The 144179-nt window shown below is 42.1% G+C and overlaps 2 protein-coding genes across 3 annotated transcripts in view; one reads left to right on the forward strand and one right to left on the reverse strand.

Annotated features, from left to right (window-relative positions):
* The first annotated feature begins 4498 nt into the window (after nt 1-4498).
* On the forward strand, nt 4499-111597 carry LOC309545459 (solute carrier family 26 member 10-like). Of its 2 annotated transcripts, XM_082244662.1 has the most exons (18): nt 4503-4824; nt 31760-31870; nt 35788-35948; nt 38094-38258; nt 44733-44885; nt 62530-62612; nt 64444-64591; nt 66218-66331; nt 67333-67410; nt 71594-71689; nt 76761-76867; nt 80022-80091; nt 81939-82118; nt 91718-91778; nt 95703-95782; nt 102606-102660; nt 103321-103427; nt 111473-111597. In XM_082244662.1, the coding sequence occupies exons 1-18, from the start codon at nt 4560-4562 to the stop codon at nt 111509-111511; spliced, it is 2073 nt and encodes a 690-aa protein (XP_082100788.1). In that variant the 5' UTR covers nt 4503-4559; the 3' UTR covers nt 111512-111597. The 2 variants fall into 2 exon arrangements, with proteins under 2 accessions (XP_082100789.1, XP_082100788.1); XM_082244663.1 differs by lacking the exon at nt 103321-103427 and having other exon boundaries at nt 4499-4824; nt 111473-111591.
* Nucleotides 111598-132160: 20563 nt separating this feature from the next.
* Nucleotides 132161-144179, reverse strand: part of B4GALNT1 (beta-1,4-N-acetyl-galactosaminyltransferase 1) — a 306925-nt gene continuing 294906 nt past the window's right edge. The window contains exons 10-12 of the mRNA XM_082244664.1: nt 137980-138120; nt 137383-137620; nt 132161-132445 (exon numbers count right to left, since the gene is read on the reverse strand). Coding sequence (XP_082100790.1) covers nt 132234-132445; nt 137383-137620; nt 137980-138120 — 591 coding nt within the window. The 3' untranslated portion in view covers nt 132161-132233. The remainder of the gene's footprint in view (nt 132446-137382; nt 137621-137979; nt 138121-144179) is intronic.

A 144179-nucleotide genomic window follows, 5' to 3' on the forward strand; every position in this document is an offset into this window, starting at 1 on the left:
ATCCATGCCTGGTTCGTTTTAATGAACGTGAGCTTGTCCAAATTGGCTCTGGACAGGAGGCAGCGCTTGTCTGTGATAACGCCCCCAGCCATGGTAAATACACGTTCAGATAATACACTGGCTGCAGGGCAGGCCAGCACCTCCAAGGCGTAAAGGGCAAGCTCAGGCCATGTGCCCAATTTGGAGACCCAGAAGTTGAAGGGGGCAGACCCATCATTCAGTACGTGTATAGTACTTAAGGAACGGTAAGGAACTGTATATGGTGTATGGTATATGGTAAGGAACGGTGATGGAGGCGGGGGGGCTTTTTTCCCCCTTCTGGGTTGAGTCTGGCCTTGGAAAAGGTATGTGTCCCTGGTTGTGGGCCGGGCTCTCCCAAAGCTGTCTAAGTTCTGAGGCCTTCTGGTAGGGACGGGGCTGCACTGGTCTTGCCAGGGACTGGGATTCTGAAAAACCTGTGGTGTATGTGCCCCTGGAGTGGCAGTCCAGGGGTGCCATAATTCACGGTGGATGGCAACACTATGAGTATGGCACCAAGGACACTGCACTTCCTACACACGTTTTTCACACCTGCCTCTAGGGCCGGGCCTTTTGGTCAGGAGTCAGGACCAGAGGAATTTTTTATTCCTGGCCGAAGGGCCTGCCATAGTATTGCAACGTGGCACTAACCTTGCACTTCTCCAATATCCCTTTCCCCACTTTTATGTGTTGTGTGTCTCACGGTTTGTGTTTTTTATTGTGGCGGTACACTTTATTTTGCACAGCGTGATTAGTAGGGTGTAGGTCCTTGGGCCTGTCCCTAAAAGTCTTGGGAGGGGGTAAATATGGCCTTCTGGCTTGGTTCACCCTCTCTCATGGGGTCTCTCTTCGGGAGAGCCGCACCTTGTACTTGGGGTGGTCTGTTTCAACAGACCTACTAAAGAACAGGGCTGCCTGGTTTCGGCCAGGTTAGCCAGTGTAAGTATCCCAGTCCCTGTCAGGAGCCTTGCGCCCCGGGGGATCACGGTCAGGGACCATGTGTACACCCTGTGCACTTTTTGTGTTTCACTTTTTTGGTGTGCACTTTTTTATGCACCCACCGGGTGATAGTCTGAGTGTGTTCACACACCACGGGCTTAAAAAAAAAAACAGCTGGTGGTCCTGGTTGTTGTGGCTAGGGATGATCGAACTTTTGAAAAGTTCGGTTTGACCAGAACACCCGAACTTCCCGAAAGTTCAGGTCCGTATTCCAGAACCCCATTGAAATCAATGGGACCCGAACTTCGGTAATCAAAAAACACCATTTTGAAGCCCTAAAACCCAATAAATGCCCCTAAAAAGTGCCTAGGGTTCTGGGTCATGCCCAGGGACTATTAATCACACAAAAAAAGTTCTTAAAAATTGTCGTTTTTGATAGAGAGACAATTATTGAGAAAATTATTGGAAATAAAAATGAGATTTCTTTGGATTTAGTGTCGGGGGGGTCTAAAAAGTGTACCTGTGAAGTTTCAGCTCTGTAGCATGTCCAGAACCAGAAAAAAAAGATTGTTTGTCTTAGAATTGCAGTAGAGCAGGGATATGGCTCCGCTATTTTCACACCTGGCCGTTTTTGTTGCAGGCGTTTATTGGGCATCTGAACTTCTGTGTAGGGGTATATATACACACAAACATATATGTATATATACACATACACACATATAGATGTGAAAGTAGCGGAACCCTATGCCTGCGCTAATGAAATTATCTTTCTTTCCCCTAAATGGGTGTTTATTAAATAGCAAAATAGAACAACAGTATCCGAAGGGTGTATTTCACATGTACAGATACAGACTAGGCCGCAATTTAATTTTTTTCCCCCAAATGGGTGTTTATTGAATAGCGGAATAGAACAACAGTATACAAAGGGTGTATCTCACAGTAAAATATGCAGACTAGGCCGCAATTTAATTTTTTTCCCTAAATGGGTGTTTATTGAATAGTAGAATAGAACAACAGTATGTAAAGGGTGTATCTCACACGTACACATACAGACTAGGCAGCAATTTAATATTTTTTCCCTAAATGGGTGTTTATTGAATAGCGGAATAGAACAACAGTATACAAAGGGTGTATCTCACAGTAACATATGCAGACTAGGCTGCGATTTTTTTTTCCCAAAATGGGTGTTTATTGAATAGCAGAATAGAACAATAGTATCCAAAGGGTGTATCTCACACGTACAGATACAGACTAAGCCGCAATTTAATATCTTTCTTTCCCCTAAATGGGTGTTTATTGAATAGCAGAATAGAACAACAGTATCCAAAGGGTGTATCTCACATATACAGATACAGACTAAGCCGCAATTTAATATCTTTCTTTCCCCTAAATGGGTGTTTATTGAATAGCAGAATAGAACAACAGTATCCGAAGGGTGTATCTCACACATACAGATACAGACTAGGCTGCAATTTAATTTTTTTTCCCCAAATGGGTGTTTATTGAATAGCGGAATAGAACAACAGTATACAAAGGGTGTATCTCACAGTAAAATATGCAGACTAGGCCGCAATTTAATTTTTTTCCCCTAAATGGGTGTTTATTGAATAGCGGAATAGAACAACAGTATCCAACGAGTGTATCTCACAGTAAAATGTGCAGACTAGGCCGCAATTTAATTTTTTTTTCACTAAATGGGTGTTTATTGAATAGCGGAATAGAACAACAGTATCCAAAGGGTGTATCTCACAGTAATGTATGAATTAATTTTTTTTTTTTTTCCCTTTAATTGGTGATTTTTGAAGAGCAGATTAGAACACAACAGTGTCTAAAGGCTTTATCTCACAGTAACATTTAAAGGAAAAAAAAAAAAAAAAATTCCCTTTTAATTGGTGATTTTTGAATAGCAGATTAGAACAGCACTGTGTGTAAAGGCTGTATGTCACAGTAACGTATGAATGAAAAACTGAAAAATAATTATTTTTCCCTTAAATTGGTGATTTTTGAATAGCAGATTAGAACACAGCAGTGTCTAAACGCTGTATGTCACAGTAAAGTATGAATAAAAAACTGAAAAATAATTATTTTTCCCTTAAATTGGTGATTTTTGAATAGCACATTAGAACAGCACTGTGTGTAAACACTGTATGTCACAGTAAAGTATGAATAAAAAACTGAAAAATAATTATTTTTCCCTTAAATTGGTGATTTATGAATAGCAGATTAGAACACAGCAGTGTCTAAACGCTGTATGTCACAGTAAAATATGAAGGAAAAAACGTTTTTTATTTTTAAATCCAGATTAAGCAGACACATATGCACTGAGCTTGCATTAAATGGCCACTGCACGCCGCACGCCGCCCACCTAACAGACTGATAAAAGTTTTTTTTTCTCCTTCCTCCTCACTGGGCTCAGGTCAGGGCAAAAAGATTTTGCACTGCACCCCCACACAATAAAATTGATGTAGATCGCTGTCTGATTAAAGAAGATTCTTCTGTCCTGTGTCCTATTCTTTCCCTGAAAGCAATCTCCAGCCTGTCCCTACAATAATCTCCTATCTCTCCCTCAAATCAGCAGCAGCAGGAACCTGTCCCTAAAGAGCAGAGTGACGTGCGGCGCTACGTGACTCCAGCTTATATAGAGGCTGGGTCACATGCTGCACTGGCCAATCACAGCCATGCCATTAGTAGGCATGGCTGTAATGGCTTCTAAGGGCACACTAGTTAAACGCTTGTTGATTGGCTGCCCTGCAGCTGTTGAAACTGCGCCATTAAAACCACGCCAAAACTACCGAACAACGGACTGTATCCCGAATATACAGCAAAATGTTCGGGCCAGTGTCCGGGGACCGAAAACCCAAAAGTCCGGTACGAGCCCAAACAATACAGTCCGTGTTCGCTCAACCCTATTCATAACACTGTGATTGTCCTTCCCACACTAATTACTGGAACATCCTCAACCGTAAAAGGCAGAGGCAATCACAACATTGAGCTTACAAGAACCAGCAGAGCCCAGAAAAAGTTTAACAGAGCTCAGGCTGATTACAGCCTAGCTGTAAAACACACTAAATGTATTTAGAGGCACTTCAGCTCAGGGCAGGGTCCCTACATATTTGTAGTGGCTTCTGCTATTGTTTTTCTTTTCATTTTTGTTATTGTCATGAACAGTAGCCTCTTTCTTATTTATAAAAAAATATTTTTGTAATAGTGTTTTACATAAGTGTGCCTCAAGTGTGTGGTGGTGATGCTCTTTGTTTGAAATGCTTGTATCTACGTGTACAACTCCGCCATGAGTATACAGAAATTTCCACTGTATTAGTACTTTCTTCCTTCCGGTGATACCTGGTGAAACTTTCTTTGGCTCTTTGATGCTCAGTCCCAAAGGTTTTAATAGAGGATGTCATCCCTTTCCTGAAAAGCTTGTCTTTAAAACAGAAGTGGTTAATAAAGGATGTTTCCAGGGAGGATATTCACAAAGCAGACTCATGTATGATTGGCCCACCTCCCCAAGCAGGAAAGCAAGCAGAGATTAGAGAAAAATATATAAGGGCTTCCCTGCTTTCTATCCCCAGTGATCTCAAGTTACATTGGCAGCACTCAGTATGAGCACGCTGGCAGTGTACAGGAACATCTACACGGAAGAGCAGTTTCAAAAGGTGTATGGCACAGCTAAGGACCTGGAGAGGCCTCCCCTCTCTCTAAGGGAGAGGGTAGCCAGGAGCTGTAAATGTTCCTCTCATTCTATCCATACTTTTCTTAAGAAAAGGATCCCTATTGTGGCCTGGCTACCCAGGTACAAGTTGAAGAAATGGATTCTGGGAGATCTCATTGCTGGTTTGACCGTTGGCGTAGTTCATATCCCACAAGGTAAGTGATTAAATGAACTTTTTCCTGAATTATATAGATTTCTATGTTATTCCATAAATGAAGTAGCATCTATCTATCTTCTAAAATGTGGTCAGCAAAGACCTGAGAATAAAAACAAATGCCTTTTAATAATACATTAACGGTTTTAATTGGTCTTGATTGATGGGACACCTACATAAACCCCATACACATACCTGTGTGACAATTAAATATTTATTTGTGTTTGTTAGAGCAGTAATATCTTTCTTGTGCACAAATGAGAGAAGATGTAAAAAAAAGGTCATTTTTAGTGTGGGTTCACACTGATCCGACCCGACTTCGGGCGACTAATGCCGTCACCCGTGCACCGCGACTTCACATAATGGAAGTCAATGCAAGTCGCTCCGACTTTGCAAAAAAAAAGGTGCAGGAACCTTTTTCTAAGTCGGAGCGACTTGAGTCGCTCCTATTAGAACGGTTCCATTGCACAGCTTGGACCGCTACTTGTCAGGCGACCAAGTCGCCTGACAAGTCGGAATAGTGTGAACCGGCACTTAAAGTAAGCTTCTGCTTACAAATCGTTTCATATGCTGGTTCATATTTGTACTTTGCAGCCTTGTATAAATCCGTTGATTTGTTGTTATCTGTGTGTTATGTACTTGTTGCACACGTGTCTATTTTCATATATAAAATTGTTTCATTGCCACAAAGTGTCCATATCCCCATACAATGCATAAATTAAATACCTGTAATTTTGATCCTGTCAGTAGCCTAATTTTTTATAATTGTGGAGCTTCGCAGTATGGGGTGATGTAAAAAAAATATGAAGAAACAGTGACTGTGAGAGTTAATGTACTGAGATACGACACATATTTGTCATCTGTAAATGATTTGTTGCATATAGGGTTATGTACAGATTATGTTACATAAAATACCTATAGCATAAAGCTGAACTCCAGAGAAAGCCAACAAATCCCCTTTCAGTGGGGCTCCCCTGTGCACTGCAAAGGTAAATACATTTTTTATTGGCATAGCCCAGTGTTTCTCGACTACGGGCCTCAGGGCACACTAACTGGCCAGATTTTAAGTATTACCTTGGGGAGATGCAGACTAGAATACTGCAATCACTGAGCAGCAAATAATATGACCTGTGATGTATTTCAGTTTTCTTGCAAACCTGGCCTGTTAGAGTGCCCTGAGGACCGGAGTTGAGAAACACTGGTATAGGGTACCAAAAAAAAAAAAGGCTTTTATTCACCTTATCCATCAGCTCCCTCTTTACTTTAAGACTGGCCTCTACATCTGCTTCTCTAAGGCACTCTGGCGGTGGCAGGTAGAATGGCCTCATCAAGTGCAATGTAGGGTCAAGCGTCCTGCATTGTATGTGAGGATGCCAAGGGACTGCCTACAAACAGAGGCATCGGGTAGAAGAGTTTTGCGTTGGCTGCCAGGTAATAAAGAATACTGCCCTTTACTGGTACCCTATGTATAAATGAGAATTGAACTCTTTTTAAATGCTGGGGTACCCCACTTGAAAGGTTTTTTGTTTTTTTTTATTATTTCCCCAGAAATCATCTTTATGTCAGCCAATAAAATTTGCATGAACAGATATTCTTTGTACAACCCACTAAAAGTAAAATAAGGAACTCAACACAAATGTGCTTGAAGGGAAAAAAAAGAAAAGATACATTGTATATTTGTACTATCAAACTATTTCAGATGATCAGCAATTGATCTAATGCTGTAATGAAAGTTTACATCTCTTGTTATAAATGACTGTTTATTTGATGACTCTATGGCATTGCTGTTGCTGCCTGTTTTCAACTCTGCCATTTTTGGTACATGCATTATTCCCATAATGACCATTCATTATTATGTAACAATTACATGCATATGGCATAGAATCCTTTCAAAGGCATGTACAAAAAAAATCTAGTTTTTTGCCACTTTCACTGTTCCATAAAGTGATCCTTAAGGCTTGATTTCTATTTTATTTTAAATTAACAAACGTATCATACTTACCTGCTCTGTGCAATGGTTTTGCACAGACCAGCCCCGAGCCTCCTCTTCTTATGGCCCCCGCTGGTGCTTCTGGCTACCCCCTGTTTTCTTGGCCCCATCCCCTGCCCTCTCTGCCAATGGCTCCAACTGCTGTGTGTGAGCCAATGAGGAGTAAGAGAGCTCTCATGCACAGGGTTGAATCGGGATCGAGCTCAGGTGAGTATAATGGTCGGCTGGGGTGGAAGCTGCATGCAGGAGGTTTTTTACCTTAAACCTTTAACATCTTTTAGAATTGTTTGGTAGCAGCTGAATTGTCATTCAGATCTTTGATTGGTATATTTGGGTGATTTGGCAACCTTTGAACCAGTTGTGTTTTCTGATCAACTTGTGAGATATATGTTCTGGTCTTGTAGTCATATTGTACCTCTGAAAAATGAACAGTGTGTTTTACCATTAAATGTTTGCATATGTGTAACGGGGTTTTGGGGATGCCCCGTAGTGTCTTTGGGGTCCCTAAACCTAGTTAACTCACTATGCCTGACAGGCGGGTCCTGAGCCTCCGCTATCTGGGAGCTGGGGTACATGTCTGCGGCAGTGCCTCCACCCAGTGGGGCATCCGGGATAAAGATGTGGGGTCCCACTGGGAACATACTTGGTGCAATGAGACTGACACAGCCTAACTGGAACTAACTTTATATAGTAAGTAGCAAATGAACCAACATACATAGGAAAATACAATAGAGTAACGTAGATAACAATGCAATGTGGATTTTCCTTACCCACCCACTAGCACACCTGCGTCCCACCCCCTTATCTTCGCCCTAGTGGCCGTTGGTGCGCATAGGAGAGTTGGGGCCCTTATAAGTCCTGTTCCGCAGAGTCACTAAAGCAGCCTGAAATGTGCAATGTCCACTCTGAACCTCAGAGTCTTTACTATGAGTGAGGAGACAGGTGCCCTGTGGTGATACAGGGAGAGGCTTGGCTTACCCTCACAACACGATTAACCAGATCAGTCCGCGGCAGTCTCCTCTCACGGAATTCACCAGATGTCTGGACTCAGTGCTTGTTTTTGCCAGCGGGTCCCTCTCTCAGCTGGTGTGGTCTTGGGTGAAGCAAGTTCTCTCAGCAGGGTTCTATCTCTGTGCTGCAGTCTTTCACGGCTAGTAGCCTGTCCTCTCTCTGGCTGAGCATGTGGTAACTTTTTAGAAGTCTTCCAGGACCTCCTTCCTCAGGTTGTGCCGGAAGTCCTAACAGGACCTGTGATGACGCCACAATCATGAGACTGGAAAGGCAGTCAGTCATGTGATCAATGCTCAATGTTTTATTAACAGCATACTGAGTCCATCTGCCATCTACTGGGCATTTCAGATAATACAGCCTGTGTAACTCCACAGGGTTACATATGGTTAGGACCAAAATCCAATCGTATCTCAAGAAAGTTCTATGGACATTAAAGTTGTATGGAACTAATGAGAATAGGACTCGACTTGTATAATACAAATCAGTTTACATGATTCAGGGATCAGAGCATAACTAAGGGTGCAATGATGATCACATTAAAGGGGAAGTGCAGCCAAAGCTAGTTTGGCTGTACTTCTCCTGCAGATCACAGGAGTGCAGTTCATTCTGCACTCCTGTAACCAGTTTTCAGCAGACAGCGGGCTGAAGTCCGCTGTTGGCTAACATCACAGGGCATGTCCAGGCACGGGCAAGATCACGAAAATGGAGTCCGGATTCGCCCCCATGCCTGGACCAGCACCCGACTCAGAATCTAAGCAAGCCGCTAAGAGCCTGAGATGACCACTCCTGCCTCCTCCACAGCCCAGTGCTCCAGTGAGCGTGGGGTGGCAGAGCAGAGAGCTGCTGACTCTCTGCTCACGGAGCTGTGGGAACCGATCGCTCAGTTCTCAGTGTTAGAGGCACCGCAAGACAGATGCAGCATCGGACTGATCCTGCATCCACCTAGGTAAGTATCAATCTTAAAAAAAACCCCACATATCTGTTTTAACCACTTCTGGACCGGAAGGATTTGCCCCCTAATGACCAAGCCATTTTTTTTGATTCGGCACTGTGTTACTTTAACATAAACTTGCGCGGTCGGGCGACGCTGTACCAAAATAAGATTGATGTTCTTTTTTTCCCCACAAATAGAGCTTTCTTTTGGTCGTATTTGGTCACCTGTGCAATTTTTTTTTTTGCGCTATAAACAAAAAAAAAGGTGACATTTCTGAAAAAAAAAAAACAATATTTTTCACATTCTGCTATAACATTCCCAAAAAAAAAATAATTTAAAAATCTATTTTTTTCATTCTTTTAGACCCATTCTGCTGCATATTTTTGGTAAAAAAAAAATAGCAATAAGTGTGTTTTGATTGGTTTGCGCAAAAGTTATTGCATCTACAAACTAGGGGAAAGATTTATGTAATTTTTATTTATTTTTTACTAGTAATGGCGGTGATCTGTGATTTTTAGCAGGACTGCAACATTGCGGCGGACAGACCAGACCCCTAACTGACATTTTTGACACTTTTGGGGGGCCAGTGACATTACTACAGTAATCAGTTCCAAAAGTATGCACTGTTACTGTAATAATGACACTGGCAGGGAAGGGGTTAACCTAGGGGTGATCAAAGGGTTAAATGTGAGCCTAGGGGAGTGTTTACTAACTGTATGGGGCATGGGTTTGTGAAATGACCACAGAGACCTGTGATCCTATATAGAAGGATCACAGGCGCTCAGTGATTATTTCAGAGAGAAGAACGGTCTGCTGACAACAGCTGACCGTCCTTATCTCTCAGCGGGGAGCGAGGGCTACGTCGGTTCGCGCAGGAGAGCCAGCCTGCCGCAATAAATGTGCGGCGGGCTGTCTTAAAGGTGTTAAAGAAAAAAACTGATGTACAACTACAGAATAATAAAACAGTAATGACACTCACAATCAATAGATAATCATCTGTCAAAAACTCGTTTAGTATTTGTTTGTATATGGGAAATTCAGGCTAAAGATTCAAACAAAAATAATAGAATTAGATGACAAAACAATACATAATTCCTAATTGTCCTGAACATTTTACCCCCTTCATGACCAGGGCATTTGTTTGCTATTCAGCACTGCACTTCTTTAACTGACAATAGCTCGGTCATGCAACACTTTTTCACACAATTAGAGCTTTCTTTTAGTGGTATTTAATTACCACTGGGTTTTTTTATCTTTTGCTATATATAAATGAAAAAAATACCCAAAACCTAAAAAAAGTTTCTGCTATAAAACAAATAATTTTTACTAATAAATGTAGGCCAAAATGTAGTATTTTTGTAAATTACCCAAATCAGTGTATATTATTAATTCTTTGTATATATATATATTATATATACTATATATTTGAAAATTGATCAATCCTAAGGCCTCTCATTTCTTGAGGCCCTAAAATGCCAGGACAGTACAAATACCCCACAAATGACTCTTTTGTAGACAGTCCATGGTATTTAGTAAGAGGCATGGCGAGTTTTTTGAAGTTGCCATTTTTAGTCACACATTTTTTGGAACTTGAAGAAATTAAAAAGATTATGTTTTCACATTTTTTAACCTATTGTCACCAGTGCAGTATAGCAACATCATATGACTGGTGTGGCGGTGATCAGGGATACTGACTGGTGACAGTATGTAAAAAAAAAAAAAAAAATAAAGGAATTTTAAATAATTAGTATTACATTTTTAAAAATTTTTATTTTTTTACTATTTTTTTTACATACTTTAATCAGAGTAGTTCAGTGTGATACCTACTATTCTGGGGGTTGATCAGGGATTACATTTTTTTTTTTTACGCTGTTATTGCATTTAACAATAGTGATCACTTTTATAAACAATAGTTAACTCTAGTGAATGACTTTCCATTTATTACAGCTTGCTTACTGTTGACAAACTGTAATTGTCTACAGCTAACCACATGGTACAGGGTGCTGTGATTGCCCCAGGTACCATGTGATAACTGTGAGCCAATGACCGCATCGCACTAGTAAGCAAAATAGTCATAAATGGAAGCCATTCATGTCGGTTTTGTTTACATTGTAATCATGTGATTGTTATGATCAATCATAGTGTTCACATGGCATCCCAGTCGCTAACAGAGGCCAGGTACCCACCGGACACAGCAGTCATGGGATTGCACCGCTGCATGCCCCAGGGGGTCAGCTAGTTTTCAGTAAGTCGCTTAGCCTGGCTGTGCTGCCCATCCACAGTTTATGTACTGTGGATGGGTAGCTAGCAGTTAAAGTGCAACTAAAGACTCCTGTATGACAGTGTGAAAAAGTACCAAATTCAGTACTTCAAATCTCCCTCAAATTAGGAGAAATCCTCTTTAAGGCAGTTGTCTACACAATAAATATCTCCATGGGTAGATTTACTGTATTTATTTATTCATGTATAAAAAATGAAGAAAGTGGAGCTGTGCTTTAAAGAAAATCTGTCATGGCACAAACATTAAAAGCCACCATTTTTTGACCTCTACTAAATTTTCTCAATGTTCAGATGTGATACTTGCATCCTTCAATACCTTAAGTTACTTACCCAGGTCAAGTATGCAGATTACTTCTGACTTTCCTCCATGATCTCCATAGCTGCCTCTATGCTTGCCGATGGGGTTCAGCCTGCATTATGCTTGCCAATGAGGTTCGGCCTGGCTCTGGTGACCTGCCGTCCTCTGCCAAGCCTGCCGCTGGTGACCTACCGTCCTCTGCCCAAGCCTGTTGTTGGTGAGCTGCTGTCCGCTGCTAAGCCTGACACTGGCGACCTGCTGTCTGCTGCCAAGCCTGCCACTGGTGAGCTGCTGTCTGCTGCCCAGCCTGCTGCTAGTGACCTGCTGTCCGCTGCCAAGTCTGCCGCTAGTGACCTGCTGTCCGCTGACAAGCCTGCTACTGGTAAACTACGGTCCCAGCCAGACTATGCTGATTCCTGGGCTGCTGCCCAGCCAGACTGTGTTGATTCCCGGGTTGCCGCCCAACCAGACTATGCTGATTCCTGGGTTGCCACCCAGCCGGACTATGCTGATTCCTGGGCTGCCACCCAGCCAGGCTATGTTAACTGGGTGCTTATGTGTCTGAGGCTTCTGAAGTTCCATTGTCATGTGGCTTACAAAGGTTGTCTGTTTGGGTTAAGATCCCTATAGTTGCCTGATCTGAGTTCTTTTCGCAGCCAGTTGATCCTGTTGTGCCAAGGCCAGGAGTTACAGATATCCATTCTGAACATGGGAGCTGTGTCTGCTATTATAGCCCCAGTAGTACAGGTCCTCTGGGGAAGGGCAGAGATCCTAATGAACCTTGTCATGACCCAGGTTTTATTTATGTGATCCCTGGTTCATTTGGGGACCCGGTTTGGGTATCCTATGCCCAGGGTAGACCTGAGTGGCAGGTAAAAAGTGGAGAAGTCTCTAGCAACAGAGATAAAGAAGGTCCAGTTATGATGGGGCATCCTGGCATCAGGGTACCTGCATGGAACAAGGACTCCGGTAGTAAGCTTTCAGGTCGCCTTCAGGATCTCAGCATTGGGACAAATGCTGCATTAAAGAATGGTAAGCTTTTGGTGCTGTGCCTCCTTAGGCCTCCTTAGGGATCTGACCATCAGGGAACCCAGACAGTTTTAGAACACGGGCAGTGGGGTACTCAGCCTTCCAGACCCCAATGGTGGGGCAAGATGGATAGTCCAGAGACCACTCCTTAGGAGGGGTGAACTGTCAGGACCTGGTTCATCTGCTGGTGGCACTGTGGTTCTCAAGGCTGATAGCTGTAGTTCCAGTGTCTACAAGCAGGTGTCTCCTGGAAACCAGCAGGTTTCAGTGATCAGCACCACCTGGTTTTAGCTGCTAGGTGGCTAGATAATTCTTCTCCCACTAGCAAACGGTGCCTCAGTGTTTTGGTTGCTCCTGCCTTGTTCCCTGTTTGCCGTTTTGCTGCCAGACTGTGTTGCCCCTTGATCTTGCCCTGTATACAGTACCCTGTTGCCTTGTTTCCCTGCTTCCCATCCGCTCCCCCAGTTTTCTCCCTGCCTTGTATATTTCACATGTACATATTTGTATATTTAATTTGTTGTAAGGTTTCTGCATTTTGGTTGTTCCGTTTTGATTTTCATGCATTTATTGCTGTTGGTGTGTGGTTATTGTTCACTGTAAATAAATCTCACTTTATATATGGTTTGGTCCCAGTTTCGGTGTGTAGCTACATGCATCTGGTCATCCCAGCTGCTGATTCCGGACACGCCTCTCATGCACATACTACACACCGCCATACAATCTGCACTCCTTTCCTGCACATACTGCACACCGCCATACAATCTGCACTCATCTCCTGCACATAGTACACACCGCCATACACTCATCTCCTGCACATACTACACACTTCCATGCAATCTGCACTTCTCTCCTGCACATACTACACACCACAATATACTCCGCACTCCTCTCCTGCACATATTACCCACCGCGGTACAATCTGCACTCCTAACCTGCCATACACTCCGCAAGCCTCTCCCTGCACATACTACCCACTGACTTACACTCCGCACTCCTCTCCTGCACATAATACCCACCGTCGTACATACTGCACTCCTCTACTGCACATACTACCCACCGCCATACATTCCACACTGTACATTCACTATTTAACATTACCACATTTTGCACAAATGTACGCATGTAAGTCATCTCAGACTCTATTTAACCCCCTTTAAGCCACTCCCAATATTTAGCGCAATTTAAACCATGCCCACTTTTGATTTTGCACACAGGCCCACTGATTTCATGATACACCCCTGCTCAGATAGAATGCCTATCCTTTCCGTCCCTGATTGTAATGTTTCCCATAAGCTATACAGTTCTTTTGGAGGGAAGAACCAGGGGACACACCAATCTCTCCCTCTTTCTAGACCTTTGCTCTAGCCATTTTGTTCTTAAGTTCCTGTACCCATTCTCCCTCTAGTTAGCTCCAAAGAACAGGAACCAAACTCAGCCCATCCCTTGAAAAGGAGAGCTCAAACCCTGAAATAGAACCTCTTCTCTCTCTAACTCCTGGCCAGAAGCCCCTATCCTAAACTTCCACCCACCATATACAGGGTCCCAAAGAATATCTTACCAAATAGGAAGAGCAACACTTAAGGGGAATTTCAGCAAAGTGTGCAAACTCAATGCAGTGGTTGTATAAAGATCTATTTAAGGAAGACAATTGGCAACTCACATAAAGTAAGATGAACTATGCTTATCATGATTTTCAAAAGGTTTCCGAGCTGGGGAGGACACCAGGGAAACTGTCACTATGGATACACTAAATATGGTCTGGATGGCACCTGTAATAGTTAAGAGAGATAGCAAGGGGGCACCAAGCTAAGTGCAGCAAGGTGAAGAGGCGGATACAGCACACAATAACTGGCAGCTCATAGTGTGTGGTTGATCTCATGCATTACAGTTATTGTAGCATCTGCAGCTGGGAGGAGGAGGCATCCAAGATCCCAAGGTAGAGCTGCTGCTGCTGCAAGGTGTGGAGTGCGGTATCCGGGGTGGCCAGGCAGACTCAGGACAGGAAGCAGGAAGAAGCACGTGTGGATTAATGGAGCACATGCAAAGACAGGAAGTGATAAAACAGGAAGTGATGTCAGGGGAGTGACAACATGTATTGAAACTGACGCCTCTTTTTCAAGGCTGGACATCACTTCCTGTTTTATCACTTCCTGTCCTCAGATGTGCTCCATTGATCCGAACGTGCTTCTTCACAGACTGCTGGGATGTCAGTGGCCTGATAAGGAAGTAGTATACTTCCTTTTTAAAGTATAACTAAAGGCAGAACTTTTTTTTTTACTTTTGGATACTTTTGGAGTGTAGAGGGATTAGAACTCTTGTCAGTTTAATTGCTGTCTGTTCCCCCTGTTTCTCTTTATAGTTCCCTCTATTAGATAACTTTAAGCTCCCCAATAGATGTTATTTATAAAAATATGCTGTATAATCCCTAATTTACGAGCAACGCTAGTCACTCACGTGACTGACCGCTGGTCTCCTCTCTTGATCTGATAGCTGCAGGGGGAGATGCTGGATATCCTCCGCTGACGTCAGCCGGGATGAGGGAAGGAGAGAAGGAGACCAGCGGGCAGTCACGTGAGCGTCAGGCGCTCGTAAATAAGGTATTATACCGCATATTTTTATAAATTACATCCACTGGGGAGCTTAATGTTATATAACAGAGGGAACTATAGAAAGTGCAAACAGATTTTTTACAGCAGGAGGGGAGGATCGGGGAGCTGACAGGCAGGGGGGGAGGAAGACACAGGAGACTGAGAGCAGGGCTGCAGGTGACGGAGGCACGTAAACTGACCACGGTGTCAGGGCTCAGCAGCCATGATATACTGTGGTCAGTTTACAGAGGGGAGGGTATAGCCAGCCAGGATCAGTCAGGTATTAAAGGTGTTACAGGGTGCCAAAGTACACTGCACAAGCACTGTGCTGTATAACATGCTTTAAAGGAAAAGGATCTAATTATTTTTTTTTTTTTTTAAGGTAACAAACACTTAAAGTGCTATTAGGTAACCTATTAGTGCACTGATGTCAAACAGTGAATAATGGACTCACCAGCATTTGCCCATCCCTGCTGATTACATTAGTATTCAGGCTCAAGTAACTTTTAGAAAGTGAGATCCCACTACAGTACATTGTAAAAAAGTCCAATTTATATGAATGGAATGATCATGTCTTCACCAGTATATATATATATATATATATATATATATATAATATATATATATATATATATATATATATATATATATATATATATATGAACATATAGCTCTAAATGCATTAAAATATATATTTTAATTAATAACAACATATTTACCCAATGGAGGTATTGGTTTACTTTTAATAGTGGGATTTATACCATATAGTAATTATATAAAAAAAAAAAATAGGGCATTATATCATAAAATCTGTAAAAAAAAAAAAAAACGCCACTGGCATCATGTTGAAGAAACAAAATAAATCACACTTAAAAGTAAATATTCAGTAAGAATGTGTGCACTATATACGTAGGATTAATGTTAAAGGTGAGAAAAAATTACTAATTAATCAGATGGTAGCTTTCTCAAAGAATTTTATTGAACAGAGGACTATGACAGTATACATTGCAGAGCATGTACACCATACAAATGGACCATGAGTTACCCATAAATCAGAATGCAGGCAAGGCAGCAGGAGCCATCTCCGCAAAGTAGCATAAAACAAAGAATCTGTTGAAACAATAGCCCCCGCCAATCTCTGCAAGCATAAGTATGAGAAATAGCAGTTAAAATTTTATCCAACCAGTAAACATTTCAGGACAAGTTCGAAAGGGGCTAAAGCCAGAGTAGCTCTAGCCATGGGGTGCACAATTTATCAAATTCCCCAAAACAGCCTCTGTGTTGCCATATGTACCATTCAAGTCGCAGGTCATCACCCATCCGTGATAATCTATATCAATTTGCGGGCCTTTAAAAGAGATCTGGCTATTGCCTGTCTAGGGATATCTTCTACAGGGAGGAAGCACAAAATTCCCAATACACATTGTTTGGGGTCCTCACGTAGTAAAGCCTGAAAAACTGTATTCATGACAATTATAACTCCCCTCCAGTAGTTATGAAGTTTTGGGCACCTCCAAATCAAGTAAATTAAATCTCCATGATTCCTACAGCATCTAGTGCAGGTGGAGCTATTTCTAATTCCCATGTGAAACAGTCTTGCTGGGGTGTAGTGTACTCTTAGAAACAGGTATAGTTGTGAAAGGCCTTGAGGTACATTTAGGGAGCACTGTTGGGCCGCCAATAAGGCCTCCTCCCATTGTTCGCCCTTAAATACTCCTACATCTTTTTCCCAGCAGGAGGATGCACTATTAGGTTGATCTCTAAGGAAACTGTTTAGTAGCATTGAGTAGCATTGTGATATAAAGCCTTTATATGAGGTCACTTCAGACATGCAATTAAATATTGGGGTGTCTAGAGGTCAACCCCCTGTTGTGCCTGAACTGAATGATGCTGCTATAAATAATAAAACCGCATAAAACAGGGCAGGCGGCAAATGGTTTGCAGCTCCAAGAAAGGATGCAATGCCCAATTAGAAAAGAGTTGTCAGAGGTGAGTGAAACCATATCGCATCCACCTTACCCCGTATCGCATGGGTGCTAGTTCAGAATAATGGACATTACCCCAAATAGGGCTAAATTGTGTGATTCCCTTACTTGCTGCATTTGTCTTACTTTGTTCCAAGTTTGTTGGATAAGGACATACATGGGGTATAACTTATTTGACTAAATTCCAACCCCTCCAATCCATCGCTACCTCCTCCCTTCCTACCGTACGACAGATCAGTTTAGTGGAAGGATCCAGGTGGCCCCTCTCCTCATTTGCAGCCGAGCGCATGATTCGTGCTATTTGTTGCAGATGTGAGGCCAAGTAGTACAGGGTTAGGTAGCGCTAAGCCGCCAAGATCTTTAGGTCATTGAAATTGCTCTAGCCTTACTCTGGGGTTTTCTGATTGCCACAGTAGGGATCTGTAGAGTGAGTTGACAATACAAAACATTTTCAGGGGAATGACCATAGGGGAATTATGAAGTATATATAGTAATTGGGGCATAAGAATTATCTCTATGAGATTCATAAATCCAACTAAGGACATTTTGCGTCTCGACCGTATTTTCATCTTGTCCTGGAAACGGGCAAGGAGCGGCATGAGGTTAAGGTGAATATAATCTAAAGGGAGAGGCAATACCCAATACTCAATACCCAAATACTTAAAGAAGGTAGAAATGGCGATATTGGTCACAGCCAGGATGGGAGCGTCTAGTGCTTGATCTAAGGGCATAAGAGAAGATTTGGACCAATTTATAACCAGGCCAGAGTAAGAGCAAAATTTGGTGATCATCGTCATTGCCTCCTGTAGGGAGGGGACAGTGTCCCCCAGCAATAGCATTGTATCGTCTGCATACAACATAAGCTTTTCATGCAGTACACCATACTGGAATACATTAATCCTTCAATTATCCCAAATAAACTCTGCCATGGGCTCAATGGCTAAGTCAAAAAGGAGAGGAGACAAAGGGTAGCCCTGCCTTGTACCTCTATGTAGACCAAAACTCGGGGATATCCTGCCTGCCTCCCTAATGACTGCCTTTGGTGCATGGAACAGTAGCTGGACCCAAGGGATAATGGTCTCACCAGACCCATATTTTCTCATTATGGTCCAGAGGTATGACCATTCAATACTATAATGCCTTATGGGCATCTAGTAACAGCAATGCCCTTTCCCCAGGACTCTCCGGCTGAGATTGTATATTTAAGAATAGCCTATGCAAGTTTACAGCCGTAAATTTCTGAGGCATAAAACCAGATTGATTAGGGTGAATAATAGAGGCTATGACTTTATTTAACCTGAGTGCTAGAACCTTGGCAATTTTGTTTATATCGCTTTGGAAAAGCGAAATGGGTCGATAAGAGCCTGAATCAAGAGGGTCCTTTCCGGATTTCAACAGCAAAGCTGTAGTGGCCATAGTCATGGATGCAGGGAGACAATGACAGGACCTCGCCTGATTAAATACCTTAGTAAGTGAGGAAGCGTGTATGCTGCAAATAGCTTGTAGATCTCTATGGGTAGACCATCTGCACCCGGTGCATTCAAGTTGGGGAAAGAACTGGTCGCTAGTTGGGAGTTTCTCTATTGTTAATGGGGCATTCAAAAGTTTTCAAGAGGTGGCAGATAGAGAGGATAATGGATTTGTTTGTCTATACAGTATGTATGCAGGGAAGCCTCAGAGTAGTTTTCCTTAGATTGGTATAGGGTAAAGTAATAGGTTAACAAGTTTGGGCATGATGAGATGTGCGGAGTTAACCACCTGACCATCCTGTCTTTTCATCACACCAATCGATGGAACTACCTGATGGGCGGACATGTGCCAATTTAGCCAGGAGATGACCAGTCTGTTCCCAGTTTTCATAAAAAGTCAACCTACTAAAGAAGCGTTTCCTCTCAGCTGCTGTGGTATTAACATGGGAAAGCGCCTCCTGAGCAGACAGCCAACTATTCCTATGTTCCTCTGCAAGATCACCTATAAATTTCTCTTCAAGTTGAGGCACTAGCTGGGCAACCTGCTCTCCCTGGGCAGCCGTGGCCCTGTTGATGGCTTGGATTTCAGAAATAAGCTGTCCTCGAAGGAAGGCTTTAAAGGTCTCACAGAAGGAACTCAATAGACAGTGCTCAGCGTGGGTCTGCCAGAAATCAACAATTGCAGCCCTAAGCTTGTCAGGAGAGGGGAGGAGATTGAGCCAGAAAGCATTATGTTTCAGGGAACCCTTGGAGGCGAGATGGAGGTCGGGCTTCCAGGCATACCAGCCATCAGGGAGAAAAAAAAGCAAAAATCAATGCTTGATAAGGAGAAATGTGTATTGGAGAAACACAAAAAGTGCCTTTCCCTAGGATGTGTGGTGCTCTATGGGTCCACCCAGCCCAACTCTGCAACACATTTTCCCAGTGCTGTCTCTTGTAGGGCACATATGGCAGGTAGGTGTTTACGAAGCACTGTGGAAACCATAGTGCTCTTTGGGGGTCATGTAATCCTCGAACATTCCACGATATAATTGAAACTGTGGTAATGGTGGAAGGCTTAAAATAAGACCATAGGTATATGTATAAGTATATACGGTAAGACAACTAGGCCTGACCAACTGGGCAGGCACTCAGCTCTACAGGGATAGGCAGTCTGCCACAAAGTCTGAAAATACTTGAAAGGCAACTGAAGGAGTTCATCTCAAAATGGTGTAACTCTCTGGTAGAATAAAAAATCCTGTAGATAACCAATGAGCACAACCACACTCCGAAACAAGGGATAGAACCATGCATAAGGGGCCCATTATATAGACCAACTTGGAGAGAGGCAAGTCCTTGCAGGCCTCCATCTTCATCTCCTGTAGAAGCCAATATGCACGATGGTTCCATTAGATAACAACATGTCAGTTAGTGGAGGAAACAGGAATAAACAGAGGAAGTTCTGGTAAAAGGACTTTGGATTAAACACCACGATTTTCCCACTCTTAGTTTAGCACCTACGGTGGAACGGTTACTTATGCACTCACAGACAAGGGTAAGCTAGCAATGCTATAGTGGCAACTTAGTGAACCAGTAATTCATCCAGTCAGACGAAACTGCTCAGTCATCTTCCACTGGTGCATTTCTGGGTGAACGGAAGGCGCTTTCATTAGCATCTAGCCATTCTGAAGCCTCTGTAGCACTTGACCCCTAGCGGTAATACAGAGTTTTGCAGGAGATAAAATCACATACAGAGCTTGCAGCTTTTTGGAGGCATTTTTTAACAGTGTTGTCCAAAGGCAGTGGGGTTCCTGCCCTCTGTATTCTCTGGTAACCCAACAATACAAACGTTGCTGTGCCTAAGGCGATTTGTCTTCCGTGCGTAGGTCAGTGGCTTTAGCTAAATGGGTAGTGGACTGAGATTCTAGTTAAAGGGGGGCAGCTGATCTTCAAGGTCACTGACTCTGCTTTCCACAGCTGTGGTTCTCTCTCTGACTTTCTAAAGGTCTTGTCTGATCAACCCCACCGCTTTCTCAAGACCCCCAAAGTGATCTTTAAACATGTCCACTGAGGCAGTGTACTTTTAAACCGCCCAGAGTATTTCAGCTCGTGTGGGCTGCTCCGGTATCTCCTCTGCCTTCTCCATGTCAGACAGAGGATAGCTTAACCGGTTGCAGATATACTGCGACAGGCTGGCTCCTACAGGCAAATCGGCGTACATGTACGACACTCGCCTGAAGGCAGCTAGGGGCGAGCAAGCGTGCTGCCAGCGGTGCACTTTCGCCCCTGACATCCCCGAGGAAGCCAGTGCATGTGTCAGGCGGCTCCAATTGCCGCCTGACACTGGCGATTTCTCTCTGCTGAGAGAGAAAGACGGTCAGCTGATGTAAACACAGCCGCCCGTCCTTCTCCCTGCAATGATCACAGAGACTATGTGATCCTGCTATATAGGATCGCATGTCTCTGTGATCATCTCACAAGCCCAACCCCCCCACAGTTAGAATCACTCCCCTAGGCTTACGTTTAACCCCTTGATCACCAACAGATTTAACCCCTTCCCTGCCAGTGTCAATATTACAGTAACAGTGCATATTTTTAGCACTGATTACTGTAATAATGTCTGTGGTACCCCCAAAAGTGTCAAAAATGTCAGTTAGGGGTCCGCTCTGTTGCAGTCCTGCAAAAAAACGCAGATCGCCACCATTACTAGTAAAAAAAAAAAAACAATAAAAATGACATAAATCATAAATCTAGTTAGTAGACGCAATAATTTTTGTGCAAACCAAAAAAAAAGGATGTAGATTTCATTTGGGTACGGCATCGCACGACCACACAATTGTCCTTTAAAGTAACGCAGTGCCGAATCGCAAAATAGGGCCTGGTCAGGAAGGGGGCAAATCCTTCCAGGGCTAAAGTGGTTAAAGGTGAATTTTTACTAAACAGATGAAAAAGGGAAAATTGATAATCCCAACAGAGTCACAATGGTAGATAGAGAGATATGGCTATAGCACAGAACAATATATAACAGAGAATGGACCTATTGCTAACAGGTACTTCCCAGTGGCGATTTCCCAGTAAAGGCACTATATAATAGCACAGCACGGTACCATCTATGAGACACTCAGGGAAACTCTAAATGAATAGTAAAGTTCATATAACTACTTGCATTTCTCTTGGGGCAACACCTCTCTCACAAGGAGGTAGACTGTTTCTGATAGTCCAGGTAATTGGCTGAAGGGTTCCCCTGGACCTGTACCACAGGCAAGTGGCATAAAGGGTCTCTGGTCTAGAGAGTGTATGTTAGTGCAAGATCACCTCACTGGAAGCTAGAGACAATTGAAGCATTGCTCTCTGCAGCAACTGGGTCTTCTCTGATGCTGCATGCTGTTGTGTCCCAAACTCCCTGTCCACATGCCGAATAGAGCAGTGGAGGACCAAACACCTGGAGACAGATCTCATGTCCAGTCACCTATGTTTTATCAGGCACAGTCTCTGTGGACTGAGAAGAGTGGGAATCCAGGAAGCTTACATTTCTTGGGTGTGGCCAGGAGCCCAGGTTCTTGGGAGTCTACTGGATTGTGGAGGAAGTAAAGGAGATGGCACTCACTCACTTTTTTTCTGACTCATGGCTCAGGACATTGAGCTTGAATCTTCTTGCTTTTTCCTCGTACACCCTTCATCAGCATAGTTCCCAAAATACAGTATCTCTTGAAAACAGTTCAGAAATTCTTCTTCTTTTTTGTCCAATGACCTATGGCTCAGTTTAATAATTATACATTTCCTTTAATTACTTCAATTCTTGCAAGAGGAAATTAAACACTTGAGCAAAATAAAATAAAACTCTTGTGCACGAAAGAAGATCATTAAGACACACCCTTAACAGCTTGGTGACCTATTTGGTGGTCCCAAACCAAACGTAAAAAGATCAGTGATGTAGTTTGCTTTAGAAAAGTCTGTTTGTTACAGGAAATTAATGTGGAATTTGAGATTTTATATTCTTCGAAGGTTTGTGTAAAAGCAGTAATTTAAGATTGACAGATTATTTTAAGACATTAAATTTCCCAGAAACTGCAATGTCTCAAGCTAGTTATATATCCTTAATAGGTTGAATTGTGCATGTTTCCTACAGCGAGTCAAACAAAAATACTTATGTTCATATATTCATTCACCTACTTTCAAACCACTTTATCTGACAACAGGCTATAGTTCTTCCTGGAGAATTCCAAAGTGTTGCTGGGTTAGCTTGGCAAAAATGTTCCCACCAGCTTGGTATAGCTTCCTAACTTGATCCTTTGGGTTTGTAAAGCCAATTGACTCTAGTCTAAGAATCTCTGTTAAAGTTACTTAACACCATCCATAGTAACTAATATCCACTTTTGCTCATGCACCCTAATTGTTTTGGTCGTCACAAGATTTGAAATAATAAGCATATATTTTTCCCTATCCAGCACCCACTAGAACCCTGTACATTAATATATTAGATCATATTTTCCAAGGAATTACGTTTGGTACATATTTTGTATATTTATTCTTATATTCCAAGAAGTTATGTTTTATTGGCTAGCTAGGTGGTGGACTAGGGAGGGACCGTTAACTTTCAACAAATTTCTTGGATGGACTCTGCTTTTTCAGGAGATCTAGGATGGTATAGGACTCCATTATATATGCTGTTAATGACTGGGGTTGCTGGTTGCATCTGTGGGCAAAAATACATACAGTATCTCACAAAAGTGAGTACACACACCCCTCACATTTTTCTAAATATTTTATTATATCTTTTCATGTGACAACACTGAAGAAATTACACTTTGCCACAATGTAAAGTAGTGAGTAACCAGCTTGTATAACAGTGTAAATTTGCTGTCCCCTCAAAATAACTCAACACACAGCTATTAATGTCTAAACCGCTGGCAACAAAAGTGAGTACAACCCAAAGTCTCAATATTTTGTGTGACCACCATTATTTTTCAGCACTGCCTTAACCCTCTTAGGCATGGAGTTCAGCAGAGCTTCACAGGTTACCACTGGAGTCCTCTTCCACTCCTCCATAATGACATCACGGAGCTGGTGGGTTTTCAGATCTTTAGAGAGTTCTTTGCCATGAGGTGCCATGTTGATCTTCCAGTGACCAGTGAGAGAGAGTTAGAGCAATAACACCAAATCCTGCTCCCCATTCACACCTGAGACCTTGTAACTCTAACGAGTCACATAACACCGGGGAGGGAAAATGGCTTATTGGGCCCAATTTGGACATTTTGACTTAGGGGTGTACTCACATTTGTTGCCAGCGGTTTAGACATTAATGGCTGTGTATTGAGTTATTTTGAGGGGACAGCAAATTTTCACTGTTATACAAGCTGTACACTCACTACATTGTAGCAAAGTGTCATCTCTTCTGTGTTGTCACATGAAAAGATATAATACAATATTTACAAAAATGTGGGGGGTGTACTCACTTATATGAGATACTGTGTATATATATATATATATATATATATATATATATATATATATATATATATATGTGTGTATATATATATATATATATATATATATATATATATATATATATATGCACACTATATTGTCAAAAGTATTGGGACTCCTTCCTTTACACGCTAATGAAGTTTAATAGCATCCCAGTCTTAGTCTGTAGGGTTCAATATTGAGTTGGCCCACCCTTTGCAGCTATAACATCTTCAGTTCTTCTGGGAAGGCTGTCCACAAGGTTTAGGAGTGTTTGACCATTCTTCCAGAAGCACATTTGTGAGGTCAGGCACTGATGTTGGACAAGACCTGGCTTGCAGTCTCTGCTCTAATTCATCCCAAAGGTGTTCTATCAGGTTGAGGTCAGGACTCTGTGCAGGCCAGTCAATTTCCTCCACCACAAACTCGCTCATCCAAGTCTTTATGGACCTTGATAAGTTCACCTTGCTTTCTGCATTGGTCCAAATCATTTGGTGGAGGGGGGGATTATGGTTTAGGGTTTTGTTTCAGGGGTTGGGTTTGGGCCCTTAGTTTTAGTGAAGAGAACTCTTAAGGCATCAGCATACCAAGACATTTTGGACAATTGTATGTTCCCAACTTTGAGGGAACAGTTTGGGGATGGCCTCTTCCTGTTCCGACATTACTGTGCACCAGTGCACAAAGCAATATCCATAATGACATGGATGAGCAAGTTTGGGGTGGACGAAGTTGACTGGCCCGCACAGGGTTTTGACCTCGATCCGCTAGAACAGCATTGGGAATTAGAGAGGAGACTGTGAGCCAGGCCTTCTCATCCAATATCAGTGCCTGACTTCAAACATTCCCAAAGACACACACCTAAACCTTGTGGACATCCTTCCCAGAATAGTTGAAGCTGTTATATCTGCAAAGGGTGGGCCAACTCAATATTGAACCCTACAGACTAAGACTGGGATGCCAATCATGTTCATGTGCGTGTAAAGGCAGGCATCCCAATACTTTTGACAATATAGTGTACTGTATATATACAGTGGGTATAGAAAAGAATCACCCATTTAAAATCATCACATTTTGTTGCTTTGCAGCTTGAAATGAAGACAGACACAATTTTTGTTTTATCCATCTGTCTTTACTAGTGCAACCTATACCATCCACGTGAAAGATTATAACACCAACATGTCAGAAAAAAATAAAAAACATTCAAAAACAGAAGCACTGAGTTGGACAAAGGATCACCCATTTTATGTCAGTATTTTGTTGGACCACCCTATGGTTCAATTACAGCCTTTATTGGGCTATGTCTCTACTAACTTTGCACATCTAGACTTTGCAATATTTGCCTACTCTTCTTTGCAGAACTGTTGGGTTTGCAGAAGTTCAGTTACATTTGGTGGTGACCGTTTGTGGACTGCAGTCTTCAAGTCATTCCACGGATTTGCAGTTTAAGTCTGGGCTCTGACTAAGCCATGCAAGGACATTTTCCTTGTTCTCCTTCAACTACTGTGTGGTCATTTTTTGCTGTATGCTTGGGTTTTGTCATGTTGGAAGGTAAACCTTCTTTCCATTGACAATTTTCTGGCAGAGGGCAGCAGATTTTCCTCAAGAATTTGATGGTATTCTGCCCCATCCATGTTTCCTTCTATCCTGACAAGTGCTCCAGTCCCTGCTACAGAGAAACATCCCCATAACAGGATATTACCACCTGCATGCTTTACGGTAGGAATGGTGTTATTTGGATAGTGAGCTGTATTGGATTTCTGCCAAACATATTTTTTGGTGTTGGGCCAAATCATTCAATTTTAGTCTCATCTAACCATAACACATTTTTCCATGTGTAGCCTTAGAATCTTCAAGGTGCATTTAAGGTGCTCAGATAAGACTAAAACTGAATTATTTGGCCGCAACACCAAATTGTATGTCTGGCCGAAATCCAATACAGCTCACCATCCAAATCATTAATTACTAATAAATTGAGGCCATTCTACTACATGTTTTAGGTAAAAAAAATCCCAATAAGCGTATATTGGTTGATTTTACTTTATAGCATCTACAAACTATTGGAAATATTTATGGAATTTTTATTTTTTATGCTAGTAATGCCGACAATCAGTGACTTACAGGGGGACTGCTATTTTGGGTGGACATTCTGATAATAACTGACACTTTTGACACTTTGCTTGTGACCAGTGAAACTAATACATTGATCAGTGCTAAAAAATATGCACTGTCACTGTATTAACGAAGGGAAGGGGTTAACATCTAGGGTGGTCAAGGGGTTAACTGTATGCCTAGTCAGTGTTGATGTGTTAACTGTGTGCTGCTTTTACTAGGGGAAGTAATGGATTCTAGTCCCTGCTTTGCAGGAACACAGAATCCATCCATTCCCCCCTGTCAGAACAGAGATATGCATTGTTTACATAAGAATATCTCATTTCTCTGTGTATTGCCGACGACTGGCTGGTGTCAGACTACACTAATGGCGCTTTTCCACTGCATGAAACCGAACGGTTTGGCTCGCTTTTGTGCTTTTCCACTGCTGGTACCGCATGGTACTGTGTAGGAACGGTTCGGTACGGTACGGCGGCGCTTTTCCACTGCATGGAACCGAACTGTACGGCTCTCAAAAAGAGTACCACCTCGATTGTGGTTCCAACAGGTAGCATACCCGGTACCATATCCCACAATCCTTTGCATGCAGTCACTACTAACCACTGATTGGTCAGAGAATCGTTGTTATCCCACCCACTTAACTTTAGTACTACTTTAGTGGAAAAGCAAACCATACCTTACCGTACCGAACCGTTCCAAAACCGTACCATGCGGTACCAGCAGTGGAAAAGCAAACCGGGCCAAGCAGGGCCGAGTAGAGCCGAGCCGGTACTTGCAGTGGAAAAGTGCCATGAGTGCGTCGCACTCGCAGACCGGCTTCTGCTGTAAATTATCACAGCAGAAGAAGCCTGGCGCCCCCTGCAGGTGGAAGTCTGAAATAACATATATATATATATATATATATATATATATATATACACGATCCGGTGCACAGCTGCCGCCCTGTGGCAGGAAAACTGCAACGGGCGGTGTTGAAATACTTCACTCTGGGCCACTAAAACCCAGTCTTCCTCTGCTAGGGCTTGAGAACACAGAAGGGTTCAATATTTGCATACCGGAATGCACTGCTTTAAAAGCTCCCAGGTCACTGTACAGAACATTAGAATGATTTGCAGATACTTGAAGGTCACTGCTATACAAAGTATGTCTATACAGTATACACTGTGTGTAATTGCTTGAAATTGTTTTAATAAACCACAGGTTTGCTTTAATGTCCATACCTGGATAGTGTCAGAATCCTTATGTGTTTCCCCCAATAAAAGACCTTGCTGATTCCCTTAACAAATTTAAAGGGCAGATTCCTACAATAGAAGTTGTTTTAAACTCACCCCTCCAGTGGCCAATGTCTACTTCCTTTCTATCAGTGCTACAGTCTCTGCCAGACTCTTTGTCATTCAACATGTCCAGAAGTGTCCTACGAGTGTTCCAGGTGTGGCACTCCAGCCTGAGTCTTTTCATAATTTTTGGGTAAGCCCTTCTGTCATGTATATTCTGGTCTAGCCTAAGTACGTAGACTTTGGATTCTAATCTCATTTATGTGTATTAGCACACCTGCGTTTCTAGACTGTGGGCAGTTTTCTGTCCTTGCTCTACTCTTGTCATCTGGGCCCTTTACCCTAGGATTTCCCAAAACCCCTATTATGATCAGCAGTTCGATGCTGTTCTAATATTCCATATTCGGGCTCACGCTAAATGTAGCTCATGTAAAGTGCTGGCAACCAAAGCTAATTACAAAATCCTCACAGTAGTGCATGGTACCTGCTAGGATCACCCATTATGCACCCCTCTGTTTCAGGGGATGTGGCCTGCTGGGGATATTTTATCTTATGTGGTGGACATGTCCTGTGGTTTACCCACTCTGGGTAGAGGTGAAATTATTTAGCTCTAGGATATGCTCCCATCCCAAATACATGCTCCTGAATATGAGACTGCCTGATTTTTTTTAAGTTCCAGTTCCATCTAATGGTTTATGCTCTCTTATGCTAAACATACTAACGATAAGGTAAAAAACAGCTACTCTTTCCATTGCCAAACCAGATCTAGAATTACTCAAGTCATGACACATGTAAAAACTAAAGCTAGAATCTCTGTTTAAATCATGGGTGTCCAACCTTTTGGCCTCTCTGGGCCACATTGAGTGTAGAGAAATTTTCTCGGGCCGCATATAAAATATATACTATATTTAAGGTAAGTAATAAAATGCCGCCGCGCCTCCTGCACTAATTTAACAAAACTAGGAGGATGATCAAATGAAATGGAATCAGTATACAGAGATTTACTTCTTCTGAGAGACAATAAAGGAACACTCTAACCACCATGACCACTTCAATGATTTGAAGTGGTCATGGTGGTAGGAGTCAGAAACACTGCACATGCTTGCCTCCTCTCCCCTCTGAGGCAGCCTCTGCCTACCATTAGTTGGAAGATGCTGTTGCTGTGCCCCTGACCTGACTTCCTTCCTCCCCAGCAAAAATAATTGCCAGGGAGCAGTGGGCCGCATTGCCTGCTGTTCCGGGCCGCAGGTTGGACATGCCTGGTTTAAATGAACAAATATTTACCGACATTGTACTACTGGTCTGCACACTTTCTTCCTCCTGATTTTGATACAGAACTGTAGGCCCTGAAGTTTCAATGGCTCATTTCCTTTCCCTCCTTTTTCCTTATTCCTCTGTTCCACTGTCTTTCTTCCCTCCTCTCTCCTCTTTCTTTTTTTTTGGGATGTAATATGTTCTGAGCTATGAGAATTGAATTTACCTTCATTTCGGACTGCTAAGCCGTGTTTTAACCATATGTTGTATTCATATTATCATTTTTTTTATCCATCACAGATCTTTTATGGAGAGGTACTCCTAAACTTTGAATGGTTTCCTTGTTAATACATAATGTTTAATATATTACTTTCATGTGCATACTACATATGGGTGTATAAAACCATTGAAAGGAAAGCCATTCTGTCTTTGCACAGATAGTCATTGGGTGGTATATGCAGGGAGGTTTGGGTCTTCCCATATGGAGTTCAGTGGTGATGTTTTATTCATTTCCTGTGACTATGTTGCCCAACTGGACAAGGTGGGGGAAATCCAGGAACTGACTTTCTGATGAATACAAAACCACCTCTCATTGAAGCCCATCATTTGCAAAACAGCATTGTACTTTATATGCGTAATAGGTGGAAGAAGAGGTACAATGTAGGTTGTGTTGTTTTCTCTGATGGGGAGAACTTCTGTATGGAACATGTGAAAAAAAAAAAGCCTGGTCATTTGTGGTGTTGTTATCAATTCTACTACTTAGCCTGAAGTGTTATTGTTACTGATGCTTACTAATTTGAGTATTGTTCCTAGCTGTATCTGCCTTGTAGAAGTGCAGGAAACATGCTATTCCAGACTTCACAAGGGTACAGATCTAGGAGCCATTTATTATGAAAAATGGTGCAAATATATCCTGTATTGATACTGAGCACACCCCATATGTTTCCTTGGCAAAGTTGACAGACATGCAGTTGCCTGCTTGTGAATGTGTTTCCTGCCCAGACACCTCATTATGAATTATTGGTGATGGTAGGAAAGAGGAAGAGTAAAATAAAGGGATGTTGTGGCTGCTTGCTGTTGCTGCTTCCAATTATGTTTATCCTAAAGAAGATGAGAGTTATCACTTTGCTATTAGAACCATGGTGGGTAGCTGGTACAGGAAAAGCAGCAGCAAGAGGAGATGATGGAAATATTTATTTGGGCTTTGAAGTGGAAACCAAAGTGATGATACCTTACAAATTGTGGAAAATCTTGGCCTTGTTGTCCAAAGAATAAAATGGTAGCATTGTATGTGTTGTCTGAGAGACACAATTCTCAAATGTGTGTTTGAAGAACCAAACAGAAGCTCCTGACTACATGTGTATGATAATGGATATATTATTGAGCAATTGCCACATATAATCTCACACAAACAGACTTGACAACTTTAGAGGAACTTCTGCCTCATGATGATTGTGTCTCTTTTGTTGTTTCAGCTTTTTCAGCTTCACCACTCTTTTTTTCTCATGTCCTCTCTTTGTCCTCCTGAGCCAGTTCCCATATGCTACACTTTTCTATAATATCATGATCATCACCACCTGACACAAAGTCAGACCCAGACACAATATACAAATATGTAAAAGTAGGTATATGGCTTCTTGACTGTCCTTACTTTTTCCACCCCTAGAATTGCTATGGGTACCACCAGGGCTGCTGTTAGAAATCGCGGGGCCCCATACAGACGACCTGGCAGGGCCCCCCAAGAAAATATTAAAGATATATTTAGCTAAAATTACAACAAAATCACTATTATCAGACACAAATATAACATAACTCGCATAATTCCTGCTAAATCTGAAAAAAAAAAAACTATCTTAGGCCCCTTTCACACATACGGTCCATTCAGTTCATCAGTTCAGTCACATCAAAATGTATCAGTTTTTCATCCGTTTTTGCATCAGTTTTTATCCGTTTTTTCAAATTTTTCATCCGTTTTTTTTATATTAACTACCAATGCAAAAACAGATGAAAACGGACCCTTTGTCCGTTTACATCCGTTTTTTTGACGGATGAAAAATAGGACATTCATCTGTTCCAAAAAACAGACATTCACGGAAGTGGGTGAAAACTGATGTTAACGGATGATCATCCGTTGTCATCCGTTTTTACATAGAGAAGCATTGATGTCCGTTTTTTCATCCGTCAACGGATGGATGAAAAACGGACAAATGGACCGTATGTGTGAAAGGGGCCTTAAGTGCCGGTTCACATTTATGCGATGCGGGAACGCTGCGAATATACAGCGTGTTCCCGCATCGCATCCGCACAACAGGCAGTTCACACTGCCATATGCGATACGCTAGGGGTGTCAATTCAAAGTTAACGACACCCCCAGATCAGATCGCATATCGTAGTGCGATCTGAAAGTTCGCACAGAATCGGATCGCACTAGTGTGAACCACCATGCGATCCGATTCTGCTGCGGACCAAAAAAAGGGTCCTGTGCGTGTTTCAGTGCGATTGCGGTGCGAATTCAGCCATACAAACTATATGGCTGAATTTGCACCGCACAGACATTGCATGTAATTTTAGGAGCAGTGCGCTCTGAATTACATGTTATCTCTGTCATCGCACAAATGTGAACCTGCACTAAATAAAAACGAAGATGAGATGAGAAAAATATGCAGGCTGGGTAGTTGGAGCTCAGGGATCAGAGAGACAGAGAGGGAGAAACAAAGTTACAAATAAACTCCTGAGCAGAGATAACAGAGCCAGTGCTGAGAGGGGGGCCCACACAAGGAGGGGATTCGTGAGGGAGGGCTGCCTCTTTCTCAACAGATAAAAGCTGATAGCAGGGAGAGAGACAGATCAGATTCAGGTGCTGGAGGAAGATTTCTGTATTTGTTGTCCATCACTAATCCCCCTCTCTGTGTGGGCCCCCCTGTGTGCTCGGGCCCCCTACAAGAGGGCTGGTGGTCCCCCCCTATCAACGGCCCTGGGTACCACAATCACCACCATTGCTAACACCTCACCACCACCATTCAGTATTTTTAAATCAATGTTTTTAGCCATGTGGCTTATTGTGCATTACAGTTTATTCCTATAGGTTTTTGTAATGTGAAAAAAACAGCTAAAAAAAAGAGCAAAGACCTCTTGCAACACCTTTCTAACAAATTGTTCTTGGAATTACATTTTGTGACTATTTTGCATACCAAATATATCATTAATAAAAATAAAATTGCTGGACTAAACTTCAAGCAAGCCTAAATCCATGTCATTTATTTGCATTAGGGATGGCCTTCGCGTTACTAACTTCAGTGGCTCCAGTTTATGGACTCTACACGTCTTTCTTTCCTGTTGTCCTCTACATGTTACTTGGAACTGGACATCATGTTTCTACTGGTAAGAATATCAAATACATCAGTCAAATATTACATTTCAAGGTGTAAAATAATTTCATGTGTTTTGGTCTGTGATTCTAACCCTTGGTGGGGGGAAAAATACCTGTTTTCAATTAGATTTTGTTATACCGAAAACTGGCAGGATTTTTCAAAGTACAACATCTCATTTGGGAAATTTAAAATTTAAAAATTTGAAGCGGAATTTTAAACCTGTAGCTTAATTAAAAGCTGTTCAGGGACAAACGCTGAATTTTATTCTAGAGTTTTACAACATAGTTGCACCCCAACAGTTGTCATTTGAAAAAACTGCTAACACTACATTTCATATACAACTTTATTTTTGGGGGGCTTTCTAGAAAGAATGCATAACTTTGAGGAGTTTTCCATCTAGCTTTCAAATCTTCTCCTTCTACCTGTAAAAATGATAGAAAATGTGCAAATTGCAACAACTCATAGTAATCCATTATAGAATCAACACTTAAATAAAACTACAATCAGTTAATCAAATGGGAGCAAGACCTCAACACTGCCTACTCAGCTTCCCAATGGAAACGAGCACTCAAATCAGCTTACAATGCCACGCTTAGTGCTACACTCTGGGAGCTAACCCAGAAGATAACATTAAGGTGGTACCTTACACCTGCCAAGATCGCCAGGTACCATGGTAGCTCTTCTTCCGCATGCCTGAGAGGATGCGACCAGGAAGGGTCACTTAAATACTTACTGTGGGATTGTCCTTTTATAGTAGTAGTTTGGACAGAAATATTCGCACTGATCACCTCAGTCATAGGACAACAGATCACACCCACCCCAGAGTTGGCCTTACTGAACCTAAATATAGACAGCATCCCTACACGTGTACGCAAAGTAGTTATCAACATCTTACTTGAAGCCAGGATTTCCATCACCAGAAGGTGAAAATTAACCACCCCTCCAAATCTGTTGGAGATAATTGAAACAACTCAGCTACACTACACCTATGAACTCCTTATGACAACCAATCACAAGCAATATGTTCAAGAAAAACGCACATGGTATACTTGGTTGGCCCAAATGGTATGATCTACCTTTTTATGATATCACCCGCCTAATGCAAGTTGTACACGAAATGCGACAAGTGTTATTGCTCTGTTTTGCTATAATGATGTTTGAACCTGAAGTGTTCTTTTTGCTCTTTGTTTGTTTTGTTTTTTGCTTTTGTATTTTACATACTGTAAGAGTCCATTCACACTGCCGCGACTTATGAGGCGACTTGTGTGCCCTCAAGTCGCCCCAAGTCGCTTGACATAACAAAAGCAATGTTAATCAATGAGTGCTGTCTTAATTGGCACTACTGAAGTCGCTCCGACTTCTGAAAAGGGTCCTGTACTACTTTGAGGCGACCTGTGATCCGACTTGTCCCATAGACTTCAATGGGAGTCGCCTCCTTATCTTATTTGAAGCGACTTGTGATCTGACTTTCCATTAAAATGGTCCTGAACCAGAAAAAAAGATCATTGTTCTTAGAATTTTTAGTACCACAGGCATAGGGCTCCTCTCCACCTGGGCGTTTTTGTTGCAGGCATTTATCGGGCATTTTTGGAGGCAGGCATAACTTTTTTTGGATTTAGTGTCTGGGGGGGGGGGTCTAAAAAGTGTACCTGTGAAGTTTCAGCTCTGTAGCATGTCCAGAACCAGAAAAAAAGATAATTTTTCTTAGAATTTTTAGTAGCACAGGCATAGGGCTCCTCTCCACCTGGGCGTTTTTGTTGCAGGCATTTATCGGGCATTTTTGGAGGCAGGCATGACTTTTTTTGGATTTAGTGTCTGGGGGGTCAAAAAATGCCTGATAAATGCCTGCAACAAAAACGCCCAGGTGGAGAGGAGCCCTATGCCTGTGCTACTAAAAATTATAAGAAAAATTATCTTTTTTTTCTGGTTCTGGACATGCTACAGAGCTGAAACTTCACAGGTACAATTTTTAGACCCCCCCCCCCCCCCCCGACACTAATCCAAAGAAATCTCTTTTTTTTTTTCAATAATTGTCTCTCTATCAAAAACGACAATTTTTAAGAACTTTTTTTTGTGTGATTGAGCATGACCCAGAACCATCATATTATGATTGGCAAAATACAAAGTCGTACAAAGTCGTCTATCATACAAGTCGCGCTGAATACGCGCAAAGTCGCGCTGAAAGTCGCGCTAACAAGTCGCCCCTTATGAGGCAACTTAGAGGTCGCAGCAGTGTGAACCGGCTCTAAAACTCAGTACAAATTATTGAAACAAAAAAATAAAATAAAACTACAATCAAAGAATATGTACTGTATGCCCAAAACTTGTTTCATTTACATTTTGGATAGAGCAGAATGTTTAGAATCTCTGTCTGTTTTAATTGCTGTCTGTTTCCTGGATGAGGAGATTCATCTTCTCTGCTTGTTGTGGTCACCAGAACAAGTGAGGGTAAGTCTTCCAATAGGGATACCTGTTCTGGTAATAACTGTCTGACTTCTCTTCACCTTGTGGAGATTTCCTTTTACTTCCCGGTGAACAGGGAGTGAAGGGGAATCTCAATGAGAAAGAGGCCATAAAACCTTTACTGAGAGGAGTTCTAACCTTTCCCTACATCATGAAAACATAAAAAGAGGTTTTGTCTAAACATTCACTTTAAAGAAACTCGACTAGTTGTGCTGGAATAGTACATGAAAATATGTACAGACACTCATGACCAGGGCTTTTTTTCTCAGACAACAGGTGCAGGTACTCCCCCTTTTCGAGTCACCCCTTGTCTCCGCCCCCTACCCACCTCTGAGCACCGTTACTTGGTTCCACCCCCTACCTAGAGAATACAGAACCAAGTATCATTTTTGGTGCTAAGTAGTTTGTATGAAATCTGCTAAAGGGCAGTAACAATAGACCCCCCTCAGCAACAATAGACCTTCCCTAGCAACAATAGATCTTCCCAGAAACAAGAGATCTATCCCAACAACTTTAGATCCCCACAGCAATAATAGATCCCTCCCAGTAACAATAGATCCCTCCCAGCAACAACAGATCCCTCACAGCAACAAAAGATCCACCAGCAACAAAAGATCCCCAGAAACAATAGATACACTTCAGCTAAATACCCCCAGCAACAATAGATTTCCTTTGCAACAATAGAACCTATCAACAACCATAGATCTCACTAGCAACAATTGATTCCCACACCAACTATAGATCCCTACAGCAACAATAGATTGCCACAGCAACAATATATCCACTTCAGCAACTATAGATCCCCACAGCAACAATAGATCCACTTAGCAACAAAAGATTCTCCCAGCAGCAATAGATCCCTCCCAGCAACTATAGACAACCCCCCAGCAACAATATATCCCCCACAGCAAAATACCCCCAGGAACAATATATCCACGCCAGCAACAATAAATCTCCCAGTATCCAGCATCAATAGACTTCCCGGCAGCAAGCAACTATAGACCCCCCTAAACTGTAGATTTTTCCCATCAACAATTGACCCCCCAGAAACAATAGATCTCCCCCATAAACATCAATAGACCTCCCCAGCAATAATAAATCTACCCGGTGACAATAGAGCCCCCAGCAGCCAGCATCAATAGACCCTCCAGCATACCTTGGCAATATATGCATCTAGTGCTGGAGGTTCCCCCATGTTCCCACTGAGAATAAGCTCTGCTCATAACGAAAGAAGACAGAGCTGCTACCAGACACAAGATCTGAGGGTGGGCAATGGAATTGTATTTGATAAAGCCCATGAAACAGAAGGAAATTGTATAGGAAGGATTCTAGAGGGGTACAAGATTAATTTTGGGGAAGGATTGCCTTCTAATGTCTCCCCTCTGAAGTTGACTATTAAAGAAAATCCAATGGTGTGATTTACATGACACCACTTCCTGAATAAAATAATGCTTTATTTTCCAGGTACCTTTGCTGTGCTAAGCCTGATGACTGGCTCAGTTATTGATGAGCAACTTGTCCAGAATCCTTTGGATAGAAACCTCACTGGGGAGGAGCAGTTGGAGATCTATGCTCAGAGAATAGGCATGGCAGCTGCTATAGCCTTCCTCATGGGACTTATCATGGTAAACACACTTTTCACTCCTAACTGATCATCTGTAGTGGAATATTAGCATATTTAAGGTATTAGGGGGTAGCTGATAATTTATTAATAGTATCCCTTTTGTAGCACAGACCCCAGACTGGGCTAGCTGATTTATCCCAGGTTCCATTCCCTGTGAGGCACATGGCGGCCAGGCACACAGCAATTTACAGTCCCCTAATACAAGAAGCAGGCCATGCATATATTTTGTGCAGGTTAATGCTGATATAACTTTGGTAGGGTGCGGGGAGAACATTGGGATACTCCAAACTTAGCAGAATAAGATAAAATAGCAGAAAAGATAGCGGAGGACACTTCTAACTGTACTATCTCTTCAGGGTGTAGCCACCCTCTTGATCTCAGTGACTAGTGAATTACAGCTCAGGGGAACTCCATTGCGAAGGTAAAACCGGAGCCAGCAAACTGGAATGAGCTCTCCCAAAAGTTAGCAAAGACAGTCTCTGGGATGTTTCAGGCTTGTGCTCACTGTCCCCTGGGTACTCAAATGCTTTCTTGCAGTAGCAGCCAACCTCTGTACTGTGTGCCTCCAGGTCAGATCCACTGTGGACTTCCTGTGACTGCTCTCAGTAACTCTGGACATTGGTCCTTTAGCTCTAGCTGGAGCTGAGATCCAGATGGCCTCTTCTAAACTGCAGCTATCAGCCCCAGAGGGCCACAGCCCTAGAGCTGGGTCTTCTCCCACAGGACAAGGACCCTGCTGTTCCAGGCTCTAGCCTGTTTATTCCTGCCAGGGATTGGCTGAGGCTGTATGAATATTCCTCTTCCACCAACTAAGTTCAGGAACCTACCAGAAACCAGAGGAAAGCAGTCAAACCCACAATCAGCAGAACCCAGAACAGTCAAAAGCAATCGAACATCGCTCCACTGTTACAGGGGAGTCAAAAACAAAATTTGCCCCAACTGTTAGCAACCTAGCTAAGAGGGTGCGAAACTTTGTTGGCACTAATAAATGTACTGTGAGTATGATTATGACAGCTTATGGCCTTCCAAATTCAATTATGTGTGTAGAGTGATAAGGGCAACTGCCCATTGCCCATTGATTCTTTAAGCTGCAATGGGCATCTAAGATATAAGTCACAAGCACAAAAAGAAAGAGTGATCCTCCACAGCAGGGACACAGACAGCAATAAAATTGAGAAGGTTCTACCCCCTTACCACTCTATACTAAACAATTCTTTTAGTTAAATGGTGTCAATGATGAATCTGGCACAGTCGTACATACGGTATATCTATCACACAAATGCCTACAAAACTAGTAGAAAAATATTGAAACCCCTGTCAGATTGTTTGTGATGTCTGCGTTCCTGGCATTTGAAAAGGAATCCTCTCAATTTGAGACCAATGTCTTCAAAAGAGAAAGGGATGAGAATCGGTTGTTACCGGGGAAGGGGAAATCTTTCAATAGGGAGGGACACTTGTTCTTGCATCTAAAAAGGGATTTCCCTTCACATTTTTTGATAACCACCATCTGAGTTAAAAATGAAGGGAAATCTTCCAAATGGGAAGCAGACAAAAAAATCGACAAAAGTTTTAACCATACTCCGCTCTAGAAAAAAACAAGAGCAAAAAAACAAAAAAAAAACAAACAAAAAAAAAAACAAGGTAAAATTCTACTTACTCTCTGCAAATGAAACTCATAGAAAATGTTTGTCTTTTCTATTTCTTTAAAGAAAGAGAAATTTAGACTTTTTTTCTAAATTGGAAATTCTTTTATCTAGCTCTCTCATCACCTCCTCCTATCCTCACCACTGGGACCTCTCAAGAGCCTGTCCCATCCTCTGGAACTCTCTCTAGAGTGATCTGCCTTTAGGCAATCCCTGAAACCTCATCTCTTCGGGGAAGCCTATCCTGCCTCTACCTATCAACTGCATTTTACTTTCCCAAACAGCCCATTCTCCCACAGTTAATACATTTTGTATCACTTGCCCTACCCTTTAGATTGTAAGCTCTCACGAGCACTCCTAGTCCCCTTGTCTTGAATTGTATTTTAACTGTACTGTCTAGTATAGGCTGTCGTAGATGTCCAATATACAGTAGATGAAGGTATGAGAGATGTTAAGTAATTCTATTTCAATAGTGTTCATCAATTTTGGTGTAATCTTTCCAGGTGATCATGTTTGTTCTACAGCTTGGCTTCCTCTCCACGTACTTGTCTGAGCCCATAGTAAAAGCTTTTACCAATGCTGCTGCGTTCCATGTGACCATCTCTCAGATACAAAACATGATGGGGCTCCCTCTTCCACGTCACACTGGACATTTCACCATTTTCAAGGTCAGCCACGAATCTTGTGACAGCACACACAACCACAGTCTGAAACAATAGGAGTTGGAAACATTATGTATCAAATTGAACTGGAGTAAAGCAGATGTATTTATTTTGATTACATATACTATACAGTATATAAACTGTTAACTGCTAGTAATTAGCTAACTGTCTGTGTAAATCATGATTCATATGGGTCAGACTGGTGAAAATCCAAATATCCACCAATAGCTCTCAACCTACCAAGTATTTGCTTCTCCTTTCCCTTAAAATAAGCCTCTCCCGCACCAAGCCTGTGCATGGGCTCCTGGATGTGGGGTTTCCCTATTTATATGACCAATGGTGGCTCTTTATCTAATTATGTCAGTGAGCAAATAAAGGACCCCACAACAGTGCCATCTTATGAGCATTATGGGGCCCCGGACAATGCAGTGCACTGGGGCCCTTCCTACACAATAACCATGAGAATAAAAATGCAAATTATTGATAAAGCAATATTTATTGGTACAGCAGTGCCAGGCTAATGAAAGCTTCCAAGTTGGGCGGCTGGGTCTGGTGAACACACACATGGACGGGAGTCAGACTCGACTGTCCTGTCTGCAGTTGTGGGCTCCCCCTCCATGGCCCAAGTGGCCTTACAGCAGTTCAGGGCCGACAGGCACTTGCCACCTGCTAAGTTCAGCGGTGGGATGCACACAGGAATTGGGACTAATGCTTGACTGGGGCTGGGGCTGGGTCACTGGGCTGTGGGGCCCCTTTGGCAAGTGGGCAAGCATGCCCATTCGGTAAGATGGCCCTGCCCCACAAGGGTTTGAATACTTAAAAAAAAAAAAAAAGGTCAAATTAATGGCTTGCTGTCAGGGACAGTTTTTTGTTTTTGAATTTTTCACACACTTGTTAAAATCAGCATTTTTTATTTTGGACCTCCAGATATATATTTTCTGAAAGCAGAGGCACTGGGGAATATAATGGTAGTTATTGCAATTTTTAATGTGGCACGATATTTGCCGAGCCCTTTCTCAAATGCAAATTTTCAGGAAATATTGCACTAAAATTAATTTTAGTTCACACAAACACAATATAATAACTATTTTTTCAGCAAAATATAATGGGGACAAGCTACAGTACCTGAAACGTTTCATAGGTGACATTTTCAAAGCCTTTACAGGTTGTCAGCTTGGAGTTAACCATGAATTATGACCCTAGAAATGTTTGCAGTGATACCTTACATGTGTTCTGCAATCACTATTTACATACATGTGCTGAATCTACGTATATCAGTTCTGGATATTTTTAACTGATCCATGACAAATGTTCCCATACATGTGTTTAGTGAGATTTGACGTTGTGTGTAAAGATGGCAGCTGCATATCCAATTAACCATGTGGTTTTGGGGGGAAGTGCAACCATGTCTTGCTGACATCACTCACAAAACAACCTGTGAGTGGTCAGCAGGAATATTTACATCCTGTGGGTGGTCAGCAGGAATATTTACATCCTGTGGGTGGTCAGCAGGAATATTTACATTCTGTGGGTGGTCAGCAGGAATATTTACATCCTGTAGGTGGTCTCTGGTCTACAGGACTATAAACAGAGTCTCTAGCATAGGGGAAAAATAGGTTTGTTTTTTGGAGCTGTGGAAGGAAAGCATGCAGCAAAAAAAACCTCCTCACTGTCTTGTTCCAGATATCGAGTGCAAGCTGATGCCAGAATGAAGTATTATTTGACCTTTCTGTAGGATATTGGGAATAGGAGTGTATGTTTGAGTCTTGTTAATGTTTATGGTAACTTTTTATGTGTAAAAAGTTTTATGTATTTTGATGTCCAGTAAAAAAAAAATGTATGCATTTTATCAAAACTGCTCTTGGTGTGTCTGTTAATTTTAAATATTCACTAGATATTATTATTATTATTATTTTATACAGGATTTATATAGCGCCAACAGTTTGCGCAGCGCTTTACAATGTGAGGGAAGACAATACAGTTACAATACAATTCAAAACAGGAGGAACTAGAGGTCAAGTGAAACAAAAGTCAATAACCGTGGGGGATGGGTTGATGGAGAAAATGGAGGTATATTTGTTAGGTGTGGGTAGGATAGGCTTCTCTGAAAAGGAGGGTTTTCAGAGATTGCCTAAAAGCTAATAGAGTAGGAGATAATCGTACAGGTAAGGGTAAGGAGTTCCATAGGATTGGAGAGGCTCTGGAAAAGTCCTGGAGGCGAGCATGTGAGGAGGTGACGAGGGAGCTAGATATTGCAGTGGCTGTCCCGTATACCTTCATTATAATTTTTTTTGCTCGCACCTTTGATACACTACGTGAGCTTTTGCATTTGCGTGCATGCTTGGGGGACAGGGAAGCTTTGGAAGTCTTTTTTTGTTTTAATTGAATTTCTTTTATTTTTTTTTAAATGTTTTTCTATATCCACTTGACCTCTGGAAGATTTACCCATCTTCATGGCCAGGCCATTTTTTGCCATATGGCACTGCTTTACCTAACTTAACTAAAAATTGAGCAGTCGTGCAACACTGTACCCAAATAACGTGTATGTCCTTTTCCCCCACAAATAGAGCGTTTCTTTTGGTGGTATTTGATCACCTCTGCGTTTTTTTATTTTTTGCGCTGTAAAAAAAAAGACTGACAACTTTGAAAAAAAAACAATATTTTTACTTTCTTCTATAAAACATACAATAAAAAAATGGAAAAATTCTAATTTCTTCATCAATTTAGGCCAATATGTATTCTGCTACATATTTTAGGTAACAAAAATCCCAATAAGCATATATTGTTTGATTTGCGCAAAAGTTTTAGCGTCTACAAACTATGGGATATTTTTATTTGTTTTTATTTTCTAGTAATGGCGGCAATCAGCGGCTTATCCCGGGAATGTGATATTGCGGCGGACTTACTGACACTAACTGACACTTTTTTTGGAGACCAGTGACACTAATACAGTGATCAGTGCTAAAAAATATGCACTGTCACTGTACTAATGGCACTGCCTGGGAAGGGGTTAACATCAAAGGTGATCAAAGGGCTAACTGTGTGCCTGACCAGTGTTTTTCTAAACTGTGGGAGGTGCTTTTACTAGGGGAAGACATGGATCCTAGTTCCTGCTTTGCAGAGACACAAAACCCATGTCTTCCCTCCTGTTAGAATGACAATCTGCCTTGTTTACATAGGCGGATTGCCATTCTGTGTCTCTACAAGTTGATCGGCAGGTGCCGGTGGACATCGAGTACGCTGTACTTGCCGATTGGCTCCCACTGTGTCATGGTTGTTTTATGTTTAATTACCGTAGTCACAGAGGAGATTGGGGAACAGATGTTCTTCAATCTTCTGTATATCCTTTATATCTAGTTATCCCAGATGTTTTCTACAGTTCTAGACTCCGAAGAGGAATAGGAAAACCTGAGAACCATTGCGAGCAGCTTCAGGGCTTGGGGGGATGGCCCTTTTTACCACAGTAAAAGAGATAGGGTGGCTGTAGAGCCACCCGGGTCACTTTAACTAAACATCTGATCACGGGATGTTAAAAATGATACCAACCTTGTTTTAACCATTTCAATCCAAATCGCTTTTATATGTTCTATGGATGTGAAGAGGTTAGTGTATTCCCATCCAAAGCCAGGGGGATGCAGAGAAGAGTTAGAGACCCAGTGAGGCTTCAAAGCTCTATTGAAAGATTTACCCACATTTCGTACCCTAATGACAACATTTTACTGAACAGGAAGAGAGATAAACTCTATAACAGCAACACAGACAGACATAAACTCTTTTTTCTTCATTAGAGTAAAGCTGGCCATACACTGATTAAATGTGTCAGGTTCAGCAGGGACCGGCTGAATGTGGCCTTCCCTGTATGACAGAAGTCGATCATTTGATCAACTACTGTTGAAAGGACATGCTGGAAAAGGTTGATTAATGGCTACAGATAATCGGCTAATCAGTGTATTCTGACAGTGGAGGGTCTTGCTATCAGACTACAATTTCCCAGCAGAGGGATTCCATCATCCACCTTGTTTGTGTGGATGGAGATATCTGTCAGGATTTTTTTTGTTCCTCTGGCTGAATGAAAAAAAAAAAAAACTAACTGTCTCTAGCCTGTTTTAGAGAAGCCTACAACCTCTAACAGATATTTTTTGTGTCTATGTCTCTGTTGCAGTTTTTCCCTTACTACCCATCTTTTAAAACTACTGTCACGACAGGAAGTGAAAAACATAAATTTCTGTTATGGACTCTGGAGAGCTTGAAATACTTAACAGGCCTTCTCTGCTCTATCCAAATGCTAAAATGTGCTTTGGTTAGATACAGTGGCTTGAGAAGGTATTCGGCCCCCTTGAACTTTGCGACCTTTTGCCACATTTCAGGCTTCAAACATGAAGATATAAAACTGTAATTTTTTGTGAAGAATCACCAACAAGTGGGACACAATCATGAAGTGGAATGAAATTTATTGGATATTTCAAACTTTTTTAACAAATAAAAAACTGAAAAATTGGGCGTGCAAAATTATTCAGCCCCTTTACTTTCAGTGCAGCAAACTCTCTCCAGAAGTTCAGTGAGGATCTCTGAATGATCCAATGTTGACCTAAATGACTAATGGTGATAAATAGAATCCACCTGTGTGTAATCAAGTCTCCGAGAGAATCATGAAGAACAAGGAACACACCAGGCAGGTCCGAGATACTGTTGTGGAGAAGTTTAAAGCTGGATTTGGATACAAAAAGATTTCCCAAGCTTTAAACATCCCAAGGAGCACTGTGCAAGCGATAATATTGAAATGGAAGGAGTATCAGACCACTGCAAATCTACGAAGACCTGGCCGTCCCTCTAAACTTTCAGCTCATACAAGGAGAAGACTGATCAGAGATGCAGCCAAGAGGCCCATGATCATTTTGGATGAACTGCAGAGATCTACAGCTGAGGTCGGAGACTCTGTCCATAGGACAACAATCAGTCGTATACTGCACAAATCTGGCCTTTATGGAAGAGTGGCAAGAAGAAAGCCATTTCTTAAAGATATCCATAAAAAGTGTCGTTTTAAGTTTGCCACAAGCCACCTGGGAGAGACACCAAACATATGGAAGAAGGTGCTCTGGTCAGATGAAACCAAAATCGAACTTTTTGGCAACAATGCAAAACGTTATGTTTGGCGTAAAAGCAACACAGCTCATCACCCTGAACACACCATCCCCACTGTCAAACATGGTGGTGGCAGCATCATGGATTGGGCCTGCTTTTCTTCAGCAGGGACAGCGAAGATGGTTAAAATTGATGGGAAGATGGATGGAGCCAAATACAGGACCATTCTGGAAGAAAACCTGATGGAGTGTGCAAAAGACCTGAGACTGGGACGGAGATTTGTCTTCCAACAAGACAATGATCCAAAACATAAAGCAAAATCTACAATGGAATGGTTCACAAATAAACATATCCAGGTGTTAGAATGGCCAAGTCAAAGTCCAGACCTGAATCCAATTGAGTATCTGTGGAAAGAACTGAAAACTGCTGTTCACAAACGCTCTCCATCCAACCTCGCTGAGCTTGAGCTGTTTTGCAAGGAGGAATGGGCAAACATTTCAGTCTCCCGATGTGCAAAACTGATAGAGACATACCCCAAGTGACTTACAGCTGTAATCGCAGCAAAAGGTGGCTCTACAAAGTATTAACTTAAGGGGGCTGAATAATTTTCCACGCCCAATTTTTCAGTTTTTTATTTGTTAAAAAAGTTTGAAATATCCAATAAATTTCGTTCCACTTCATGATTGTGTCCCACTTGTTGATTCTATTTTGATTCTGATTTTATATCTTTATGTTTGAAGCCTGAAATGTGGCAAAAGGTCACATAGTTCAAGGGGGCCGAATACTTTCGCAAGGCATTGTATACACTTTAAGAGGTAAATATCTTGGAAACTATAAATACGCTGCCCTGGGAAACAGGTGAAACGGGAAGATGTAGTGGATTGCTGGTGATGTGAATTTCTATTTATTTGCTTAGAATTACCATAGGAGTTTATTTTTCAGATACAGATTCTATTTAATAACCAAAAGCTCAGCATCTGGGAAATAATGTTGGCTGCAAAACAGTGCTGGGTTAGAAATTTGTTTTTGAAAAAGAAGTGATTGATTTAAATATCAATGTGTATTTATTACTTTACGTATAAGGTACTTATAAGGTAAACCTATCAATCGTCTCACACGTCTAAATGTACAGGTCAATGTGCTGACACCACATGATAATGTATAAGCTTTCACAGAGCTGGGCTCTGGTAGGTTTTGGGCCAGAGAGAGATTTTTTACCCATTCTCTATTTTTGCTAATTAAATTTTTATTTCTTTCCTGATTTTGAAATGTTCAGTTTGTGACTTTTTTCAGTTATAAACATTCCGTATATTATAATATCATAGAAGTACTGCAGATTTATTCATAGATAAAGGAAAAGAAGATATATGTAATTGTTTTCTTTTTCTTCTTATGTAGACACTGGCATCTGTCTTTAGAGCTGTACATATGACCAATATAGCTGAACTGATTATATCCATTCTTTGCTTGATGGTTTTGATTCCTATCAAGGAGCTCAATGCTCGCTTTCGTACTAAACTAAGGACACCTATTCCGGGGGAAATCATCATGGTAAGTTCTGTGGTAATATACTATAAATCTTGAAAAAGTTTACTGGCAAGCAATAAAATCCTGGAGGACTCACGTGTTGAAGATACTTTCTATGGAATATAAGAGTAAGATTTCTCATATGAGTAAATGAAAGACTAATCCAATGTTGTTTCAGATATGAATGTATTTGGGTTATATTAGGTAATTGGAACAGCCTTTAGATTTGTAGCCATGTGTGCTATTTTCAGATATTGCCATGTATGCTATTTTCAGGACTTTAAATATGATCTTTGGGTTATCTGCTTTCAGAACTAGAGATATACAGATTGTAAGAAGTGTAATTTCTAATAGTTATATACCAATTGTGGTGGCCACCAAAAACGTTTTGTGATTTTTTTTATTTTAGGTGAAATCTAACTTATTTAAATTGGAGATGTATTTAAAATGGAAATTTTATTGTGATATATTTATGAATCCAAACTTTGTCTATAATATAAATATTGGTTACAGAGCTGTTTTTTTTCTTAAAGGATGCTTTAAACACAACTCATAGCTACTGAATAGGGATGGGCTCTATGTTCAAGTCGAACCTAGGTTCAACTCGAACATCGGGTGTTCATGTGTTCGCTGAACATCCAGGGAGCTCAGCGGCCCTTTAAGGGGTTTAGGATGCCAGGAGGCGGGCCTTTCCTCATTTTTTTCTTAAAAAAAAACTATAATAAAATGGTTTATAGTGCACCAAGCACAAAAGTATTGCACCCAAGCACCATATTTCCATCCCACACTCTATAATAAACAGTTATAAAAATCCCCCCCCCCCCAAAAAAAACAATAATAAAACAGGTTTCAGGCTTCACCAACACCTAAGGACTAATTTTTCTGCACCTGTTTGACAGGTGCATGTAATTTCAATTTTTTTTTTCACATTTTTAACAGCAAGGCCCTTTCCTGGACCCAGCAAGAGTAACTGTAAAGGGTTACAGTGTTCAGGCACCACTATGGATGGGCGAATGGTTTAAGCAGAGCATAAGTTTGGCCTGAACATTGCCCATTCAGGTACTCGCCTAACACCTGAACTTTCTCGGCACTTAGCAGGATGTTCTCCTGCCGGTTTTTATTTTTTTCGGGTACAGCGAGTGTCATGATTGACGATTAATTTACATCGAGCAACACTATTTTTTTATTTTTTAATAAAGGACTTGTCAAAAACTGTTTCCTGTGTCTCTTACTTTCTGACACTTTTTTTGGTGAATAGGTAGGGGTATGATGTACCCAATTCCCTTTAACATAGGAGAGGGCCGGGATCTGGGGGCCCTCTTGTTAAAGGGGGCTTCCAGATTCCGATAAGCTCCCCACCTGACGACCCCAACAACCACAGCCCAGGGTTGTCGGGAAGAGGTGGGGACAAGGTGCTTTGGGCCTGGTATGGTTCAGGAGCCCTCGATCGTCCCCTCCCTTTCCTGATCTGCCAGGCTGGATGCTCGGATAAGGGTTCGGTATGGATTTTGGGCGAATCCTACACCTTTTTTTTTAATTTTGGCATGGGGTTCTTCCCTGATGGGTCTGGTATAAACCGGGGGGGGGGGGGGTGACCCTATGTGTTTTGTTTTTTTTTTCATTTTTTTTTATCTCATTACAGCCGCGAACAAGGTTAGATTAAATTTTTCTTTAGAAATGTCAGTATTGCTGCAGCAGGCGCTATACATCGTACAGATGCACCACTTTACAGGCAGACTAAAGAGACCCCCCAGGCACGATAATTAAAGGAATTTGGTAATTTTTATTGTTTTACTTTAAGCATCATTAAAATCACTGCTCCTTTAAAAAATGATTGTTTTAAAAAAACTGTTTGCATTGATACATTTCCCTCAGCAGGGCAGTACCCAGGTCCCCATACCCTTTTTTGGCAATAACTTGCATATAAGCCTTTAGAATGAGGACTTCTGATTTTTCATGTTCGAGTCCTATTGACTTTAACCACATAACGACCGCCCGCCGCAGTTTTACCGCTCCTGGGCAAAGCAACGTTATGTTATGTTGCTCGTTCAGGAGACTCTAGGGGGCGGCACGCTCCTGCCCCCGCTCGTTACCTGGGGAGCCAGCACGTGTGACCGGCGGCTCCGATGGCCGCCGGCCACTCGTGATCTCCCGCAGCAGAGAGAGAAGGACAGACGGCTTATTTAAACATAGCCATCTGTCATTCTCACTGAAGTATTCACAGAGGCTATGTGATCCTGCTATATAGGATCGCATGTCTCTGTGATTACTTCACAAGCCACGCTCTCTGACAGTTAGAATCACGCCCCTAGGGACACATTTAACCCACTGATCAACAGTAATGTTAACCCCTTCCCTGCCAATGTCATTTTTATAGTAACAGTGCATATTTTTTAGCACTGATTACTGTAGTAATGTCACTGGTACCCCCAAAAGTGTCAAAAATGTCAGTTAGGGGTCCTATCTGTCCACCGCAATGTCGCAGTCCCGCAAAAAAAAATTGCAGATCGCCGCCATTACTGGTAAACAATAAAAATGACATAAATCTTTCCCGTAGTTAGTAAACGCAATAACTTTTGCGCAAACTAATCAAAATAGGCTTATTGTGATTTTGTTTACCAAAAATATGTAGCAGAAAACAAATTGGTGTAAAATGTTAAAAAATTTTGATTTTTACATATTTTTTTGAGAATTTCATATAAAAATGTGAAAAATATTGTTATTTTTTCAAAATTGTCGCTCTTTTTTTGTTTATAGCACAAAAAATAAAAATCGCACAGGTGATCAAATACCACCAAAAGAAAGCTCTATTTCTGGGAAAAAAAGGACGTCAATTTCGTTTGGGTACAGTGTCGCATGACCGCGCAATTGTCCGTTACAGTCACACAGTGCCGAATCGCAAAATAGGGCCTGATCTTTGAGCAGCCAAATCCTCCGGGGCTAAAATGGTTAATAGAGTTTGCATGTTCACTACAACTTTTTCCCTGTTCGAATGTTCTTGTGCAAACTGACAGGGGGTGTTCGACCCATCACTACTACTGAATATTGAGATGCAACCATTCTTGTTTTATATCACACATATTCTCTCATTAAAGATTTCTGATGATTGGCACTTAAAATACTGCATTATCATAGCTCCCAACCGTCCCTGATTTTTTTTTTTTTTTTAAACTCTATTTAATAGGAATTTCAAAAACAAATTACATCACTCTTCTACGTAGTCACCTTCCTCTACGAGGCATTTTTCCCAACATTGTACCAAACGTTATAATGCCATCAGCAAACAATATTTTTGGTTGGGTGGGTAGCCACTAATGCACTGCTGCTTTCACATCATCATCACATGAAAATCTTCTTCCCCATAGCATTTATTTGAGTGGTCCAAAAAGGTGGAGATCAGATGGTGCTAAATCTGGACTATAAGCTGGGTGTTCCATAACCTCCCACTCATAAACGACTCTACAAGAGAGAGAGAACTTTATCCCCATACTGATCACACATTTGGAGATTAATTTGTGTTCCTGGCACTTCTTCTGCCCACAAAAAGCGTATGACGGAACGCTGTTCCTCTTTGGTGTAATTTATACATTTTGCAGCCATCTTCACCACAGTGTGACAACTCTTATACTAAACTGCAAGGTCAGCTGGCTTGCCAGATTAGTCACATGACATTCTCAGACACCACCAATTACTACTCCTTCCGTCCTCACAGTTTCCAACGAAAATGTAAAAGTGCGTAAATTATTTTAACACCCCTTGTATATAAGGGGGAAGTCTGTATAAATTCAAAAGAAGTATAGGGGAACTCAGGGGTCCCGCAGCAGAGACAAACCACAGCAACAGCATCCTTATCGTCAACGCCTCGATGGAGTCAGGTTCATCCCTCTCAAGACTTGAGAACAAGAATGTCTCGAGAATGATGGACCAAACCCCATCAAAACGGCAACAAAAAAATACACCGCTGCCCCGATCCATCACCGCAGCAAGACCCGTGACTGCCTCCATACCTGCCTTGGATTTGTATAGATTTTTTTTTTTTCCAGATAAAATTTTTATTAGATTTGCATACAAAGGAAAACAGGCATACCAAACCGTCCCTGATTTTGAGGGACTGTCCCTGATATGGAACAAAGTCCCTCTGTTCCTTTTTTCATCCTCATTTGTTCCTCATTTTGGTCTGATTTATATAGTTGCATATAAAATGCACTTTTTAGCTTTCAAAAGGTGTTTGCCAGTGCTAAACCTTTCATCCAATTTCTAAATTGCTGCATTTGTATATTTCAAAAGCCAATATATGGAAATAGTAGTGGTAAAAATAAAAAAAAAAAAAAGCAATTGTGGGTTTAACTAATCATTTTTTGGTATAATTCTCCTTCAAGGGGTGTGGCAGGGGATGTGTCCCATGTCTCCATACTTTTGCTAATAGGTGTCCCTCATTCGCATCTTTAAAAGTTGTGAGGTATGCATTATGCTAAAGAAAACATACTATTGGCTACTTTTTTCCAGAGTGATATAGTCTGTAAGATTGTTTTCCATTGCCTTTCATCTACTTTCACATTTCTTACTTAAAAGAAGGAAAAACATTCCATGTTCACCTATACTGTCTTTAGCAAAAACAAATGCAGAGGGATAAAGACAGAGAAAACTATCCCAACTGCTGTCTTAGTTAAAAAACTAAACAGATAATTAGCGCTATTTACGCTCCCTAAAGGCACATACAGTATATCATAAGCATACTCAATGACTGCTGCAAAACTATTACAATACAAAAATGAGCAAAGGTATATCATCCTACCCTATTCTGTCCTATAGACCTTTTAAATTAGCAGTATGCACACCATTCAATGAGCAAATTGTAAAAGTAAGATGGTCCTTTGAACCTAGTAACAAAGAGGGCTCTCCTTCCACAGCTCTCCAAGTTTACCAGGGCGAACAACAGAAATGTCCTTTTTGCATTTCCGTAGCACCACCATCTGGTGAAATATGGTATCACAGCTGTACGTGTAGGGTCGGAGTGCCATACATTTTAAACACAATCGGGTCTCCAGAAATTTAAAGGCATTGAGGCATGGGGCAGTATCTCAGCAGTATCAGGAATAACGTTTACATTATTATATAATCTCTAATCCTCTGAAAGATTAATTCTGATTGTGTTTGCTATGGGATAATACAGAACCATACTTTTTGTGCAATCATTAAACTGGAACTCGACAAGATATTTTTTCGTGGATAGGGTGGAATCTCTGCTAGGTTTTTATTACTGCTTGAGTCTCTGTTAGGAATCCTTCCCCCTTCATTTCTGTACTGTTAAGCAAGGATAAGGGAAAGATTAGAACCTCTGTCAGTTTTCGGTCTGTGTCTCTGTTGAGAAATGTATCCTCACTTTCCAGTTTTTCAGGCGGATCTGAACGGATGCCTCATGCATCTCTATGGGGCATCGGATGTCAGCGGAGACATGTCCGCTGACATCTGATCCGATCCTGTCTGTCAAATCCAGACGGATGGAAACCCTATTTTCCATCCGTCTGGTGGATCGGATCGCATGAGAACGGACAGTCGGTCCGTTTTCATCTGATTCCCCCATAGAGGACAGCAGGGATCTGACAGCTTCGTCTCTGCACACAGAGCTGAGCAGCACGGCTCCGTCGACAGAACGGAGCCGAGTGAAAGGGGCCTTAAGGTTTCTTGGCTGTCACTTTACAACTCAAAGTTTCAGCTCCCTCCATGAATTTTCTAAAGGATAGGCCATTCCATGACCTTAACCACTTGCACCCTGGAAGGATTTACAGTACCCCCTTAATGACCAGGCCATTATTCTGCTTTACTTTAATGGACAATTGCACGGTCATGCGATGCTGTACCCTAATAAAATTAATGGTCTTTTTTCCCCACAAATAGAGCTTTCTTTTGGTGGTATTTGATCACCTATGTGGCTTTTATTTATTGCGCTATAAACAATTATTATTATTATTATTATACAGGATTTATATAGCGCCAACAGTTTGCGCAGCGCTTAACAAAATGAGGGCAGACATTACAGTTACACTACAATTTAGAACAAAAGGAATCAGAGGGCCCTGCTCGTTAGAGCTTACAATCTAAAAGGGAGGGTCAATTGATACAAAAGGCAATAGCTGTGGGGGATGCGCTGATGGAGCAAGAGAAACAGCGTTATTAGTTAGTAGCCGGGTAGGCTTCTTTAAAGAGAAGGGTTTTCAGGGATCGTCTAAAGATGGATAGATTAGGGGACAGTCGGACAGATTGGGGTAGAGAGTTCCAAAGAATGGGAGAAGCTCTGGAGAAATCCTGGAGGCGAGCATGGGAAGAGGTGACAAGGGAGCTAGAGAGCAGGAAGTCTTGGGAGGACCGAAGAGAGCGGCTAGGTTGATATTTTGAGATCAGGTTAGTGATGTAGCTGGGGGCAGAGTTGTGGATGGCTTTGTAAACTGTTGTTAGCACTTTGAATTTTATTCGTTGGGTGAGTTGAAGCCAATGAAGGGATTGGCAGAGAGGGTTGGAGGACACTGAACGGTTGGTAAGGTGGATAAGTCTTGCAGCTGCATTCATTATGGATTGAAGGGGGGATAATCTATGTAAGGGTAATCCAATGAGGAGGGAGTTGCAATAGTCGAGGCGAGAGATAACCAGGGCGTGAATTAAGAGCTTGGTGGTGTCATTGGTTAAAAAGGGCCGTATTCTAGCGATGTTGCGGAGGTTAAGGCGGCATGATTTGGACAGGGATTGGATGTGAGCCTGAAAGGACAGTGCAGAGTCCAGGGTTACCCCTAGCACCCTGGCATGTGTGGAAGGACTAATAGTTATTCCATTGATCTTGACAGAGAATTCTGGGGAAGGGGCACGTAGAGGAGGAAATATTATGAGCTCGGTTTTAGATAGATTCAGTTTGAGGAAGTGGTGAGACATCCAGGCTGATATGTCTGTTAGTAGATCAGTGATGGGGTGAGCTGAGGGGTAGAGAGGTAGATTTGGGTGTCATCAGCATAGAAATGGTAGTGGAAGCCATGGGAGGCTATTAGCTGACCCAGGGAGGAGGTATAGATTGAGAATAGTAGTGGTCCAAGGACAGAACCTTGGGGGACCCCAACAGTAAGAGGAGTTGCAGAGGAGTAAGTGGAATTGTAAGTGACACTGAAGGTGCGGTGAGATAGGTAAGATTCGAACCAGTGGAGAGCACAGTCACGGAGACCGAGCAAACTGAGTTTTTTGAGAAGGAGGGGGTGGTCAACAGTATCAAAGGCAGCCGAGAGGTCCAAGAGTAAGAGTATCGAGTAGTGACCATTGGTTTTTGCTGTTAGTAAGTCATTTGTAAGTTTTAGGAGAGAAGTTTCTGTGGAGTGTTGCCGGCGAAATCCAGACTGAAGGGGATCAAGGAGGTTATTCTCAATGAGGTGCTTGCTCAGGCGGTTGTAGACTAAACGTTCAAGAAGCTTGGAAGCAAAAGGGAGTAAGGAGATGGGTCTTAAGTTATTAAGATTGGAGGGGTCTAGCGAGGCTTTCTTTGGTATGGGAGTTACTAGCGCATGTTTTAGAGAGCTGGGGAAGATCCCAGTGGAGAGGGAGAGGTTGAAGATATGAGTTAAAGAGTGTAGGATAGAGTCAGAGGGTGACCGTAGTATTTGAGAAGGAACAGGGTCCAGGGGGCAGGAAGTTAGGTGGGCATTAGAAAAAATTTTAGTAACTTCCTCTACAGTAGTTGGGTTAAACAAGGGAAGTATTGATTGTGCAGGAGGACAAGGTGTGTAAGGTGAGGGAGATATCTTTAGTGTAAAAATCTCTTCACGAATTGTATCGATCTTATTTTTGAAGTGATTGGCAATCTCTTAAACAATAAACAAGAAAAAAAGTGACAATTCTGGAAAAAAAAAAATATATTTTTCACTTTCTGCTATATAACATTCCTCCCCCCCCCCCCCAAAAAAAAAAAAATTAAAAAAAATTAAAAATCAAAATTCTTCATCCTTTTAGGCCAATTTGTATTCTGCTACATATTTTTGGTAGAAAAAATCCCAATATGTGTATTTTTTTAGTGGGACTGCGACATTGCGGCAGACAGATTGGACTCCAAACTGACATTTTTGGGGGGACCAGTGACATTGCTACAGTAATCATTGCTAAAAATATGCACTGTTACTGTAATAATGACACTGGCAGGGAAGAGGTTAACCCAGGGGCGCTCAAAGGGATAGGAGTGAGTCTAGGGGAGTGCTTTATAACTGTATAGGGGAAGGACTTGTAGAATCAACACAGAGACCTGTGATCCTAAAGTGTTTACAACAGCAGACCATCGTTCTCTTTCCATGTGAAGCGATTGCGGGCACCCAGCGGCAATCGCAGCCGCCAGCCCCGTGGATCGGCTTCCCCGCAGCCTAATGGGGGCTCGAGGAGGGAGCCAGGAGCACTACCGCGTACCGCTGTACAGGTACCATGGTTCGTGCAGCCGAGCCATATATACCTGCGGCCGGTAGTCGGCAAGTAGTTAATGTGCTTTTTCTTAAGTCACTCCTTTGTTGCCTTGTATGTTTTGGGTCATTGTCGTGCTGAAAAACCCATTCGTGACCCATCTTCAGTGTTCTGGCTGAGGGAAGAAGTTTCTCATCCAAGATTTTAGAATACATGGCCCCATCCATGCTCCCCTCAATCTGGCAAAGTCAGCCTCTCCCTTTAGCAGAGAAACAGCCCCAAAGCATAATGTTTCCACCTCCGTTCTTGATTGTAGGGATGTTGTTCTTAGGGTAATAGTCAGCATTTTTTTTCCTCCAAACACAGTGAGTCCCTCTCCTCAAGAAAGCACATGTACAGTCATGCCAATGTACATCTAAATGATTTAGAGAAGGTTTGGGGTAAAATGCTGACGTCAGATGAGACCAAAATTGAGCTCTTTGGCATTAACTCGACTCGCCGTGTTTGGAGGAAGAAAAATGCTGACTATGACCTTAAGAACACCATTCCTACAGTCAAGAACGGAGGTGGAAACCTGATGCTTTGGGGCTGTTTCTCTGCTAAAGGTACTGGCTGACTTTGCCACATTGAGGGGCCAATAGACAAGGCCATGCATTGTAAATACTTGTGTAGCACCCTACAGGTAGGTGCTAGGTTAAGGTATAGTGGGCCTTGTCTGCCTAACAGCAAGGCTGTGATTTATTAGTCAGGGTGTCATGGTTTCCAGGTGTGCCTGCTGAAGGGGGAGTCTCCCCACTGGCTCCTGTGAGACACATCCAGGCTTGTAACTACCCCTGAAGGCAGATTGTGCTGCAAAGGATTCTGGGAGTGGGTATATGTTTGGGAGTGGCGCATGACACAATGTCTTTGGCGGGAGCAAAGTCCCAGGAGGGAGAGAACGGCTGTCTCCCCTCCTGTCTGAGGAAGAGGATCTCGGGGTGCTGCCTGAAGATCCAGAGAGTGCTGAGGGGATCCTGTGTGCCGAGAACCTGAGCAGAGTCGGAGGGGACCAGTCCCAGGAAAGCCTACACAGCCTACACAATTGCCCCTGGGGGTCTGCCTGAAGCTAGAGGGGACCACTCCGGAAGAGGTTTGGGGATCCAGTGCCAGCTAGTGGTGAAAGAGGGGGTACCTAGGTTGAGGACCCTGAAGTGACGGAGGGGGCACATAGTCAGTGGACCATGAAGAGCTTAAAGTGTACAGGGGACACCTGTGGTTTGGGCCATGAAGTGCTAGTGCACAGTGTGAAGTGTGCCAGTTGGGAGTTGCAGCAGTACAGGAACTTACAAGGAGTTTTCTCAGCCAGTGCAGTGCTGGAGGGAGCCATTCAGTGACTCTGAGCTATTGCAGTGTTACAAGTCAAGCAGTTCTACAGTCCTGGATCTTCTGGACTAAAGTTGAGGATCCAGCACAGTTTCAGTAATTACAGTGTTCAAGCGTCAGGAAGCGTTGGCTAGCGTCGGCTGGCATTAAGACAGCGCTAACAGGCATTTTTGCCAGAAATATCCCACAATTGTGTTTAGTTGAGCCTAAAGGAGTATCCCACTCATTCCCCTCTCCCATCCCCTTAAATACAATAAAACAACAAAACAAAGATGCCGGAGTTGTCAATGTCTCAGTGCTCACACCCGGGGCCGCAGCTCACAAGTGCTGGAGGGGTAACTGATATCGATGGCAGACCCACATCAGGCCACAGGCCTGGAAAACCTACTACACTTTGATAAAAACCTTCCCTCAGCCAGAACACATGGATGGGTCTTCTACCATGACAACGACCCAAAACATACCACCAAGGCAACAAAGGAGTGGGAAGAAGCATATTAAGGTCATGGAGTGGCCTGGTATGGTTCAGGCCTATAGAAAATTTATGGAGGGAGCTAAAACTTCAACTTACCAAGGAACAGCCAAGAAACCTTAAGGATTTCGAGAAGATCTGTAAAGAAGAGTGGACCAAAATTCCTCCTGAGATGTGTGCAAACCTGGTAACCAACTCAAGAAACGTCTTACCTGTGTGCAGTGGCGTATTTAGGTTTTGTGCTGCCCTAGGCCTGACTAAACTTGTGCACCCCCTAATTTAAATATGACCCACCCCTTCCTGTAAAGGCCACACCCCTTCCTGTTTATGACCCACCCTGTCATCTGTAAACCACAGTCTATCTCTGCCCATCAGCATAGCTTCATCAGTTCCCATAAGTTCAGCCTCATCAGTGCCGCCTCTTTACTGCCCATCAGTGCAGCATATCAGTGTGGCCTCATCAGTGGTCACCAGTGCAGCCCCATCAGTGCCCATTAGTACAGCCTTATGTCATGGGATTAGTAAAATTACTCTTTTAAGATATTTGGAATTGTGTCTGCTGCCACTGATTGTAATTATAGTATTATTTTCCTTATTTGTATAATAAATAGGAAGTTCATAGTCATTATACAAATAATGAAATATTTTTTCTGCTGCCCCCCTGCAAAGTGCCACCCTAGGCCTGGGCCTTGTTGGCCTAGGCCAGGATACAGCACTACCTGTGTGCTTGCCAAAGATTTCTCCACCAAGTACTAAGTTATGTTTTGCTTGGGGATCAAATACTTATTTTACTCACTGAACTGCAACTTAATTCATAGCATTTATGTGTTTTTTCTGGATTTTTGGTTGATATTCTGTTTCTATGGTTTAAAATACATCTATGATAAAAATTATAGACCCTTCATTTCTTTGTAAGTGGGCAAATTAAAAAATCTTCAGGGGATCAAATAACTACTTTTCCCCACTGTATAAAAGCTTGAGAAAAAATAGCTGTGCCTGCTATTTTTCTGTAGTGTAGACAACAGACCCAATAAACAAAAACCATTGAACTGGTAAGTATGTAGAGCGACCCCTGTTGGGGCTGCTTGGGTTCTCTTTTCTTCTTTCTCAATTCTGAAACACACCGGGTTAAGCAAAAGGATACTGCAGTGCTACTGGGAACAAATTATACAGTATATTCCCGGTGCTCAGAGTTGCCCCCACTAACTGTCAACCTCATCAATGTATGATCAATCACATTACCCACTTAAGGACCGGACCCCCTTAACGACCAGGCCATTTTTTGCAATTTGGCAATTTGGCACTGTGTGACTTTATCTGGTAATTGCGCAGTCATGCAATGCTGTACCAAAACAAAATGTATGTCTTTTTTTCTACACAGATAGAGCTTTCTTTTGGTGGTATTTAATTACCACTGGGATTTTTATTTTTTACTATATAAACAAAAAAAAAAGACTGACATTTTTTTTTAAAAATTACATTTTCTACTTTTTCTTATAAAAAATATCCAATAACCTCAATTTAAACCAAAATGTATTTAGCTACATGTCTTTGGTAAAAAAAAAATCTCAAAAAAATATTTATTGGTTTGGGCAAAAGTTTTAGCGTCTGCAAACTATGGTGTATATACTGGAATTTACGTAGCTTTTACTTTCTGACTGCCTATGTCATTTCTTGAAGTGCTAAATGGTAAGATGGCAGGGCAGTACAAAACCCCCCAAATTAGCTATTAAGCTACTTGCTGAGAGGCATGTTGAGTATTTTGCAGATCTCGCTTTTTGTCACAAAGTTTTGAAAATTAAAAAAAGAAAAAAAACATTTTCTTTTCTTTCTTCATTTTTCAATACAAATGAGAGCTGCAAAATACTCACCTCTTAGCAAATACCTTTGCGTGTCTACTTTCTGAAAAGGAGTCATTTGGGGGGTTTTGTGCTATCTTGGCATTTCATGGCCTCCGAAACTGTGATAGGTAGTGAGGAGTGAAAATCAACAATTACGACCTTAGAAAGCCGGAAGGCTGTGATTGGTTTTCGGGGTCCTGTATGTGGCTAGACTGCCAAAAAGTCTCACATATGCAGCAGCATAATGTATTTTGGAGTGCAATTCCACATATACCCATGGCATGGGTGAGCAATATATCATTTAGTGACAACTTTGTGCTTTATGTAAAAAAAAAAAATAAATTTTCCCGAAACTTGCAGGAAATATAAAATATTCCATGGACTCAACATGTTTGCGGTGTCTATTTTCCAAAAGAAGGTCATTTGGGGATGTTTGAACTGTCCTTCCATTTTATGCCCAATATTAGAAGCTTATGCCACACGTTACCCACTCTTCTAACCACTTGAAGACAAAGCCTTTTCTGACACTTTTTGTTTACATGAAAAAAAAAATTGTATACTAGAAAACTACTTTGAACCCCCAAACATTATATTTTTTTTTTAAAGCAGAGGCCCTACAGAATAAAATAGTGGGTGTTGAAATTTCTTTTGTCACAGTGTTTGTGCAAAGATTTTCCAAACGCAATTTAGAAAAAAAAAAAAAAGAAACACTTTTTTTAAATTGAATGCACAAATACACTTTTTATTGCCCAATTGTTTGGTAATACTATAAAAGATGATCTTGTGCCGAGTACATAGATACCAAACATGACATGCTTTAAAATTGCGCATGCCCGTGCAGTTGCAACAAACTACGTACATTTTTAAAAGTCTCTAAAAGCTTTTACTGCCTTTACTGCTAGAATTAATGCACTTGATCTGATGTTCGCAGCGATACCTCACATGCATGGTGCAATAGCTGTTTACATATGACACAAGACAGATGCTTGTGTTTGCCTTTGTGTGCAAACACGGGGGACGGTGGTGCTTTTTCTTTTTTTTTTTTTTAATTATTTATTTTGCTTTTTTATTTTATTTTGACATCTACCTTTCCTTTTCATTTTTTTTTTTTTTTTTAATAATTTTTTTCGTTATTACAGGGAATTTAAAAATACCCTATTATAGCAATATATAGTGACAGGTACTCTTTTTTGAAAAAATTGTGATACATTAGATCCATGAGAGACATCTGCCCTTAAAGCATCTGACCATACCAGGATTGGTGTGATAAGATACTTTCCAAATTTCCCAATGGCGATGTTTATATCCGAAGCCGAAGTCATGAAATGCTTGTAGCCTCCGGTGTCTTAGGCCAAAGAGATGATTGGAGCTGTTCTGGTCTCCGAGAAGCTCTATGGTCAGCTGACGGACCCACCAGCTGCAGTCTCGGGTTACCCAGTGGGACAGGAAAGCCCAAGAAAACTGTGGAAGGCAGCGGGAGTCCCCTCCTACAGTTTGTAAAAGCAGTCTAGTGGCTAGTTAGCCGCTAGGATTGCTTTTACATGAAAGCCGACCGCTGGCTGTAAAAAGAATGCCAAGATGATGCCTAAACCTGCAGGCATCATCCCGGTATGACCACTCAAAGTCCAGCGATGTACTAGTACGTTGCTGGTCCTTGTTGGGCATATATTGTAAGGTTCTTTTTTTTTTCGTTCAGCCTGTGGGCTGAACAAAAAAAGAGAACCTAACAGATTCCTCCATTCACATTGATCGATGTGGATGAAGAAATCTCTGCCAGAAAGCGTGTGGTATGCCCATTATTAGACCTCCCAGCATCCATTCACTTCTAATGATGAGCATACATGCAATGTTCTTTTTTTTTCGTTCAAAAAAAGAACATAACAGATTCCTCCATTCACATCGATCAATGTGGATGAAGAAATCTCTGCCAAGAAAAGTGTTAAAAAATATATGGCGAAGCATAGGGGAGATCCGCCCTCTGTGTCCACCCCATCCTCTATGCTTCGCCATGTATGCTTTTTTTTTTTAACTGCGGTGGTGAAATCACCTCCTACAAAGCTGAAATCATTGATTTACATATATGCTGAGAGTAAACGCTGTTGCTGTCTGGATACACACATCAATGCTGCAGCTGATGGGCGTATCTGCAAAGCAATCAATAGTTAGGAATGAAACACAGTAACATTAAATAATTACAATATAATAGTATACAGTACAGTAAAACAGTAGAATGGCGGCATCTGCAAAGAAAACTATCAGGGCCGATCCTACCATGGGTCCCAGTGGGACCATGGGACCCAGGCGGCACTTAGAGAGGGGCGGCCCCCAGCCGCCTCTTCTCTTCTTCGGCTATTGCCTAAAAAAAAAAAAAAAAAAAAAAAGGTCCACGTCCGGCCTGACATGCACACTGCTCATGCGCCGCCGCCGCCGCTCGGGAAAGCCCGTAAACGTTCGGCTATTTCCGGGAATAGCCGAACATGTGCGGGCTTTCCCGAGCGGCAGCGGCGGCGCATGCGCAGTGACGTGTTGGCGCCGGGCGGCGCCATTTTTAAATCCTAAGGCACCTTTAGAAACAGGTAAGTGAGACTGCTCCACAGCCACACTACCTGCCATTATGCTGGGCTGCAGGCATACTACAGAAGATGCAGTGCTGCGGGCATGGTACATGCCCACAGCACTGCATCTCCTGTAGTATGCCCGCAGCCCCGCAGCCCCGCATTCTCTTGCACCATGCCCGCAGACCCGCATTCTCCTCTACCATGCCCGCAGACCCTCATTCTCCTCTACCATGCCCGCAGCACTGCATTCTCTTGCACCATGCCCGCAGCCCCGCACCCCCACATTCTCCTGCACCATGCCCACAGCTCTGCATTCTCATGCACCATGACCGCAGCCCTGCATTCTCCTGTACCATGCTCGCAGCCCCGCATTCTCCTGCACCATGCCCGCAGCTCTGCATTCTCATGCACCATGACCGCAGCCCCGCATTCTCCTGTACCATGCCCACAGCCCCGCATTCTCCTGCACCATGCCCGCAGCCCTGCATTCTCATGCACCATGCCCGCAGCCCCGCATTCTCCTGTACCGTGCCCACAGCCCCGCATTCTCCTGTACCGTGCCCGCAGCCCTGCATTCTCATGCACCATGCCCACAGCCCCGCATTCTCCTGTACCATGCCCACAGCCCCGCATTCTCCTGTACCATGCCTGCAGCCCCGCATTCTCCTGTACCATGCCCGCAGCCCCGCATTCTCCTGTACCATGCCCGCAGCCCTGCATTCTCCTGTACCATGCCCGCAGCCCCACATTCTCCTCTACCATGCCTGCAGCCCCGCATTCTCCTGTACCATGCCCACAGCCCCGCATTCTCCTGTACCATGCCCACAGCCCCACATTCTGCTGTACTATGCCCGCAGCCCCGCATTCTCCTGTACCATGCCCGCATCCCTGCATTCTCCTGTACCATGCCCACAGCCCTGCATTCTCCTGTACCATGCCTACAGCCCTGCTTTCTTCTGTATTATGCCCACAGCACTGCATTCTCCTGTACCATGCCCGCAGCACTACATTCTCCTGTACCACGCCCGCAGCCCTGCAGGGCACTGTGGCACTATAGACAGTAGAAAGCCTGGTGCGCTCATCTGCCCAGTGTCTACTGCTCTGTCCTGCTCCTGCTGTCACTCCGTACACACTCACATCCCTCTGACTGCTTTCATAGTCCTATAGAATGTGGGGGGCCTCTTGGAGGGCGTGAATTTTTTTTTTTGGGGGGGGGGGGGCAGCGTTTCATTCTCAGACCCAGGCAGCACAATGTCTTGGGCCAGCCCTGAAAACTATGGTTAACAATGAAAAACACAGTAACAATAAAACATTATATTATAATAGTATAAAGTACAGTAAAACCGTAAAATAGCGGCATCTGCAAAGCAAACTATGGTTAACAAAAAAAAAAAAACAGAAACAATAAAACATTACAGTATAGCAGTAAATGATAAAGTACAGTAAAACAGTAAAAACAGAAAATTAACTCAATAAAATGACAACTATTTTTGGCTTTTTTAATTTTTTTTTAATTTTTTTTTGTCTAACTTTTTTTTTTATTTGTAACTGTAAAAAACTTTAAACTTTCCTGGCTAGGTTCTCTCAAAATTTGATAGCCATCTTACATCTTTCGAGACACTGGTTGAAAGTGTGCCCTAGACTGTGCCGTGCTGTACCCTATACTAATTCTCCACTAGTGTGTGATGGCGACAGAAACAGTCCCCGATGCAAAGACCAAGTTGGCCAGGACAGGAGGGACAAAAATAGCATGTGTCACACCTATATCGGCATTTTCTACAGACACGACATCATCTTTTGGGTGCTCTTTGGATAGAGATACCAGGGAGGACATCTGGAAAATGCCTCTCATGCAGCTGGCTCACTGCATCTGGATTGTGAATTTGGGCCACAGCACCTTCTACAGAAGGGCAGTGATGATCTCTTCCTGGAATTTTAGGAAGGATCGACTTCTTCCTGACGCTTTGTGTAGCACATAAGCGTTCAGCAGAGCCAATTGGAATAGGTAAACAGACACTTTTTTTTTTTACCAGCGTCTGGCCTTACGGGCAATTAAGTATGGCGCCATCATCTGGTCGGTAAAGTCCACTCCTCCCATGTTAGGATTGTATTAGGGGACACAGAGGGGCTTCTCAACAATACCAATCGCCTTTGTAATTTGGACGGTCGTATCTGCATGAATGGAGAACAGAACTAAAACATTCTGTGTCCCTCCACTTCACTGCAAGCAATTTACTACACTTCAAGCAGGCTCTCTCCCCGTACGTGCGGAATCTACACGGTGCCACATGCGCCAATTCCAGAATCAAAAAGGTGACTAAAAAGTGGCATGCTTGTGCAATAATTGTCCACGTATAAATGGCACCCCTTTCCAAATAAGGGTGACACCAAGTCCCAAACAACCTTACCGCTGCTCCCTATGTAGTCTGGGCAGTCGGAGGGCTTTTCCCTCGTAAATATGGAAACTACATGTATAGCCTGTTGCCTTGTCACAGAGCTTATACATCTTGACCCCTATATCTGGCACCCTTGCTGGGGAGAAACTGTGTTAAATCAAGGCAGCCAGAAAATGTAGGGATTCATCAATGCAGACAACTTGTTGAGGCATATACAAGGCTGCATATTTTTGGTTGAAGTGATTTACGAAGGGCCGAATTTTGTGGAGCCTATCATATCCAGGGTTACCCCGAGGACGACAGAGTTCATTGTCACTGAAATGTATGAACGCAAGATTTGCAAAAAAACAAAAAAAAAAAGCAAATTTTAAACAAAAATGGCAGAATTAGCACTTCAGGAGGAAGTGATATCAGCATGTCTGGCTAAAAGTGATATTTCTGCCATCTTTGTTTGTAGAGTGTATTATCTGCAATTTTCCTATGTAAGCATATTTTAAATAAAATGGTTGCACTTTTTATACTACTACACAGAAAGGTTTTTATGGGCTGTATGTTTTATTTATTTGTCAAGAATGAAAGTGAAATTTACAAAAGATAAATGTTTGTTTTTTGCTGCAGGTCCTCCTCACTACTGGAATAACATTTGCTTCATCTCTGGACCACCGATACAATGTGCAAATAGTTGGCAGCATACCAGCTGGGTAATAATAATATATATATAGTGTATAGCATTGTTTAAAATAGCAATAACCAAAAAGTGAAATGAACAGTAGACTATACGGAGAAGACAAATGGCCTTGACAAGATAAATGTATCTATAAAATGTCACCGATGTACTCAAAGTATATCTAACCCCGAAAGCATAAATGTAATATACTGAGGCTTACCAATTCTTAGATGATGTGGCTATGGTAATGTTCATTTTATAGGCTTTTCCCCTATATTTTCACCTCTTGATCTTACCAATAAGTCTGTTATTTTTTAACAGCAAAAGTGGCTTTTAGAGGTTGAGACAAAACATTTCGCACTGACAGAGGTGCTTACAATGAAAAACTGTTGCTGTAGCTGCTTAAAACATAATAAGTTCACAAACCTGATTAATATAAAACTGCACATATGGATTTTCTGATGAGCAATATTCAGATCAGAGTACAATAAAAAATGATAATTGATATAGGGTATCCCACTCCAATAAAAAATAAGGAATGTTTAGAGTAGATGTTAGTTAAACTAGTTGTTTAAGATACTGTAAAGATACAGCTTTCGCTGTTTTTGTTTATATATATTTATAGGGTTGGGATGTTTCAGAGATATGAATATAAGTATATACTATATATATATATGAACAATATAGTTGTCAGCTGTTTGATGTTTGTGTACCATGGGAGCCACACAGCAACCAATATTGACCATTTATATAAATCCAATATGGTTTGTCATAATAATGAATTATGACACTGTTTGCAGCTAGTAGGATTTAAATTAATTCACTATGGTGTATAAGGGCTGGCTGGATTACAGGATTTCTACTTCTTCCATTTAGGAAAGCATCCTGTGACACTGGGGATACAAAAGGAAGCAGCAGGTATTTGCACCCACTGCATCCCTAGGAATGGCTGAAGTCACTGGGAATTTCCAACCAGATAACCGATGGGGTGGGGGCACCAGTGACATCACTTCCCAAACATGGCTAGCCAGGCTGTATGCCCTGAATAAGTAGGAAACCTCATGCATTTTTTGTTTGTGTTGAGTCGTTAAAGTCCATAGAAGGCTCAACTTGTCTAGTAGGCATTTTTGGGGGACTAAACACAGATTTATTTTTCTGTAGGATATGCTACAGCAAAAGTGACATTTACAAGGAAATGAAATAGCTTAAATTAAATAAACAAAAACATAACACACACCCCTAAAGCCCCCCCCCCCCACGATAACAGGCCCTTAGGGGTCTGCCATGTATTTAGTTCAGTGCAATTTTTTTTTCATTTGCCATTGATGTCATTAAAACTTTTTTTTTCTGTAAATGTCAGTGCTTTAATTTAAAAAAAAAAAAATCACTGCCCCTAGCCACATTCTGCACTGATATACATTCCCCTAGGGCTGTCCCCCCCCCCCCCCCCGTGCCAATTTTTTGACACCATCCCCCCCCCCCTTTTGACAGGAAATCGGCATTTTTAATTTGACAGATTCAGCTCCCACTGATTTCAGTGGGGTTCATGTTTGACACGTGAACTTCTATGAAGTTCTCTGAACCCAGCGCAAACCGAACCCAGGGCAGTTCAACTCATAGCAGAGTGAAACGCATAGAAGGAGCAGGTGGATAACATGAATGAAACTCATTTTGGGCTTTTAGAAGGAGAGCAGCTTCACTTCTGTCTTTGGTACTATACTGTAACTGGATTTTGTAATCATTTTTGATATTTTTTATTAAACACTCAGCTTGAATTCCTTGAGTTTGTGAGGGGATTACTTTTGTTTTTCAGTAAATATCAAATCATTAATTGTAAGTTCTTAATTTCTGTTTTTTTTAAACAGTTTCCCAGTGCCTAAACTTCCCACCCTGAAAGTTATCCCTGATGTGATTGGAGACACAATTGCCATCACATTTGTAGCCTATGCTGTATCTGTGTCATTGGCTATGATCTATGCAGAGAAACACAGATATACCATTGATCCAAACCAGGTGAGACATTAGATACTATTGTATACTATTTTATCTTACAGTACACATTGGATTACAGCTTATTAAAGGAAGGCTGTCACAATGGCTGTTATTTATTTACAGCTAAGGCTCTCGTGCAGCTCTGGAGACGGCTATTGTCCAACTCCTGGCCGTGGTTTGAGGAAATGCTTTGATAATGAAGATAAAATCCATGGGTGGACCAAAAAATGTATCTGACTTATATTGTTTCTAGTACACTGCTAGGCAAGGCATGTGTTTGTTATTGCATGGGTTGTGCTGCAGTGAGGGTCAGACGTGTTTGTCTTGAGTATGAGATGCCATTAAAGATGAATGGGCACACACCACATAGCGCATATATTGCATGTTGTTGTACCATACATATAAATGCTCATAAACACGTTCCACAGCACTCGTGTAAAAGTTTAGGTAATTAACTACACAGCAAATAATAAGTATGGCTACCATTTGTAAAATGCCTGTAGATGTTAGTTTTCCATGATTGAAAGTTTTGTATCCAGTATTGTTCCCTTTTGAGGTGGTCTGGGATGGCCCGACCCTCCTGCTTGACGTGGGGGCCTGTGACTTGGGACCGGTCTCCGGGGGGCCCTGAAGTTACGGATTATGGGGGGCGCTTGGTTTGTTTTCATATAGCATTGTACGGCATAACCTTTTATGTAAGCTGCTGTTTTGACACTACGTACAAGTATAATGTGTTCACTGTTTATTGTATTGAAAAACTTAATAAAAACTATTGAAAAGAAAGTTTTGTATCATTAAAAAAAAAAAATTCCATTTGTTTTAAATTGTCCTAATTCACATCTGTGTGATGCTTTGACATGTATTGTACATTTTTTGATGTGTCAACCTACATTATAGGGATTATTGAGAACAATAGCAGTGGATGAAAATGTATAATTGTTGATAACTCACGTAAAACGCATGAAACACACACAGAGCTGTGCAAATCCAGCCTTAGAATGGTTCTTCACCCATTGGAATAAGTCACTTAGAGAAGTTAAAAGTAGAATTTCAGGCTTTTACTAACTATGCACAAAAGGGCTCCATCCCTCTTCCTAACAATTATACTAACTAACCTATGTAAAATAAAAATGCATACACTTACCTATTTTTAGCCTACTAGGGTCTGGTCACCTGATTTCCCCTATGTGAGCCAGTGCCCACTACAGGGGAGAGGAGATAGCTCTTGACACAGGCTGGTAATGTCTGAGTGGTGACATCACCCATAGGCTTACTATGGCCATCCTACTCTCCTCTGCAGCAGCCACTGCTTGAAACAGAAGAGCTGATCACATGACTGGACCAAAGCGGCCTGAAAATAAGTAAGTATGAACCTCTTTTTCAAAGGCAACTTGGTATAGATTTTAGTAGGTGGAGGGAGCGTCTTTAAGCATAGTTAGTAAATGACAGTAAATTGTGCCGAATTCTAAATATTGTGTAATTTTCTGAAATGTTTTTACGTTCATTGCACAGCTTTGTACTTTTCACTATTCTTAGAATCTAATAATTACAAAATGTTATAAGAGTGCAAATACAGTTTTCACTACTGCATTTCAGTTTGATTCTATTCTTTAACCACTTAAAAGAGCTGGGGTCTTTTTTTTTTAGGAACTTTTGGCTCATGGGATATCCAATATGGTCTCCTCACTCTTCAACTGTTTTCCCAGTTCTGCTACTTTGGCTACAACGAACATTCTTGAGAGTGCCGGAGCTTACACTCAGGTGAGTTTTTATAAACATTGTTTATACATTTCTGAATTAAAATGTATATTTAGAGCAATTCATCTTTAAGGATCCACTGTCTCCTATACCATATTTACATAGCACTAAAATTATTATGTAGCTTTACATCAGTCCATAACCCAAAGGAGCTTACAATTTAAGTTTCTTAACACACCCAGATGCACACTAAGACGATTTGGGAATGAGCCAATTAACCTACTGCTATGTTTTGGATACCATAGAGACTGGTGGAAAAGTGACATTCAATTTGATGCAAACCTGAGCAACTCCCACTCAGACTATGACTCACAGGGTATTAACTCGACAGGAAATAAGATAATTTTTCCAATTGAAGACACAAGCAGCAATGAAAACCAGACAGGGGTTCCAATACTAAGTCAATCTATTAAAAGTATGTTTTTTTATTGCTGTTTATGGCTGTGTTATTTATTCTTGTTGAGGAAATCAGCAATTAAGATCTAAAAGAAATGATAAGCTTTCCTTATTTTATCCATTACATAAAAACAAATTTATAGAGTAGGTTTTTAAATGTAATATGCTTCCTTTGTAGAGCCTCATTCACACGGAGTAATTACATTAGTGTCCCATGCAGAGCCATGGCTACCTGCATGGGGGTGCACAGGGGTACCATGCAGTCCTGTGCGGACAGTTCCATTGATGTCTATTGGGACAAAGTGGCTGCACAGATACAGCCGCTGTGTCCCAATATGATATCCATGTGGGTGCGGTTGCGTGTCCTCGAACTTACCATGGGTGTGTTCGGGGTCGTGCACCTTCAACTGCACGGATCAAACATTGTAAGCAGAGACCGTGTCTGTGCAGCAGCTTGTCCCAATAAACAAAAGTGGGACCGCCGGCACAGTGATGCACAGAACACCTGTGCATCCCAATACAGATAAACACAGCCCTGCAAAGGGCACGGATGTAATTTTCCTGTGTAAATGAGGCCTAAATTTTACATGTCTTTGCATTTTTTTTAGCTTTCAGGATTCTTCACCAGTGCCGTGGTACTAGTCGTTCTACTTTGGGTTGGTCCCCTGTTTAATTACTTGCCAAAGGTAAGAATTTTGTACACAAAAATTGTATAGAGGTGGAGATATATAAGAAGAGGATCTGTAATTGTTTTTTTGTTGTCTTTTTTTTTATAGCAATAAATACTTGTGAGGAGAGCTTGGGAGTACTGTCCACCAGCCACAAAAAATGATTTCAATTTTTTTATAATAATTATTAAATTCTTTAATAGCATAGCCCCAATAGCACTCAAATTGCCCCAATATGTTGCTATGTCAAGGACATGCTTTATCTCCAGCTGCTGTTACAAACAGGAATGGGCTCAAGCGTGTTCTGATCGTAGTCCCGACCCACCTGAGCAATCCCGCCAGGAAGCCCCCACTGCACACCGCAAATTATAGGCAGCGTGTGTATGTGCAGCGGCGGGCCCAGGAAAGGCCTCACTGCCTATGATTGCTGGTGTGTAGCGAGGGCTTCCTGGCAGGATTGCTCAGGTTGGTTGGGACTGCTATCTGAACACTCCTGGGCCCATCCCTAGTTACAAACTACAGAACAAACAGCAGCACCTGGCGAGATCTTTTCTACTAACTGTACCAACGTTTCAACTAACTAACCATATTATTAAGGGCCCATTGACACTTCTTTGTTCCTGTGTTTTGGGTAATTGGTTCCGTATTGTGTCACACATTTACATTCGTTACGGTAATGAATAAAAATGGACAAAAAAAAAAACAGACAAGCATATAGCACCTCAACACACTAATACTTGGTATATGTGTGAACGGGCAGTATGGCAACGTACTGCAGAGTAAGTAAGTTTCGATGCTAATAGCTGGTTTTACAAAGCCATTGAAAAGCTTCCTTATAGAGGATAGGTGTGCAGTAACCACTGCAATCACTCAGATATAAACTCTAGAATACAGCAGCAAACGACCCTGGTTTTTTTATCATAAGCATTAGTTGCAGAAGAGACAGTTCATACCATCTTTTTCACAGGTTTGTCACACACACCCTCAGCATTCTCAGTGTTAAATCCCAGCAGAAAAGAAAGGGAGGCTGTAAATAAAAATGTTTATATTTTAAAAATTTAAATTTTTCAAGCCTGAGTCAGGATATTCTTCATATATTTTGTGCAACTTTAGAAAGATACCACATACTAAGCTATCAGTCAACTTTAGGCGCAGCCTGTGTTTTAACTAGTATAGCCGAAAAATTAAGTACAGAATAAACAACTTAAAAAGGGAGCTTCATCCTGCAAGTAAACATGTAAAAACAGTCTTTGTAGCTGCTGACTTTTAAAAAGCACACATTTATCTGTTCCTGGATCTAGCGATGTCCTCACCCAACCCAGGTCTTCTCTGGTCTTCAGGTTAACTGTGGGCAGCCGGCTGTGACTCCTTGCAGCTTCACAGCTGACTGCCCACTGTGCATGCATGATCCGCAATTTGCCCCATGAATGTTCCCACAGTCTCCTGGGACCTGTGACGTGCAGGAGGGGGCTAACTTCCTCTCGGCAACCTGACCGGAAGTGGGAACGGGTACCTCTCAAAATCAGGTACCTGCCCCCCCCCCCTCCCCCCAAAAAAAGACATTCCAAATATTGGAGAGGGGAGCGGAGAAGGAAGAAAAGCAGAACTTCCTCTTGTGGGTGAAGTTATTTTTTAAACTGATTTTAAAGGAAAAAAAAAATAACAAATATGTTCTTATTACCTGCTCTATGCAATGATTTTGCAACAGCCCTGATTGGGTCCCCTGCCGATGATCTGGGCTCCTCCCCCCTGGTGAGTGCCTCCATAGCAAACCACTTGCTATTGCTCCCAAGCCCCGCTCTGTGTGTCCAGTGATCCCGCCTCAAGATCTCTTCTCACTGGCTGTAAATGATGGCAGCAGGAGCCAATGGTGTGTCTGAACCAATGAGGATTGAGAGAGCAGAGAGAGCCTTCAGCCTTTAGAACCACTTTATAGGGAAACTATAATTTGTATCCACTTTATTTTAATTCATTTAATTTTTTTTTAAGATGGTATGTTATATATGTGTTATTTATTTATATAAAATCTTTGTTTTACAATAAACACACAGGATTCACAGGGGTTGATTTACTGAGTGCCGGTTCACACTGATGCGATGCGGGAAGGCTGCGAATTCGCAGCCTGTTCCCGCATCGCACACGCACCCCCGGCAGTTCACACTGCCATATGCGATCCGCTGGGGGTGTCAATGTAATCTTAACGACACCCCCAGTTTGATCGCATATCGCAGTGCGATCGTGCAGTTCGCACAGGATCGGATCGCACAAGTGTGAACCGCTGTGCGATCCGATCCTAATGCGGCAGCAAAAATGCCTCCTGTGCGTGTTTGCTGCGGGTGCGATGCGAATTTAGCCATAGAAACTGTATGGCTAAACTCGCACCGCACAGCTGATCGCATGTCATGTCGGAGCAGTGCGCTCCGACATGACATGCGAACCCCGCACACGCAGTAGTGTGAACCGGGGCTTAGAGTCGGTTCACACTAAGGCGACACGACTCTGTACTACTTCGGGGGCGACTTGTGCATTACCATGCACCACAACTTCGGAGCGACTTGCAGGGACTTCACATAATGGAAGTCTATGCAAGTCGCTCCGAGGTCGCCACGAAGTAGTACAGGACCCTTTTTTCTAAGTTGGAGCGACTTGTGTCGCTCCTATTAGAACGGGTCCTGTAGCAGTCAATGGACCGCGAGGGAGCGCGACTTGTCAGGCTGACAAGTCGCCTGACAAGTTGCGGCAGTGTGGACCGGCTCTAAAGCTGGAGTGTGCAAAATCTAGTGATGTGCATGGTAGCAAATCAGCTTCTAACTTCAGCTTGTTCAATGAAGCTTTGACAGTGAGCCCCCGAACACATTGGCGCAGTTTGACATGTGATTTGACATGTCAAACTGCATGCCAAATCACAGCCTATTGCCGGCAAAGGCACTGTGCCAGTTGGTGCGATGCCGACTTTGTGGCGCCACACCAATTTCCGAAAGTAGTTCCTGCACTACTTTTGCCGACTTTGGGGGCAACTTCAATATACATCTATGTATTTAAGTCACCCCCAAAGATGGACAGAAATGTGGCTTTGAAATCGTGCATGTTCAGGTGAAGTTGCACAATTTCAAAGTGGTGTTCATAAAAGAGGGCTAAAACCTAAGGAAGCTGATTGGTTTCTATGCTCAGCTGCACCAGATTTTGCAAACTCCAGTTTTAGTAATTCAAACCTGCAGAGCATTATAGGTTTTCCAAGTGAGAGAAAAGCAAAAGCAGTTTGCCTTCAGGATCTCTCCCTCTCTGATTGAAACAATCTTACAGAGCTATCTAAAGGAATGTGGAAGAGAATGAGCTAGTACCCTAACCCTTTCAGTTGTGTGTGTATATACATTTGTGTTTGTATAATAATATTAATTAATAATAAGTAAATGATTACTATATGTCAGTGCATGTTAAAAAAAAAAGATGTTACAAATAATTGGAAGATTACAGCAAAATACTGACAGCTATAAGAACGTATTCATGTGAAGAAGTTAGCAGTCTACACATAATATAAAGAAACAATGTGGGACTTCTATTGTTCATTATGGATCCAACCATCTTAACTGACTTCTGTTGTTCACTATAGATCCAATCATTTAGAAATTGAGACATGACCCTCTATGTACTGGCACCACATCCGATTAATATATAGAAAGGCAAAAGATAAAAACCCCTAAGGGTAATAGAACTTTTAAGGCATCCACATGTGATCCATTGGCATCTACACATTAGAACCCTTTTGACCCAAACACAGGAGGTCGTTCATTGTTGTGACCCACAGACATCAGACCCTGGCACATGTCGGGCAATTTATGGGTTATCTTGGTTTAGGAGCATGTTGTACAGCACTTTTGTGAATATTCACTCATGTGATGGTTTTTATGAATTTACTTTTTCTAATGTGCTACTATAATAAATTTTGTATGCTTTTTTACACTTCAGTATCGAATAGTTCTTCATCAGATTAACAGTGGATGCCTTTAAAGTCCTATCACCCTTAGGGGTTTTTCTCTTTTTCCTTTCTATAAAGCCAATCATCTTAACTGTAAATTGTTGGCTTTGTGTATTGACCTGTATAATAGTACAGAATCAGTAACAGTATTAGCAGTTTGCATAATATACATTGCTATGTAACACAAGCAGTCTTAGTTGGCAACTCTTTCCTGTCATTCTGTAGGCAGTACTCGCATGTATAAATGTTGTCAGTCTCAGACAGATGTTCATCCAGTTCCAGGAGCTTCCAGAATTATGGAAAATCAGCAAAACTGACTTTGTAAGTATATTTTAGAGATTATAAATAGGGCAAGCCAACTAAATGTTTTTGAAGATACACTTTAGAAGGTTGCTAAATCATCCCTATGGTGAGCAAGGGTCACTCTTAGCGGAGTCATGTAGAATGATGTCAGAGGGTTTGAATACACATTTTAATAGTCTCTAAGCAATTGCATCACATGTTCAGCCAGCCCTCAGTACTCAGGTTAGGAGCCAGGCCTGTGGCTATACACTTACCCACTTTACAATCTGATTGTACAATCTCCTTCAGATTTACCAACAACTATATAGTGCAAGCAACTCATTGGATATCATCCTTTTTGGAGCGTTTTCTGAGTGCTAGCTAAAAAAGACACACACAGCAGAAAAATGTAGACTGTTCAAATACGTTATCAAACTATATGGCAGTTGATAAATGCAATGTGGATTGTATAAAGACTGTTCAATTGGATTTACCGTGTCTCGTCATTATATTCTGACAAATGATTACAATGTACTGTATAAATGCCAATATCCAATATTTAATCTCTATTTCAGTCAAAGTTGCTGTACTTTATTTAATATTATTTTCACTGATCTACTATTCCCTTAAGAAGGAGGTGTCAGTAGGCTTGGCATGCCACTTACAGAAAGTGCAGGTTAGCTTTTTTGTGACTTCTTTTACCTTGTATGGCTTAGTGGTGATGCTTTAAAATAATCAGAGGAAGAAAACTGACTGGAGATGATTTGCTAAAGGCAAACAGGATTTTTTCCTTAGTTTAGTGAATGCTGTGAAAAATAAATAAAAAAAAAAAAAACTGTATTTCTGCTTGCACCTTATTGGATGGATTATGGAAGTCTGCAAAACTCCACCTCATTCACTCAACTCTGGAGAAAATTGCCTTGCAAAGTGAACAGCTTATTTGCTTTTATTAAATCAGTTCCACTGAACTTTTAAAGTGTATCTATGCCCACAACCATATCTTCTTTTTTTAAAAAATTTGGATAGAGTGGGGAAGGGGTGGTGCAGCTCTATTGGGAAGAAAGATGGCCACAAAGTTGGAGGAGCTTTTAAACTAGGTTATGGGGGGTGGGGGGGGGGGGGGGTTCAGAGAAAGTGATAGCTGGCAGCGAGCAAAGGACAGAAGGTAATAGTGGAGTCAGTAGTGATAGTGTAGCCATAACATCTAATCCCAGGGTGAATAAGTGGACATATAAAAAAAAGCCTGAGAAAACATAAGGAGAAAATAATATGCACTTATACAACCCTGAGTGGTGCATACACAAATGCTAGGAGCCTAGTTAACAAAACTGATGAACTATAGTGGCTAGTACACAAGGAGGACATGGACTTTGTGGCAATAACAGAATCTTGGTTAGACAGCTCACATGACTGGCTGGCAAATATCTAAGGGTATTTCTTGTATCCGAAGGACAGGGAAGATAGAAGAGTATCTGTATAATAAAAAATGATGTAAGGGGGGTTGAGAGGAGTGATATTGTGAATGAGACAAGGGGGAGGTAGAATCCATGTGGGTAGAACTTCAAAGAGAAGACTTAAGTGGGAAATTTTTAGTGGGGTTATGTTACAAGCCCCCCAACCTAAAGGAGGAGGAGGAGCTGGACCTCCTTTCACAGTTAGAAATGGCAGTGAGGCAGGGACATGTCATCATAATGGGGGACTTCAATTACCCCATTATTGACTGGGCAAAGGTGACAGCTCACTCATTGAAGGCCTGTCATGTCATAAATGTCTTACAGGACAACTTCATGTCTCAACTGGTGGATTCCCCGACCAGAAAGAATGCATTGTTAAATTTATTAATTACGAATGATCCAAGTCTGATCACAGATGTGGCAATATGGGACAACTTGGGATCTAACGATCACAGGATGATCACATTTCACGTAAATTATAGGAAAAGGGGGCACGAGGGTAGCACAAGAACACTACATTTCAAATGAGCAATTTTTTTTTCTGAACTGCGCTCAATACTACTAGATATCAAATGGGACCAAATCCTAGAAACATAAAATATGGAAGAAAAATGGGAATGCTTTAGGAATATATTAAACAATATATTAAACAGTGAATTCCTATGGGAAATAAATATAGAAGAGCGAAGCTTAATCCTGGATGGCTGAACGATAATGTAAAAAGTCTCATTAAATAGAAAAAAAAACTATAAGGCAGAGGGGTCATTGTCAGCATTCCAACACTACAAGGAATGCAATAAGAAGTGTAAAAACGTAACCAGGAGCGCTAAAAAAGACTACGAGAGGCAGATAAAGAAGAGTAAAAGAATCCCAAGAAATTCTTTAGATATATTAACAGTAAAAAAGCCAGAGCAGAGCAGATTGCCCACATAAAAGAAAATGATGGGTGGATGGTTACAGATGACACAGAGAAGGCAACTGTACTAAATGCTTTTTTCTCATCAGTTTTTACACAGTAAAATGAGGGATATACCAACCATTCAAATCAAGAAAAGACTAGATAAGCTTAACACAAATAAATCACCAGGACCAGATGGCTTACGCCCGAGAGTCCTCAAAGAACTCAGTCAATTTATAGCTAGACCATTGTTCCTAATCTTTGCGGACAGCATACTGAATTGTACCAGCTGATTGGAAAAAAGCCAATGTAGTACCAATATTTGAAAAAGGGCAGAGGCGCATTCCTGCAAACTACAGGCCAGTTAGCCTAACATCAATAGTAGGTAAACTATTGGAGGGGATGATAAGGGACTATATTCAAGAATTTGCTGAAGAAAACAGTATCATTAGTAGTAATCAGCATGGGTTTATGAAGGGTCATTCCTGCCAGACCAGTCAGTTAACATTCTACAAGGAAGTGAGCTGCCATCTAGACTAGATGGGGGAGACCTGTGGATGTGGTGTATCTGGATTTTGCAAAAGTATTCAATACGGTTTCTCACAAATGCCCAATCTACAAGCTGAGATCTGTATGCATTGACTATAAGGTCTGTTCTTGAATAGAAAACTAGATACAGGGGCGTGTCCAAAGGGTGGTGATAAATAACATGTACTTAGACTGGTCTGGAGTGGTTAGTGGGGTACCCATGGCTCTGTCTTGGGACCAATTCTGTTTAATGTATTCATAAATGATATAGGAGATGGGATAAATAGCTCAATCTCCATTTTTGCGGATGACACAAAGATAAGTAGGGCAATAACTTCACATCACGATATAGAAATCCTACAGAAGGACCTGAACAAAATAATTGGGTGGGCAACTACATGGCAAATTAAGTTTAATGTGGAGAAATGTAAGGCCATGCACTTGGGGGCTAAAAACATAAACGCAAACTACTCACTAGGGGACAACATCTGGGGGAATCAAGGATGGAGACAGATCTGGGGGTCCTAGTAGATAACAGACAGTAATAGCATGCATTGTCAAGCTTCAGCTACCAAAGCCGGCAGAATTTTAGCATGAATAAAAATGGGGATATACTCCAGAGATAAAACTATAATCCTGCCAATTTATAAAACTCTGGTTAGGCCACATCTGGAGTATTCTGTCCAGTTCTGGTCACCAGTCCTCAGAAAGGATGTGCTGGACCTGAAGAGGGTCCAGAAAAGGGCAGCTAAATTAATAAGGAGACTGGAAGACCTTAATTACGAGAAATGGCTACAGGCACAAATTTGTTCTCGCTCGAGAAGAGACGCTTGAGAGGGGACATGATAGCAATTTACAAAAACCTCAATGGTTATTTCAACGTAGAAAAAAACTATTCAGTCTCAGGGAGTGTAAGAGGACACGGGCCACACAATGAAATTGAAGGAGAAGCGGTTTAACCTTAAACTGCGCAGGGGGGTTTTCACTGTCAGGGCAATAAGTAATTGGAACTCTCTTCCACAATTGGTGGTGGCAGTGGGGAGTATTGATATTTTAAAAGATTATTGGTCGTGCATCCTAAAGAACACAACATACAGGAATATGGGAAATAATTTCAGACACTGACACACATACACCTACAAAGGTTGAACTGGATGGACTATTGTCTTTATTCAACCTTACCTACTATGTAACTATGATTTGACTTTATGTCAGGTTTTACTGCCAACAGAGAATCCGTTGGAGAGAGCATTTGTGTGAAACGCGTCCACTATATCCCACCCTGCTGTACCTTGTACCTTGTACCACATATGTGAATAAAGAACTTTTTCTTCATCGAATCCCTTGGTGGTGTGCGACCAATTTCTTCACATATGTTCCCTGCGGTGGCGAGCTGAGGTTCAGCACCTACCTTGGATTGTGGACACTGACTGGCCTGAGCGGTGTTGCTCTTCTCTACACCTAGGACAGTGAAAAACAGGGAGGGTGAGAAGTACCAGAAGCCCAAAATAGTGTAGTGTGTCAATTTATTATAAATAGTTTAAAAACACATAAAACAGATGCACTCACATGATATAGCAAAACCAGTCATATCAGAAATAGTTTTGGTTCTCAATGCCAAATGGATGGATGGCTAGAATCACTATCAGGTGGATGCAGGCAGCAGCTGGTTGATAAAAGCCGGAGTTTTCAAATGCCGCTGACAGGTGGAAATGTCGGGCAGCTCGTGGCCATACAGAGAACACTGCTTAAAATGGAGCCGTGGGAACCGAGACAGTGGATCCGGCCGCTTAGACCACTGCGGTGTGCAGTGCCCAAGATAGTACCAAATAAACCCACGGATGGCATTAAAATCTGACAGGGGTTTATACCCTTACCCTACTGAAAACAAAAGTTGTTGGTATAGATACATTTTACGTTTCACACAAGACGTTTATATAGAAGCAAGATGTTGTCTGACACCTGTTGACAGCAAGGGAAAATACAGCAGGCAAACATGACATGGGGATGATTTACTAAAACCGGAGAGTGCAAAGTCTGGTGCAGCTGTGCATGGTAGCCAATCATCTTCTAACATAAGCTTGTTCAATGAAGCTTTGACCAAAAAACCTGGAAACTGATTGCTTTAAATGCAGAGCCGCACCAGATTTTGCACTCTCCAGTTTTAGTAAATCAACCCCATAGAATGCTAAACAAAAATTAAATGACATCTTCTCTTCTTATTTTACAGTCTGTCTGGGTGGTTACATGGTTGGCAGTAGTAATCCTTAATGTAGAAATGGGCCTGATGGTTGGTGTTGTTTTCTCTATGATGACAGTGATTTGCCGAACCCAAAGGTACACAGTCTAATAATGTAATATTAATGTTTAATATTGTGTTTATTATAGTTGGTTTATATAAACCATAGTGTTTCTGATATAGATGAGTGAGTCAGAAATATCCAATATTTAAATAATTCACTTTTTAATTCACGATTTCCTAAATGTAATAAGTGCCTTATTCACTGCAGATCAGACAGATTCATTTTTTATATACAAGAAAGTGTAAAATCATTAAATTGAGCACATTGCTATATTTTGGATTTTTTGTCCTTAAAACCCAACTCCAGAAAACCCTTATTTTATTTGTAATATTATAACGACATACTGTTTGTCAAGGTTTTTTTTTGTGTGTGTGTCTTCACTGTGGAGATATACAAAGTAACTGGTAGACTCCATATAGTAAAAATACCTTTTATATGTAACGTGCTTTAATAACATCAATTGATAGAACATTTGTGGATGTATCCAATGAATTACAAGTGAATCGCTGAGACTCCTTGCTAGTTCTTTAAAGCGATTTTATACCGCTGGACTTTTTTTTTTCCCCTGCAAGGTAAAGTCATATTGTGCTAGTATGCATCGCATACTAGTACATTATGTGAAACTTACCATATAATGAAGCTGTTCCAGTGCCGCTATGTCAACACTGCAGCCGCTTCCATCCTCACCCATCTTGCTTTTGGGTTTGCGGGCTCCGGCTCTGTGACTGGCCAGAGCCGCAATGACATCAGTCCCACGCATGCACGCAGGAGCAGCCATTCACGACACAGGGCTCGGAAGGAACGACACGGGTGGCCGTTCCTTCAGAGAGCATGCACCAGTGATGTCACTGATTGCATGTAATGTAAATATCTTCCAAACGGTGCACGTTTAGGAGATATTTACACTACTTATAAGTAAGCCTTATTATAGGCTTACCTATAGGTAAAAGGCAGTAAAGAAAGTTTACTTCCTCTTTAACTTGATAGATAACTTCTTAAAGTGTAATTCCACTTCTGCAGCCAAATTCAGAAAATACCTACTTTATATTTGTTATATGTCCCCATTTACATAGCATAACCTAAAAAATGCTTGCCTAGCTTTTTTAGATGCTCTATTTTTGGATCTTCCAGAAAGAAAAAATCATCCTTAGCTTTCTTTGTTTATGAGGGGGCTTGGAAGCTGCGTTTTCCATAACTAACCCTGTCTTTATTGTGCAGGCCGATCTTCATTATCAATTGTAACCCTTTGGTGTCTGGGCAAACAAAGGGATAATGGTTTAGAGGCTGGGCTTCTTACATGGTATGGTAATGAGGAAAGACTTAAAGGAGTTGTAAAGTCAGGAAGGTTTTTTTATCTTAATGCATTTGATGCATTAAGATAAATAGTCTTCTGTGTGTAGCAGCCCCCAGCACCCCTAATACTTACCTGTGCCCCCTCTCTGTCCAACAATGTCCACGGGTCCCATGGCTGTCCTGGGACCCTCTCTCCTGATTGGCTGAGATGCAGCTGCGGCGTCATCAAAGCCTGACAAATCAAAGTCAGTGAGCTATTTAGGAGAGTCGGCGCCCTCTGGGAGTGGTTGCCCCAGAGGTGCTTTCAGTTACACTTGGGTGTGGGACCCCAATGTGTGAACTGGCACATGGTCACAGTTCCAAACACTTTTTCTGTACTGCACCTTTTAGGGCTGGGCCTTTTGGCTAAAGTCTGGGCCAATTTTTGTTACCAGGCCTCAGGGCCCGGCCAGTGCACCATGCACAGCCACTTATTTATGTTATTTATTTTTCTCCCACGTTTGTCACCTTTCACTTTTGTGTATGTTGTCTTCTCACTAGGATGGAGGGTGTGAGTCCTTGGGCTTGCCCTGAAGTCTAGGGGGAGGATGTGTGGCCTTCCAGTTCCTTCCTCCTCTGTCTCTGGGGCGTCTCTCTTCAGGAGAGCCCCTCGACCTAGTATTCGGGTGCGGCTTCGGCTTCCCAGAAGAACGGGGTCTGCCAGGCCTTCTGGCTAGGCAGACCATTGGAAACTCTTTGTCCATGTCAGGAGCCTTGCGCCCCAGGGGATCAGGGTAGAGGGCCTACCCCTTAGGGGGGTGGACAAAGCACACTCCTAAATGCACTTTTTTGTGTGTGTTCACATGCACCTTTTTTGTTCACTTACCAAGTGTTTTTTTTGCATTTTTTGCACCACAGTGGATAAAAAATTAAAAAAATGTAGGAGGGGCCGAAAGGCAGCTCCATGTCTGAATGGACACACAAAGCTGCAGCTCAGCTCGGGTGCCCCCATAGCAAGCTGCTTGCTGTGGGGGGCACTCGATAGGAGGGAGGGGCCAGGAGCAGGAACGAGGGACCTGAGAAGGGTCTGCTCTGTGCAAAACCAACTGCACAGAGAAAGTAAGTATAACATGTTATTTATGTAAAAAAAAAATAAAAATTTGGACTTTACAATCACTTTAAGCTCTATACACACGATCAGAATATTGTACAATAAATACTGCTTTCAAATCCATCGTCTGATAATCTGATTTTCCGAAGGGACAAACTTGAACATTTTTCTCGTACTATACCAGATTTTACGATTTCCGCCTAATCAGTACAGTTTTAGTCCAAAAATACAATACAAATACATCATATATCTTACAAATTTTTATTCTATTGTACGATAATTTTCGTACTTTAGTAACCTATTCGTTTTCGACATGGAGATTAGCGTGCAAAAAAAAAAAAGCGGACGACCATTCATCTGCTAATCTCATCGTGTATACCAGGCTTCAGGACAGACTCACTCTGACATTATTCAAAAAAGCCTTACAGTCAGCCATGACACCTCCCGAGAAACATTTAAAAAGGTAAGAAATATTTTACAAAAATAACTTTTAGTTATGCTCCATGAATGGGAACACATAACAAACATATAGTGGGGTTTTCTCAAATCAGAATGCAAAAGTGGAAATTCACTTAAATGGAGCCCCTTGATATAGGAAGGGTTGAGCCAAATTTGACAAGGAAAGATAGGAAAAGCTGGTCTGTTTTTTGCATTTTGTCATCATCACTTTGCCCGAATTGTTCAGGTGTGCCACAGTTTCACTTTTATGACTTACATTAAAATGTATTTTTCATGTGTTAAAGTTTGTATTTTTTTTTTTTTTTTTAACAATTTCTGTTTATTTACATTTTGCTATGCCTTTTAGGACTCAGTGCTCCGTCCTAGGAAGAGCAATCAATACAGAAATATACCGACCGGTAGACCAAAATTACAAGGTATAAACTTTCAGAACAAATACTCAATATGCAGATATACAGATTCTTACAAAAAAAAAACTGTGCCCCATAGAATGCAGACAATATTATCACTCATATCCTTTTTGCTTAAGATTTTGCATTAAAAAAGAAAAGTTTAAATGTGATTTCTTAGATATGAATCACATTGCCACAAGTAGGCAATATAACTAGAGATATTACTTGTAGATATAGAACTTAAAGGTATAAAGTTGACCATAGAAGGATTGAAATTCAGCCGGTTCAGCAGGCACCAGCCAATTTTTGATCCTTCTAAGGCCATCCCACTCTAGAGAAGCCGATCTAACGATTGACTTCTCTCAAATGTTACTGTTGGAAAATTTTCACTCGATCAGTGTATTCTAACAGCGGAGGAGTCCCACTGTCAGAATACTCTAGCGCATTCTTCCATCCACCTCGGTTGCCTGGATAGGGGATTCTGTTTGTTTCATCTATGGCCAGCCTAACTTTGATAAAACAGTTTATCCATACAGGCATGGTTCACTGTCATCATCAGGAATTTCACCCTGAGAAAAGCCAAGTTGAAGTACATGTAGACAGGAAGGGGCTGCAAAAAGTTGGAACTTAAAAACACTAAGATGCAACAAAGAATGAAAAAAAAAGTATTTATTTAAAACAATTACAATTATTTTGATACACAGTTCTTTAGCACATTTAGAGCCGGTTCACACTACCACCAGCAGAAAGTCGCCCCGCGACTTGTTTAGAGACTTGGAAGAGGCTTGGAAGAGACTTGTGCATTACTTTGAAGAGACAGGCGACTTTGTCTGTGGGGAATGCCTGGCTAATCTCTTTCTTCTTCCTGGAAAGTCTGATAACAAGTCGTGTCAATTAAGATAAGGAGGCGACTCCCATTGAAGTATATGGGACAGTCGGATCACAGGTCGCCTCAAAGTAGTACAGGACCCTTTTCTGAAGTCGACTTCAGTAGTGCCAATTAAGACGTCACTGATTGATTAACATTGCTTTTGTTATGTCAAGCGACCTGGGGCTACACAAGTCGCCTCACAAGTCGTGCTAGTGTGAATGGGCTCTTAATGTCATTTAATTAGTGTTTACATCTACTTTAAATTCATTTGAAATGACTGTTCATATAATTGCTAAAAACTGCTTTCTACTGTTGCCCAACATTCCCCATTTACGGCAAAGATCAGATTAGCAGTGAGGAGTCTTGTACAGGCCAGTCAGGTTGAATAGCAATGCCCAAAATTCTGCCAAAGAAGATGACACATATTTTGGCAGGTAAAGCTGTTCAAGTATATGTATTGCAAATGTGTTTTTTGGATGGGAAGGTCTGAAATGACGACATAACTTTTAATTTATCCCCCTATGGGTATCTTAACTGGCAGGAAATCTTGGCTGCCCAGCTATAAGTTGGTGACCCACCCTTCCCACAATTCTATCCTGTATTTTTAAGAATGTTATCAACCCTACATGATATATTGTTTACCTTGATTAGGAAATTTCCAACATTGTCCCTAGATCAACATTTAGGGCTAATAACGATTGAAAAAAGGATTGTTTTAGTGTTTTCAGGCCTATCAAATATTTCCTTGCCCTTCAGGCATATAAAATAAAATTGTTTCCAGTTGACACTTATTTACAAAGGGAGCACCAGGTCACAGAATCCATTACAAATTACAATGAGTACAGTACATTAATTCCGCATATTAAAAGGACCAATGCAATCAGCAGGCGATAAAAAGTCACTGAAACAATAGCATGCCATAACCCTCAATTTCCCATTCGCTTAATAAAAAACAAATTCCAGCATCAAATGCCAAAATTTAACATTTTCTTTTAATTAGTGTTATGAAATACCAGGAGTGAAGATCCTGTCCTATAATGCTCCGATCTACTATGGCAACAGGAACATTTTTAAGGAAACTATGTGCCAAATTGTGGGACTAACACAAGAAAAAATCCGAAAGAGAGAAAAAGCCCTAAAAGCCATGGAGCAGGGCAGTAACATGAGTATTACAGTGGTGGTAAGTCTCTAGGTACCCTTATGCTTTACAATACATATACTCATTGACAAGAGCAGTTTTGGTTTATTTGGTAGTCTGTCGTAAATTAAGTAGGTTAAAGCATGCCACTTGTGTGTTACTTGTACTGTACATGATTTTATTGACCATACTGACCAGTCTTATTTCTAAATGATTACTTTGATCATATTGACCAGTCTTACTTGTACATGATTATAGTAACCACCTTTGCTTGTACATGATTCTATTGACCACTTTTGCTTCTACATGATTCTATTGACCACTTTTTCTTGTACATGATTCTATTGATCACTCTTACTTGTACATGGTTCTATTGATCACTCTTACTTGTACATGGTTCTATTGACCACTTTTTCTTGTACATGATTCTATTGACCACTTTTTCTTGTACATGGTTCTATTGACCACTTTTGCTTCTACATGATTCTATTGACCACTTTTTCTTGTACGTGATTCTATTGACCACTTTTTCTTGTACATGGTTCTATTGACCACTTTTTCTTGTACATGGTTCTATTGACCATTCTTACTTGCACATGGTTCTATTGACCACTCTTACTTGTATGGTTGTTTTTATGAAAAGTGAATATAAATTCTTCAGATTGAGGACTTTATTTAGGAGGACCATAGATACATACTTGGTACATTTACAGAGGCAATATCCACTATTCCTTCATGCCCACAGCCCAGAGGTTTTTTTAAATAGTTTCAGCCAAAAAAAACAAGAACATCCTTAGGGAAGAGCAAAATAACACATCTAGCAAAGTGGTAATTAGTTTAGTTGTCTTACTGATGCCCCAAAGAGGCTTAAAGGCTACGTTTATCTTTTATTTTTCTAAAATCCAGCTCCCCTGTGTACCAATATACTGTGCCATTATTGTTCCTCGGTTGCAGAAAAGTAAAAGCTTTCTTTGATTTTGAGAACAAGGCCTTACCTTAGCCCTTGCTGTATTTCTTAGAACGCTTCAGAGACTCCCTGGTATAAAGACAAAGGAACCAGTAAGACACAGGAAGGAGTTTACCAGCAGACCGCATTAGAACACACCCTTCATCCATCAACAGCACACCCGGCATTTCTCCACGGTTGCATTTGCCTGACTTCCACTGGGTCCCTTCAGATGGGCTCAAAGTGCATGCTAAACTCCCTGGGGCATGCATGCAACCCATGGGACACCCATGATGTAGTGCAAGGGCCTGCTTGATAGGACAAAGCGTGATTGGATAGATGGTGTGTCCTCCTTTTATATAGTTTTGGTAAATCAAAAGAAGATTGTACAGAGATTGTACAATCAGATTGTATAGTGTATGGCCACATGTATACACCTAAAATTACTTAGTTGCACTTTCAGTGTCAATAATTGTTAACGGCACACCAAATACAGTAGCAAACACACATTTTGCCACATGAAAATACAGATGACAAATGCAGTAAAAAAAAACACTGAAATATCCCATGAGCTACTTTACCTAGTGTAGAGTATCCCATTCAACAGGCTGCCCTATGTGTGTAACTAGAAAAACGATTAAAAAAACATGCATTCCCACTGCTCTAGGCGTGAATGAGGCCTGAAAGTGAAATTGGAGCATTTACACAAGAACAATGAGGCTTCATTCACATCTGAGTGTTTCCAAATGCATTACAAACTGCACAGAAAATGGCAGCTTTGCCATGCGTTTAAGAAACGCTGCAAATGTGCATGCTGCTTCTGTTGTCATTACATGTTAAAGGCACCCCAAGTGCGCCAAACGCACCAAAAACTGCAGTAACGCATCATGCTCTGCTCCAAAAAAAGTTCTGGAGCTTCTCTGGGGGGATTGCTGTGTGTAGGGTAGCCCATTCAAGTGGATGGGCTGATTTATGCATGACGAATGAAAATGCTCAATCCTATACCCACTGTTGATCCAGAGGAAGGTGAAAAAAACCCCAGCAAAGCATGATCCAATTTGCTACAGAAGGGGAAAAAAAATTCCTTCCTGATCCCCCGAGAGGCAATCGGATATTCCCTGGATCAACTTTACCTAACAAAATTTAATACCCACTTATATTAAGTCCATACAGGAAACAGTCCAGGCCTTTTTTAAAGCAATCTAGTGAGCTAGCCAGAACCACCTCTGGAGGGAGTCAATTCCACATTTTGACAGCTCTTACGGTGAAGAAACCTTTCCATATTTGGAGACGAAATCTGTTTTCCTCCAGACGTAAAGAGTCCCCCCCTGTCCTCTGTGATGACCCTAAAGTGAATAACTCAACACAAAGTTCACTATATGGACCCCTTATGTATTTATACATGTTGATCATATCCTCCCTTAATTTCCTCTTCTCAAGAGAGAATAAATTCAGTTCCTCTAATCTTTTTTCATAGCTGAGCTCCTCCATGCCTCTTATCAGTTTGGCTGCCCTTCTCTGCACTTTCTCCAGTTCCCTGATATCCTTTTTAAGAACTGGTGCCCAAAACTGAACTGCATATTCCAGATGAGGCCTGATAACTGAGCGTCTCTGTCCACTCCTTCCTATGTACTTGTATATAAATGGCTACATACTATGCAATCTGATTGTACAATCTCTGTAAACTTTCCTTTAGATTTACCAGAACTTTGGAATAGGAGGGCCCACCTGAACAATCTATTCAATTTGTATCAAATTAGTCAGGCCCTTGTACTACATAGGTGATGGGAGATCTAAAGAAGATTGTACAATCAAATTGTATAGAAAGTGGGTGGAAGGTGGTATTGTAAGAAGGGATGTGTGGTCTAGAGGGGTGAACACACCCTATCACACCCTCTTCTGTGATGCAACAAGGAAATAAAGGCTTCTGGTAAATGGCATAACATAAAGTGAAGGGTTAGAGACGATCTATAGGAAGTGATGGAATCTGAAAATCCTTTTAAAAAGACAAATAAACTGACAAGATTCTCAAGAGAGAAAAGCACATTGGGATGGATGGGCCAGGAATGGCATTGGAAAATGCTTCTATTTATTAAAAAATTGAAATTCTCCCCGAAAAGGTGAACTTATCCTTTAAAGCTGAAGTTTAGCTAAAAATGTTGTTGTGGACATATCATGGGGATATAACTTACCTCTAATGAAGTGTATCCCATGTTCTGCAGGCTGCTGCTTACTGTAGAAACCTGAAGCTGGATTCTCCCCCCCCCCCGCCCCCCCTACCGGTCATCTTCTGGTGCTGTGGGGATTAGGACCAGTGGCTGCAGCTTTGAAGCATTGACTCCGCTCACCTTTCTATTTCTCCCCTTTTGCCCATTCATAAAACTTGTAGTATTCTTTCCCAGAATGCAAAGGGATCTGTAAATGGAGGAGGGGCATATGACAGGGTTTACCTCCTGTTGAAGGACATCTCTTTCTGTCATCTTGTGAAGGAAGTCTGCATATTCTTGAAAAACATCCCCGTTTTTGCTGATATGGGACTTCAGTCAACAGTAATTTTGGAATATTGTTAGAGTGCTTGCTTTTTTGGAATTGCAGCTTGCATTTAGCCAAGCATCCCGATCTCAAAAGGGTAACATGAGGTCAATTCAGTGTGGTTTTATGCATTACATGTTAAATATACCACTGAAATTCTTCGTTACATCTAATCAATAAGTGTAAAAAATACTGTTGATTCTGCTAAAAAAGCTTGCAGGTTTCTGTGCAATTTGATGTGTTAGCTAAAGCAATGTGAAATAAACTCTGTGAACTACATAACACCTCCCCCCTATGTTATGGAGTTAATGACAGAGGTGGATGTTCTGTAATCCTAACACACTTAATGCCCCAGGGTGACAACACTGCTCCTCCAAAGAGTAAGCATTCACTCTAGGACAGCAAATGTGAGACTGGCAGGATAACTAGGTGAAAAGAAAGGTAAAAAAAAACCCTGAAAAAAATGATTAAGTCACCACATTTAGGGATCGGTAAGCTGCACTATATTACATATTTATTCTTGGGTTTAGATACCCTTTAAGTGCTGGTTCACACTGGTGCGATTAGATTTGAGTCACACAGAATCGCATTATATTCAATAGTGGCCGTTCTCATCAATGAAAAGGTTTCTGTGCTACTTTGGTGTAATTTAGAGTGTGACTTGGCCCCAAAGAATATCCAAAAACCTAGCCAAGTCACATCAAAGTTGCATTAACTACCTACCATTTGTCTATACAGCAGGCGGGATGCTTTGTTGTTCTGGGACAATATCATATGATGTCGCTCCAGTCTCACTGCGCTTGCGCGCCTGCAGAGGCAGGCAATGCACCGATCGCGGGCTCTCTGTGTCACTAGGACACGCCGTGACCCTGATCTCGGTAAAGAGCCAGTCTTACTTTTACATGATTGTAGTAACAACCTTTGCTTGTACATTATTCTATTGACCATTTTTGCTTCTACATGATTCTATGGAATACTCTTTCTTGTACATGATTCTATTGACCACTTTTGCTTCTACATGATTCTATTGACCACTTTTTCTTGTACATGATTCTATTGATCACTCTTACTTGTACATGGTTCTATTGGCCACTTTTTCTTGTACATGATTCTATTGACCACTTTTTCTTGTACATGATTCTATTGACCACTTTTTCTTGTACATGATTCTATTGACTACTCTTTCTTGTACATGATTCTATTGACTACTCTTACTTGTGCGTGATTCTATTGACCACTTTTTCTTGTACATGGTTCTATTGACCACTTTTTCTTGTACATGGTTCTATTGACCACTTTTTCTTGTACATGGTTCTATTGACCACTCTTACTTGTATGGTTGTTTTTATGAAAAGTGAATATAAATTCTTCAGATTGAGGACTTTATTTAGGAGGACCATAGATACATACTTGGTACATTTACAGAGGCAATATCCACTATTCCTTCATGACCACAGCCCAGAGGTTTTTTTAAATAGTTTCAGCCAAAAAAAACAAGAACATCCTTAGGGAAGAGCAACATAACACATCTAGCAAAGTGGTAATTAGTTTAGTGCTCTTACTGATGCCCCAAAGAGGCTTAAAGGCTACGTTTATCTTTTATTTTTCTAAATTCCAGCTCCCCTGTGTACCAATATACTGTGCCATTATTGTTCCTCGGTTGCAGAAAAGTAAAAGCTTTCTTTGATTTTGAGAACAAGGCCTTACCTTAGCCCTTGCTGTATTTCTTAGAAAGCTTCAGAGACTCCCTGGTATAAAGACAGAGGAACCAGTAAGACACAGGGAGGAGTTTACCAGCAGACCTCATTAGAACACACCCTTCATCCATCAACAGCACACCCGGCATTTCTCCACGGTTGCATTTGCCTGACTTCCACTGGGTCCCTTCAGATGGGCTCAAATGCATGCTAAACTCCCTGGGGCATGCATGCAACCCATGGGACACCCATGATGTAGTGCAAGGGCCTGCTTGATAGGACAAAGCGTGATTGGATAGATGGTGTGTCCTCCTTTTATATAGTTTTGGTAAATCAAAAGAAGATTGTACAGAGATTGTACAATCAGATTGTATAGTGTATGGCCACATGTATACTCCTAAAATTACTTAGTTGCACTTTCAGTGTCAATAATTGTTAACGGCACACCAAATACAGTAGCAAACACACATTTTGCCACATGAAAATTCAGATGACAAATGCAGTAAAAAAAACACGGAAATATCCCATGAGCTACTTTACCTAGTGTAGAGTATCCTATTCAACAGGCTGCCCTATGTGTGTCACTAGAAAAACGATTAAAAAAATATGCATTCCCACTGCTCTAGGCGTGAATGAGGCCTGAAAGTGAAATTGGAGCATTTACACAAGAACAATGAGGCTTCATTCACATCTGAGTGTTTCCAAATGCATTACAAACTGCACAGAAAATGGCAGCTTTGCCATGCGTTTAAGAAATGCTGCAAATGTGCATCCTGCTTCTGTTGTCATTACATGTTAAAGGCACCCCAAGTGCGCCAAACGCACCAAAAACTGCAGTAACGCATCATGCTCTGCTCCAAAAAAAGTTCTGGAGCTTCTCTGGGGGGATTGCTGCGTGTAGGGTAGCCCATTCAAGTGGATGGGCTGATTTATGCATGACGAATGAAAATGCTCAAAAACACCCAAAACAAATCCATGCCGGAATGTAAGTTTTCGCTACGTGGAGATGTGAATGAGGCCTGATAGTTACATAGTTAGTCAAGTTGAAAAAAGACACAAGTCAATCTGGTTCAACCAAAAAAAAAAAGCAGTATTGAAAAACGCAAGCATACAATCCCATATACACAATCCTATACCCACTGTTGATCCAGAGGAAGGTGAAAAAAACCCCAGCAAAGCATGATCCAATTTGCTACAGAAGGAGAAAAAAAATTCCTTCCTGATCCCCCGAGAGGCAATCGGATATTCCCTGGATCAACTTTACCTAACAAAATTTAATACCCACTTATATTAAGTCCATCCAGGAAAGAGTCCAGGCCTTTTTTAAAGCAATCTAGTGAGCTAGCCAGAACCACCTCTGGAGGGAGTCAATTCCACATTTTGACAGCTCTTACGGTGAAGAAACCTTTCCATATTTGGAGACGAAATCTGTTTTCCTCCAGACGTAAAGAGTCCCCCCCTGTCCTCTGTGATGACCCTAAAGTGAATAACTCAACACCAAGTTCACTATATGGACCCCTTATGGATTTATACATGTTGATCATATCCTCCCTTAATTTCCTCTTCTCAAGAGAGAATAAATTCAGTTCCTCTAATCTTTTTTCATAGCTGAGCTTCTCCATGCCTCTTATCAGTTTGGCTGCCCTTCTCTGCACTTTCTCCAGTTCCCTGATATCCTTTTTAAGAACTGGTGCCCAAAACTGAACTGCATATTCCAGATGAGGCCTGATAACTGAGCGTCTCTGTCCACTCCTTCCTATGTACTTGTATATAAATGGCTATATACTATGCAATCTGATTGTACAATCTCTGTAAACTTTCCTTTAGATTTACCAGAACTTTGGAATAGGAGGGCCCACCTGAACAATCTATTCAATTTGTATCAAATTAGTCAGGCCCTTGTACTACATAGGTGATGGGAGATCTAAAGAAGATTGTACAATCAAATTGTATAGAAAGTGGGTGGATGTGGTATTGTAAGAAGGGATGTGTGGTCTAGAGGGTTGAACACACCCTATCACACCCTCTTCTGTGATGCAACAAGGAAATGAAGGCTTCTGGGAAATGGCATAACATAAAGTGAAGGGTTAGAGACGATCTATAGGAAGTGATGGAATCTGAAAATCCTTTTAAAAAGACAAATAAACTGACAAGATTCTCAAGAGAGAAAAGCACATTGGGATGGATGGGCCAGGAATGGCATTGGAAAATGCTTCTATTTATTAAAAAATTGAAATTCTCCCCGAAAAGGTGAACTTATCCTTTAAAGCTGAAGTTTAGCTAAAATGGTGTTGTGGACATATCATGGGGATATAACTTACCTCTAATGAAGTGTATCCCATGTTCTGCAGGCTGCTGCTTACTGTAGAAACCTGAAGCTGGATTCTCCCCCCCCCCCCGCCCCCCCTACCGGTCATCTTCTGGTGCTGTGGGGATTAGGACCAGTGGCTGCAGCTTTGAAGCATTGACTCCGCTCACCTTTCTATTTCTCCCCTTTTGCCCATTCATAAAACTTGTAGTATTCTTTCCCAGAATGCAAAGGGATCTGTGAATGGAGGAGGGGCATATGACAGGGTTTACCTCCTGTTGAAGGACATCTCTTTCTGTCATCTTGTGAAGGAAGTCTGCATATTCTCGAAAAACATCCCCGTTTTGCTGATATGGGACTTCAGTCAACAGTAATTTTGGAATATTGTTAGAGTGCTTGCTTTTTTGGAATTGCAGTGTTTTAATTTAGCCAAGCATCCCGATCTCAAAAGGGTAACATGAGGTCAATTCAGTGTGGTTTTATGCATCACATGTTAAATATACCACTGAAATTCTTTGTTACATCTAATCAATAAGTGTAAAAAATACTGTTGATTCTGCTAAAAAAGCTTGCAGGTTTCTGTGCAATTTGATGTGTTAGCTAAAGCAATGTGAAATAAACTCTGTGAACTACATAACACCTCCCCCTATGTTATGGAGTTAATGACAGAGGTGGATGTTCTGTAATCCTAACACACTTAATGCCCCAGGGTGACAACACTGCTCCTCCAAAGAGTAAGCATTCACTCTAGGACAGCAAATGTGAGACTGGCAGGATAACCAGGTGAAAAGAAGGTAAAAGAAAACCCTGAAAAAAATGATTAAGTCACCACATTTAGGGATCGGTAAGCTGCACTATATTACATATTTATTCTTGGGTTTAGATACCCTTTAAGTGCTGGTTCACACTGGTGCGATTAGATTTGAGTCACACAGAATCGCATTATATTCAATAGTGGCCGTTCTCATCAATGAAAAGGTTCCTGTGCTACTTTGGTGTAATTTAGAGTGTGACTTGGCCCCAAAGAATATCCAAAAACCTAGCCAAGTCACATCAAAGTTGCATTAACTACCTACCATTTGTCTATACGGCATGCGGGATGCTTTGTTGTTCTGGGACAATATCATATGATGTCGCTCCAGTCTCACCGCGCTTGCGCGCCTGCAGAGGCAGGCGATGCGCCGATCGCGGGCTCTCTGTGTCACTAGGACACGCCGTGACCCTGATCTCGGTAAAGAGCCGATGACGTAGCTCTTTACCCATGTGATTAGCTGTGTCCAATCGTAACTGATCACATGTAAACAAGGAAATGTTTACTGAGAGAACGTGAGGAGAGGAGAGCGGATCGGCGGGATCTCCTCACAGGGGAGATCTGTACAGATAATCACGGCACTGATCATCAGTGCCCTGATGATCAGTGCAGCCCCAACAGTGCCCAGCAGTGATGCCAGTCAGTGTCCATCTGTGATGCCAATTTGTGCACATCAGTGATGCCAATTTGTGCCCATCAATGATGCAAGTCAGTGCTGCCTTTCAGTGCCCATCAGTGCCTGCTCATCAGTAGTGCCCATCAGTGCCACTCATCAGTGCCCATCAGTGCCGCCTATCCAAGCTGCCTATCATTGCCCATAAGTGCTGCCTATCAGTGCCACCTATCAGTGCCCATCAGTGCTGCATGTTAGTGCCTCCTCACCAGTGCCACCTCATCAGTGCCGCCTTAGCGCACATCAGTGAAGGAGAAAATTACTTATTTACAAAATTGTCTGACAAAAACTAAGAAAAACTTTATTTTTTCTTCCAAATTTTCAGTCTTTTTTTTAACAAAAAATAAAAAACCCAGCAGTGATTAAATACCACCAAAAGAAAGCTATATTTGTGTGAGAAAGTGCTAAAAATGTAATTTGGGTACAATGTTGCATGACCTCGCAATTGTCATTTAAAGTGTGAGAGCGCTGAAAGCTAAAAATTGACCTGGGCAGGAAGGGGGTAAAAGTGCACAGTATTGAATCAGTTAAAGTAACGCTACATAATTGCACTAAAAATTGTGGCAAAATCATGTCGCAGTAGTGTGAACCGAGCCTAAACCTCAAATACAGTGACAAAAAACTGGGCCTGCTTCTACAATTGCTTTGCTTTAGTTTTGTATTTTATTTTGCAGGATGTAGGAATAGCAAATCCAGTTTACCATGCAGATGGATGTAAAACAAAATCAGAAAAAGGTAAAATACATTTTCTCTTCTTAAACATTATAGAAGTACTGGACTTTGTAAATGAACTTGCATATGCTAAAATCTATATACAGTGCCTTGCAAAGGTATTCGGCCCCCTTGAACTTTGCGACCTTTTGCCACATTTCAGGCTTCAAACATAAAGATATAAAACTGTAATTTTTTGTGAAGAATCAACAACAAGTGGGACACAATCATGAAGTGGAATGAAATTTATTGGATATTTCAATCTTTGTTAACAAATAAAAAACTGAAAAATTGGGTGTGCAAAATTATTCAGCCCCTTCACTTTCAGTGCAGCAAACTCTCTCCAGAAGTTCAGTGAGGATCTCTGAATGATCCAATGTTGACCTAAATGACTAAAAAGAATCCACCTGTGTGTAATCAAGTCTCCGTATAAATGCACCTGCACTGTGATAGTCTCAGAGGTCCGTTTAAAGAGCAGAGAGCATCATGAAGAACAAGGAACACACCAGGCAGGTCTGAGATACTGTTGTGGAGAAGTTTAAAGCCGGATTTGGATACAAAAAGATTTCCCAAGCTTTAAACAGCTCAAGGAGCACTGTGCAAGTGATAATATTGAAATGGAAGGAGTATCAGACCAATGCAAATCTACGAAGACCTGGCTGTCCCTCTAAACTTTCAGCTCATACAAGGAGAAGACTGATCAGAGATGCAGCCAAGAGGCCCATGATCACTCTGGATGAACTGCAGAGATCTACAGCTGAGGGGGGAGACTCTGTCCATAGGACAACAATCAGTCATATACTGCACAAATCTGGACTTTATGGAAGAGTGGCAAGAAGAAAGCCATTTCTTAAAGATATCCATAAAAAGAGTAGTTTAAAGTTTTCCAGAAGCCACCGGGGAGACACACCAAACATGTGGAAGAAGGTGCTCTGGTCAGATGAAACCAAAATCGAACTTTTTGGCAACAATGCAAAACGTTATGTTTGGCGTAAAAGCAACACAGCTCATCACTCTGAACACACCATCCCCACTGTCAAACATGGTGGTGGCAGCATCATGGTTTGGGCCTGCTTTTCTTCAGCAGGGACAGGGAAGATGTTTAAAATTGATGGGAAGATGGATGGAGCCAAATACAGGACCATTCTGGAAGAAAACCTGATGGAGTCTGCAAAAGACCTGAGACTGGGACGGAGATTTGTCTTCCAACAAGACAATGATCCAAAACATAAAGCAAAATCTACAATGGAATGGTTCACAAATAAACATATCCAGGTGTTAGAATGGCCAAGTCAAAGTCCAGACCTGAATCCCATCGAGAATCTGTGGAAAGAACTGAAAACTGCTGTTCACAAACGCTCTCCATCCAACCTCACTGAGCTCGAGCTGTTTTGCAAGGAGGAATGGGAAAAAATTTCAGTCTCTCGATGTGCAAAACTGATAGAGACATACTCGCAGCGACTTACAGCTGTAATCGCAGCAAAAGGTGGCTCTACAAAGTATTAACTTAAGGGGGCTGAATAATTTTGCACGCCCAATTTTTCAGTTTTTTATTTGTTAAAAAAGTTTGAAATATCCAATAAATTTCGTTCCACTTCATGATTGTGTCCCACTTGTTGTTGATTCTTCACAAAAAATTACAGTTTTAAATCTTTATGTTTGAAGCCTGGAATGTGGCAAAAGGTCGAAAAGTTCAAGGGGGCTGAATACTTTCGCAAGGCACTGTATCTAATATTACAATAACAATTTTTGCCTCAAAATGTTCCTATTAATATCTTTCTGGAATATTATCTGTACCAGCTGCAGATTTCTCTAACCATCATTTCCATTATGTTAGTAACAGAACTTTCCTTTGCCACCTTTCACACATGCGGATTGTTCGTTTGATCAGTTCAGTCACTTTTTTTCGAAGAAAATGAAGAAAAAATTAATTACGTTTACATCAGTTTTTCATCTGTTTTAATAATTTTTTTTTACATCTGCCAGCTAGAGTCCTTAACCACTTGAGTCCCGGAACCATTTTTTCATGCAAAAACGGACCGTTTGTCTGTTTACATCCATTTTTCATCGGAACCGTTATCTTTACGGATGAAAAATAGGGCTTTCTTAAAAAAATAAATAAATGGATGTTGATGGAAGCGGATAAAAATGGATGTAAATGGATGACTCATCCATTTACATCTGTTTTTCCATAGGAATGCATTGATGTCCGTTTTTCATCCGTATGTGTGAAATGGGCTGTGACGGTGTTCACCGTCACTGAAATTTAAGGACAGATGGGTGATGGTTTAGATCGCTTCATATTTGTCAGCAAGGTCTCCATGTAGAAATATTGAGATTTGTTCCCATTTGCCATGAGGTCTCTGACCAGGAAGTACAACTCCTAATATGGTCAGTCAAGGAAGTTCAATGAGGAGACTGACTGTCTAACAATGTTGCTTTTGTTTGAGGTGGCTTTCCATTCACCTATTGTCGGGTGTGCTAATGAACTCACCTGTTGTCTGCTAAGGAATGTATTGACACTCAGAGTAATGTGAATTGGGGGCTCGTTATGGAACCATTGTTCTGTGTCTGGCTATTGTGTACATTGATTGTCCCCTGGGGGCTTCTGTCTCATTACACATAACAGTCCTTCTAATCAAGCCATTTGGACCAATCCCTGCTGACTCATTTTCAAGTACTCATTTGCATGGCTAAGGAGGACCTGAAGGAGAACGGCATGTACTGGGCAATTGACCAATGGGAAAGCGGTTGTTGGGGGCAGGATGTTCCGAATTCTGTATAAAAGTGTGCTGTGTATTTCCAATAAATTGTCTTCCTGTTTGAACTTACATACAGCCTGCTTGGTGTTTGTTCTAATGGATTCCGAATGGCACATAGCTGTAGTTCGGATCCCGGAGCCTTGGTTGACCGAACCATCAGACGTTGCGATCTGCAAGCTGACTCACTAGAAACAGAGGAGTGTCGGGAGAGCGGAAGCGAGCTAGCAAGGGTCTCGTTACATTGGTTGGCAGCGGTGGGATTTGCTCTCCAGTTACTGGGACAATCCAAACCATCACCCATCTGTCCTTAAATTTCAGTGACGGTGAACACCGTCACATGGGCCTTTTGTGATTTGTTGTCTCAAAAAATAGTATTAGTCAGCTAGGTCAATCAGGCAGCTAACAGAGAAAATTATGAAAAAGTTGAGTGGATGTCTGCTGAAAAGGGAAAACCTTTGCCTGTTTCAGGAGGCAAATTTACAGCAGCAGAAATGTTCAGTTGTATAGCCAAGTCTCGCTGCTTAAAGCGGAGTTCCACCCTGAAAATTTTTTTTTCATTGTCCGCTTGCTCTTAATTACCTATAAAACAATTGGATAATTATTTATTTATTTATTCACTTACCTTGTTTTTAAAGAAAACTTACCTTACTTCCACTTCTTCCCTCTGCGGACACGACTGCCGCCGTCACTTCCTTCTTGCGTTGACTCCTGAGAGCTGAACGTCATCGCTCCCAGGATTCAATGCGCCTGCACCGGCCCCGCTCGTCAGTTCCGGCGCAGGTGCGTCATTCCCTGCTAAACAGCTTCTGGGCATGCCCAGAAGCTTTGCAGGGATGGCGCGCCTGCGCCGAACTGACGAGCAGGGCATTCTGGGACCGAAGAGGATGCTCCGGCTTCAGCTGCCCACACCTGAGATGGCAGCGCTGGACAAGAAATTTTCAAGGTAAGTATTTCTTCTAAAAGGTAAGTGAACCCGGGGACAGTTCAAAGGCTATCATTGCTGAAATGCACTAGCCCTGACTGTCCCGGGGGTATTTTTATCTAAATTTTTTTTTCAGGCCGGAACTCCGCTTTAATGAATACGATGAATAACTGAGGTTGAATATGTGGATGCATAAGCTGAAGCTTTCTCTGAAAGGATTTTATGAGACCAACCCTCTCTAACAATGAACAATTCTTCTTGTAGACCCTGAAATCCGGTCGCTGATCATTGACTGTAGTGGTGTCATATTTATTGATATTGCAGGAGCCCGTCTGTTTATACAGGTAAATTACTTTTACTTTACATAGCATTTTCTTTTCAGAGTTTTCTGAGCTGAAAGCTGGTAGAACTGTGAGTCTAGGTTCACACTGATCACATCCCTAGCCCTAGCTGACTATTTGTTGAGACAACTTTGAAATCATGCGACTTCACTTGAAATCGCACGATTTCAAAGCCACATGTCAGTGCGACTTACCTGACATCTGTGCAGCATTTTACACAGATGTCTATGCAAGTCACACCTGAAATCGCCAAAAGTAGTGTAGGAGCTACTTTTTCAAATTGGTGCGGCACCGTAAAGTTGGCGTCGCACAGATTTAAACAGTTCCTTTGCCAACAATAGGGTGTGACTTGTCATGCGATTCGACCTGTCAAATCCCATGACAAGTCACACCAGTGTGAACTGGGGCTAAAGCTTGCCATCCACTAGTCATTTTTTCTTTTTATTCAGCCTGCGGGCTAAACGAAAAAACAAAACAAAAACAGATTACTCCTATACAGCATGGAGTGATGAATCTCCCGCTGTGCCTAATATATATGGAAAGCTGGCCCTGTTTACTCCCAAAATACCTGAAGAGTGGATGATTGGATGCAGCTACTTCTTAGCCTACATTTTTTCCGCCCAGCTTCTTTGTTCTTTCAATTGAATGATGTAGATATCTGGTGAGAAAATGGGGTGCAAATAGGGTCAATCACAAAACAAAAATCATTTAGTTTATGGCCAGCTTAGAGTTTCACTAAACCCAGGACCCTGAATTCACTAAATCTGTTCTCCCACAGTACACATGTAGCACCCTCCTAGCTATGTGCTAGAGAGAGAGAGAGAGTATAGTTTTGGATGTTGTCTGCTTAACAGTAGGCATGATCGAACGGTTCGGGTCAACCATCGGTTCAACCCGAACATTGGGTGTTCGAAATTCTGCCGAATTCCGAACTATTTGCGGTAAAAGTTCGTAATTCGGCCACCACAACCGCCCAAAATGCAATGGGACAGGAACTGGGCTTTAAAAGCCTGTGATTGGCCCAGAAACATCAGTAAAAGCCAATTTAGGGGGCAGGAGTCTGCTAGGAATGTGATTGGAGTGACTAGGGGGTCCAGAGGCCAATCAGGAGTAAATAAGCCCCCCCATACACCCCCCAGTATATAACATAGCCCCGCCAAACCTCTAGCAATACAGAGGCTGTGGAAAAGAGTGGAAGCATTTCTGTTACTCCTGCTGCTTGTAAAGCTCCAGTGTCATTTTGAAATTATTAGTGTGAGGAAAGGGATATGCAGTGTAGTTAGGGTACTATATACCACTATAGTTAGATTCAAAAATCTAGTTTTTGTAGGGATAGCTTTAAGTGTCAGGGTGACCGTAGTGTAGTTTAGGGTGACCCGACTCTGCCATGTCAGGGTGACCGTAGTGAAGTTTATGGTGATCTGACTCTGCCATGTCAGGGTGACCGTATTGTAGTTTAATGTGATCTGACTCTGCCATGTCAGGGTGACCGTAGTGTAGTTTAATGTGATCTGACTCTGCCATGTCAGGGTGATCGTAGTGTAGTTTTATGTGATTTGACTCTGCCATATCAGGGTGACTGTAGTGTAGTTTAATGTGATCTGACTCTGCCACGTCAGGGTGACCGTAGTGTAGTTTAATGTGATCTGACTCTGCCATGTCAGGGTGACCGTAGTGTAGTTTAATGTGATCTGACTCTGCCATGTCAGGGTGACCGTAGTGTAGTTTAATGTGATCTGACTCTGCCATGTCAGGGTGACCGAACTCTGCCATGTCAGGGTGACCCTACTATGCAGATTCTGGGTTAGGGGTATATATATATATATATATATATATACAGAGCTGAAACTTCACAGGTACACTTTTTAGACCCCCCAGACACTAAATCCAAAGAAATCTCATTTTTGTTTTTTTCAATATTTTTTTCAAAATTGGCCCTCTATCAAAAACGACAATTTTTAAGAACTTTTTTTGCCTGATTCATAGTCCCTGGGGCATGACCCAGAACCCTAGGCACTTTTTAGGGGCATTTATTGGGTTTTAGGGCTTCAAAATGCCGTTTTTTGATTCCAGAAGTTCGGGTCCCATTGATTTCAATGGGGTTCTGGAATCCGAACCGAACTTTCGGGAAATTCGGGTGTTCTGGTCGAACCGAACTTTTCAAAAGTTCGATCATCCCTACTTACCAGAAGGATTGCCAGATAAATCTATATTGTTCCTGCCAGAGAGCAGGATCTGCTAGTGATGTCTGCTCAATGTGCTCAGGTGCAGCTCAGTTTGTCTGTAGTGTTTCACACTGGTCGAATAGGGAGGCATATTGGACAGTAGGAGGAAACCTGACAAATGAGTGCACAGGCATTTAGTACAGCCCTGGTGATTGAGGAAAGTGCCTTGATGCATGGTGGGATATTTATTTATTTCAAGTACTTATATAGCGCAGTCAATTTATGCAGCGCTTTACATATACATTCTACATTCACATCAGTCCGTACCCTCAAGGAGCTTACAATCTAAGGTATACTTAAGTATGTATACTTTAGATACTGTATAAATACCAAAAGCACATGTTCTCATAGTCTTTCAGCTGGAGAGGGGAGTCCTAGAGGGAGGGGGCGGCTGCTGTGGTGGAATGGAATGGGATGGGATGAGTGGCAACAATGGTGGGATTGGATAAATGGCAGTGGTGATGGGATGGGATCAGTGACAGCTGTTGTGGGATGGGAAGTAAAATCCTCCTCCGCTCTGAATGCTGGGGCCATGGCCTTATTTTGATGGTGGTGGGAGAATGGGATAGGTGGGATGGGATGGGTGTCACCGGTGGTGGCATAGGATGGGTGGTAGCGGTGGTGGGATGGGGTGAGTGGTAGCGGTGGTGAGATGGGATGAGTGGTAGTGGGATGGGGTGAGTGGTAGCGGGGGTGAGATGGGATGAGTGGTAGCGGTGGTGGGATGGGATGAGTAGCAGCGGTGGTGGGATGGGATGAGTGGCAGTGGTGGTGGGATGGGATGAGTGGCAGTTGTGATGGGGTGGGAGGCAGCAGGGAGGGGATAAGTGGCAGCTGTGGTGGAATGGGATAGGATGAGTTGCAGCTGTCGTGGAATGGGATGGGATGAGTGGCAGTGGTGATAGGATGGGATCAGTGACAGCTGAGGTGGGATGGGATAAGTGGCAGCGGTGGTGGGGGGGGTGGAATCAGTGGCAGCTGTGGTGGGATAGAATGGGATGAGTGGCAGCGGTAGTGGGGGGGGGTGGGATCAGTGGCAGCTGTGGTGGAATGAGATGAGTGGCAGCAGTGATGGGATGGAATGGGATAAGTGGCAGCGGTGATGGAGGGGGGTGAGATGAGTGGCAGCAGGGATGGAATGAGAGGGTGGTAGGGATGGAATGGTTAGGATGAGTGGCAGAGGTGATGGGGAGGGGGGATACTGATGAGATCAGTGGCAGTCCCCCTCCCCACCACAGGTCTTATCCCCCGCCCCCCCCCCTATCCCCACTATGGCAGGGCGGATAGGGATGAGACCTGTGGTGGTGGTGAGGGGGACTGGCAATCACTCACTTTGCCAGTCAATGGGAAGGAAAAGGAAAATCCCCCAATGGTGTGGGACTTTATATGCCACATGCACACTGAACAAGAATACGAGAATTGTATGGGTACAAAACAATTTTATTACACAAAACACAAAAATTATACAACGTATATGTCTTTGCCAGTCAATGGATTTCTCAGCCTCTTCACGTGCCCCCAGTGCTGGCTCTGATGATTGGATCAGCTGACTTTGTCCTTCAGTTTCCTATTCCCTAAACTCCTACATGGCTTCTCTCTGGAGAGAATGGGCAGTGACAGTGTTCAGCCTCCCCAGCAGCGAGTTAGCAGGTGGTAGCCACCCCTACATTCCACAGTGTCGGAACGGACAGCAGGCGCCCCCCCCCCCCCCCCACAGTGGCAGAATGGGTGGGCGACTTCCTGTCCACCTAGTTTTGACCCTGGCGGCGCCCCCGACTGGTGTGCACTCTAGGCCGGCGCCTACCTTGCCTATAGGTGACGCCACCCCTTGGTGTCGCCCCCTGCTGGTGGACACCTTTGTGCGGTCCGCACCCCCCACACCCCCTTTGTGATTCCCCTGTTTCCAGTAGCATATAAGCAATGGTTCAAAGTTCAGATTTCTTTAAGAAGGGAGAATGGAAATCAAATACAGAGCTTTCTTTAAGCTAATCTACAAATGTCTGTAGTTATAGCCTAAATCTTGGCAAAAAGGCAGTATTGGCAAGATGCCTCAGGTACTGTAAAATACTCATATCAATTCCCTTCACCACTAGATGTCCTTAGTTTTCTATGTTAAATGGTGCCAAGCATTATCCAGCTGGGAAGACTTAGGCATACTGTGAGTGTGGAGCATTATGGACCCAACCACCTGACGGGGTGTCACCGTGGCACCCTGCCTGCACAATATAATGACTCAGCTATCCAGCCAAGACCCCGAACAGTGGTTGAAAAACACTGCGCTAGACGAGCCACAGTATACCATAAGAGGCAAAGAGCCAAAGAGCCGCATTCAGTTCGGCCGGGAGCCGCATGCGGCTCGAGAGCCGCGTGTTCGCCACCCCTGCACTAGAAGAAGTGGTTGTATTGGGGTGATGCCTGCAGCTAGAGGCATCACCCTGGTACCATTTTTTAGAGACTGCGGTCGGCTTTTTGGATAACAACCAATGTGGTACGGCAGGTGCTCGGTCGTTATCCGAGCAAGCAGGAGGGGACGTCACCCCCCCCCCACCCCGCCACCTTCCACATCTGTGCCATCCCAGATTCCCACCAGGAGAACCGAGCAAGCAGCCGGCACGTCTGTCAGATGGTTAGAGTCCCATACTAAGCCGGATTCGGCTTTGATCTGGTCTCTGATCATGTAACCCGGGGCACCGAGTCACTTCAGGTTTACTCGGCTGCTGACAGCGCCATTTTAAAAAAGTGTCAGTATTCAAAAATGCAGATTTTGGCATTTTGAATACTTTGAAGTGCAGATGAGGGGTTTGGGGTCTTTTAGACCCCAGATCCCTCCATAAAGAGCACCTGTCACTGTCTATTACTGTCATAAGGGATTTTTACATTCCTTGTGACAGCAATAAAAGTGATCAGATTATTATTTTATTTTTTTAAAAACAGTGTTAAAATAAAATAAATAGAAAAAAAATATTTTTTTTAAAGCGCCCCTGTCACTTTGAGCTCGTGCACCAAAGAAAACGTATACGTAAGTCACGCCCGCAAATGTAAACAGTGTTCAAATCACACATGTGAGGTATTGCTGCGCTCACCAGAGCGAGAGCAATAATTCTAGCAAAAGATGTCCTCTGTAACTCTAAGGCCCCTTTCACACTAGTGCGACTTGTCCCGCGATTTTGGACCGCAAAATCGCATGACAAGTCGTTTTCCATTATTTTTAATGAGCCCCATTCATATCAGTGCGTTATGAAGTCGCACCGACTTTAAAGTAGTTACTGCACTACTTTGCCACGATTTGATTGCGTTTTGAGGCATAGCCATAGCTTTCAAAATCGCATCAAAATCGCGGCAAAGTCGCGTCAAAATCGCGGTAAAATCGCGTCGCATAAGTGTGAAAGGGGCCTAAACTGGTCACCGTTAAAGTTTTTTAAAGCGTAGCCTATGGAGAGTTTTAGGTACACTACACAAATACCGCGTGACAAAAAATATTGCAACAACCACCAGTTTATTCTCCAGAGTCTTTGCTAAAAAAATATATATATATAATGTTTGGGGGTTCTAAGTAGTTTTCTAGCAAAAAATATTGATTTAACTTGTAAACAACAGTCAGAAATAGCCTTGGTCCTTAAAGTGGACAGTAGGAGACAGAGGAGAGCTACAGATCACTGCGGATGACGGAGATACGTACACTGACCACGGTGTAAGGGCTCAGAAGCTATGATACACCATGGTTAGTATACAGAGGGGAGGGTAGAAACTGGCAGAATCAGCCAGGTTTTTTAGGTGATAGAAGGGGCAATATTATACAGCACAAGCACTGTGCTGTTATTTAGGCTTTAACCTCCCTGGCGGTATGATTACTTCAGATTTTAGGTGCTGAAAGCGGTACATTGTTTTGCATAGAAATCTGTTGTTTTACAAATTTAAAACTCACCTTCCCCTGCGATCCCCCGCTGTCCTTCCGCTGTCTTCCTGCTGTGTGCTTGCCCGATGCCGGCACCTGTCTTCCCGTTCCCTTCCCTCCAAGTGTTGCAACACAGGGGGGTGGAACCGGCGGCAAATTCAATAGTGTAAATACACAAATGACATGATACAAAGCTGTGATCCTAACGAATTACACTAAATCTATTCTCTCTGGAGAAGAGACGCTTGAGAGGAGATATGATAGCCGTATACAAATACCTTAATAGGAAGAAAACGATTCAGTCTCAGGGAGTGTAAGAGGACACAGGGACACACATTAAGATTGGAGGATAAGTGGTTTAACCTTAGGCTGCGTAGGGGGTTTTTCACTGTGAGGGCAAAATGGATGTGGAATTCTCTTCCACAATTGGTGTCAGCGGGAAGTAGTAATATTTTTAAAAGACTCGTGGACATGCATCTTAGTGAACACAACATACAGGGATATGGGAATTGTCGACATACACTTACACAGGTAGAACTGGATGGATTATTGTCTTTATTCAACCTTACCTACTATGAAACAGTACTATGTACAGTGTTCATAATAATTATGACTTTTAATTCATGTCAATAAACTATGAATCTCAGGATTTTATCCTAATGTTTGCACGCTTAGGCTTAGAATATTTTACTTATTTGTTATTCAGATGTGCATTGAGTGTCAGAAGGCTGGAATGCATTTGCTGTTATCTGGATGTAATGGTGAGTACATTTGCTATACATATCTAACAGAGAGGAATGTAGATACATTTACATTTTAATTTACTCTAACTGAATTCTCACACAAACTTAATACAAATGTAGAATAGAACATTAATCTATTTGTATATATGGACTGTATATGAATATATGCCTCACTTAGATATGACTATGATTACATTACAAGGATTCAGAATAAAATGACCTTGGACTAAAGCCTAGTACACACAGGCCGAATATCAGGTGGCACCAGTCTGTTCAAAAAAACCAGCTGACAATCGTCCCATGTGCATAACAGCTGGTCCGACAGGAGCTGGCCGGCTTCTGTCAAGGGGCTATGACCGAAAAAGGTCTGACAATGGCTGTGAGCTAACCGGGGTGTACTGGCGGGGGGGGGGGGGGGGCGCAGTCCCCCTTGTCAGAACACAATAGCACAGCAGTGGAGATCGCTGTACTAATATTGCATAGTTAGTACAGCTCCTCACGAACTGTTAGTTTTTTGTTTAGCCCGCTGGGTTGAGGGAAAAATAAACTAGAGGTGTGTATGAGGCTTAGGGCTTGTTGTCTACATTTTACTTATTATAGCAGTTCCTGGATCTCATATATTAATCTTTTATAACTGAGTATAACCATTAAACTTACAGTATCTTGCTTTTATTCCAGCAAAGGTTCTTAGAACACTGGTGTCTATTGGTATCATGGATCATCTCACTGACGAGCAGGTCTTTGTAACTCTGCATGATGCTGCATGTTATGCTGAGCAAAATATGGTAAAGGATGGATGTTTGTCGTATAATATTTTTGTTTATTTAGCTGTGTTAAATTACTTACAGTATAGGTTATATTACACAACCATAGGTATGTACAAATATGTGAGCAGTGGCTAGCTTCTTTTTCTTACATACAGAGGAAAGGCTTGTAGGGAAAAATTAACCACTTCTGGACCGGAAGGAAGATTTTCCCCCTTAATGACCAGGCCATTTTTTGCGATACGGCACTGCATTACTTTAACTGAAAATTGCTCAGTCGTGCGATGCTGTACCCAAAACAATTGATGTCCTTTTTTTCCCACAAATAGAGCTTTTATTTGGTGGTATTTGATCTCCTTTGCGATTTTTATTTTTTGCGCTATGAACAATAAAAAGAGCGATAATTCTGAAAAAAATATATATTTTTTACTTTCTGCTATAAAACATTCCCAATAAAAAAAATTAATTAAAAAAATTAATTAAAAAAAAAAGTGCCAATAAGTGTATATTGATACAATAAGTGTATATTGGTTTACGCAAAAGGTATTGCGTCTACAAACTAGGGGAAAGTTTTATGTCATTTTTATTTATTTTCTTTTACTAGTAATGGCGGCGATCAGCGATTTTTAGCAGAACTGTGACATTGCGGTGGACAGATCAGGCACCTAACTGATATTTTTTACACTTTTGGGGGGACTAGTGACATTACTGCAGTAATCAGTGCTAAAAAAATGCACTGTTACTGTATTAATGACAGGGAAGGGGTTAACACCAGGGGCAGTCAAAGGGTTAAATGTGTCCCTATGGGGTGTTTTCTAACTGTGTGGAGGATGGGCTTGCTGGATAAACACAGATACTTGTGTTCCTAAATAGGAGGAACAAAGGATCCCTGTGTTCATTACTGACAAAACCGTGGTCTACCGTTTTTACATCGGCAGACCGCTGTTCTGTCTCCACGGGGAGTGATTGCAGGTGCCGAACCCGCTGATTAGCTCCCCCTGTGTTCAGTCGGCGCATGCGCGCCGCCACTAGCTGTATTTCATTTTATGGGACAGAGCCGACCTGCTGCAGTATAAGTCGTCATCGTCAAGTGGTTAAGTTAGATTGTGCAAACTCACTATAGTCAGTGTGATCTCTGTAGCCTAAGTTGGCATCAACTTAAGCATATAACTACAGCACAAGTGACATAGTCCTGTAAGTGGTTACTTTTAATGACACACGAGGCCTCCACTCATTATTGATCAATACAAATATATGTTTATTAGAAATAGTCAGCAAATACATTTCAAAATGAAAAATAAATACAAAAACAGCTACAGGGTTACAGCGTTGTGCTGTAGATATATACTTGAGTTTCTCATCATGTATATATTGTATGTGTATCTTTATATATATATATTGTAAGGGATTAGCTCGGTGATAGGCGTGGATGACCCCTTTGGGGGTGCGTTTTCACAGAGAGATAGCCGAGCAGTGGTTGCAAACAACACTTTGTTTTATTCATGCAATTTACTTCACACAATTGCAAGCCTCAAAACAGCCAAAATAAAATAAAACAAAATAAATCCTTGCCACTGTGGGCGGCTACCTTCTCACACACTGCATCTAATGAAGTCTGTCCCCAACCTACTGTTGGGCAGACTTGACTGGTCATACAGCAGACTCTCAATAGTCCATGTTTTATCTCTTCACACAGCAAACAGTTCATTTAACATGTCCCTTTTCCTCTTCATATGGAACATGTCCCTTTGTCTCTTCACACTTTTCACATTGAACACAGTTCATTTGCTTGTCTCTCCACATAGCAAGCAGTGCATTTATTTCTTTCCACATAGAAATAGTTTCTCTTCTCACCTTGAGACGATCCAAGACCTCACTTCGAGTAGTCTTCACACTTGTTTACCCTCCTTAGCGCACATCACTTCAGGGGTCTTCTCCCATGCTCACCAGCTTGTCGGGAGGCACTCATCTGTCTGTCCTCCTCTCCCAGCCCACACGGCGACAGGAGGCAGCAGTCCTTCTCCCATGCCCACACGGCGTCGGGAGGCACACGTATGTCTGTCCTCCTCTCCCAGCCCACACGGCGACAGGAGGCAGCAAACAATAGGACTTCCTTTGGACAAATTATAGAGGCCTTAACTTCCTCATTCCGAACAGCTGAAGGCCTTTCAACTTCCTTAGACAGTTCTGGCTACCTCTGCAGCCGACACCCTATAGTAATTGGTGATTTGTCTAACCCAGGTGGAAGTGTAGCTCCTGTCTGTGACTACATTCACAGATTTACCTGACTTCCTGTCACAATATATGTATATATAGTGTATATATATGTAGCAAGGTTTCCAGGCCCATGTTAGCTGAGTCCCCAGGTGTGACAATTGAAACAGTGACAACTCCAGCATCTTTGTTTGTGGTATTTATTATAAATTAAGGGGTTGGGAGAAGGGAATGAGTGGGATACTCCTTTAGGCTTGAAGTAATTACAATTGAGACGTTGATCCTGGAAAAATGCCCGTTGGCGCTTCCTTGACGCTAGCCAGCGCCAGCCAACGCTCACTGACTCTGAGAAGTGTTGAATCCCTGACCTATGGTCCAGTAGATCCAAGACTGAGAACTGTAGTACTCCTGACACTGCTCCACTGTGTAAGTCTTTGAATACGTTCCTCCGCCTGGCACAGCTTGAGGTAGTATTTTGTAGAACTCCAGATAGCTAACACTGTAACTGGCACACGCAATACAATTCAGGGCCCAGACTGCAGGTGCCCCCTTTGCTCCTTGAACTTTTCAGGGTCCACTGACTATGTACCCCCTTTACACTTCAGGGTCTTCAACCTAGGTACCCCCTTTTACAGCTAGCTGACCTTGGATCCCCGAACCTCTTCCGGAGTGGTCCCCTCTGACACTAGGCAGACCCCCAGGGGCAATCGGCAGTACTCACAAGCTGTGTAGGCTTTCCTGGGACTAGACCCCTCTCTCTCTCCACAGGCTCTCGGCACACCGGATCCCCTCAGCTCAACTCAGCACTCTCTGGATTCTCAGGCGACACCCCGAGACATCCACCTTCCTCAGACAGGAGGAGAGACAGCCGCACTCTCCTTCCTGGGACTCTGCTCCCCCCAAACGTATACCCAATCCCAGAATCCCTTGCAGCATAATCTGCCTTCTGGGGTAGTTACAAACTGGGATGTGTCCCCTGATTGGGCTTCCCATACTGCCCTATGAGAAGCCTCTCACAGGAGCCAGTGGGGATACTTCTCCCCTCAGGCACATCTGGAAGCCATGACATTGTGTAAATATATATATATATATATATATAGTATCTCACAAAAGTGACTACACCCCTCATATTTTGTAAATATTTTATTATATCTTTTCATGTGACAACACTGAAGAAATTACACTTTGCTACAATGTAAAGTAGTGAGTCTACAGCTTGTATAACAGTGTCAATTTGATGTCCCCTCAAAATAACTCAACACACAGTCAATAATGTCTAAACTGCTGGCAACAAAAGTGAGTACACTCCTAAGTGAAAATGTCCAAATTGGGCCTAATTAGCCATTTTCTCTCCACGGTGTCATGTAACTCGTAGTGTTACAAGGTCTGAATGGGGAGCAGGTGTGTTAAATTTGGTGTTATCGCTCTCACTCTCTCATACTGGTCACTGGAAGTTCAACATGGCACATCATGGCAAAGAATTCTCTGAGGATCTGAAAAAAAGAATTGATGCTCTACATAAAGGTGGTCTAGGCTATAAGAAGTTTGCCAAGACCCTGAAACTGAGCTGCAGCACAGTGGCCTAGACCATACAGTGGTTTACCAGGACAGGTTCCACTCAGAACAGGCCTCGCCATGGTCGACCAAAGAAGTTGAGTGCACGCGCTCAGCATCATATCCAGAAGTTACTTTGGGAAATAGATGTATGAGTTCTGCCAGCATTGTTGCAGAGGTTGAAGGGGTGGGTAAGCCTGTCAGTGTTCAGACCATACGCCGCACACTGCATCAAACTGGTCTGCATGGCTGTCGTCCCAGAAGGAAGCCTCTTCTAAAGATGATGCACAAGAAAGCCTGCAGTTTGCTGAAGACAAGCAGACTAAGGACATGGATTACTGGAACCGTGTCCTGTGGTCTGATGAGATCAAGATCAACTTATTTGGTTCAGATGGTGTCAAGCATGTGTGGTGGCAACCAGGTGAGGAGTACAAAGACATGTGTGTCCTGCCTACAGTCAAGCATGGTGGTGGGAGTGTCATGGTCTAGGGCTGAATGAGTGCTGCTGGCACTGGGGAGCCACAGTTCATTGAGGGAACCATGAATGCCAACATGTACCGTGACATAGTGAAGCAGAGCATGATCCCCTCCCTTCGGAGACTGGGCCGCAGAGGAGTATCGACCCCAAACACACCTGAAAGACGACCACTGCCTTGCTAAAGAAGCTGGGGGTAAAGGTGATAGACTAGCCAAGCATATCTCCAGATGTAAACCCTATTGAGCATCTGAGGGCATCCTCAAATGGAAGTGGAGGATCACAAGGTCTCTAACATTCACCAGCTCCGTAATGTCGTTATGGAGGAGGGGAAGAGGACTCCAGTGGCAACCTGTGAAGCTCTGGTGAACTCCATGCCCAAGAGAGTTAAGGCAGTGCTGGAAAATAATGGTGGCCATACAAAATATTGACACTTTGGGCCCACTTTACACATTTCCAATTAGGGGTACACTCACTACTTTATATTGTAGCAAAGTGTCATTTCTTCAGTGTTGTCACATGAAAATATATAATAAAATATTTACAAAAATGTGAGGGGTGTACTCACCCTTGTGAGATACTGTGTATATATGTATATGTATATGTATATATATATATATATATACACTGTATATACAGTGGGTATAGAAATGAATCACCCCCTTTAAAATAATCACATTTTCTTGCTTTGCAGCCTAAGAAAAATGAAAAAAAAAACCCCTCAAAAACAGATTTACTAAGTTGGAAAAAGGATCACCCTCTTGTGTTTTCTTGATTTCTTTGTGTTAGATATTTTGTTCGTTTAGTTCCAGCCTTTAGTCTGTTAGGATATGTCTCTACTAACTTTGCACATCTAGACTTTGCAATATTTGCCCACTCTTCTTTGCAGAACTGCTCAAGTTCCGTTAAATTTGATGGTGACCGTTTGTGGACTGTAGTCTCCAAGTCATTCCACAGATATTCAATATTCAAGTCTGGGCTCTGACTAGGCCATTCAAGGACATTCACCTTTTTCTCCTGCAACCACTGTGTGATCATTTTTACTGTGTGCTTGGGCCATTGTCATGTTGGAAGGTAAACCTTCTTCCCATTCAGTGGCGGCCTGTGCATAGGGGGCGCCAGGGCGCCGCCCCCCCCTAAAAAAAAGGGGAAAAAAAAATACAAAAAGAACAATAAAGTTATAAAAAAAAAAAAATTGCGTCTGCCGGCCTATGTGGTGGCTATGGGGGGGGGGGGGGTGGTGTTTACGACCCAGAAGAGGCGCCGATTGGCTGCCTTCTGGGGGCGTAACCTGGGCGCAGGTCATAGCGCTAGGACACCCCCACTTTCGTGATATCCTGGCTGTGATTGGTCCAGTCTCCAGCCTGGACCAATCATCATCCAGGACATCCGATTGCTGACGTCGCAATGGGGGCGGTGCCGGTGCGTGCGTCAGTCATTGCCGCGAAGCAATACCTATTACATTTTTCTTTTTGCGCCCCCCCCCCCCCAAAAAAAAATTTTGAGCACCAGCCGCCATTGTTCCCATTGACAACTTTCTGATAGAGGGCAGCAGAGTTTCCTCAAGAATTTCATGGTATTTTGCCCCATCCATGTTTCCTTCTATCCCGACAAGTGCTCCAGTCCCTGCTGCAGAGAAACACCCCCATAACAGGATATTGCCACCTCCATGCTTTACTGTAGGAATGGTGTTATTTGGATGACAAGCTGTATTGGATTTCCACCAGAGAGATCGTTTGGTGTTAAGGCCAAATCATTCAATTTTAGTCTCATCTGACCATAACACTTTTCTTTTTCCATGTGGCCTCAAAATCCTCAAGGTGGGTTTTGGCAAAGCACAGTCGTGACTGCATGTGGCCTTTCTTGGGGAGTCAATTTTTTTTCTTGCAACCCTCCCATACAACCCACATTTGTGGAGAATTTGCAATATTTTTGTCATAGGCATACAGTGCCCACATATGATTGTCAGCAAACCTCCAGACAAAAATTGTATAAAAATGAAGAACCCATAAAAAAAAAGATAAAATAAAAAACCTTTTGCTGCGTTGCTTTTCTTTCCCCCGCAGTACTTTATTTCAGCTGCTAGATTCAACCCACTTTCCCTGAGCTAAGATTGGTTTGGTGATCAGGGACATTGAGACTGGTGTGGCTGTGATCAGGGACAGTGGGACCGGTGTGGTGGAGCCCTTAAGTGAAACCATACTTTGCAAGTATACTTTCTGGATTCACCCCAGCCAGTGAAAGGAAAAGCATATAGTGATAAGCTCATCTCTCTGCTCTCTTCTTCTATCATCATGCTTCTCGTAAACACATGGCTCCTTGTGCTGCTTCTTCCTCGAACACTCCAGCTCTGCTGTATGGGGACTGCAAGAGGCTGATGCCAGGTCACATTTAGGTACTTACCCTGGCTTTATTAGAAAAAAAAAAAAAAAACAGCCTGTGATTGGACAGTGCAAGGAGAAGCAGCATAGTGATAAGCTCATCTCTCTGTCCCTCTGCTCTCTCCTATCAGTGCGCTTCTTGTCAGCACAAGAACTGATTGGCGTTTTGTGCTGCATCTTCCTCTGACACTCCAGCTGTGTTGTACAAGGGCTGCAAGAGGCTGCTACTGTACCAGGTCACATTCAGGCTGATACCAAGTCACCTGCTTGCCTTTGAAAACTACAGTAGATGAAAAAACAAAGGAGGTGGGAAGGGGGGACACTGTGTTAAAGTATCAAATATTGAAAAAATTACTAGCACTACATATGACAATCCATATCTAGAATAAAAATGTATAAAGTGCAGACCTGATAGAAAAAAAATCAAAATAAAGTGCATATATACAGGCATACCCCGTTTTAAGTACACTCACTTTACATACACTCTGGAGTACACAGCCTGGTTAGCTTGGCATGGCACTACTCCCAGTTTTTAACATTGGCGTCTATGGGAAATCTTGGTCAGCTTGACATGGCACTGCTCCCAAACCATAAGTGACAGGGATACCAAACTTAGGGAGCATCGAGAGGAGACCCAGGACTATAACATATCCTATTTGTGGCCGGCCAGCTTGCCTATGTAATCTACCATGTCATAGTCCTTGATCCCCTTAACGTGCTCCCCAAGCTTGGTGTCCTTGTCACTTATGGTGGGAGCAGTGCCATGTCAAGCTGACCAAGATTTCCTATGGAGCTAGTGTATGCATTGAGTAATGAAAAAAGGTATTGCTTCACTTTAAGTACATTTTCGTTTTACATACATGCTCTGGTCCCATTGTGTACTTAAAAGTGGGGTATGCCTGTAGTGCGTATATAGTGCAATGATAAATTGTATCTATATGACAAACATGACCATTGATAAAATACACATATGTTGTGATATAACCAATAAATACAGTAATAATAACTGGTCAATGAAAATTAATAAATCGTAATTTTCAGTAACCAGTTATTATTACTGTATTTATTGGTTACATCACAACATATGTGTATTTTATCAATGCTCATATTTGTCATATAGATACAATTTATCATTGCACTATATATGCACTATATGCCCACTTTTTTTTTAGGTTTTTTTCTATCAGCGCTGCACATTATACATTTTTATTTAAAAACTACAGTATATGTATTTTTTTTTAGAAAAATATTACTGAATATAATGTGAAGTTCTTTTGTGATATCAGCAACCCCCTCTATGTAACAAGATGACCCCACTTTATAAACTATGCTTGTGATCAGTCATTCTTTCTTGCTTTCCATTTTGAAGCTAGTAAATTCTTTTCTACTTTTTCATTTGATAAAATACGCTGATATTCGTTTTGTTGTATTTTCTCTTACAGGACAACCTTACACGGAAAAGCCCAATGGTGTGGGTTTGACCATTTCATTCGCTGAAATGAGGATAGACTCGATGTGTGTGTAAACAATGGTTGTGTCAGAACCAGCAGAGAACTGTGGAGTTTTATGTAGGGGTTCACTTTATGGACGTTTTCAAGAAGAATGGACAAAATATAGAACTGTGTGACAAGGAGCATATACCATTCTTTCCAAAAAGACTGAAATGACTTTGCACAGACAGTACTGTGTATACAGTATTTTATTTTTTGTTTTAACTTGGTGTCATGAACATTTTACAGATCATGTTTATGAGAAAGCTTTTGTAGAATTCATCCCTATACATTTTTACTATGTCAAAAAATAAATGACTATCCCTGACCAGTGCTGCCAACCTACCAGATTGAAATTTACTGACACAACACCCCTAATTTACTGGCACATCCAAGTTTTTACTTGCATTTTTAAAAGTTACAAAATTACAGTTGTAGCACTGTCCCCTTAGAGCTTGCTGTGTGGTGACTTCTTGGGTCTCATTTGATTACCTGCAGACAGTCATTTAGGGACGGTTTACACATTCATCCTTACTCCCAATGGCTCATTACTCAATAAACAGTCCAGGGGTTTTGTTTTTTTGGTATTTATTGTGGAACTTGGATGGGAGAAGGGAATAGTGGGATACTCCAACTTGAACTATTTACAGTTGATAAGGACAACTCTTACTTGGCCTCACCAGGTTACTTGTGGAAGCAGTCACACTGCTTGAACCATACTGCCACTTGTATGGAAAGTGTGAAGTCTTCTTGCTCTCTCTCCAGCAACAGACTTGGTGAACTACATTATCTTCAGGACACTCTCTAGCATCCCCTTTACTGACGCCTGTCCACTGATTCTTCTAGCTGAAGGGATGGCCCCCCTCAGGACAGACCCTTGACACAGATCTGTACTCACTGTTTGCAGAATCAGATCCTTTCCAGTGTCTTTGCAGGACCTCCAGGTTCAGTTCCTCTCTTACTCTAAAGGCCCCCAGGTCGACCACCTGAGGCCACATAACAACTTCTACAGAGGAGGAGGCAGCCACCCCCTCCCTCTGGGACTCTGCTCTCCAGCTGAAAGACCCCGATCATATGTGCCCTTTGCATTTATACAGTATCCCAGCATGCACTGAGGCACTTTCCTCTGCCAGTCACCAGGACTGTACTAAATGTCTGTGCACTAATTTGTCAGGTTTCCTCCCTCTGTCCAATATGCCTATCTATCTATCTATCTATCTATCTATCTATCTATCTATCTATCTATCTATCTATCTATCTATCTATCTATCTATCTATCTATCTATCTATCTATCTATCTATCTATCTATCTATCACCTGATGGGTTGCAGTCCTTGCCCTTGTGTTTGTGCTCCAAGGTGCATCTCTGCTAGCAGTCTTCTGTTCACCGTGATCCGACTGTAGCAGGCACTCGGATGGTCTCGGCCAGCTCCGAGCTGAAACTGCGCATGTGCAGTTCCAAGCCTAGCGTTACATCCATATTTTTTACTGGCAATGTTTTCCTGTCATTGCCATTTACTGGCAGTAGGAAAGTGATGTTTTTTTACTGGCTGCCAGTAAAAATACTGATGGTTGGCAACACTGTCCCTGACAGCCTTTGGCTGTAGAAGGAAGATTTAGAGCATGTATCATAGTTTTATCCATATTTGTTTCTAAAGGGAATACTAGGTCAGTGACCGTCTCTCTGGCTTTAATGCTTTCAGTGTGCATGTCAAACATGAAGCATCTGCAGTCAAAATGTGTGGTTTGCAAACTTGTTCCAGCTTAGCCTGAAGCCTAAGCTTCTGATTGACAGCCCGACACCTAACATTTTCAGCAGATGTCAAATAAACAACTTGTGGTCCGTCGTGGACATCCTGGAAAGGAAACCTACACCTCCCTACCGGTCCAGAACCCCTCCTCAGTACTGCACATGCACTTTTCCTACCCAGAGAAGTTATTTTCCTACTTACTGGTTCCCTGCAGGCCCCACCAATATTTATAAGGGTCTTACATCAAGATGGATGCCCAAATCTTGCAGGACTTCTGCATACGACATAACTCAGCAACCACCCCCCCCCCCCCCCCCTCCCCGTCTCTGTGGGTAAACATCTTCTAAAGCAGTTTCTTCTGGGTGAGGTCCAGAAAAGAAAATACTTTCACTTACAGCACTATTTGGGGTCCAGAAAAGAATGAACACCCTGAAAGGTTGCTCCAAATGTGTATCACCGTCCCTCAGCTCACACCATTGACCGTACTCTTTAGTAGAAAGGATAAAAATTCATAACTCAGTCATTAGATCTTCCCACTCAGACTACTCAAGTCTCCTAAACAGTGCCTGGCAGAAGCCATAAATATCCTGACCTTGGGAACACTTGTGGAAAGAATAAACTCAAGCTGGTTACAGACACAAACAGTATTTTAATTAGCAATAGTACTGCTTAAGACAAGTTCTCTACACCGGTATTACATTATTTTAGCATAGGGGACCTTAGGTTGGATTACAACTTTTTTCTTGATAGCACTGACCAGACCTGCACTTTTAAGAAGTGCACTTTTATGGCCTTTTTTAACATCTACACATCCGGTAAGGATCTACATAAAACATGCTAAAACTTTGCAATACATTTTTCTTAATATAACTGTAGTTTCACTTAAAGATAACCCTGTACACCATTGGTGGCTACTCTTTGACTTGATGACCCAGCATAGCCTACTTTACAAAGTAGAATAATACATGGATGTATAGTGAGTGTAACTGTGAATCCCTTAAGGCTGTTTTTCTTTTTTTTTTTTACTTTTAAGCTGAAGAAGGGGTGCTAGGTGGCCTTAATTCTGTTAACAAAATTGTACTTATCCATGAATTAAAATCACTCATTTAGATTTTTGTTCTTTCTCTCAGCTGAGAGATAAGACAACTCTTTTTGGAAAGAGATAGCACTGAAAATATTAGTAAGGGGCAAGTAATTTTATAACAAACATCAAACATATAAATCAATCCCATATTTGAAATGTGCCTCTTCAAATAAAAAATTGGCATATCTCAAACTACTTTATTTCATGCTGTGCTGGCCTGAATATTGCATTCAACCATCAGGCTGTGCAAACTATTGAAGTATGCCACTTCTTCTAGACGGTCCCCTGCTGGGGAGAACTGCAAGCGTAGGTGAGTTAACATGGGTACTGGATGTGGCTCCGTGCCCATCATCAATATGTACAAGTTATTAAAGCAGAAGGTAGTATGACTGGAATATGTAACGTACTGTATGTCTGCAAAATTTAGGTTTAAGGGATTATGGTGCTAACAACCAACAGACCCCCATATGAACAACCCTGGTCTTTGAAAGCCAGTAAGCCTCCCCTCCTCCTGAATTATACTAGACTAGACGTTCTTAACATGTGAGGGTACCCTGCTGGGGGAAACCCACTTAGCAGAGCACCTCATCCCTAGGTTGCTGAAGATAAGGGACTCTTGCCCACAACCCTGGCCTGTTTGATGTAGGGGTTTGTGGGTGGGGGCTTATTGCAATCTGGAAGCCCCAGTTTAAAATAAAGGGGCACCTAGACTCCACTCCTCCTATGTGAATGATGTATGGGGTACCGCTAGTGATTCACAAAAATATATACGATAGTAACAAAAGACACCACATATTTTAAGAAGTCCTTTCTCTAGCGCTCATTGACAGACGTAGTCCTCGGTGATACACCACCTTCGGGTTATGTTGCCTCCACAGGAGCAGGACTAGACAGGAAATTAAAAAGCTCTGGCCACACCCCAGGGGCAGTCCCAGAGGGTATATCCTCTCTCTCTCTGCCTCAGCAAATCAGTTATTTTCTGTCTAGTTAGGAGTAAGGACCTAGACACCTTGCTGGGATCTTAGGTCCTGGCAAGAATTTTTTCTTAAAGGATTTTTTTTAGACAGCTTTTTTCTCCAGTGTTCCTGTGAGATCTTCAAGCAAGAAAGCTGAACTGGGCGACGGGCTGGATGTTGAGATCCGGTGGTCACCCCAGTTCAGCCTACGAGCGCGTGCAGGCCATAGCTCCGCGCTGGGTCGGCCGCGACAAAGTCCCATTAAAGGACTGTCCACGCGAGTTAAACGTCTCGCTGAAACGCCAAAGACCATGAGTCACGGCGTCCGTATCGGTCGACAGCCCTCCCGCCCCGGTGGAGAGGGGTACTGTCAGGAGTTGGTGCCCGCCTGGTTCCGGTATGGTGAGTAGTATGTTCCCCCTTTCCCCCTGACGGGTTTTGTGGTGAACGCGGGCCCCTCTCTGTATGGTAAGATAGAGTCCCTTTCTATCCTACAACATGACACAGATCCTCCTACTTTGAGTGTGATTTTATGTGTGCAAAAAGCCAGGAGGCTTGGTTTGGGAGCTAACAATCTAATTGTATACATGTTTTAAAGATGTAATCTGTGGCATTCTGGGAATCTTATGGGTTTAAGAATAAGCTACCTACCAGTCAGAAGCCACGGACATGTAGACTGCCTTCCTAATCAGATCTCCAGCTATTAGCAGGCCTCCCGAACGGCCATGCGGTCCGCCAGGGCCGGTACCGCCAACCACGCCATATCCCCATGCAGTGAGAGTGTTGTGTGCCCTGCAGCACACCGCTATTCAGTACGGGCCGCCGCCATTTTTTTTGCTGGATCGCACGAGCCGCCATTTTGGCGTAGCCTCGTGTCTCCAGCATGGGGGCGGCCATGTTTGAGGTGATCCAAACACCTCGTGGAGCTTGGGGGAGGCGCCGGAAAGGCGTACAGAGGGGCGGAGCCGCCTCCTTTCTTCCTGGGCAGCCAGCCAAAAGACTTCCTGTTTGTTAAGACAGCGCTGTAACCTGTTGCAGTTAAACTCTGAGCATCAAGTGGTGAGCCTGGGGGTCTATCTCTCTCTCTCTCGATCGATAGGGATCCCTAGCAGGTAACACTAAGGGGCTTTTGTGGCGCTGGGGGTCGAAAAAAAAAAAAAAAAAAAGAAAAGTTTTATTTTTGAATTATATTATCCAGGAAGTAACTGGAGTTATCATGGACCCTGCCACACATATTCCCCCACCTGTTTCCCTCGAGGGGGCCACGGGACCCGCCGGTGCACAGAGTATAGAGTCATTTACAGCAATTTTGGAGTCTATGGTGGCTCGGGTGGAGGCGGCCTGTCAGGGACGGGGGTCAAGGAAGCGACCCCCGCCTACCCCTATACCATCTGACACCTCTGACTCAGATTCAGAGGTGGTCACGGCAGTTGCAGGTTCCTCTGCAAGGGCTGTTATCCCAGGTAAAGCCCCCTCAGACAGTGAGGAGGACGCTTCTTCTCCTGCTATTATTCAGGAAGAAGCATTGGTGGACGCACTAGTTGTGGCAGTGCAGGAAACCTTAAAACTTGAGGCTTTACCGGCAGAGGCAACTGAAACAGAGATTCCTTTTGGTACTAATAAACCCATCAAGACGATGAAGGCTTTTCCTGTACCTAAATGTTTCGGTAATCAGATTAAAGGAGAATGGGAGCATTCTAAACGTACCTTTACTATTTCCAAGCGTATTGCTAGACGCTATCCGTTTGAGGAATCCATCATTAAGAAATGGACGGTACCACCAGTCGTGGATCCGCCTATTTCCAGGCTAAATAAAGCCACGGTTATTCCAGTGGAGGACACTTCGTCCTTTAAGGATCCGGTGGATCGAAAGATGGAAGCAGAGTCCCGCACCATCTTCTCTCTGATAGGGTCAGCTTTTAGACCAGTAATTGTTATTGGTCTAGTTTCCCAGACACTTACGGAATGGGCGAAAATGGTACGCCAAGATCTTAGGGGAAAAGATATTCCCCAGGAGACATCTGATTTGATGGAACAGATTATACAAGGGCTACAGTTTATCTGTGACGCAGCCTTGGACACTATTCCCTTATTAGGGTATGCATCTAAGACAGCGGTGATCCTCAGACGTGTGCTATGGTTAAAATGCTGGTCAGCTGACCTAGGTTCCAAGAAGACCTTGACAAATCTCCCCTTTCAGGGGAATCGTCTATTTGGGGCCAACCTAGATGAAATCATTAAGGATGCCACTGGGGGCAAGAGCACTTTTTTGCCACAGGCTGCTAAAGCTAAGGGACCTCGCAACAAGCGAGGACCTTTCTTTACCGCCCATAAAGGGCGCCCGGCTGGTACTAGCGGGAAAGGCAAGACTCCTCCAGGAGGGTTCAAGAAGGGCTGGTCGGACAAGCAAAGGACCAACCCAGCCAAACCCGAAGCAAAGGAGTACACAGCCTGAAGGTGCGCCCCCACCCGGTTTCAGGGTGGGGGGACGTTTTCACCGGTATTCAGGACATTAGATCGAGCATCAACCACTACTACCGGTGCGATTCTTCCCTTCCAACATTTAAGTACTACAGGAAGCGGTAATTACCGTTCCCTGAATAGATCTTTTCCTTTACCTTTTCCTAAGATTAGTCCCGATACCTCACAGGAATCGGATCTGGTTGACCAGATAGGCCAAGTAGCCTCTAGTCGGGTGACTTCGGTCCCTGAGGTTCAACCAGAAAAGATCACCTTTCCTGATAACTATCAGGTATCTGATTAATGTGTGGGAACAGAAAACGACCAGACTTTCTCGGATGGTCGGGGCCAGATACCTCTAGGGACGCCTGGTTCAGATCCAATCAGCGCCAGTGGTCCTAGAAATTCTAGGCTGGCCTCCTCAAGCCGGCCTGGCCGACCTGGACATGTTAGTCGTAGACGTTCCGTGGGAACTTCGTCTCAGGGAGTGTCTGTGGTCTCAAGGACCAATTTACCATCATGCTTTACAGTCGCTGGGTTTAATGGCCTGGCCATTGAGACCCAAGTACTGAAGGACAGAGGTTTGTCAGCTTCAGTCATTCCTACCCTTATTAAAGCAAGGAAAGCGACTTCCAGCAAAGTCTATTATCACACATGGAAAACTTATATTGCGTGGTGCGAATCTTTAGGATTTCCTCCACGTACCTATTCGGTGTCTCGAATATTGGCCTTTTTACAACAGGGGGTTGAGCAGAAGCTAGCCTTGAGCACCATCAAGGGTCAAGTTTCAGCATTAGCAATCTTCTTTCAGAAGCCTTTAGCTACCAAATCCTTGGTGCGGAATTTCATCCAGGGGGTGCGGCACCTGGCTCCTCCAGTCCGCGCGCCCTTACCGCCTTGGGATCTTAATTTGGTTTTGTCGGTTCTACAGAAACCTCCCTTTGAAAACATCAGGGAGATTCCCTTGCTTACTTTATCCCAGAAGGTGGCCTTCTTGGTGGCTATTACTTCTGCTCGCAAGGTGTCAGAACTGGCTGCATTATCATGCCAGTCCCCATACCTAGTGATTCATAGGGATAAGGTAGTACTTCATCCTAAGCCATCCTTTCTTCCCAAGGTGGTTTCAGATTTTCATCTGAATGAAGATATTGTACTACCTTCCTTGTGTCCTCAGCCCAAGCATCATCGGGAACATGCGTTGCATTCCTTAGATGTGGTTCGGGCAATCAGGGTATACCTGAAAGCTACGGAATCATTCCGTAAGACGGATTCACTTTTTGTGATCACGGATGGCCCCAGAAAGGGTTTGCCTGCATCTGCCGCGACCATTGCCAAATGGATTAGACAAACGGTGGTACAGGCTTATTCTATTAAGGGTCAGAGTCCTCCGTTCCCTGTTAGGGCGCACTCCACTCGAGCGCTCAGTACTTCCTGGGCCTTTCGCCATCAGGCGTCAGTGGTCCAGGTATGTAAGGCGGCCACCTGGTCGTCAGTACATACCTTTACAAAATTCTATAAAATTGATGTGACGGCATCGGCGGATGCCTCATTTGGCCGCAAGGTTTTGCAGGCCGCAATTTGAGGAGACCGGTGGTCTACCTCGAGGGTTTTTTTTTCTGTTTGAAAAAAAAAAAAAAAAAAAAATTGTTTTCTCTTTTTTTGTTGAGTCTCATCATTAAGGATGAGCATTGTAAACTTCTAGTTGGCACCGGTTGGGCCTTCTAGATTGGGATTTGATTTCCATTTTCCCACCCCTCAGTTGTGATACTGCTCTGGGACGTCCCGAAGGTGGTGTATCACCGAGGACTACGTCTGTCAATGAGCGCTAGAGAAAAATGGATTTTTGTAAAATCTTACCGTAAAATCCTTTTCTTTTAGCTCATTGACAGACGTAGTCCCCGCCCCTCTGTTTTTTTGAGTTGGGTTAAAATCTCTAAAGACTGCTTTTTCACATAACTGATTTGCTGAGGCAGAGAGAGAGAGGATATACCCTCTGGGACTGCCCCTGGGGTGTGGCCAGAGCTTTTTAATTTCCTGTCTAGTCCTGCTCCTGTGGAGGCAACATAACCCGAAGGTGGTGTATCACCGAGGACTACGTCTGTCAATGAGCTAAGAGAAAAGGATTTTACGGTAAGATTTTACAAAAATCCATTTTTATTAAAAAAAAGAAAAAAGCCCAACAATGTACCTCCATCATCAATCATGTCATTCTGATTGATAGGTGGGCCTTGTATTCACTGAAAAAGATACAGGCTTCTCCTGAGTGCCAGGGGCACCAGAGCAAGTGACTCCTTTTATTTAGTACATACGGTGGGACACCACTGGAGCTTTCTGTAGGCTAGAAGAGTAAATTTACATATTTGTGATCGGCCAGATGGAGGTGGCATCTGCATAATTTATTATGAGCCAAGCTAGCCCAAAGTAAGTAGAGTTTTTCTTTAAGGCTGGACTGCAGATTCTGTTTTCAGTGTACTGTAGTCAGTAATTGGTTCAGAGGTTTACTGCAGTTTGCACATAGTCTGTAAACCACATTTTAGAAGACATTTAGTGAATTATTTCTGGAAACATGTTCATAGTTACATAGTAGTAGTATGGTTCAATGAAGACACAGGTCAATCCAGTATCTAGATTGTCCAATATTACTTAAGTCAAAAAGTCCACTCAATTCTCAGTGCATTGAGATCAGTACATTATGGGGAAACTACAATGCATTTCTTTAATCTTTATCAGTGGTGAAGAAAAAAGAGCAGAATGGTAAAAATACACAAAGCTTGAGATGTTGAAGTATTTATTTTTGGAGTTTAAAATAAATTACAAGAACATAAAATAACAAAATGTACAAATATTCACATAACTTATAGAATATTTTACAACCTCTAGTTTTCTTTCAAAAATGTATAAAGAGTCTTTTATTAGGTGCTTCACAAAACAGGATATTTTGCATTTGGGTACAATAAATTATAAAATGCCATAAACATCATAGGTTACCAAACGTCACATCTTGGCACATTAAAGTATATGTAAAGCACCAACTTTTTTTTTTTGTCATATGTAGATTAGGAAAGGGTTAAACCTCTATGGAATTATTTCTTGCTGTGTCCATCTAGGGAGATTTCCTTTCGCTTCCTGTTGTAGAGATTACAGGAAATCTCAAAAGAATTCCTATCTTACAAATATCATAGGAATAGGTGCCCCCTTTGAGGATTTCCAACACCCAATATTACTCTGATGACATTTTTGGATATCCCACTACTTTTTTTTCCCCCCTATTGGGACACAGTCAGCAATAAAACCTGACAAAGGGTTTAAATGTACCCAATCTATCCAAAATTGTAAAAAATGCCTTTACATATACTTTGATTAAAAAAAAAAATTAAACATTTTCACAGAAGTGTGAACTCATACAGTACTCTTAGTTTTAGAATCATACTAACTGAGCAACCTACATCAAGTAGTGCATACTCTATTGTTTTTAAAGCCTGTTGTCTGCTCTCTGTCTTGTGTGTAAGGGGATTCCTCATATGTCCATAGACTAGGGTAAGAGGTGGATGGGTTTGGTGTGTGAGCAGATCAACACCCTTGAATTCCTTCAAAGCCCTCCAAGCTTATTGAAGTTCCCTTTTCAAATAAACCTGCATAGGCAAGTACACATTTCAAATATACACCAACACTTTCAAAGCTTCTAAACATAAGTATGCTCAAAATGTCGCTGTATACGGACTACAAACTGAAATAGCGATGGCAGTTCAGTATTCATCACTGAGGATTTTAGATAGGGGATAAAAGGACAGTGTTTATAAATCCAAGCGCATGACTATTTTATACATATAGTATATATAGTATATACAGGGGAGTGGACTGTACATAGACTGAGCTTTACTGTTGCTGTTCCAACACATGCAAATACATAAACATATATAATGGCTACCTTGCTGGGCGGTGAAGGGTGGCAGATGGCAATAAATGCCCCAATCCAGCCACTACACTAAACTGGCAGAGTTAACATTTTGGTATTTTATATAGTGCAGATAATACAAAAATAACATTTTATAGTCAATAAAAAGTGAAATGCAGTTTGTGGCCCAGAAGAAAATCACTGACAGGTAAACCTAGCTATATACTATGCATATTATTATTATTATGCATATAGTTTTTTTTTTTTTACCTGATCGAACAAAATCAACTGATTACTCCATCAATGCTATACAATGTGGAAAAACAAATCTCCCACTGTGCATATTGTGATTTAATAGCAGGCCCGTCTGGATGCAGCCTCTGGCCACCAATTTTCCTCCCAGCTTCGGCTTTCAGGCAAGAAGGTGGCAACAGGGCCACCCATTCATTGAATTTTAGATGGTTCTACAGGAACCAGCAAAAATTTACATAGTGCATGGCCAGCGCAAGACATATTGGGGTTGATTTACTAAAGGCAAATTGACTGTGCAGTTTGCAAAGTGCAGCTGCACTCTGTGAAGCTTTACCTCATTTACGAAGCCCTGGAGCTCTACTCTTGTAGAGTGCATTTGCACTTTGTAAAGAGCACAGTCTATTTGCCTTTAGTAAATCAACCCCATTATCTCACGGTCTAGATGAAAGGGTTTACACACCACCAAAAATGGTAATGCCCAGTAAACCACCACAAGCAATCAAAAAACATAAAAAAGAGGGATTTCTGACTATTAACATTAATAGTGAAAAATTGTTTCTAAAAGGGCTGCCATATGGCGCTTTTCCACTGCATGGAACCGAACGGTTCGGCTCGCTTTTGTGCTTTTCCACTGGTGGGAAGGAACGGTTCGGTACGGTACGGCGGCGCTTTTCCACTGCATGGAACCGAATGGTACGACTCTCAAAAACAGTACCACCTCGATTGTGGTTCCAAGAGGTACCATACCCGGTACCATATCCCACAATCCTTTGCATGCAGTCACTACTAGCCACTGATTGGTCAGAGAATCGTTGTTATCCCACCCACTTAACTTAGTACTACTTTAGTGGAAAAGCAAACTGTACCGTACCGTACCGAACCGTTCCAACACCGTACCATGCGGTACCAGCAGTGGAAAAGCAAACCGGGCCAAGCAGGGCTAAGCAGGGCCGAGTAGAGCCGAGCCGGTACTTGCAGTGGAAAAGTGCCATTATATCGCTACACACAAATGTTCATGGTTTACTTAGACCTGTAATTAGATATTTATGGAGGTTCTTTGAGGTGCAAATTAAGACCAACAGTGGCATCCTACAAACTTTTTTTCTGATAGGCTTACTCTAAATCATCCAGACGTTTTGATCTAAGCTACAAAACCGATATCTACATGCTATTAAAATGTGTATTTAGCACAGGGATCGAAAACCCGATCCCATTTTCGGAACCACAGAAATGTATTCACTGTACTGAAAGTATAGTTCTAAACCATCTCCTTATGTAGGAATCTTCAAAGTTCCTTACATTCTTGTATTAGTCACATACCTGTATATTAAATAAAACTCTTACTGGAAAGATCTAATGCACTATAGTTATATATCATTTATAAAAGGATCTGGAAAAAAACGAATTGAAAACAGGGACTGTTAGCAAGAATGTAAATGATGAACTATTAATTATGCGGTTGAAATATGAAAGCTGTTTTACCAAGCAAAGAATTTATATTTCTGTATATTCATCCGCGAGATTTATACAGCCTGGACAAACACCACAGCCAGGTAAGTTACCAGGCATACCTCTACTGTATTTGTGAAACACATTCTGGCCATCTCCCTGCCTCTGTTCTGTGAGTGGACAGCAAAGGAGTAGCAAAATACTGAGAAGTCATTCCACTGCTCTCTTTTCTTGCCAGCATGTTATTTGTGCATGTAGCATGCCCAACTGCCTCTTAGCACTGGCCCTCCCTCTCCCATACTAAATGCTGGTGTAATGTGGAATAAAAAACACCACTTTTCAAGACAAGTTTAGATGGTTACACTAGCTGTATTAAAAAAATAATGTATCATCGTATCATATTTTAGTGCATACATAACTGCATGTATTGGTGTATTTTTATACATGCCTAAAATGTAGCTTAAAGAATTGCAGTGAGCTGCCTATGTACGGTTTTCAAGGTGATATTGTTCATGTACTGTTATTTTATCTTGCAAAGCTGACTCTGTGATGATCCAATTCTACATTTTATGGAGACTTATAAAGTGCTCTCAGTAATATAGGCTGACCACAAAAATTTCTACCCCCTACTGAGGAAGTCGTGATGCGAAAGCATAAGACGCCACGCGTATAGGGGACCTGGACGGACGAGCGGCGACCCACGAGCACGGCTCCTGTCAGCTACTGTTTTTGGCGTGTACAGTCCGCACAAGTCCATTGTGCCGATTCATGTGAGTGCAATTCTACTTTGAATGTGAATCAATTAAAGGATAATAGCAGTGTACACTTAGATGCCTCATTATCTTTATTCCCATATCATGTCCATGGGATGGTGAGAGATCGATCCAGCAAGTGGCATTTTTTATTGAGGATTCAATGCTGGTTTAATACTTTAGTGAGGTGAGAGGCCATCTGGTGGCTAAACGGTGGTGGTGTCACTTGCACTTTTATATGGAAACATCGATCAAGCACTTTATTGAATTTTAAACCACGGTTATATTTATATTTTAGTGGACTCTTATGCACTTTACTTTGAATGCACTTTATGGACATTATATATTGCACCTAAGAGGAATATATGTTGCACTGTAAGTGAGTTTATTGATTTATATGATGCACATTGTCACTTTATTTGATTTTATATAGCGCTGTATACATATTTGTCTATAGTAATATAGGCTGACCACACAAAATTTCTACCTTCATATAGAGTAAAGCATTACAGTAGTGCTGGGCTTTCTTTTTAGAAAAAAAAAAATGTGGATGGAAAAACTTTCTAAATTTAGTGGTTTTCAAATGTAACATTAAGTATGGACATTACTATAGTTATCTACATCCTACTGATATGCAATAATGAGTGCATGCTTTACATAGTCTATTGTCTACTTAGGAAAGGCAGATGGCTACTACATTAGATATTATTTATGGCTGCTACATTAGACATAGAGTTATCTATAGCAGAGTACTGCCTCACAGCTAACGTCTGTGTTAAAGTATTCCCAGTATAGCAGCATTAACTACTTCTTGTACCTTCCTACCAGTTATCGAAAGAGCAGTTTTTACAATTTCCCTAAGGGCATGTTTATTTGGTGATATCTTTGTCATTAATTAGGATAACAAAAGTAGTATATACATTGTTTTTAGGGGGAAAACGTACACTCACTTTTGGCAATATTGCCTTGAAAAAATAATTAAAAAATACAAAAAATCCTTTTTGTAACTATTTTTGAAATTGGCCCATTTTATTATTTTTTTAATGAAAATTAAAATAAAAAAATAGAAATATTAATGTTAAAAAAAGAAATAAAAAATCATTAGAAAAATAATAGCTATGGCAAGAAGAGGAGGAACCAGTCAATTAGGACTGATTAGAACTAACCACGGGTTAAAGTGATGTTAATATCATTTTTTTTCTGCCTAAAAATAACAAACATGTTATACTTACCTACTCTGTGCAGTGGTTTTGCACAGAGAAGACCAGATCCTCCTCTTCTCAGGTCCCTCGCCAGCGCTACTGGCCGCTCCTTTTTGCCAAGTGCCCCCAGAGCAAGCAGCTTGTTATGGGGGCACCCGAGCCGAGCCGCTACTCTGTGTGTCCATTCAGACATGGAGCCACAGTTTGGCCCGCCCCCCTCTCCCCTCATTGGCTCAATGACTTTGACAGCCAATGGTGCCCACTGCTGTGTTTCAGCAAATGAGGAGGTAGAGCCCCAGACAGGTAAGACTATCGTGCAACATCAGTGGATTGAGATGGGGCTCAGGTAAGTATTAGTAAATAGTGTGGTGTTAGATGAACAGATAGAGTGATCTGTCACAAAGGTAGTAAATACAGCATAAGTACCAATAAAAACTTTAAAGGAACACAAATTGTACTCAAATTGAGGAAATGAACGAGGCAAAATTAAGTGAAGGACCTTTAATGTAATAGGTAGAGAGATTTTGCTGGTCCTAATTTTGCCTTTGCTGAAATTCGATCAAAATTAGTCTCCAGGCGGAGTGCTTATGTGAATTTTTTGCAATCTACAAAAAATATTTTTGACTTACCATAAAATCTGTTTCTCTGATGTTCATTGATGGACACAGCTCTTCATCTTCATGACCGTAGTGTTATACTACCCACTACAGGAGTAGGACACTAGGCAGAGAAATAAAACTTGAGCGCGCCTATGGGGCAGTCCCTGGGAGTATACTCCCTCTTTCTGCTATAGGTATTCACTTTTGTAACAAGCTGTGTCAGAAGAAAAAAAAACAACTCCAAAGAGGTGTGGGTGCTGTGTTTGTCAATGAACATTAAAGAAATGGATTTGCGGTCAAAAATTAAATTTTCTATTTTGTTCATTGACGGACACAGCTCTTCATCTTCATGAGCGTAGGGACGTCCCAAAGCAGTGTCAAACATGAGGGGTGGGAACAGCAGAAAACAAACTTCCCAAGGCTAAACCTAGCCACCCAGGTAACTTGGAGCTTAACTATTAACAACTGGAGCTCACCTGAAAAAGAAAGTCCTCTAAACAGCAGCCTGAAAAACCTTGCAGCCAAAAGAAGCATTCGCAAATGCCAACACGTCAACTTTATAAAATTTTGAGAATGTGTGCACAGATGACCAGGGTGCCGCCTTGCAAACCTGCACCACTGACTTCTGATGACGGATGGCTAGGAGGCACTAAGTGCCCCAGTATAGTGCGTACTGACAGGGAAAGGAGGAACCTGACCCTTAATAGAGTAAGCCTGAACCACAGTCTGGCTGATCCATATGGAAATGGTCGCAGCAGAAGCAACCAGCACCTTGCGAGGTCCGTCCGTCAGGACAAACAGTGAGTCTGGCTTCCTAAACTACTCCGTAGCTGCCAGGTATACCCTTATTGCCCGAACCACATCCAGGGAATGCACGGCAACTTCCTTAGGGTGCTTAGGCTTGGGACACAGGGAGGGCAACACAATGTCTTCATTCAGATGAAAATCGGAGATGACCATTGGAAGGTACGACGAACATGGTCAAAGAACCACCTTATCCCTGTGAACCACAAGATAAGGTGAATGACAGGACAGCACCGTCAGCTCAGACACCCTACGCGCAGAAATAATAGTCACCACAAAGGCCACCATCTGGGACAACGTAAGCAAGGGAATCACCTGAATATTTTCAAAGGGAGGTTTCTGGAGAACTGACAACACCAAATTGAGGTCTCAAGGGGGGAATGGAGACCGCACTGGGGAACCAAGTGTCTCACTCCCTGGGGAAAGGTACACACCAAGGAGTGTGTGGCCAACGGACATTGAAAGAAAATTACCAAGGCCGAGACCTGGCCCTTAATGGTACTTAAGGCCAGACGCTGCTCGACATCTTGCTGGTAGAAATTCAAGATCTGAGTCACCAAAAAGGAGCGATGGTGAACCCATAGGGATTCACACCACGCAATGTACGTCTACCAAGTATGATGGTAAATCTTCCTGTAAGTAGATTTTATAGCTTTTAAAAGCGTAGGAATCACTGATTCAGACAACCCTCTACCCTTCAGCACCTGGCTTTCAACAGCCAGGCCGTCAAAGCCAGCGACTATAAAGCAGGATGTAAGATTGGTTCTTGGGACAATAGAACTTTCCTGCACAGGAGTCTCGGTAGAAGCTTGAGAGGAGGAAAGGCGTATATCAGATGATACTGACTCCAGGGAGCCACTAGGTGTCTATGGCGTCGGCTAGAGAATCCCGAGACCGTGCCACAAATCTCTGTACTTTCCTGTTGAGGCAAGAGGCCAACAGATCCACCTCGAGAGTCCCCCACCGGAGAAAGAACTGATGGAAAACCTCCGGATGAAGTGACCACTCTCCTTGTTCTAACTCCTGTGACTGAGATAGTCCGCCTGTCAATTTTCCACTCCTGGAATGTGCAGAGCAGAGAGGGCTGGAACAAACTGTTTTGCACACCTTAGAATGCTGGCTGCTTCCTGAGCTGCCAGAACACTTCTTGTGCCCCCTTGGTGATTGACAAAGGCAATGGCCCTGGCATTGTCCGATTGGATCCGTACCGGACACCCCTGGAGACAACTTGTCCAATGATCCAGACAAAGTCTGATCGCTCGGAGCTCCAGTACATTGATCGGTAGACTGGATTCTTCCAGAGTCCAGACCCCCTGAGCACACTCTGTAAGCCTCCCCACCGGGATAGGTTGGCATCCGTGGTGATAACCATCTAGTGCAGGGGAAGAAATGATTTTCCCAGAAGAAGTGCCGGAGAATATAGTCACCAAACCAGAGACCCCTTAGTGTTCCGGCTCAACAGGATCAGATTATTCAGAGACTGAAGATCCTTGTTCCACTTCACCAAAATCTCCTTTTGTAGAGCTCTCGCGTGGAACTGTGCAAACGGAACCGCCTCGAAGGTTGGATCTGAGGAGACAGAGGAAGCAGGTGCAGGTGGGGGATGCCTTTTGATAGTCCGTTTGCCCAAGACCAAATCCACTTTGGGCTCCAAAGACTCTAGGACTGCCGTCAGTACAGTCAGTTGTGGGAAACATGCTTCAGGGACTCCTTAGATGCAAAGGGGAACCTGCACAAAAAAGGTGTAAAAAAACACTGCAAGGGACAGCCCACCATGCTGTCAGCACAACAAGGCCTAGAACAGCACTACCGTTGTTAATAGCAGGAAGAGGGAGAGAAAATCCCACAAGGCACTCGCCACCACTAGAGGCTGAGGAAGGGCTTCCCACCACTGAATCACCATCCATCTAATCTCCAAAAACATAGCTGCCGCTATTTGCAATGGGAAACCATAGGAAAATGGCTGCTGAGGCTATAAAAACATGGCTGCTGATCTGTAGCACACAAAGCTACAAGAAAATGGCGACGCCACGTGGCTCCCGGGGGTCCCAGGGCAGGAAAAAATTATCCCAACAGGAAGGGGGTCCCTGGCAGGTGTTCCCACTAGGCCCATCCCCCACCAGAGGACGGATCGTTTGGTCGCCGGTGGCTTGCCCCCCCCCCCAGTACAGCACCCCATTTAACCTAAAAGGTATTTTCGCCTCGGGGGGGAGGGTGGTGTGTGGGCAGATAGGGGGGCACAGGCCACAAGAGACCACCGAGCGGGAGGGGACATGAACTGGGAGGGAGGGGAGCCCAGGGGTCCGACTATCCCAGGGAGGGGCCCACATCCACCCCAAAACCCTGCAGGGGTAGAGGGGGGACAGCTACTTACCACACCAGAAAAAGGATGGGCACTGCCATGGACAGGACACCGCTCCATTGTAATGTGGGTGCTGTCAGCCAGGAGGAAACGCTGCGACTCAGGCCGAAGCCAGCTCGTACGCGCCCTCGCGAGACGTTTACCTTGCAGGCCAGTCCCCATCCAGTGCGGCTTTGTTGCGGAAGACCTAGTGCGCAGCTGTGATCTGCAAGTACTCGCTGGCCCGGACTGGGGGGACCCTAAGGATCTATATAATCCAGAGCGTCGCCCAGTCCGGCACTTGATTGTAGATTCACACAAGAAAAAATAAAAGAAGGAAAAAATTCCATTCATAAAGAAAGAATTGCCAGGACCAGAGATCCCAGCAAGGAACTAGGTCCTTACTCCTGACTAGGCAGAAAAAAAACTGAATACCTATAGCAGGAAGTGGGAGTATACCCCAATGGACTGCCCCATAGGCGTACTCAGGTTTTTTTTCTCGGCCTAGTGTCTTACTCCTGTAGGGGGCAGTATAACCCGACGGTCATGAAGATGAAGAGCTGTGTCCGCCAATGAACGAAAGAGAAAAAAAAATTCTGTAGTATATAGGTGTTCTTTATTCTTTACTGGAAGAATGGTTACGTAGTAAATGCTTTATAGAGTGAGGAAGCAAAAATAATGTACAGTCTGACAGTGGACCTGAACTGAAGTGGCATTTTGCTGCCTTATAACAAATGTCTGGAAACTGTACCTAAGCGGCACCATTTGCACTAAGCTTTCCCTGGCCCTCTGCCTGCTTTTTTGGGCACAGCTTCCACAGTTTAGGTCCTCTTTACAAATTACTGGATGCAATTCTTGCAACTAATGGTATCCTCAGTTAGAAGGTTAGTATGATACTATCTTTTTTTAGACTTTCTAAGCCCAGGAAGGGCTTTTTTTTGTCCATGAAACAAAACTGGCACAAAGTTTGGGCAGATTTGTTTTGCTTTCCCTGGACTGAAACGGCTGCAGCCAGTAAAAGATTAAACTGCATAATGTATTTTCTTTATCAAAACTAGTAAACTATTTAATTTAGTGTCTTTACCCTAAATCAACAGCTTGGCTGGGTAAGACCAACTAAAGACTCAGCTTAAGCCTCGTACACACGCAACGATTGTTGGCCGACCGATCGGCTGTCTTTTGTCCAGTGTTGTTGTGTTGGTTGAAATGTGCTCTAGACTGCACACTAATTTTATCGGCCAACAAAAAACAACTTCAGAAGTGATGTCATGTTCTGGTTTACATTTCGTGTGTTTTTTCTTCTCTGAGCATGCCCAGTCTTGCTCATCACATTTTTGTCTGCCGAAATCTGTACTGACTGAAGAACAATCGGCCGTTCTGTTGACGGCCAACAAAAATTTTATAGCACGCACACCAGATTTTGTTCGGCCGAAAAGTCGCAGTCGGTTGTCAGAAGCATCATACTAACTACCCGACAATCGGCCAATCGGACGTTGGCCGAAAATTCACGGCCAACAATCGTTGCGTGTGTACGGGGCTTTAGAATGGCATAGATAGGGTTCAGCTCTCAGAAAACCTGATCATCCAGGAGGTGGTCACCCAGTCCCAGGTTTGTGCCTACCCTTGTCTCCATGGAAACAAAATGATTGATTTGGGAGGACTCATCCTACTGATATACAGTCAATGATACACGTCAAGCAAAACTACACAAGTCTAGGAAGGAATATGACACAATTCCCAGATCCTCCCGCAGGTGCTGCTATCATACATGTAATCAAAAACATCTAAAACAAAACTATTTTTGAGGTTTAACAGGTTACTTGTGCACTTGTGCATGAAACTGGTGTGTGTGAATGGAATAAAAAGTAATTCGATGTACCCTATAATTACACTTAAACCTTCAAATGTGGACTTGTCAAGTATAAATATCAGAGAAAGTCAGTGCACTAGCTGAACAGTTAAGATTACTAAAATCTGCAACACTTTGCAATGAACACTGATCCCTTACCCTTGTATTTTGCTAGATCTTACAGTCTATTGCCTCGACTGCAATTTCTGTACAGGAATCAATTTGCACCAAACAGAAAAGTGTTTCTGAAGCTGTTGTACTACCTACCTATCAGGCGTAAAGCTGCAATTTCTTCTTAAACACTTGCAATTAGACTGATATTAATCAGGTAAGTCTTTATATCTACAACAATCAGCAGTGAAAAATCTGCTTGTAATTCTGGGATTGCTGTACCATTGGCCTCGATACAACGATTGTCCCTGACTTGGGTACTGGGAAAAATAAATAAACTAAATTAAAAAAATTCCTTTTTTTATGTAAAAAAAAAAAAAAAAGAAAGAAGATTCTTTGTCGGAGATGTTCCCATGCTTTTGCCTGTTCGTTAAACCAAGTAGTATCACTGTGGCAATAGCTGAACGCAGGAAGCAATGTTCAGGCAATCCAAAGAGGATTAGGAGCTCACTGGATTTTTGACAGATCAACGGGCATTGTTTTGTACTTGCAGCATGTTTTAACAGATATAACATGGGGAAATGTTCATGTATTGCTGAGGTGTAAAAAAGTTTTTTTTTTTTGGTCCTAAAAAAATAGTCCAAATAGAAACACAAGCATATAGACTCCATGCAGGTGGTGTGCTGTTTAGAAGTACACTGACAAGGCAGGTTATGTTTTACACTTATTTCTTCTTCAGTGATCCACCTGTTAATGTATTCAGCAGCATCTTTAGCAGTCACATGTCATGTGATCTGCCACTGCACTTCCAAAAAGCGATACAGATGATGGTTTAAAAAAAAAAAATCACTTGATACCTTGAGACGGTATTATTCAAGTCTTTTTTTTATCACTACTCCCAAGAGGTATACAGCCAAGGATACACTGGAATCTTCAGTGTAATTGAAATGATCTGCAAAATGAAATGTTATTGCCTAAACTTTGCAGAATATTATTCCTCTTTTTCACTTTTTACCCCTAACTGATGTGACTGTAGTGACAAAATCTACAGCCAGGATGGATGATTTTGAAAGCAGCACCCCCAATTGTAATTTGAGGAAAAGCTGTTTTCTCTAGTCACAGCCCATAAAAAAAAAAAAAAAAAAAAAAGAATTTCTTCCATATTATTTCCTTGTTTTTGATCATTGGACAGCACTTGGATCTTTCTTTCAGTTTCCAGTCATGCACTTGAAGCGATTTTTAAAGTAAAACAACTCATGTTGGATATTATTCCTATTGGAAGTTTTGGGATAACGGAATTTCAAATATTCCTTATCTGTTTGTGTTTGAGACCAAGGAAGGTGAATTTTTGAAGCATGGTCTACAATGACGTCATCGCACGAGCCAACGTGTAATTCTCGTAGTCCGTCGATAAAGAATTCTGCATAAAATTAAACAGACATAAGATTTTTTTTTTATCTTAACAGAACTAAAATAAATAATTCACAGAAGTTAAACAGGCAAACAGATTTATGGATAAATACAATTTTTTGGGGGGGCTTATTTCATCCCTTACAGCAGTGTTTCTCAACATTTTTTCAGTCAAGGCACCCTTTAAGAATTATGGACAATCTTGAGGCACCCTTCAAGAATTATGGACAATCTTGAGGCACCATTTAAGAATTATGGACAATCTTGAGGCACCCTTTAAGAATTATGGACAATCTTGAGGCACCCTTTAAGAATTATGGACAATCTTGAGGCACCCTTCAAGAATTATGGACAATCTTGAGGCACCATTTAAGAATTATGGACAATCTTGAGGCACCATTTAAGAATTATGGACAATCTTGAGGCACCCTTTAAGAATTATGAACAGTCTGGAGGCACCCCATTCTAAAATGTAAAAACGATACTAATAGTTTTACATAATGCAGCAACATCCACAAGTCCAAGTAGGACACCCAAGGTTGAAGGGGATTTATTCTTTTTATTCTTCTAAAACAAATACACTTTTGCAAACTGGTACTGACTAGTATTCCAAATTTTCTCTTCTCCCTCAGTTTTCCTCCATCACTCAGCTAATGTGACCCCCCCAACGTTGATGGAGAGGTGCAGGGGAGGGTCAAACAAGGATGCTATGAAGGGGACTGACATCCACTTTATCAACTGATGACGCCATTGGTCGTTAGGAGGTTGGCAGATAGAATTTTGTAATGGTGCACAATGAAAACCTGTGACTTTGTGTAACTAAAAGGCAGGCTTCATCCATCAGCTGGCTTGTATACAATTGTTGGGCAATTTTAAAGGCATTTCGCCAAGGCACCCCTAAAGAAACCTCGAGGCACCCTGATTGAAAAAAGCTGCCTTACAGCATTGTTAAATTACATCAAAAAGTTCCTATAGGTGGAGATTTACTTAAACTGGAGTACTCAGATACTGGTGCAGCTGTGCATGGAAGCCCACCAGCTTCTATCTTTAGCTTGTTTAATCAAGCTTTTAAAATAAAACCAGGAAGCTGATTGGTTTCTATGCAAAGCTGCACCAGATTCTGCACATTTCGGCATTAGTAAATCTCCCCTAGGTGTTCATCTGCAGAGGCGTACCTAGGGTCTCCAGCACCCTTGGCTAGAAACTGTATCGGCGCCCCCCCCCCCCTATTTTTTCCAGAATTAACGCTCTTTTTTTTGTTTTTAGCGCAAAAAATAAAAGAAGTGATCAAATACCACCAAAAGCTCTATTTGTGGGAAAAAAGGACATTAATTTGTTTGGGTACAACGTTGCATGACCACGCAATTGTCAGCTAAAGTAACTTCAATTTATTTGGGTACAGCGTTCCACATATTCCACAAGTATTTAGGGTGGAACATGTAACATGTTGCAGTTTCTGCAGCCTCTGCCCCTGATCCCCCTCAGTGTGACAGCAGGAGGGCAATCTTTCCCCCGCACCTGCTGTCACAATTCAAAAACAATGTGGCCATGCAGGGCTCCGCCAACATGACTCCGTCATTCATTCAGTTTCCTGTGAATAAATAGACTACAACTATCATCAGCCACTGAAGCTTCCAGCTTGTAGTTCTGAATGAACTGTGAGGGCGCTGATGAGCACTCCGATAGTATATTCACAAGCCCTGCAGCCCCCTCAATTTCTCCTTGATCAGAGTCTACAACTGGTGGCATCTGACAGCAGTGATTCCAATTCACATTCACGATAAGGTTAAACCAAAAATTGCCCCATAAAAGTGGGGATTTTTCAGGCAGGCATATAAAGAGAGTAAAATTTTATTTGTATCATATTAAAATAGCTAGTATTGATATATAATCAGTAAAACCAAGGCAAATACAATGAAATGAACAACACTACTGATCCCATTGGATGTACTTCCGCGCCTGCACTGTGCGGCCATGTGGTGAGCGCATGCGCGGGCATCGGGCAAGAGGAGAGTGAACATCACGGTCAGAGGAAGACGGGGTAAATACTTTTTTATAGGTTGATCCTTTGTTGGCTCAACTTAGACAGGATTTACCGTTATTTAATTTTCCTCTGGCCCATTTCTAGTTGCTCACGGGGGACTGTCTATCGGGGACATATGGGACCGGATTCAATTTAAGAGCTTTACAATACTGTGGGCAGATACATTCCCTCTGCATCTTTCTTTACTTCCCCCTGAGATCTATTACCAATACGATAAGGTAATTTTGCTCACTTGGAGAATCATGTATCTATATGATATATGACAATAGATTGTCTGCTCAATACACTCTTGCTTATTCAATTAATTTTTTCTACCATTTTTAGCATCCACAATTCCATGGCTGGCTATTCCCTTTTGAGAAAGTCTACTCAAAAGAAACCGGTCAAGGGGCTTACATTTCTGTCAACCGCCATCGTTTTCCACGGCACCTATGTACTACCTTTGCTTTTTGGATGTTTGTAAGTACCTCCACTATCAATAAATGGCATTTTTATTAAGCAGCATTACACTATGTGGGTGTCTCCATTTTTTACATGGAATGTGGATTGTCTGGAAATCCCAGTCATCTGTCCTTAGTGATTTATCATCATTTATGTGACACCTGTCATCTGGATCCCCCCAGAATGTGGGAGATGTGGATTAGTATCATGCATGTTTGACCCTCTTGCTGTAAGGCACCTGGGTCCACAGAATCTGGTGAGCACACATCTTTATCCCTTCCCTGTGGGTGTTGGCTCTTCACTCAGTTTCACTGGATGTTTTGCAGAATTTTGGAGGACTTACAGTTCACTAATTGGACTTCTTCATCATATCCATCTTTTTGTATTATCTCAGTTCATGTCTCTCTGTATGGACATTTTCACACTCATCAGTAACACAAGAGTATATTTATTGGTGTTAAGATAATTATTTATTTATTTTCCCACACAGCGCTGCACTTTGTAATGCACTTTATCTATAACAATTTATGTCAGTTGTGGTGTTAGCTGCTCATTTTTATATATATTTTTGTTAGTGCAGCTTTATTCAAATTTTTATATATCAATGCTAGCAATTTTAATATGATGCAAATAAAATTGTATATTTTTTACTCTTTATATCGGTGTTATGCCTGCCTGAAAAATCCCCACTCCTATGGGGGAATTTTCGGTTTAACCTGATTTGGGGATGTTGGCAGATTGACAACTGACTCTCTAATGGTGAAACCACTACATTCATACTATAATGAGCATGTTTTTTGTGCCTTACCATTCATTTCCATGGGCTGCAAAACAAACAGAAACACGCAAAAAGTATGGCAGGCACGATTTTTGAAATCACGCTGTACCAAACAACATGGTACTGCAACATCATGTGTTTTAGTGACTGCAAACACATGTACATTTACTAGGTGCATGGGTTGCCATTAAAAATGAATGGCACCCACGCTTGTCTATAGAAGGCAGACACGTTCTGATGCGATGTGGAAAACACTTGTTTCCTGTATTGCAAGTGGTGAAAATGGGCCCTTAAGTGTACTATAGCTGTGAGGGTTGGTGAAAGACTTTCCTGACGGAGGTCCAGAAGTTATAACAAGCCAAAGTGTTATCAAATCTACAAGAGTCTATCCTGTTAGACTTTTGATCCCAGTGACTCATTTTAAGATGTAGAAGTTAACCCTTATAAACAATTGCCCTGCTTTTGTAATAATAAAATACTGTTTTTATTTTGTTTCATCTTTTTCTTTTACATATTGGTGCTGCAGATTTCCTCCAGTCTCTTTCAGCCATTTCCGGTCTACATGCACTTGCTTTAGTGCCAGCTGCACATCATTGCTATGATCCGTCTTTCTGACAGTGATAAATTTTGGTAACTCAGCCCCTAAGTGGCAGGGTGACAGTGCAAGGGCGCAACTGAGATAAAGTTGATAATTTTTTACCAGGAGTCCCCTAATAACAAGGACCTTTATGACAACATCAATCTTTATAAAGATTGAAAGCATGTTTTGAAATAACATTAACATGTTAAGCTTGTGGGTTTTAAAAGATTTGGTTTAGATCTACTGCAGCATCCTGACATTGGCATCAAGTATTTCCCAATGCATACACATGAATTACCGCTTAAAGTAGGTAACAAGGAGGTACTCATTGGGGGGTTATTTACTAAAGCTGGTGAGTGAAAAATAAGTTACAACTCTGCATAGAAACCAATCAGCTTCTAGGTTTTATTGCCATAGCTTGAAGCGATAGTAAACCGCACCAACTTTTTTTTTTAAACCCTGCAAGGTAAAGGCATGATGTGCTAGTATGCATCGCATACTAGCACATTATGAAACACTTACCTTAGAACGAAGCCCTAAAGTGCTGCGCTTTCACTGCTGACAGGCGCTTCCATCTTCACCCAGTCTACCTTCTGGGTTAACGTCCTCCGGTTGTCTGATTGGCTGCGTTGCGATGACGTCACTCATCGCGTGGAAGTAATGGACCATTGCACGGAGCTCTGAAGGGACGGAACGGGTATACCGTCCCTTCAGAGTTCTTGGGTCGGTGATATCACCGTCTGCATGCAGTGTGAATATCTCCTAAACCGTGCAGATTTAGGAGATATTCACTGTACCTACAGGTAAGCCCTATTATATGGTTACCTGTAGGTACAAGTGCCAAAAAAAAAAAAGAGTCTGCTCCAACTTTAAGTGAACAAGCTGAAATTAGAAGCGGATTGGCTACCATGCACAGCTGCACCAGATTCTGAGTGCACCAGCTTTATTAAATCTCCCTCATTGCATATTAGTAACTAGACAACTATTCTGCTAGGATACTTGAACTCCACCCAACACTTTGTTTTCAGTGTGTATGTGTGATGAGCAAATCTGAATGTGAACTTCATTTGTTGGTTGCCTATTAACTGAGGTACTTCATCTTACCTAAATGAGCAACTCTTGACAACCGTGGGTCGAAACCAGCTTTCCTCAATTTTTCTGTTCGTCCCAAGAAGAAGTTCACTACTCCATCGGCCACCACGCAGTTGGGAAATCCCTCAATGACATGGTGAAAACCCTGATTCATCTTAAGGCAGTCACCTTCTTTGCCACCTGTTTCGATATTAATCTTCTGTCGATATGTTGTAGTATATCCTGTAATTTCCCTCACAGCACCACCAACCTGGTACAGGAAAGAGTGACAGAGGGGATTAGTGTCCAGAGTAACCATTTACATTCAAATTTCAATTATATATAATTGATTGCTATAGGCAGCACAATCATGTTTCTCAAGTTGTCATGCATGAAGCCGATACTGCCCCAGGCTGATATTCATGTCATCAATCACATAACTCTTGGCTAACGTATAAGAACAAATTAGATAATTAGATAATCATGCTTTTTGTGTGAAGGCATGTGAAGGCATGTATCTAAAACTCTAATTTTACTATAATTTTCATAATAAGACATTATTATACAATATAAGATATTGATTGTACCAATATATCAACATAAGGCATGCAAAGTATTGAGGCTACTCACTACATCCAGGCTTGTCTTCTCTAGAACTTCAACCAGTTTCTCAATCTTGGTTTGTGAACAAAATATAAAATCATCATCAACCCACAGGACGTACTTTGTGGACACTTGCGAGATGGCCAGATTTCTACCAGCAAACCAACCCTTGAAACAATAAAAATCAGTATAAGAATGCTATTCGTCTGAAGAGATCTGATTCCTATTAGAGATACATTCTAAAATAATAAGACGTAAAGTAAGCAAATGACTTGAAAGAGAAGTTCGGGATTTAGATAAAAAATATACTCACCTAGGTGGATGCCGCATCAATCCAATGCTGCATCTGTTCACCGGCGGCTCTGTATTGAGAACTGAGTGGTTAAAGGCCGCTGATCACTCAGTCCTCAGTATTCTGTGAGCAGAAAGCAGGGGACTGTCAGTGTTCTCCAGCTCTCTGCTCCCCCCTCGCCCCCCCCCCCCCCCCCGCGCTCACTGTGGAGGAGAGCAGCTGGCTCAGGCGCTCAGACGTTTGCTGCCAGTCGAGGAATGGTTCCCAATCATATGGTCAGGATACTTTTTAGATCCTGAACCGGCTCTGTCACCTCAGCCAAAATAAGTGCACTCCTGTGATCCATGGGAGAAGTACAGCCAAATGAGCTTTGACTATACTTCTCCTTTAAACTGCATGAGGCTGGTTTTAATAACCACAGCAAGTATGTATATTCTAAAAGTGGTCAGAGTTTAAAATACAGTCAAAATACATTGTTAGAACTTGGTAATCATTGAGAAACAAACACATAAAATGTATGTCCCTTGACCTGACTCAAAGGGCACAATCTACAATAATTTTTCATATCGATATTTCCTGAATAATCATTAATCAAGTCAATAAAAATGCATCCCATTTGGTTTTTGGTATAAGAACTACCCACTGCCACCTCACGTGGCAAGGGCCTGTATCCCCACATGTGTGAACGGAATACATTTCAACTGCACCATTTTAGTCAAATACAGTTTTTGGAAAATTTTCACTTTCTCACTTAAATGGGAGCAGTTGTCCTTGAATGTTTTATATATGAGAGGTGCTCTACTTATCTGGGTTTTTTTTTTTTTTCAATTCTGTATTTACTGAAATTTTTTTTTCAAAATTTACAACAAGAAAAAAGAAAAAGAGCATGCATTCTCAAATACAAAAATTAAGCTTATCTGGTAATTATAATGATAGATCCACTTTGAGCTGAGTGGCAAGAATTCCAAGACAGCATTGGCAGTTTAGTGATTAATTTTTCTTGTTGACTGGAATTTTTTCATCTGCAGCCTGTGTTGTCCAAAGGCTTTTATTGAGAAAAGAGCAGTTACCCACCATAACGTAGTGTATTACTTTAAAAGATGTATATGATGGATATGTTCTGTGCAAACAGGCCAGATTCACATTCTTTGTATATACACATAATAAAATATCATAGTAAGGAAACATATTAACCACTAGCAAAATGTAAAATCTGACTTTTGCATTGTATGATTGCAGTTATGATAATATACACAAGGTGGCGCCATGAAATATAACATAATGGACAGCAAAGCGGAAGACATTGCAGAATCAAATTTTCACTCTTTTGCCAACGTATGACTAATTGAGGGGATATGTAAACGAATAATAGGAGAGTACAGCAGACATTACAAACTGGTCAAAGATCTGCTTTTGTTGCATGATCTATGTATTACTATACCACATCTAAGTACCACATTTTTCTCTACAAGCTGTATGCTTGGTATAAAACAAATTAAGGACAAACACATTTATGAAGCTGGTCTAGAAAAATCTATTTTGAAGCCATTGTTTTTTACTGGTGTTGCGGACTCTCTACTTTCCTCCTTTTACTTAAAGTGGTTGTAACCCTTACCTATACTCAGTAAAGTGACTGGCCTCGTGTGGTACACAGAGATGAAATAAGGTTGTACCTGTCTATCTGCAGTCTTATTTTCTCTACATCTGTTGAAAGTGCTACACCTTAAAGCTTGTCTGAGAGTTTAGAAAAAAGGGGGTGGAGAGCTAATGTTACACACTGCAGAGCTCAGTGAGGAGAGCTCTGAGAGCTGATTGGAGGGGAGGGAGGGGAGGGAAGGGAATGGGAGGGGAGGCAAGGGAACGGGAGGGAACAGGAGAGGAGAGGAGGAAAGGGAAGGGGAGGGAAGAAAGGGAAGGGAAGAAAGGGAAGGGAAGAAAGGGAAGGGACACCCCCCCCCTTGACACAGCACACAGGAACAGATTTGAGGCTATCAATGAGCTGGAGGTCCCTTCTCTGTCACCAGGGAAAGTTGTCAGAAATGATTTATGCTGAAAGCAGAGGAAATAAACATCAGACAGAAATTACACTCACTGCTCTTAAAGAGGTTATAAATGCAGAAGGCTTTTTATCTTAATGCATTCTTTGCATTAGGATAAAAAACCGTCTGTGAGCAGCAGTCCCCATCAGCGCCTTTAATACTTACCTGCGCCAATCTCAATCCAGCGATGCTGCATGAGAGACTCGGCTGTACGGGACTCTCCCTCCTGATTGGCTGAGACAGCAGTGGGGCACCATTGGCACCCGCTGCTGTCAATCAATCACTCAGTGAGCCAATGAGGAGAGAGAGGTGGCAGGGCTGGGACGTCCCTGTCTGAATGGACACACAGAGCTGCAGCTCTGCTCGGGGTGCCGCCATAGCAAGCTGCTTGCTGTGGGGGCACTCAGCAGGAGGGTCCAAGAGCACCAAAAAGGGACCCAAAAGAGGAGGATCCAGGCTGCTCTGTACAAAACCACTACACAGGGAAGGTAAGTATAACATGTTTGTTATTTTAAAATAGAAAAAATTAGAGTTTACAATCACTTAAAAGTACTCACTATAGAGGGATATGCTTTGTTCATATTTCATATCTGAGGTTTACAACCACTTTAAATATTGAATGGCTATAAAGTACAAAGAAATATGATAAGCTTTACATCCAGCAATCATGACATACCAGCAGTTTGTTGTGCTGTGTTTATGGAGAGAAAATAGCACTACTGTTAGCCTTATGCTGTTACATATGAACTCTATAAACATTTATTCCACCAACACTAGCACTTTATAGCTTTGCATGCCTCGAAATGTCACACGTTTTAGTTATTGTTGTTATGTGTGACCAGCATGCAATAGCTGGGCAGTTCGGACATAAAAGAGAACAGCCTAAACAAACAGTTAGTCCTTCAAGACCATATACACCTCAGATTTTTAGGCTTGCTATAAACAGCATTGAAACACATGGAGAGTTTGGTGTTTTCTTTTCTGCAGTTTTTATCTATGTGTTTTTGTATGATGAGTTTTTAAAACTGCAATTTAATGGCAGTTTCTGGAAAGCCCGCCTTTCAGGATGAATGTAAGCTCAATTCAAATACATGTAAAAATGCACTTTACATGCATCTGAATGCATAGAACTGCACAGAGAAGTCACCTAGTGAAGATGCAAGTTAAAGGTACAAATGTTCTTTAAAAAACACACTTCTCAATAAAAAGATCTTTGAAAAAAAAAAAAAAACACACTTCTCTGACTAAAATAAAGGTGTGAAATACAGTCCCCCCATCAAAGAAGAAACTGAATACTCACATGTCTTGCTACCAGGGCCACTGATATATGTAGTATAAAAAAAAAAAAAACTAGGGGCTGAAGATCCAAAATTTGCAGGAGTGTTGAATTCCTGCCCCTCTACTGCACTCCACTGTCCTTTATGCCACCACTATGTCCTGTATTAATTTGGGGCTGATAGGAGAAACCTCAGAGCATAGAGGAGAACCAATAAATTGACAGGGCCAGAAGTTTCTTCTGCTGGCGGGTCTTTCTCACTACTGCAGAGGTTAGTAAAGCACTAAAGGTTAATATTTATTGTCTTATTTTCAGGGGGCACTGTATTTTCCAACTTTATTTTATGGTCAGAAGAGAATTGGTAAAACCTCTTTCAGTTATTTTTTTTTTCTTTGCTGTTTCTTTTTGGGGAGCCAATAAAGATGATCTAAAGCTTTTGATGCCTTAGCTTTTCTCTATCCTTCTCCCTCCATTCTGATGTCTGAAATTTTCTTCACACTATTTTTACTTAAAGTGGTTGTAGCCCTAAAAAGAAAAAATGATCCTGTTCCTTTATAGCATGAATAACAGCACAGTGCTTGTGCTATGTAATTTGTCCCTTTGTATAATCTAAAATACCTGGTTGATCCTGTTTGTTGCTGCTCTCTCCTCTGTAAACTGACCACGGTTTATCATGGCTGCTGAGCCCCTGATACCGTGGTCAGATTACGTGCCTCTGTTAGCCTGCTGTCTCTCCTCTCTCCACCTCTCCCTGCCCACCCCTCCCCTCCTGCTGCTATAATTACTGTGCTTTGTTAATGGAATACCCTGTGTTCCATTAACTTATGTTCCTCACTGTATATACCTGCAACATGGGCCAGCCTGAAGTGATCTAGAACTTAATTTTTTTACTTTAAAGTGGAAAGCCACTTTTTTACTTAATGGAATGCCCTTTGTTCCATTAACTTATGTTCCTCACTGTATATACCTGCAAAATGGGCCAGCCTGAAGTGATCTAGAACTTAATTTTTTGACTTTAATGTGGAAAGCCCCCTTTTTACTTAATGGAATGCCCTTTGTTCCATTAAGTTATGTTCCCCACTGTATGTGCTTTGTAAAAAATATGTAATTCATACCTTATTTCAGGGCGCCCCTCGGCGCTCAGGTGACCGCCTGCCGCTCTCCTCCGGCTGACATCAGCGGGGTCTCTCAGCCCCTCCCGCTGTGGTTCTCAGATCGGAGAAGACAGCGGCGGGCGGTCACGTGAGCGCTGAGCGGCGCTCTGAAATAAAGTATACATCTACATATTTTTTATAAAGCACATACAGTGGGGCACATAACCTAATGGAACACAGAGGATTCCATTAAGAAAACAATGTGGCTTTACAACCACTTTAAATTGGAACTTTAGTAAAACAAAAATGATGTCCTGCTAGATTATTTCAGGCTAGACCCTTTTGCAATATATGTATAGCTATATAAAATATTGTGGAATGTGTGCTCCTTGCTAAAGAACATTATTTTATTTCTTTTCTATAAAGTTGTTATGGGTAAAGTTCCATTTTAAATGGACACTTTGAAATGATAGTGTCACTGGAAAAGACCCCCTCTCCATAGTCCCTTTATAGGTATTTTTCAGCTGTTCCTTCCTTTGCAGCTGTCCTAATATTGTCACATCATCCAGCACTTCAGTTTCAGTTTATGGAGAAGCATATGACCTCCTTCACATGATAGTGCCTGGGACTAGCAGTCATTAGTTTGGCCTGCACACTGTCACATGACTGGAGGACTGGCGTCACCACTTCCATGGACTGCTGACAAGGTAATCATTGGTAAGGTAAGTTTGGTTGAGCCCATTCCAGAGACACTGTCATATTGCCTGCATGGGCACGGTAACAGTTGGGTTGCTTTTTTAAAGGGAAAATAGGCTGTTTACTTTTCAAGGGAAGTTTCACTTTTCAAATTAATTTTCCCCAACGTTTAGTGAATATGGTGAAAGTTTACTTTGCAAATACCCAAACACATGCAAGGAAAATTAAAAAAAAAAAACAAAAAAAAACAAATAGTGTCTTGATTGGCCATGATTAGATAATGGAAGTGAGCAGAGCTTCACCTCATTCACTAAGCTCTGGGGGAAATTTCCTTGCAAAGTGCAACTTCCCTCGCAAAGTAAACAGTCTATCTGCCTTCAGTATATAACCCCGGTGTCTCTTTAAAGTTGTGCCAGATACTTAAAATAAAATCCAGAAATCCAACAGTATTTTTCTCTAACATTTATACTTCTACAAAACACATTCTTGGCCAAACACAATGAAGTACATTGGATCTATGAAAATACTAAAGCTGAAAACATGCCAAGGAAAAAAAAAATATATGTAAGCATGGGTCGCTGGTTGGAATCCCAACCACAACACTACCTGCCTGGAGTTTGCATGTTTTCCCTGCGCCTGTGTAGGTTTTTCTCTGGCTTTAATATGGCTATGTGGTTTTTGGTTAATCTTTTAGAAATTTGTACAACAACAATTGAACATGTATGGCCAGCCTAAAGGGCCATACACGCTAGAAGATTTTCTGAAGACTTTTTCCTTCAGATTTACCTTTTCTATGTAGTGCAAGGGCCTGCCAGATTGCATACAAATTG

This window comes from Pelophylax lessonae (genome assembly GCF_965119305.1).
Source record: "Pelophylax lessonae genome assembly, chromosome: 2".
NCBI classification, from domain to species: Eukaryota; Metazoa; Chordata; class Amphibia; order Anura; family Ranidae; genus Pelophylax; species Pelophylax lessonae.

Excerpts from the sequence above, each read along its gene's own strand:
- LOC309545459 (XM_082244662.1), top strand. The coding sequence starts at position 4,560 with ATGAGCACGCTGGCAGTGTACAGGAACATCTACACGGAAGAGCAGTTT. Across the intron at positions 38,259-44,732 it reads GACATTTCACCATTTTCAAG|ACACTGGCATCTGTCTTTAG; the intron begins GTCAGCCACGAA and ends CTTCTTATGTAG. Across the intron at positions 80,092-81,938 it reads CGGTAGACCAAAATTACAAG|TGTTATGAAATACCAGGAGT; the intron begins GTATAAACTTTC and ends TCTTTTAATTAG.